Source organism: Gossypium arboreum, chromosome 12 (assembly GCF_025698485.1).
Source record: "Gossypium arboreum isolate Shixiya-1 chromosome 12, ASM2569848v2, whole genome shotgun sequence".
Lineage (NCBI taxonomy): Eukaryota > Viridiplantae > Streptophyta > Magnoliopsida > Malvales > Malvaceae > Gossypium > Gossypium arboreum.
In genome coordinates this window covers 12,843,006-12,987,184 of record NC_069081.1, presented here as the reverse complement: position 1 = coordinate 12,987,184, position 144,179 = coordinate 12,843,006, and the positions used below count along the sequence as shown (strand labels likewise).

The window sequence follows — 144,179 nt, the reverse complement described above, 5'->3', positions numbered from 1 at the left end:
TTTTATTCAGGGATAATCTTTTACCTTATAACGAAAACTGTTTACTTTTTACTTAACAGAGGCCCAGTAGACTAGATAGAACACTTCGGATATACAGGACTTATACAGAAGTGCATTATTATGCACTAATGAACAGAGAGCACTAAAGTGCTATACAGAAAACACAGATGTGTTAAACAGAGAGCACAGACGTGCTAAATATCAGAGAGCACTGGCGTGCTAATATTCAGAGAGCACTGGCATGCTAATAATCAGAGAGCATGCTGAGGTCCCTTAACATCCCAGTAGTTCTAATCTTGTCTACTTGGGCAAATTATTTCATACATGCATATCACTTTTACACCTTTCACATAATACTTTTACATGCTTTACAATTTAATCCTTGTACCAATAATTCATATACTTATATCTTCTGTATCTTCAATACATGTACTATATTTCAAAATTCACTATTCATTCATAATTCTCTAATAATCCTTATCATGTACTTCATATATTACTTTTATATATTTTGTAATTTAGTCATCAACATAATATTTCATGTGGTAATATAATTTGCTTTTAATAATACATATAACATAATATTCATCATCGACGTGTATTATAAAACATTTATTCATGCTTTTTTTTATACCGATCATCATAATCAACATTTTACTCGTATACTTGAGTATCGCTTTTAGCATTATCAGAATTAGCTTGGTTGAAAAACATCTTTTTCTATAAGTAAAACAAATTTCATTAGAGTCGAGAGATATCACATTATCACATATTTTAATGATATGTGTTTTTAGACTTCACATATACTACGTTTGGGCTGAGAACCGACTAAACCATAGCTCTGATACCATTAAATATAACACCCTTAACTCGTATCCGTCGCCGAAATAGAGTTACAGAGTGTTACCAGTATATACAGAATATTTACAGATTAATCGAAACATTACTATTCACTTTCTGAGATCATATATATATATATATATATATAACGACCTTTATTTGGGCCCTCGAAACCCAACATGAACATTAAAATCAAGTCGGAGCTCAACTGATTTCTCATAAAATTTTTAAGCTTAATTTTTTTAAAAATTTTACTTGTGAACAATACCCACACCTGTGTGATTAGGCGTCATGGATTCCACACGCCTGTGGCTTGGGACACGCCTTGTCCCTTGTCCGTGGAGCTTTCATTTATGACATCATCATCAATTTAGGGGCACACGGCCACATCACACGCCCGTGTCCTAAAGTCGTGTTCCATATACGACTGAGACACACGATCGTGTCTCTGCCTGTGTGGTCAATATTTAAGCTATTTCCAAGCCTTGGTCAATCTTAATGTCTTACGCACTTATACAAAATCAAAAGCATATAACATGGTATTCATTTAATGATTAAACATTCTCAATTAAACTACAAACATAGCATTTGTATGTCATCATACATGTGTCTCTCATACTCATTTTACCTTGTCTATTATGGTACCACTTATACTTTTATACCATGATTATCATCTTACCAAATATTTTCAGCTTAATCATCAAACATTTATATTTAAAGCTAGATCATATCTTTGTAAAATACCACATTTCAGATGCGCGGAATAAAATACTTGCCTTAGACATTTCAATCCAACTTCATACCCAACAAGCATCATATTGAAACTAGTCATATATATATATGTCATGATATGTATCATTCTCATACTGTTTTCTTATAAACATATACCATTTGTTTTCCTCCTCCTCCTCTCCATTTCACATCCTTAATGTATATAACATTCTTGTGAGTACAATTTCACAATTTACTTATTAATGCTCACATCAAGCTGTTCATACGAGTCATAGTCACTCAATTATTTATAATTCGAGATACAAAGCTCCAAATTAAGATCCGTAAATTTTCCCTGAAACTAGACTCACATATCATTAAACCATAAAATTTTCAGAATTTTTGGTTTATCCAATTAGTACAGTTTATTCATTTAAATTTCCCCTGTTTCACTATTCGACAGTTCTGACCTTTCTTCACTAAAAATTAATTATATCATAGTACAGAACTCGGATAATGTTCCCGTTGATTTCTATTGAAAATAGACTCATTAAGGATTCTAAGAATATAAATTTTAGCCTCTAATTAATTTTCCCCAATTTTTGGTGATTTTCCAAAGTCAAAATAGGGGAACCCGAATTCATTCTAACATTGTCTCACAAAATTCATTATATCTCATAATTTACAATTCAATTGCTTTCACATTTCTTCTATGAGAAACTAGACTCAATAAGTTTTAATTTCATATATTATTCATCCTCTAATTTGATTTTTAAAACTTATGGTGATTTTTCAAAGTAAACCTACTGCTGCTGTCCAAAACTGTTTTAGTTCAAGATGTTTATTACCATTTTTCCTCTAAATTTCACAGGTCATACAATTCAGTCCTTACTCAATTAGCCCATCTATTAAGATAATTTTTCTCAATTAACATTTTATTCCATCATTCTAAACTATTACACAACCTTTGAAAATCATAATTTTAACACTAAACCTTAATTCACAACTTTTTCACAATTAGGTCCTAAAATCAATTTCTATTGAAATTACTTAATAAAATCATCAAAAAAACAAAATCAAAGCTTAAAATTCATTTTATTTCATCATAAACAGCCAAAAATTATCAATGATAGATTTTAATTTTGTTCATAAAATCAAAAACTAATGAATTAAACACTTGGACCTAATTGTAAAAGTCACAAAAACATAAAAATCTCAAAGAAAAGGGCAAGAATTGAACTCACATATGTCAAAGTATGAAAAACCAGCAACTTTCAGACCTCCCATGGCATTTTTACTGAAGAAAAATGATGATATCTCTAGATTTTTCAAATTTATCTTGTTTTATATGTTTAATTTGCAAAATTTTCCATTTTGCCCTTGTTTCTCCTTGTCTTTTTTTGCTAATTTTCTTGCCCAACCGTCCAGCCCATACAATTTGGGTCCAATTCCTTTTAAATCCCTCCTTTTTAATCACTTAAACTATTTAATCACAATTTAATAAATTTCGCACTATTTTTAATTTAGTCCTTTTTAATTAATTGACTAACCAAACGTTAAAATTTTCTAACGAAACTTTAATACTAACTTAATAACACTCCATAAGTATTTATAAAAATATTTATGGCTCGGTTTATGAATCTGAGGTCTCGATACCTAGTTTTCAACCCAATTTACCTGATTAATTCTTTTAAAATCGCAAAATTCACAAATTAAAAATAATTCTTTTAAGTTCGCGCTTGACCTATAATTATTATTTGATAAAATTTCTAAACTTACTCATCGGATTTAGTGATCTTGAATTACTGTTTCTGACACCACTGAAAAATTTGGCTGTTACAATAAGGGGTAGCTATCCTATGATGCACTTCATATTTCTTAAGTACTTTATCAAATTGAGCGTTACAGAAATGTGTACCCCTATCACTAATAATTGCTCTAGGTGTTCCGAATCGAGAAAAGAGCTTCTTGAGAAATCTAACTATCACTCTAGCATCATTAGTGGGTAAAGCTTGAGCTTTTACCTATTTGGACATATAATCAGCCGCTACTTGGATATATTTATTAACATACGAACTAGGAAATGGACCAATAAAATCAATACCCCAAGCATCAAATATTTCACATGAGAGCATATACGTTTGAGGCATTTCATCATGTTTAGAGATATTACCTGTTTTCTGGCATCTATCACAAGAAGTAACATACATGTAAGCGTCTTTGAATTGTGTGGGCCAATAAAAACCTGATTCAAGCGCTTTATGTGCTATCCTAGTCCCACTGTAATGTCCTTCAGTCAGTTCTGAGTGGAAATGCTCCAAAATTTTACTCGCTTCTGATTGTGTAACACATCTTCGAATCACTTGATCTGCACATACACGAAAAAGAAAAGGATCCTCCCAAAAATAAATTTTCACATTGACAAAGAATCGATTCTTTTGATGACGTGTCAACCTTTTTGGTAAGATGTTAGTAGCTAGATAATTTGTAATATCTACAAACCAAGGGACTTCAGAGTCAGTTATAACCAAAATTTGTTCCCCAGGAAACGAGTCATTTATCTCATTCTCATCAAGCTCCTTGAGATGTGAGTTCTCTAACCTGGAAAGGTGATCCGCTGCAAGATTTTCAGCTCCCTTCTGATCTTGGATTTCTAAATCGAATTCCCGCAATAACAAAATCCATCTTATAAGACGAGGTTTTGCATCAGATTGAGTGAGGAGATAACGAAGAGCTGAATGGTCAGTATAGATGACAACTTTAGATAATATTAAATATGGTCTAAATTTATCGAATGTAAAAACCACAGCTAGCAATTCTTTTTCTGTAGTTGTATAGTTCTCTTGAGCGGCTGTCAATGCCTTGCTAGCATAATAAATTGGTTGAGTCTCTTCGCTGTCCAAGAACCGCAACTACTGCAAAATCACTCGCATCACATATTAGTTCAAAGGGTAAATTCCAATTAGGAGCAACTACAATCGGAACATTAATTAATTTTCCTTTAAGAGTATTAAATGCTTCTAAACATTCCTGATTGAAATCGAAAGGCACATCTTTTTCTGGCAAATTCGTTAAAGGCTTAGCTATTTTAGTAAAATCTTTAATAAATCTTCTATAGAATCCAACATGTCCTAAAAAGCTTCAAATAGCCTTAATTAAACTAGGAGAAGGTAATTTTTCAATGGTTTTAATTTTCGCTCTATCAACCTCAATCCCTTTACTAGAAATCTTGTGGCCTAACACAATTCCCTCTCGAACCATGAAGTGACATTTCTCTCAATTAAATACAAGGTTCGTTTCCTCACATCTTATTAGAACTCGTTTTAAATTTTTAAGGCAAAGATGGAAAGAATTACTGAATACCGAGAAGTCGTCCATAAATATCTTCATAACATCTTCTATGAGTTCATCAAAAATAGCCAACCTGAAAAGTAGCAAGAGCATTACACAATCCAAAAGGCATTCTTCAGTAAGAAAATGTACAATATGGATATGTAAATGTCGTTTTATCTTGGTCCTCAGAAGCTATTGGGATTTGGAAGTAGCCAGAGAGTCCATCTAGGAAGCAATAATACATATGCCCCAATAATCTTTCCAACATTTGATCAATGAATGACAAAGGAAAGTGATCTTTTCTTGTGGCATCGTTCAACTTCCTATAGTCAATGCAACTCTCAATCCCGTGACTATTCTTGTTGGGTTCAACTCATTCTTCTCATTAGCCACAACAGTCATGCCTCCTTTCTTAGGAACAACCTGCACAGGACTCACCCAAGAACTGTCAAAAATAGGATAAATAACTCCAGTATTTAGAAGTTTAATTACCTCAGCCTTAATGACTTCTTTCATGTTAGGATTCAGTCGTCTTTGAGCTTGCACACATGGTTTGTATTCATCCTCTATTAAAATTTTATGGGTGCAAAAAGAAGGACCGATCCCTCTAATGTCAGAAATCTTCCAAGCTATGACTCTTTTGTGCTCCTTTAATACTTGAAGTAACTTATCTTTCTCATTCGGCTGCAAATATGAAGCAATAATCACTGGTAATGTAGAATTAATTCCAAGAAACGCATATCTAAGTGACTTGGTAATTGCTTTAGTTCTAATTTAGGAGGTTATTCAATAGAGAGTTTTAATTTTAATTCATCGTTTACCTCAATACCCTCATAATTCTTCTGTCTCAGTGAAGACTCATTAGAATCTAAATCAATTTTTGTCTTACCTATCAAAGTATTATCGTCATTTACCTCCTCTCCTTGAGTAAGACACAGTTCTACCATGTCCTTATGAATAATTTCCTGTAAAGAATCTTGAATAAGATGATCAATAAAATAACAGGAATCATCTTGATCTCTAGAGAATCTCATGGCATCATAGATTTTAAAAATAATTTCTTCATCACCTACCCTAAGCACAAGTTTACTGTCACCCCATCAATAACAGCTCTAGCAGTGGCTAAAAATGGACAACCTAAAATCAAAGGTTGTAACGTCCCCCTACCCGAGACCGTTGCCGGAGTCAAGCAGGAGACATTACAAAACTTATCTTAGCACTTAAACAGTTTTCGTAGTAAACTATCCATCTGCGCCACGGTCGCTAAAAAAATCATATCTCAAGTTACGAAACTCGAAATCAAATTCCGTAAATTTTCCCTGAAACTAGACTCATATATCTACTTACTAATTTTTTTTCTAGAATTTTTGGTTAGGCCAATTAGTACAGTTTATTAGAAGAAGTCTCCCCTGTTTCAGGGTTCAACTACTCTGACCCTTGTGCACTACGAATCAAATTTCTTCCTTTACAGAAATCCAATGACTATTCCATTTGTTTCAATTAAAAATAGACTCAATAAGGAATCCATACAAATAAAGTTTGAGTCCTAATTCTTAATACACAATTTATGGTGAATTTCTAAAGTCAGAACAGGGAATCCAGAAATTGTTCTAACCCTGTTTCACCAAAACGTAAATATCTCATAAAATACAACTCTTTTACCTATTTTGTTTCTTCCATATAAAAATATATTCATTAAGCTTCAATTACATATTTTATTCATCATCTAATTCACTTTATACTATTTTTGGTATATTTTCAAAGTTGGACTACTGTTACTGTCCAAATCTGTTTTAGTATAAAATGTTGATAACTAAGTTTATAACATCTTCATTTCTTCTCTCTACAACATTTACCAACAATTCCTCTTATTACTCTTCACTAACCTATCAAAACATACCATACTTAAGGTTTTGGTAACATTTACAAAACATACCAAAATATCATTTAACAACTTAGATACTTTCAAAATAACCAAAAGACATCCTAGGTACAATGCCATTTTCCAAAAAGATAGAAACTTCACCAATTTGAGTTTGGGGATCGCTTGTATCTTTGAGTCCTTATACTTTCGTACCTAGCTGCATGCGAAAACAAACCGTCTGCTGAGAATACTCTCGTGGTATTTCTATAAACAATAGCTTAATCAACTTTAAAACATGGTAATTCAAACACATTATTGCTATTATTCAATATCAATCAAGACTTTAATAACCTTTACTTTATTTACCCTTATTAACATAACTTCGATACATCGACGGATACGGATCCAACCCACACTCGGGATAAGCACATAGGGCTTCATCGGAATAAATCCGAACTTTAACATTATAGTACACAAAGTACTTCATCGGAACAAATCTGGAACTTTAACAGTAGTCGACACATAGTGTCTCATCGACTCAATGTCGGAATATCCCAATACTTCCAATTCCTATGACATGTCAACTATATCCGACTAGCCCGACATCATTAATAGGGTATTCAAAATCACATTCATTTCAATATGGTAAAAATACTTACCTCATTCACATTTTCATACAATATAAATATCAAATATAACAATAACGATTAAACTCGGTTTATAGAAATACAAACCACTATTTATCGAATTTAATCGATATCTTCGTTCACTTTCTCTTTTCCCTTCTTTGATGACGTATCCGGTGCTACGTTTGCTACTAACAATCATACAATTAAAAATCATCAATATACTAATTCATAAAACACATTTTCACTTTCTATCAAACTTTTACAAAAATTCCAATTTCGTCCTTTTTCCATTACTAATCTTTTTTTCTTTAACTTAAGCTTCATATTCTCTTTTAATCAACTCATTAACAATTTCTAACTCATAAAATTCATTATAAAACATAAATTTTGAGCTCTACTACTTAATCCCTATTTAAACCTAACTTAGAATTCTTTTAATAAATCACTCAATTTTCACTTCTAACTTCAATTCCTATCAATTTAACCCATAAAACCTCAATTTATTCAACTAAATCAATATCTAAAAATTTTCTATTTTCTTCATTTTAACCTCATACATGTAGAACTTTGAATTAGGCATCCATAAACATAAAAATCATAAGAAAATGAGCTAAAACAACTTACCAATTAAACTTTAGGGCCTTAATCCTCAAATTTCCCTTTTCTATTTCTTTCTTTCTTTCCTTCTTTCTTTCTCACGTTTGCTCTCTGTAACTCTTTCTATGTTTCTTTACTCATTATTCTTTATTCATTATACTATATTATATTATTATTAACCTATAATAAATATAAAATTAACATGTGTAATAGCTGTAACATAAAATATCTTATAGCTATTACACATATATACCAACTATTACACATGTTATATCATACATTCACACACATGGCACTTAGGGTCTAATTGCTAGATTAGTCCCTTTTACTAATCTTTAATCTATAATTAAACTTTTATACCGTATGCAATTTAGTCATTATTCTAAATTCAAGCTACTTAACTTAATCAAACATTAAATAACCATTCAACTATAATTCATAAATATTTCTAATAAATATTCATGAATAAATTTCACGGAAACAGTACTCAAGACTCAATTTCCGATACCGTAACTTTCGGTTCATTACAAAGGTACTTCAACATCCTCATCCATGTCAAGCACAACAAAAACAACAGGGAATATGAATTTATCTACTTTAACTAGCACATCTTCAATAATACCCTTAGGGAATTTAATGGATCCATTGGCTAATTGAATGCTCATCCTAGTGGGTTTTGGTTCCCTAAAACCAAGCTGCTTGAACATTTTATAAGCCATCAAATTAATGATAGCACCTAAATCAGCTAATGCCTTTTCAATATTTAAACTACCAATTAAACAGGGAATAGTAAAACTTCCTGGATCTTTCAGTTTGGTTGGCACTTTATTTTGTAGGATAGTTGAACATTCCTTGTTAAGTTTCACTGTAGGCAGCTCTTCAAACTTCCTTTTATTTGTTAAAAGCTCCTTCAAAAATTTTTCATATGTAGGCATCTGTGAAATAGCTTCAACAAAAGGTAAGTTAATATGCAACTGTTTAAAAAGTTCAAGAAATTTACCGAACTATGCATCTAGCTGTCTTTCTTCAACTTTGTCGGCTATGGGATGGGCGGTTTATACTCCTTAAGTACCGGTGCTACACTCACTTCAGGTTTTACCTCCTTGCCCTTTTCCTTATCAGATTCTCGCGGCAACTTCTATTCAGGTTCAGTTAACACTTTCCCATTTCTCAATGTAACTGCTTTTACATGCTCTCTTGGGTTGGGGTCAGTGTTACTAGGCAAACTACCTTGTTTCCTTTCTGAAACTAATTTAACAAGCTGCCCAATTTGATTTTTGAGCCCTTGAATCTATGTTTGCTGACTTTTCAAAGCCATTTCGATGTTTTGGAAATAAGTCTCTGACACTAAAATAAATTTTTCCAACATCTCTTCAAGGTTCAGTTTATTTTCTTGCCGATAAGGTTTGCTGCTGAAAACCTGGAGGGGATAGTGGTCTTTGATTTCTTTGATCTCCCCATGAGAAATTTAGGTGGTTCCTCTAACTTGCATTGTAAGTATTACTGTAAGGATTATTTTCAGGTTTAGGATTATTACCCATATAATTCATTTGCTCATTTTCCATGATAGGACAGTAGGGTAAATTTTCTGAATTGCTCATTCCACCTCTACTCATGTCACTCTGCATCACCAAATATACCTGTGTAGAACCACATAAACCATCAATCTTTCTATTTAAAAGTTCTACTTGATTTGACAACATGGTGACGCATCAACGTTAAAAACACCGGCTGCTTTTGTCAGCTTTGTCCTCATGACTTGCCACTGATAATTATTCAGTGACATCTTCTCTATGAACTCATAAGCTTCTTCAGGTGTTTTATTATTTATAGTACCACTGGCAGCTGCATCAATCATTTGCCTAGTTGAGAGGTTTAAACAATTGTGGAAAGTCTGAACCTGTAGCCATAGGGGTAACCCATGGTGAAGGCACCTTCTCAATAAGTCCTTATACCTCTCTCGTGCATCATATAAAGTCTCAAGATCCATCTGTACAAAGGAAGATATATCATTCCTCAATTTGGCTATGTTGGCCTGTGGAAAATATTTCAGTAAAAAATTTTCAGTCATTTGGTCCCAAGTAGTGATAGAACCTCGTGGTAAAGAGTTCAACCACTGTTTAGCCTATTCCTCAATGAAAAAGGAAACAACCGAAGGTGAATGGCATCGTCAGAAATGCCATTTATCTTGAAAGTTGTAACACCCCGTTCCCGATACCGTTGCCGGAGTCGGACATGAGGGGTTCTCAGACCAACTCTCATGTGTCACACAGACTATTTTTCACATTTCCAGTCCAGCTGGCAAACTGCGTCCCTGTCACCTTAAAAATCATATCTCGAGTTCCAGAACTCGAAAACCAGTTTCGTAAATTTTCCCTGAATTTAGACTCATATATCCATCCGTGGATTTATTTATAAAATTTTTGGTTGGGCCAATTGGTACAGTTTATTAGTTAAAGTCACCCCTGTTTTGGGGTTCGACTACACTGACCTTTGCGCATTACGACCTGGATATCATCTCGTACAGAGCTCCGATGCTCATTCCGTTTGTTTCTAATGAAACTAGACTCAAAGGGGAATCTATGCATATAAGGCATGACTTCTAATTGTTTCTGGATAATTTATGGTAAATTTTCAAAGTCGAAACATAGAATCCAGAAACCGTTCTGGCCCTGTCTCAAAAATCTTGAATATCTCTTAAAATACAGCTCATATGGTCGTTTCGTTTCATCCATATGAAAATAGACCCATCAAGCTTCGAGTACGTAATTTTTTAGCAATTAATTCCACTTCTACTATTTTTAGTGATTTTTCGATCTCATATCACTGCTGCTGTCCGCAACAGTTACTGCAGAGACTATGCCAATTTCATGAATCCTTCCTTAGCCTTACTAATCATCCATCATACGTGACACAAATTATGGCCACCTTATCAAAATTAAGGTTTCTAAGACTCGTGGCTATAGATTCTAGCATCCCACTCAAACGACCACATAGGCCATTTTCACATGGCTTAAAGTTTACAACCCAAAATTTAACAAAACAAAATAGCCCATACATGCCAAATGTTCTCCTAAGTTGACTAAGAAGACAATACCAAAATTGCTCACGGTGTGATGACTTCGTTGACGGTTCCGAGCACCCAAAAGGAGACGAGTCCAAGAAACCTAAAATGGGTGACAAGAAAGCACCGAGTGAGTTTATAACTCAGTAAGTCATAAGCATTCCACAACCATCCATTAATATAATTATCATAAAATGAAATAATGAAACAAGGCCAAGTGTTCCAGCCATACCGAACTATACCATCGTTCCTTAGACCTTTCGGATCAATCTCATACCAAGTCATACATTTACATTTCATATACTATTCAATAGGATATTTGAAGCAATTTCCATACATCATTTCATTTCCGCAACAATCATGCAATCAAATGAACTTTCATCTATTCCATGATACCTTATTTACGGGAATGCAATTGAAATCATCACATAGATTTAAATCTTACCAACTCCACCCCGAGCATGAACATAGCATCTATTAGCCATGAACTCAAGGTACTTACTCTTTCCGCTGTCCATACTCATCTCGATAAAGTCACACCTCCATATAAATATTCAATCGGAGATATGTGTAGAGTTCGCACACATAGTGCTTAATACTCAATCACGCACACTTAGTGCCATGTGATTCAAGCCCGCACACATAGTGCCATATAGTCCAAACTCGCACACTTAGTGCCATACATTACAAGCTCGCACACCTAGTGCCAATCTCGTCACCGTACACATCTATTTCTCGCACACTTAGTGCCGAAGCAAACTTCCTACACATTTCACTATCTCTTTCACGTTCAACAATATCATCTTTTCATACACATACATTTGTATATATTTCATCTCATTAAACACAATTGCATAGATATTACAATCATTTAAGCAATATCAAATATATGCTTAATGACTTACCTTGTATTGGGTAAAATGGTTCCAACTCGCTACTCGATGTTCTTTCCTTTGCCTTTGCTTGATTCTCCACCTCTAGCTTCTTGAGCTTAATCAATAAATTAACTAGTTTAACCGTCTTGCCACATATTTATACATGACATCAACTATACTATCATCATTAATTCATCAAATCACAAAATTTTATCTCATGAACATTTAACACTTAACATTTACCCCATCTAGGCCGACTTTGCTAGCACACAAGCCTTTGGCGAATGTCCTTGACCTATAGTCACCCAAAATTTCTTTGTTCTTTAAAATTCATCCAAGACCACATTCGGCACCTCCAACTAATAATTTAGATACTCTCAAGCTCATTCACAAGTACTATTATATATCACATTAAGCATTAATTATTTTGCAACATGGATTCTATAGCATGGCGAATACTCATGCACATACACATATAACAACAAGAACTCAATGGCACAAAATCTCCTTTTATTAAACATTCATCTCACTTCTCTTCATGCTTCGTCACAACAACATTAAAATACCAACCAAGAAAGACAACCTCCATGGCGAACTTCATCTCTATCAAATAGCAAAGAAATCTAAGCCATGGGCTAGGTAGGTTTCAAACTAACAACTAAAACATGCATGAATCTTAAGGAATGACATCAAACATACCTCAATCTAGTTGCAAGTATGGCCAAGCTTCTCCAAACCCCCTCTCCCTCACTCACGGCAATACAAAAATTTGAGAAAGGATGAGCACTTTTTTTTGTTTTTCTTGTTCAATTCACGGCAAATGGGGGCATCCATGCTCATCATTTTTTTTCAATTCTTTAATGCTAGCTTTTATTTTATGGCTTCCTACATACACCACTAACCTAACATGTTGGAAACATGTTCCTTTGCCCATAATCTTGTCATGGCCGGCCACTATCCTTAGGAAATGGACTATTTGACATGCAACTCCATCTATTTTACTTCATTCTTTTACTAACCTCTTAAAATTAGCCACATATATTTAAATCCTTTCACATGAGTCCTTTTTCTTTCAATTCACGTTCAATTTAACTAAATCAAAGAATTAAAAATTCACACATGCATTTTCACATATATTTGGCATGGAATAAGGTATTTAAATGTTTTTGTGACCCAGTTTTGTGGTCCCGAAACCACTTCCCGACTAAGGTTAAATTAGGGATGTCACAAAAGTATCACAGAATTTTAAAAAATTGGCCAAATGAGAGTTTGGGTCTTCATCTTGCAAACCATCAAACTGAACAAGCTGTTGAATCATTTGAATAGTGTTAGGTTTTAGTTTGAAATTATTTGCAGCAATAGCAGGTCAACAATACTCAATTCAGCTCTAGTGAGAGTGGGCTTAGCATAATCGTATATAGTACGAGGAGCAGGATTTGGATTTAGAGGATTCACAGGGAGTATCTGATTATTCTGATTGTTAGCCATCTCCTCAGCAGCGTTCTCTTGGTCTTCCTCTGTACTTTGTTGGTTCTGTCTCACCTCTCTACGATTTCTGCGAGCTGTACTTTCAATTTCGCTGTCAAAAAGCAATGGTCCCAACGAATTTCTTCTAGTCATAAACTAAAGAAATCTACCATAAGCAAATAAAAGAAAAATTAGTAATTAAAAATAAAACTAAAACAAAAATAAAATACAATAAAATAAGAAATGTCAAATTAATAAAAATCAAGCATTCCTAAAATTTTAGTCCCCAACAACGACCCCAAAAACTTGATGACGTCACGAACTAACTAAAATACGACAAAGGCAAGTGCACCTATCGAATGGTAGTATAGCTATAGTGAGTCGGGAATATCATATCCACGAGGACTAAAAGTATTAGTAGTTACTATCTTTTTATTATTTAGCCGAATAAATTGAAGGATTTGTTTTAAAATCTAATTCTAACTAAACTAATTACTAAGTGATAGAGAGCGAATTGAGAAAATACTTGAAGAAAACTTATGAGGAAGACAACAAGAATCCACCTAGACTCCACTTATTATTCTAAATCTGAATTAAACGATTTATTCATTTGACTTGATCCGTAGAAATCCCTAAATTATATTAATATCTCTTTCGAGAGTAAAAATACTGACTCTAGGTTGATTAATTGAAATTTTTTTCTAGTTAAAACCCCTATTTTCGCATTAACTCGATCTATGGATTTCCCTGTTAAATTTGACTCTAATCTAGTAGATTTGTGTCGCTCTATTTCTAGGGTTGCATGCAACTCCTGTAACACCCCAAATCCGGCCTGGAAGTTTGGCTCGAATCTGGCGTGTCACATTAAAGTGTTTTTCGAAAACCATGTTTCCATTAAAAACCCTTCTTAATAATTAAAAACTTATACCCTTTCTAAACCTTGTTAGAAAACCTCAGCTGAATAACATTCTTAACAACTTTGTAAAAATCTTGGCAGTTGCGGAAGCTTAATTTAAAAAGAATTGCGGATATGTGATGTTTTGAACAACAGTAGTTGCCTTAGAAAACCGTGTTCTAATACTAGCAATTATAAGAAGAATAAATAAAATTCCAAATTTGAAATCCAGAAAATTACAATGGCTTTACTACAACCCACATAAAAACATTTAAAAGTAATAATCAAAACTGTAACATAAACAGTGTGTGTGGCTTCCTCCAAGCCCCTTGCAGCTCCGATCCGTCTAAGGCTGGAAATTACCTGAAAGGTTAATAAATGGGGTGAGTTTATGAAAACTCAGTGTGAAATCCCTACTATATAAAAGGAACAGTCAGTCATATAAAAGAATTAAAAGTCTGGCCCTAGCCCTACTTACAGTTTCAGTATCAATTGGGCCTTAGCCCATTATAACAGATAGTACCAGATGGGCCTTAGCCCATTACAGAATAAGAAGCATTATCAAAACTAGAATCAAAATGAGAATCAGAATCAGAATCAGGTGACAGAATCAGAATCAGAATCAGAATCAAAATCAAAATCAAAATTAGGTGACGTAATCGAATCGATGTCGTAATGTAATCGAATCGAATCGAATCGAATCGAATTAGGTGACGAAATCGAATCGATGTCGTAATGTAATCGAATTAAAATGTGAATGCAATCCCAACCCAATCCAGCCGTATACACCCCTGTACCAACCTTACACAATGTGGGGAGACAACTTGACCCACCCATCTACTACACACAACAGAATTTACAGCAAAGCTGCTAATAACAGAATATTGTGGCAGAGCCACCATAATCAGATAATGTGGCAAAGCCACTTAACAGAATACATGGCACAAAGCCATCGATAACTGCATTATGTTAGGCACATAGCCATCAACTAGAGTAACATAACCGGCACACAGCCCTAGGTAAATGTGATCGACACAGAGTCGTCAATAACCATATATTGGCACATAGCCTTAGGCAAATAAGTTTGGCACACAGCCATAATCAGGTTGGCACAGAGCTATATGTAGGTTGGCGCAAAGCCATAATCAGAATAATTGGCTTTAAGCCATCGGTAGCTGTATCATGTTAGGCACATAGCCATCAGCGACGGTAACATAGTTTGCACATAGCCTTGAGTAAATATGATCGACATAGAGTCGTCAATAATCATATATTGGTACATAGCCTTAGGCAAATACGTTTGGCACACAGCCTTCGGTAACATGATCGGCACTCAGCCATCGATCGGTCCACAGTCGTCTCGAGCGACCCCTACGACTTTATCAAATCAGTACGAATATATGGCTCTTAAGCCTTCGGTGGATCCACAGTCGTCAAGCAACCATGCGATCCTAACAGATCAGATCTTCCTCCTTACAAAATCCCAACCCATGCAACGTGTCATGTATGCAGAATGTCATGCCCATATTTGAATCAAACAATCACAGTCAAGTCATTCATATCACCAACATATATTCACAATCAAATCCGTCAACCACACAGTCCAAGTTAGTCACTTGCCCACAAAGGAAAAACAGTCATTTAACATCTTAGGGGCAAAATAGTAATTTTACCCCACAAGGGTATTTCAGTAATTCTACCCTACAGGGGTATTTCAATAATTTTATAAATCGAGGGTAAAATGGTAATTCTATAAATCGGGGTACTTTGGTAATTTTACAAGTCGAGGGTATTTCAGTAATTTTACAGGTCGAGGGTATTTCAGTAATTTCACAAATTAGGGGTATTTTGGTAATTTTACAAACTAGGGGTATTTTGGTAATTTTACAAACCATGGGTATTTTGGTAATTTTATAAACCAGGGGTATTTTGGTAATTTTGCTAATCAAGGGTATTCAGTAATTTTATAAAACAAAGGTATTTTAGTAATTTGGTAAACTAAAGTATTCTAAACAGGGATAACAATACGAATGGATCTAAAGTCCATTCTCGGCCCAAATGGGCCCACACACTCGTGTGGCCCTTTTAGCCCAAATCTAGCCACAGATATGAGATTCACCTAGCCTAGTCCAATATTTACTACACAATCAAACAACTTATCCAATTGGGCCTGTAGGCCCATTGGGCCCACATGGCCCATTTCGAACCATCGCGGCCTGAAGTAGCCATCCTACAGCTAGAGTAGTGAGAAATACACACCTGATAGGAGACTGGAGTTAATCCGTGCTCCGAGCACTCTTAGCCGACGCCCAACCCAATGAGCACGCCATAAAGCGAAAGGGATCAGCCAAGAAAGGTACATTTACTCTTCTCATGGTTCTCTCTATTTAAAGCCAGCTTCGCATCCAATCTTATGTTAGCTTCCTGTTGTGGGATCCCTCCATCATCAGAGTTTAAATTCAACACCAACTCTTGCAGCCCTCTGTTAGAAAAATAAATGCTCTTTGACTGCCATGAGTTTCGAACCCTGGACCTCCTTGCCAACTTTATAACGCCACCTTCCTGCCTCTTATGTGGCGCTACTTTGCCACTAGACCACAAGGCTTTTTGTGGCACAATTTCTCCAGCAATATTCTTAAGGCCTACTTGCTACACCTAGGGTTTGATTCATCTTAAACCAAAATTTTTGCTAGAGTCCAGGTTTGAACCCAGGACTTCTCCAACACTTCTTAGCACATTTAACCACCAAAACAAGCCTTTATTAACGAAATTTACATGCACAACAAAATATTATAAGCTACCTTCAACCACTCCCATGCTCCAGGCCCAAAACTTCTAGGCCCAAATTCAGGGTGTTACAACTCCACTCAAGTATGCGAGATCTACTCTTAGACAAGGACTTTTGCTCCACTGAATAAGCATATCAATCAGGAATTAATATCCTGAAAACATTAAAAACATGAAATAAGAACACAAATTGAGATCAAGAACAAATATTTATCACGTAATTCAGAACAAATCAAATAATAAGATCCGTCTTAGGTTTCATCTTCCCTAGGTGTTTAGGGAAATTAGTTCATGATAAACTGTAATCTATACATATTTTTATCCCATGCTTAGCACATTTATGGATGGTTTCTTCTTAGATTTGGTGAACTCAATGCTCCTAACTCTTTAATTTCATGTTTTATACTTAGGTGAGCATAAGAGAGTAAAAAGAGCGAAAAACAGGCTGAAAATGAAGAAAATGGACCCACATAGGAAATCAACGCGGCCTGGACTTCCTCACACGGGTAAGCCACACGGCCGTGTCCATTTGGCAGGATCAAAGCCCGACTTACAAAGGTAGACTACACGCCCATCCCTATTTAACAGCCTTGACTACGAGCTGGAGCAATCGCACACGGGCGTGTCCCTGCTAAGCCCAAGTATAGTCCTATTCAGAAAAGACCACTTTTGACGGCTCTTAGGCATTCTAAAGCCTATTTAAACACCTGATAAGGCACTTAGAAATGACACAGGGAGTAGGAGGTAAGGAATTACTCAAGGGAAGCCGATTGATCTATCTCAGAAGCTGGATTCATCGTCAAGACTGAAGATCTCCCTTCAATTTCCATTCAGGGTTTTGGGTTTTCTTTATGTTTTGTTATCTTTACTCTTTTGAGATGTTTTCTTTCATAATTTGAACTAAACCCGCTAAATACCTAAGGGGAATGAAATCTAAGACAGATCATGTTATTATTATATGAATTGTATGATAAATATTTGACTTGTTCTTAATTATGTGTTCTTAATTCTTGTTTTAATATTCCAGGATATTGATTCAAGTTAATGCTCTTATTCAGAGGAGGAAAAGTCCCTGTCTAAGAGTAAATTTGTTATAATTAAGTGGAGTTGATTGCACGCCTAGAGATAGAGTGATAAGATTTTGTCGGATTAGGGTGAAACCTAATAAGGGGATCCATAGATCGAGTTAATGCAACACTAGGAGTTAATTAAAAAGAGATTTCAATTAATCAACCTAGGGTTAAACGTTATTAGTCTCGAGAGAGATAATAATATAACTTAGGGATTTCTACGGATGAAGTCAAATGAATAAATCGTCTGATTCAGAGTCAAATAACAAGTGAAGTCTAGGTGGATTTTTCCTTGGGTATTGTCTTAATCAATCGAGTTTTCTCAAAAGCTTTTCCCCAATTTTCTCTCTGTGCATCCCCAGTTTAGTTAATTTGCTTAGATAAGCAAACCCCTTAATTTTTAGGCTAGATAATAAAAAGGAAGTAATTACTAGTACTCTTGGTTCTTTTGGGTTCGACAATCCGGTCTTGCTAAAGCTATACTATTGTTCGATAGGTACACTTGCCTTCATCGTGATAATAGTTAGTTTCAAGAATGATTAATTATAAATCTTTAAAACCTGTCGCGAATATCACGTACCAGTTCATATTATGTGAGGAAAACATCTCAAAAATAGGAAAATAACAAAACATAAAAAAACCCAAAAACTTCAAAAGAAATTTAATGGAAATCTTCAGTTTTGAAGGATATCCTACTTCCGAGCTAAATTTGTTGATGTTCTTCGAGTAATTTCTATGTTCTACTCTGTGTGTCTCTTAGGTCCTCTTCTAGTATGTATTTATAGACTTTAGAATGCTCAGAGTCCATAAAAATTGGCTTTTTCCGCGTGTTTTGGAAATAGGAAGCGATATCAACACAGGCTGGCACATGGGCATGTGGCCAGCCCGTGTGGTTCACACGGGCGTGTGCTCAGCTCGTGTGGGATTGGCTTAGTAGTGTGGATCCTTAAGACAACCCGTTTTGTCCGATTTTGGCCCGTTTTCCGTTCTTTTTGCTCCTTTATGCTTACCTAAGTATATAAACATGAAATTAAAGGATTAAGAGCATCAAATTCACTAATTTATGTAATAAATCACCTAAAAACATGCCAAGCATGGGATTAAAACATGTTACATTTATGGTTTATCATATATATATTTATTTAAATTTATTTTTATATAAAAAATAATATAAAAAATTTAATACGAGTGGGTCAGGCTGGGCTCGAGTTTTATTTTTTATCTGGGCTTGGACAAAATTTTAGGCCCATTTTTCAGGTCGAGCCTATAAAACAGGCCTAAAATTTTGTTACAGCTCGACCCAGCCCGCGATCACCTCTATCACCACATAGTCCCTGACTTTCTTTTTCATCAAGTTCAACTTATTAATGCATCCCCTGACTACCTCAATGGTCTCCTTCACATCCCCCATGTAGCCCTCAAGTTTGAAATCTCTATCTTCCAAAGTTGATAGCATTTCCCTTGAGTTACTAGCTTTCTTGCCTCTCCCACGGGTTTCCATTAGTTCAACATGTTCTTCTACTCCTTTCGACATCTCAATCGATGCCTTCAGACTTTAGCTTGGATACCAACATCATGAGGCTAAAACTTTAGTTTGGAAAAATAGGCAACCTTAGGCGATTTCTTGGGTTCAAATCTGCCTAAGTCAACCTTACTCTTAAAATATGGGAGTTCTTGCAGAAATTCTTTAGGACACCAAAGTAAAGCAAAAGCAAACTCTAAAAAAGAGAAACAAAAAACAAAAAAGCCAAAAAGAAAGCAAAAGCACTCCAAATTGTTTGAGTAAATGCTCTCAATATATTCCTTAACTCAAGAATGGGATGCAATGGGATGATTACGGATGAAGGGAAAAACCTCTATTTATAGTTGAGCTTTTGTAGATCCAATGTTACAGATCGAATTACATCAATGACTAAGATTAGTGCCTATCTACGAGATGATAGTCCTAAGAGATTTAAACTTTATACATCTTTATCCTTTAGGATTTACAATAATGACCTTGGTAACTCTAGTTCTACTAGAGTGTTTCACTGGGCCACCAAGGCTTCAAGTAGATGGGTTTCTCCATATGTTCCACGAATCGAGCCAGTTCAAGTAGGTTGAATGAGCTCCATTTAATTAGTTGACCTTTATGGGACGTTCTATGTACAATGGTCACAACCTTTGATCCGCGGCCTGTGACATATGCGTGTGGAAACCATATATTTAGAGCACGTGTATTTGAAAATAACATACAATAAATAATGAAACGTATAGTTTGAAACTAATTAATCATAATAACACATGAAATAGATATGATATTAAAATAATAAATAGATTAAATTTTGAGTTAAACAAAATTTAAACACATAAATATATCAGATAAACAATACCAAATGCACTACTACTATTTATCAATGTTTTGTCAACAATTGTGAGTTTGTGTCAAGTTGACTTGTGACACCAACTCAATTAACAACATTATTAATATATACAACTAATGGAGATAATAACTTGTGCATATTAACATAAAAATGCATAAAAAAAACATTGTAATGAAGCTTTATTTGAATGGTAATTCAATCAAATGACCTTTTCCACTATTCTTTTACCACCAATCACTTCAAGTGTGGGCTTGAAAAATTACGAATCAAACACAAAACCAGAAACATTTTTCTTACTTTCAGTAGGAAAGTAATTCTTTCTCAATAGTAATCGGTAGAATTATTATACTCAGAAAATAAAATTTATACTTAGATAATAAATTCTCACTATTTTCAGAAAGAATAACAATATCTCAAAATCGTATATTTTTAGTCTTACCAATGTCATCTATTTATAAGGAGAGATATGAGAATATTGATTCAATTAGTAGAATACAAATAATACTTATCTGATAAAAAAACTAGTCTCCTAGTTTAACTAGGAGATGGGGGTGGCAAACCTTAGTAAACTATACTAGGGTTGCTGCCCTTCATATGTATTATGAGAGGCTTGGGATCTCTCCTGTATTGAGTTTAATTATATGTATTTTTTGGACTTTTAACATAATTTTTTATAATTTAATCCAACCCAACACATTTTTTTTATTTCCCAAAATAAATATTATTTATTAAATTAATTTTCAATTAAATAATTTTCTTAACCCAATTCTAATTCCATTAAAATCATGGAAACTTTACGTAAAAGAATATGTAAGAAAATATATTTCATTTCCATATTCGACAGAATCATATTGACCAATTAATTTAAACCCATTTTCAAACTTCAATTATTTGATTAAATAATAATTCTAAAAACTTAAATTAATTCTCAAGGCATTTCCATACTTAGTGAGAAATCACATTCATCTCCAAATGTGACCCATTATTCTAACTTAATTATTTCCATCCATTTATGTTCATTTGATTATATAGGCAATTCATTTTTGGTTTCAACAAGCTAGCAGAAGGACCGATTGGAAATATATAATTAGGACTCAAATGATTTATAATTAAGTTTCAGCTTTTCACTTACTAATTATGAACTCATTTAGTCACAAAGTCTTTCCACTATAGTATAGTGATTGAGCTCTCCCTAATTACATACCATTATGAAACTTACTCGATTAGTGCTTGTCATTAGACCTTGTCATAAATGTGTTAGCCTCATAGGATATCCTTAATCCCTTTAGGATAAATCTGTTCTCCCAATATGATCTTATTTTATCTCATGGTAACTATTACATTTTCCTTCATAAAAAGTCAATTACTATCAAATAGTAATTAAGTCATTTATTATAAAAACAAACAACTCATGACCACATTTACTTTTCATCTATCATGTAATGCCAATGAGAGGATATCATTTACTTATTTCTTGGTCTATGAATTCCATTATTGTGAATGATGCTACATACTGCAAAAGTCGTATACCTAACACACTAGCTTTTGGTTTCTTATCTATTTGAACTCAGGCTTTCACTTACATCAAAGTATATGAGTCACATATACATAGTCCATCATTCACTTAGGATTAAGGTATGTCACACAATGAACGTCACAAGTGAATAAATCCATAAATGGATTCAAGATCTATTCTAATTGGTTCTTTTTTTTTATGTACTGCTAGTCCAGTCAATCACACCTATGTCTCTATCTTCTAGAAGTAATCGGCTCGGATACTTAAGAAAAATCATCTCCCTAATTGGATTTGATAGATAACATATTAGTCTTTCAATCAATTTTCTCATTTCTGATTAGACTAAAGATGTGTTTAGATTCATCTACTAATACAAGTTGTCTTTTAGTATTACGATCCGACCACGTAGTACCCCTTAATATTAGTTAAACGTTAGATAACCAATGAAACAATATATGTTTACATTTTGCTTTGTGTGCAAAAAACCATTGAGGACAATATGCAAATGGTATCAATATAATTTATGAATATTTTTACTAAACCAATTTATTCGAAAAATACAAGTGTACATAAACGAAAATACTATACTTAAAGCACCAGATCAACACCCTATCTCTTGAAATATAGCACAAATTGCCAAAAAAATGAATATATTTTACATTAGGTTTCTTACCACATCATAATTTATATGGAGTTGCGCAAGTCTTTAGCTTCAAGTGAACCCTATTGATGACATAAGCATTAGTGCAAAATGATTCAGCCCAAAACTTACAAGATTCCCTTGTTGTTCATTATTATTCAAGCTATCTCTTGAATGGTTCTATTTTTCCTTTCTATCATTCCATTCTGTTGAAGAGTTTCAGTAACAAAAAATTCATGAGCAATGTTTTCCTTATCACAAAAGTCAACAAACTTTTGATTTTCAAACTCCTTGCCATGATAACTTCTAACCCTGACAATAGCTCCAATGGTTTTTCCTTTCTCGATCACAAGCATTTTTGTATAGTTTCTTAAACTCATTAAAGGTGTCAGGCTTTTCTTTCAAGAATATAACCTAGGTGTAATGTGAGAAGTCATCAACACAAAACAATACATGCTTGTTACCTCCAATGGTCTCAATTTGCACTGGTCCAACAAGGTCTACGTGAAGAAGTTGAAGTGGAACTGTAGTTTGAATATGTGCCAATAGTTTATTAGACTTCCTGTGTTGCTTCCCTTTGAGACAATCTCCATAGAATTTAGGAATTGTTCCTCCTATTTTTGGAAAGCCTCGAATTGCATCATAATGTACAAGTCTTTGTAATCTTAGATAGTGAATGTGTCTCAATTTCTTATGCCACAATTCTAGTTTGACCACTTTTGACATGGATGGCAGAAGGACTTATAGTAGTTGTCAAATGTCCTAGCACCTTTCATGACTTCTTCATTCCATCTTAAAGTTATCATACACTTGTCCTTTGTGAGGTTCACAAGTATTCCCTAATCACAAAGCTAACTAATGCTGACAAGGTTATATTTTAAGCCATCAGCATATAACATATTCTTTAGGTTAGGTATTCCATCAACTATAAATGTCCCTTTGCCATAAATCTTCCCCTTTTTCCCATTCTCCAAAGTGACACTACCTTCATAGCTTTCAACAAAGTTACTTAAGCATGAGAGGTTACCAATCATATAACATGAGCAAACACTATTAAAGGACCATATATCACCAATTGAAGCTTTGAAGGACTAGTGTGCAACAATCAAACGTTATTGATGTTTTATTCTCTACACAAATTTTTCCTTTTTTCAAATAGTACGAGCAGTAGTAAACACAATTTGTGTCATTATTTTATTTCGTCAAAGATATTTGAGCATATTAAAGCAATGGGGCCTAATATGGCCTGAAACACCACAATAGTGGCAAATGATCTTTCTTCTGGTAGATTGAGCTGGTTTGGTCTGGATTTTAGGCTTTTCCAATAAACTTATTGTTCTTTGCCTTAACAAACACTCTAGGAATTTTTACAACAACTTTGTTTTTGTTTGTGAAGCTTAGGTGTCCTGTCATCTAGTCCCTTTTTCTAGTTGCTATCATTACATTCAATTTTTTAGTGCTACAATTGAACTCCTCAAGAGTCTACCTTGCATCTTTTAATTATTCTTCAAGTTATTCAACCCTTTTTTATTGCTCATCAAGCTTCATTAACTTTGCATCTATTGTATCGATCAACATGGATACTTTCTTATTCATAAAATCATTCTTAGTGAAAAGTTTTGAATTTACCTCACACAAAAGATTCCATTTTTCCAATATGAACTTTTAGGTTTTAAAACAATTCTTCATGTACCTCTTCTTTATTGAACTTAAATGATTCACAATTAAAACCATCTGGTTTTTTTTAATCATTGATGTGAAGGCCACAAAATTGCTCACCTGTTGATCGTCAGACTCTGATTTTAAGTTGGTTTCCTTATCATTCCAGGTCATGCATAGAGATTTTTATTTTTTCTTTTGCAAATTATTAACACATTCTACTTAGATATGCCTACAAACATGCCACTTATGACATTGAATTCCCTGTTTCTTCTCCTTAACCAGTTCATTTGACTTAGATTTGTTCTTGAAATTTCCCTTCAGGATGGCTTTAGATTACTCAAATTGTTTAGTCCTTCCAAATTGTTTCTTGGCCATCTTGTTGAACCCTTTGAGTAAACAAATCCAACTATTCTTGCATCTCTTTGATAACAGTGCTTTGTTCAATGGACATAGTTTTTGCCACTGAAAAGGCAATATTCTTCTCCAATTTTGACTTACCTTTCTTATCTTCTTCCAAGTTGATCTCAAAGGTTTGGAGAAATCCAATTAACTCATCAATCCTCATGGTATCAATATCTTTGGCCTCCTCGATAGCTGTTACTTTGATGCTGAAACTATCAAGTAATAACCTAAAAACCTTCCTTACAAGCTTGGAGCTTAAGTGTTCACTTTCTTAGGAAAAAAAGGCTGATTGGCCAAGTTACAGAGTTTTTCATAAAACTCTCAAATTGTCTTTGTTTCCTACATCCTTAAAGTCTTAAATTTAGTTGTCAACATTTGAAGCTTGGATCATTTCACTGTATTGGTAACTTCATGAGTTGTCTCTAGTATTTCCCAGGCCTATTTTACTTCAGTACACTTAGAAATTCTCTTAAACTCCTGAGCATTTACTCCACATAAAATAGAAAAAAGTTCATTAGAGTTGGCATTAGCAATATTTTATTCTTTAATGGTCTAGGTTGCCTCTGGCTTGAAAGTTTTTATTGCTTTAATTTTAGGAAATGGATGAGTCCATCCAGTTAAAACAACCCTTTAGGCTCATTCATCTATTGACTTGATGATTGCTTTCATCTTGTCTTTCCAATAAGCAAAATTTTCTCCATCAAGCATAAGGAAGGACGTGAGATTGACAATCCTTCCATTGCAAGCAACTATATCAACCATGAAAATCACTATTTATGTTAAGTGAAAAGATCTGATACCAATTGTAGAAACAAAAAGGTATTTGCTTTGCAAACAAAAACCATGGCTACAATAGTGCTTGGAATTGTAGTTATAGTTTCAACCACAAAACTAGAAATGTATAAAAGATAAAGATGAACATTGAGATTGTTTACGCAGCTTGACCTCAGTCTACGTTTGTGGGGCCTTACCTAGAGCAATAATCTACTATCATTGTCATAATACAACCAATTATTTAAGTCCTAACACTGGTCTAACACTTATCAATTTAGTGACCTCACCATTGTACAAAGACTAGATCACTCTCCCATTAAGCTTCCTCCTCAAAAGCTTAGTTTTGCAATTCAAAAGTCTCTCTTGATTACGTACAAAAGCAATGCACACATACACATTTGTAACTTGAACAATTTTATGCTCTTTCGAACTCTCAATCTCTTGGTTACTTTCTAGTGATGACATTAAGTTAGGCAAAACTTAAGTTTATATACTATTTAAGTTTTGCTTACATAAGAGTTATAATCTAATAACTTTTCCAATGATCCAATGTCTTCAATTATAGAAAGTGACTTTACTTGTTCCGTAAGTAACTAGACTTAATCCAGAAGAAATCAATCTTCAAGTTTACAATTTCAACTCAATTGGTCTTCATGTTTGGGGTTCTAACTTGTCTAAATATCATAATAATAAAAAATAGCTCAATATTTTTGTTCTAAAATATGCCAACTTATGGTACTACCACAAAATAACCTTGTAGTCAAATGGTCAACAAATGCAAAGAATGATACAAGCTTAGCATTACATTGGATTACTAATGAAGCTTGTGCCGTCTTTGCTAGCTTGGGTAGGAGCTGTACCAAAAATTTAGAATCCATATAAGGTCTCCGAGATGCTAAAGAAGGTGGTTCTTGAGATAACATCCTAAGGGCTTAACACTAAGGATTGGTTAATAGTTGAAATTCCTAGGTGTATAAAAAATATTGTGGATCATCTGGCAAATGAAAGAGCCAGGAGAGAGGGTAATATAATTTTGTGATTTTTGCGCTGTTGTAACGACGTGAGTGAAAAATGTTATGCTCCCTTTTGGATGATAGTTGTGTTTTTCTTCATTGTTTTATGTGTGTATAGTGCTTTGTTTTCCCTCACACATCATAAGTTAATGTCCAGTTCGAATTATTACTGTCGTACCCATGTTTGCTGCTACTTGGCACTTGAGATTGGTACTATTTACTTCTGTTTGTTTCTTGGTTGCATGTACTCTTTGTGTGGTGTTTTTTCTCTATTAATCAAAGATAATTTATGGCTTTCTTTAATTCTTGTAAATAGCTTTTATAAAGTGTACAATGCTTTAGAAAATATGAGATTCAAGATAATTTATTCCTATCATTTATAAAAATAAAAATAAAAATAGAGGTTTAGAAACTTTTGGTATAAAAACTAAAATGAAAGGAAAAGTGAAATTGAAGGAAAATGTTTTTTTTTTTTATTTAAAAGATTTGTTGCCTCATCTGTGAGATTTATATTACAACTTTCGTAATGTTTTTTAACATATGTGATAGTTTTGTACATTCCCATGAGACTTCATACAACCATTGAGAGTTAGCCTGCGTTTCCTTTAGGTACATGAGTATTAAAAGTTGTGTTAAGATTGATATTGTTATAAGATTTAAAATTTTATTGTTGAAGTAGTAAAAAACTGGATCTTATTACTTTTTTTTCTAAATACACCTCAGAAACTTATCATTGTCAAACTTTTAAATTTTTTAAACTCTAAGATAAAAAGATTAAAGGTTCACAACAAATTAATAATATTCTTTAAAAATAATAAAAAAATATTTTCAAAATTTTTAATTTAAATAAATTAAAAATTGCAAGGTTGATGTTAGTCCTTGAAGTAAAAAGAAATAAGATAAATCAAGAAACACAAATATTATCCGGCGATCAATTGGCACTCCATTACGAGCAATTGTTAATTGCAAACACAAATTGGTAAGTTGATATGATGGAAGGAATGGAACACTTTTTTGGAGAGAAAAAATAAAATAAAATTCAAGACTTACAAGTAAACTCAACATTCTAATTTTGTTGGTAACCCGTCACATTATATGTCGATCATATATATGTTAAGAAGTATAGTGGTTGAGACCAAGAAAATCAAGGGAGTTTCTCAGAGTCTTCATTTCACTTTTGCTGAATTTTGGAAGTTTCTTTGTTATAGTTTTTTTTCCATTTATTTTGGATATTCTCCATATACAAGAGGGTACAAAAAACTGCAAAATAAATTTTAGAATAATCCTTCATTAGATTACTTAAATTCATATTTAAGTATAAAATATTGATATTTACAACAAAGACAATAATTTTTAAAAATATTAGATTAATTTTTATAAAATTGTGATTTAGTCCTTTATATTTCTCGACTTATTCAACTTAGTCCCTACACACCAATTTCATTTAGTAAAAAATTGGATTATTTTCATTTTTGGTCCTTTAATTTTGCTCATATTACGTTTCAACCTTCAAATTTTGAATAATTGTATTTGAACCTCAAAACTTTTGACACTTTTACGATATAATCCTTACTTTTATTTACTATCAACATACTTCTCAATTCAATTTCCTTTAATACTCCTCAATCTTCTCTTCTATCATCTTTATATACTTTTCTCATTTTACCTAAAAAGCAATTATACACTACTCAATTTATTACTACTTTTATAATATAACAATTTGTACAACTCTTTTCAAACCTATAACACAATCCTGTCAGATAATCTAGAGGTAGTTAAAGTCATTTGTGATCGTAATTCAGCTGGATCAAATATCTCTCTCGTTAGGAGAATTCAACATATTTTATCCCAAGAAGAAAGGTGGTTCGTACGACACATTCGTTGAGAGGATAATTAGGCAGCGAATACTTTAGCTAAAATGGCATTTGCAAACGAGGAAGATTTATGCTTATTTGAAGCCTCGCCTTTGGAGTTTTAAGAAATTTTAGAACAGGATATTGCTAGGGGTACTTTATTCCCTACTTCTACTTTGTAATCTCTTCTTATTTCTTTAGATTATTTTTTTTTGTGTTAGAATGCATAATGGAATAAGAAAGCTAAAAACAAAAGAAAACATAATGCTAGAATCAAAGAAAATAAACTACCCAGCAAAAAAACCTGAAATAATGGAAAACAACTTGAATTGAATTTTTCGTTCGAGGTGTTCTCGATGTGCTAAAATCACGAAAATTAAACTGGAGTCTCTTTATGTGATAAATATCATATCTAAAAATTTTGGGCAAGATTCAACCCAAAAAATATTATTATTTTTATTTTTAGGTAAATATTTTTGTAGTGTACCAAAGTGCCAAGAAACAATATACCAAATTTTAGATCGATTTGAATTTGTTTACCCATTGAAATCAATATTTTTTTTGAAAATTTTCATGGTAAAAATAATTTTTAAAGGTTGTTTAAGCAAAATCGGTGAAAACAATTTATTTAGCACAAGGAAATGACTGAAAAATGTCCAAATTTGATACCAAATGATAGGCGGCGGAGGAAGATTGTATTCAAATTGTTTGACTTGAAAAATAATTCGGATCTGACTTGAAAGAAGAAACAAACAAATTTAGAAACAAAGAAAACGAAAACCACTAAAAGAATAAATTTAAGAATAAAAGAAAACTTAAGATTTAAAACATAGATAAATAAAGAAAATGAAAATTAAAAGGTAGAAGATGGATCGAATAAACCGATGGATATGGATAAAAAAATAGATGTCCAACTAAACCCTTTGAAATATAAACCCTAAAAATTTAATTAATGACTCTAATCAGTCCTCCAATAAATAATCTTTGAAAAATTGAAGGATGAATAATGAATTCCCACGATTCCTTAAAGAAAACTGAGAAGACAAATCCACTTCTAAAAATTAAAATGAAGTAATCAAGAATGAAAGAAATTAACTCCCAGAGAGTTAAAAATTATTAATAAATGAATCAACCAATGCCTTTAATGAACAATGAGGAGGCTTTAATATAGGCTTGCTAATTATCCAAATAAAATTCTCAAGTACAATGAAACTCTAATTAATCTAAACAAGAAGTAGTTTTAATAGAACTAAACATCCTTGTCGACTAAGAAACATAAAATTACTAAACAACTTGAAATAATTAAATATATCTTAAAATTAAGAATAAATAACAAAATAAAAAAATAATATATATAATATTGAGCTCATATATAATCAAAATTAGGCCTTAAACTTGAACCCAATATGATTTAAACACAAATTAAAGCTTGAAACTCATAATTCCCCGTAATAATTCCGTCCAAAAATTTTGTTTGCGCAGTCTTCAATAAAACAGTCATAACTTGAGCTCTCGGACTCCAAATCAAGTGATTCGAAGTGTGTTTCAAAGTTAAAAGATAGAGCTTCGAACTCTTTGAGACATCTCAATCCAGAAATGCTTGGATCCTATCTAAAAAGTCATTGCAATTTGACTTATTTTCCAAACTTGGAAAATGACAGCTTTGGTGAATGAAATTTAATAAATTTCACCCCATCTATTTGTGTATCACATTGAGATTAATTTTTTTCTCCTAATATGGTCCTATTTTATCTCATTGTAATCATTACATTTTTCTTCATGAAAAGTCAATTATTAAAAAATAGTAATTAAATCATTTATCTCTAATACAAATGACTCGTGACCACGTTACTTTCCATCTATCATGTAATGTTGACGAGAGGATATCATTTACCTTTTATTGGGCTATGAATTCTACTATTGTAAGTGAAGTTATGTCATGCGAAATTCGTATACTCAATGTATCAACTTCCAGTTCATTTATCAATCAAACGTAGGTTATCAATACATCAAAGTGTATGAGTCACGCACACATAGCAACTTATTCATAATTGAGGTAAGTCACACTTTGAACATTATAAGTGAATAAATCTATAAACGAATTAAGGATCTATTCTACTTGGGTCTTGTCTGATGTACTGTTAGTTCAGCCAGCCACATCTATATCTCTATCTTTTAGGAGTCATTCGCTCCAATATCCAAGAAAAAGTATCTCTCCATTTGAATCTGATAGACAACATATTAGTCTATCAATCAATTTACTCAATTTCGATTAGACTAATGACGTGTTTAGATTATCTACTTATCAAAGTTGTTTTCTTGAACTATAAGCCGACTAGGTAATTCCGTTTAATATCAGTTTAAAAGTTAGATAACTAGTAAGTCAATATTTACGTTCATTTTGCTTTGCATGCAAAAATGGTAATGACCCAATTTTCAACGCTGTTGCAAAATTCGATTTTAGGTTGAATTAATTGAGTTGAGTTAGTAAATAATTAAAATAGAATAATTACAAGTCAAGTATGGATAAGAAATTTTGAATTATTAAATGTTATTGAATTAAATTTGTTATTAAAAATAGTATAGGGATTAAATTGTAAAAAGAGTCACTATTAAATTTTAATTTAGGAAAAGGAGAAGGACCTAGTTAGAAATTAAACTAAGGACTAAATGATAATAAGACCAATTTAATAGTTAGTGGGATGACATTATTATGAATTATATTAAGTAATGGTTTTGTTAATTAACTAAAGGAGATTAATTAAATTTAATTACAATTCTAATCTAACTATACATATGTGGTATAAATGGGAGAGAGAAGGTTATCTTCTCCACCCACTCTTGCTGCCCAAACTAAATAAAGTAAAGAAAGATTTTCCTTTTCCTCCACCATTGCCGTAACTTCAATTGGGGAAGATAGGTGAGTTATACTTTTAATTTTTGTAAAATTATTGATTAATAATGATAGTTTATGAAAGCTTATGCAATTAATAAGTTTTAAGTTAGATTTTCATTGTTAGAAAGTTTGCAAATCTGGATATAAATAACTTGAATTTATGCATGAACCTAGTTAAATTAAGTGATGGAAAAATATGTTAGAAATGTGGTAGGTGATATTGGATCCAGCTTAGATTAATTGATAAATTATGTTTTATTTAGGACTAAATGATAAGGAATAAAAATTTTGAGGCTGATAGTAAAATAATAGTTTTAGAAGGTCCCTGTATTATTTTTATTGAGCCAAATTTAAATTTGGTCGGATGAATTGTGGCATACGAGTGTCTCAAATATTAATGTTAGTAATGACTAAATTGAATAAATTGAAAGTTGTTAAGAAATTATGTTATAGATTAAAAGAATGAGGTCCCTAGTAAGTAAATATGAAATCATATTTTGTTTTGATACTAAATATTGAAAGATATAACCATTTTGGATATAGGGACTAAAATGAAAAAAAAATGCAAACTATGTTTAATTTATGTGCTTACATTTGATAATGTGAAAACCAATAATGTTTTTATAATTGAATTATCATACGTTGTTAAAGAAGACGTTGGACCATCTGGAGATAAATGAAAGCCGAAGGTCGTAGACAAGTAGCTATTTTAGTTTGTGCTTTCATGATTTGTTTTCAATACATAGCTTGATAAGTGTGAATTGTTTAAGGTAATGTTTATATACTTGTCTCATGAAGGCAGGGGCAAAGCCAGAAAAGTTTTTAAGAGGGGTCGAAATTAAATTGTAATTTTTACGATAGTAAAAATGTAATTTCACCATATTAATAGCCTATATCTTTATAATTTTTAAAAGATTAAATTAAATTTTTTTCATTTTTAGGGGGCTAAAGTGTAATTTTATCTTTACTAATTTAAAATTTCAAAAAATTTAAAAGGCCTAAATAAAAAAATTTCATTTTACGGGGGGCCGCTGCCCTTGTCAACCCGCCAGCTACGCCCTTGCATGAAGGGTGAGTAAACTTATTTTGTGATTAAATTATGGAATGTGATAGGAAGTATAAACTTGTATATATGATGAGTATTGATATGTAAATTTTATGATTATGTAATGAGATAGCCTAAGTTGCTTCGTAGCATAATGTAACCTCATGTATTTGGATCCGATGATTGGGTTGGATATGGAATGTTTCAAAAATTCTTGAGGATAATATACAAAAATATTAATGACAATAAATTATTTTTATTAAACTAATTTATTTGAAATATTACAAGTATATATTTTATTAAAATTTTGAGGATAATATACTAGATCCCAACAGTTAGACTGGTTGACCCGCAAACTGGCAGAATTGGTTGAATTGATAGTTGAATCAAATTTCTTTAATTTTTATAAATATATATATATATATATATATTTTATTTTTACGAATTTTTAATAATTGATTCAATTGAACGAGACAAACTGGTTGAACTAGAACTAGTGGTTTAATCGGTTTGATTGTTGATCCAATTCGAAAGGCTTGCATTTTGTATATGTTGAGAGCTAAAATTACTTTTTAGAGTTAAGATTAAATTGAAATAATGTCTAAATATTGAAGGACTAAATTTGTTTTTAAGCCAATAAGAAAATGCCATGTTAGACTTCATTTATTAACTTAACATTAGGCGACTAAAAAATATAATTTCGAAAGCTTTAGTGACTAAATAAAAAAAATTATAGCTGGTTGACCAAGATAGAAACACTTTTATAGTTGAGTGATTATTTGTATAGTTTACCCTAAGTATTAATTACATTAAATTTAATATCAATATTAATATTTAAGATTCTTATCGAGTTTGTGTTGCCTTTCAATCAAGTTCTAACTTGATGGAAAATTTACCAAAAATTCCTTCCTTTTATAAAGTTTTTTTTGTCTTTACATATAAATTCTAGAAAAATATTTGTGTATGATAAAATTCAAACCCGAACATTATGATTTTTAACAACTTAATCTCAACGTTGTAACTAAAGTCATATTTGGTTATTATATAATTTTTTTGGGGTAAACTATCTTGTTAATCATTTTAAATAATGATTATTTTTAAATAATTTAGTCATCTTTATTAAAAAATTGGCCAAATTGATCACTCCACTGTCATTATATTTGGCACAACTCTTACCACTCAACATCCCTATCACAACCCTCTTCGACACAACATCATTTTCATCATCCCACACCCTCATTCTCACCATTGTTGCCTCCGGCTCCACCTTCCTCAGCATTCAACTTAGAAGAATCTATTGCTTTAACTATCACACTAAAACACTCGAAGCCCAAATCATAAACAATCACCTATACTAAAAACTCAACAAAAGAAAAATCCAAGCAACATAATAAAAAAAGAATTGTTCCCTATTATTTCGAAGAAACTAAATCAAACCTGCAAATAGAAAAGAAAAAAAAGTCAATATTCAACAAAAAAGGAAAAAGAAATAGAAAAGGGGCTTATCTCAATTTAAGTTTGGGTTGAAAGTTCTGTGATTCTATTTGACAATCTGACAAATGATAAGAGTGTATTGATCAAAAGAGAGGCACACAATCGAATGACCGAGGTGATAGATCAAGACAATAAAAATTGAATGATGATAAAATTTAACAAAATCAAAATAAAAAGTAAAGTTATCAAAACAAGAAAAACTAAAATACTACTGAGGTGGTTTACTTAAGTTTAAAAAGCAACCCCTCTTGGCGGGCTAATGAAAGTGACGCCATTGCCTGAACAGATTTACGGGCTTCTTATGGTTACAGGTAAAGAGAAGTGACATTTTAAGCCAAAAGGTCGCAACTATGGAAGACATGAATCAAGATTACCGTCGAAAATCGGAAATCTATCAGGCGTTAGGGTTTGTAAAAAGCGTTAAAGAAAGATGGAATTAGAGAATAAGGTCAAGGTTTCAGTCTTTCTTTAAATCGTAATCGTGCATTCTTTATTCAATTTTCGTTTTTTTTAAGTGGAAGCTTCTTTTTTGCAATTCCATTTTTTCCCCCGGAAAATGTTTACTTTAGTAAAGATAGATTGTAAGGAAGACTCGCAAAGACAAAGGTCTTTCTTTAATTCATGCGTCTCTGTCGTTCTTCTTAATAAAATAATGCACAAAATAATGCACAAGTGCCTCAGTCGTCAGCTTAAGCCGCTGTGGCGCCGTGCCTTGTATCTTATATATATATTGTGGAAACAACCTTGAACCCTCCATTTCCTACTGAATTCAACTGGCTTGCTGGACGACGACATAAAGACTGGACTCCGAACGTGCTACTCAAATTCCCAGAATAACACTGTCGTGTCCTAGTCCCTGTAGCCTAGAGGTATCTTTCAATCTTAGCTGCTCTCGTTCTTGTTGTGTTTGTTGCGGGATATGAAAGACGAATCTGAGTGCTTGGGTTTCATAATTGCTTAGTAATAGAACAAGTTTCATAGTTTATCTTGAATTACATGTTTGATATGCTTCGTATTTTGTACATATATACCCTTTATGAAAAGATGGGGATGGTTGCTGAAACTTGAAACTTTGATTTTTAATCCCATTTTCCTTGTATGAGTTACAGTCTTATAGACTTGGTTCTGAACATTATAAATTAAAAATGTTCTGTGTTACTTTATGTCCGGGTGTGGTTTTAGTTGGGATCATGTTACCTATTTTGTTATTCTCATTTTCTGTATGATTCTGTTGGGATGTATATGGATTACCATTTGCTACAAATTTGTTAAATGTTGAAGCTGTTTCTTTTAATGAGCAAGGACTGTATAGTAAGTAAAAATAACTAGGCACAAAATTTCCTTTTACATTTCTTATTTTCTACCATGAGAAGGAGAAGATGAGTTGAGTAAATGTCTAATCGAACTTTTCTTTTCTCCCTCTCTTTCAGGGGGTGGCTGGTGATGGCATTTGAACCCTTGGTTTGGTATTGTCAGCCAGTGGCAAATACGGCACGGACAAAAGTGGTTGATGGTGCTTTTGGTGTATACACATCTTGTGCCATCAACTCCATGGTGATTTCCATTTCTCATTTGGTTTTACTGGGCTTGTGCTGTTATCGGGTATTTCTGATAAAGAAGAATTCCCAAGTTCAGAGGTTTTCTTTGAGTTCAAAATGCTATAGTTGTATACTTGGTTTGTTGGCTGGTTGTTGTACCATTGAGCCGCTACTAAGATTGTTGATGGGTATTTCTATCTTTAATTTGAATGGAGAGACTGGTCTTGCTCCCTATGAGGTGAGTTTCTGTTCAATCTTGTAGGTGGTGCTGTACCTGTTTGTAGCCTTACTGACTCGGACTTTATCTTCTAGTATAACACCATACAATCAAGAATATTTTACTAATCTTTAGTGGAATAGGTTCTTTATTTCTAAGTTTAAATTTTCGAGGACCATTATAGCTACTATTATGGCTAGAAAACCAGACCACTGGTATACTTGTACTGAATCTATTTGCTTATTTCATCTAATTTGATTTACTTGATTCCTGGTGATTCTTAGATGTTACCATTAGTTCTCGGAATTCAATTTGGTTATCTACTATGTGCAGTGCAGCAGCTTGCTCAAACTTGTATGTGCTTCGTAATTTACTCCCTTACAGGCAACTTCTTTGATCATTGAGGCTACTGCATGGTGCTCTGTGCTTATTATGATAAGCTTGGAAACAAAAAGTTACATCTGTGAGTTTCGGTGGTATGTGCGTTTTGGCATTGTTTATGTTCTTCTGGGCAATGCTGTGCTACTCAATCTCATTCTGCCCGTGAAGGATTTATTCCGCAGGCTAGATTCCTCACATTTATCCATTTAAACTTTATCTGTTTGGGCCCTGAGTAGATAAAATATACTGTACTTGAATATGTCACTAGGACACTCACAATTACAAGTTTGTTTGCTCATGCAGCTATGCCCTATATTTGAGCGTCAGTACCTTTTTCTGCAAGGTTTGTTGTATATATTTTCCATATATCCTACTCTATTTTTCCCAATGTCTCCATAAAATATTTGTTTTCCTGCTTTTATATTTGCCTTGATGCCAGTTAACCACTTACATGTCACTTTAGGTTGACATGACTTGGCATCAATTTAGGCAACCTCCTTTTTTTTCTTGGTTACATTCTTTCCACTTACTATACTAAAAAGATAACATATTGACAAAATATTCTTGGTCTTAAAATCAAAGTGGAGAGATCATTACTAGTATTTGTCCAGATTGCTCCCAAATTTATTTAGGCCTTTATAACCTCTTGGGTTTGAAGTAATTAAGTTCAAGCTCCAGATCAAATGCCAATACTTCCTAGCGCGATCTAAAATTAAATTAGGTGGGACAGAAAACCTGGACCCTTTATTTAAATGCTTTTAATGCTTTTGTTTTCAAGTAATTTTAATGCAGTTTCATTTACTTGTGCTTATTTTCTGATGCAGATTTTATTTGGGATTCTTTTACTTGTTTATTTTCCCAATCTCAGGGATTATATTTTGGTACAAAATGAGTCATATGATGATGAAGAATATAAACCACTTTCTGGAAGAGAGCAAATTTGCCCGGAGAGGCATGCCAACTTTATTTCAAGTAAGTACTCCGATTGAGTGGTGATGGTACTGCAAGTTCAAAAAGTTAAAATAGCTGCAGGCTTGCCAGTTATCTGTTGCCATTTTAATGGAACTATAACTAACTAGGTAATGACTGGGTTGGACTGTGAAAAAGCAACCTGTGTTTTGGGATGCTTTACATTGCGAAATGGATATAATTAATATGTATACATGCATATATATATTCTTTACCAGTAGCCTGGTATCCTTGGGCCATGTTGCTGAGAATCACAAGTGTTGGAGCTGGGTAGGTGTCCAAGACTGGTGCGTTCCATATTTTCTAGATTTTCCCTTTTATATGGTGGGTTGAGGCCCCATACCATGTCCACTTGACGAGTTGGATAAGTATCTAACAAGAAGATTGAAGAGTGCATAATAGTCCTTGGTATTCCTTTTAGGTTCTTTCACTTGTGTACTAAGACAGACAGTTGGGTTGAGGCCCCATACCATGTTCACTTTTCTCCACCGCTCTATCTCAGAAGAGGGCCATATAGCAGGTTGCAGTTAGTGGGGTTACTAGGAAAGAGTTGGGTTGTGTTGAGTTTTAACTGTAAGCATCATGTTGCAACATCAGTTCTGTGCGAATGTTTGGTCAGGGATGCTTGCTACAATCTTATGAGTTTTTGAAACTTTGCTGCTTTATGCTATGGCAGGAATTTCTTTTGGATGGATTACTCCCCTCATGCAGCAAGGTTATAGAAGACCTATCACTGAATATGATGTTTGGAAGTTAGATACATGGGATCAGACTGAAATGTTGATTCAAAAGTTAGGATTTTTGTTGCTTCCCTTGCATTTTCTTCCACGCACAGCTACTCAATGATAAAAATTTTTATTTTGCAGGTTCCATACATGTTGGGCCAAAGAAAGCCGAAGATCTAAGCCACGGCTTTTGAGAGCTTTGAATAATAGCTTAGGAAGAAGGTTGTTAGCTACATGGTTTTTTTTTTCTTCTTTTTCCTGTATAGTTGTAATGAAAACTTATGCATCCTGAAGATTTCTCCACGAAGTATAGATTTCATATTGTCTCATATATACTGAGTCACTGAAACTTTTGTTTTTAAATGAGTAACGCAGGTTTTGGTGGGGAGGTGTTATCAAGGTAATGAGCATTCCTCTCACACGCTTCTAGTAATGAAAATAGAAGACAAATAAGAATTTACGGAGATAGAAAGTGAAGATTAATGTGTAGAATATATACCTCAGAGGTCAGGCAATTTATGCAGGCTACATAGGTTGAAATAAGTAAAGAAATTAAGAAAATTAAATCAAAATTGTCAGAATAGATAATTCTGTGTGAGCAGTTTATGGCATTGGTTAAGGTCAATGGAAATTTAAATTTATTTCCGTAGTTAGAGCTCTAGATAATTTCCTTTTTTTCTGTAAACAAAATCAATTTTAATCCTTATTTTTCAGGGATTATTATGTCAATTAGGTATGGGTCTCCATGTATATATTTAGTAGGCTTGTAATCCGAAATTGTCCTCTTTGGGTACCCATAGATCAATTGGCATCCATTCTGCAGAGTGCACTCTTTGTGTGTGAGGATGTGGGTTCGACATTGTGGAGTCACACCTCAGGGTAAGAAAACCTCAAGGGATTTGTGGGTACCCAAAAAAGACAATTCTGGTTTGTGTCTCACGATGTGGCCCAGTTGGCTGGGGTGGGTTATGACATAAAAATGTGTCTTTTAATGTTACAACCCAGCCTCACTAGTTAGACAGTTTTGTGAATGCATAATCTAGAATTTTCCTCTTTGGGTATGTGTAGGTCTCTTAAGGTTTTGGCACCCTTTTACCTCCATAAATTCGAATCTGCATCCTTACACACAAAGGTGAGCACTATGTAGAACAGATACCAAATCTATCTGTTCTGTCGAGTGCACTCTTTTGTATGTGAGGATGTCGGTTGGAATCTGTAGAGGAGCACTTGAGGGTGGTAAAACCTTGAGGGAACTGTGCGTGCCTAAAGAGGAGAATTCCTGATTATGCATTCACAACAAGGTCTGATTGGTCTGGCTAGATCGTGACAATGTGTCTTGGGCATATTAATCTTGAGGTATACTGCAGATAATCTCATTTTCTCAAGGTGTATTTGATCAAGCTTTTTTATTCTTTTGCTTAAATTTAAAATTCTTTATATTTAATTTCTTGATGAATCCATTGTGGACCGTTCACATTCTTTCAATAAAGTGTCACTTTCATATGGGGGTTTAACATTTCATGAAGATTTGATTGTTTGGTAAAGAATCTGAAACAAACTTTTGAATGCAAGCTTATAGATTCATATTTGAACATCACAGGTTGTATTTATCCTTTGTCAGTATACAGAGCCTATTTTATTAAACCATCTCTTACAGGTTAGTGTATTTTCTCAAGGAGTATTTGATTGAGCTTTTTATTCTTTTCCTATTGATTTGCCAATCCTAGGGTTCCATGATGATGTTCATATTTAAAGAAATTGGAGAAATTTTAAATAATAACAATAAAACAATAATTTCTTCCACTAGCCACAGAAAATTTTGTGGTAGTCAATCCTTTAATTGACCAATTTTAGAGATGATGCCTTGTGTTAAAATTGTAATTCTCTTGTTAAAATTTGCAGTCTATACAACAAGGTGACCCAGCCTGGTTTGGTTACACCTATGCCTTCTTGATGTTTCTTGGAGTGGTATGATTCCTATTCCGTGTTTCCTTATTGTGACTTCTAGTTTAAGACAATGTTCCTTATCTTGACTTCTGGTTTAATACAAATCAAATCATTCAGTTTGAGATTTTCTTTTGTACAAATTAATTCATAACATAATATGATATCTGTGCTATGGATTATGTTTTTTCAATAATTTCTGAATCTCAGTGGTGGTTTCCACCTACTGAATGGTCGTTGGGCTTTTCAAATTTGACATTCCTTTCGTCTGTTATTTGAATAGGTGTTGGTAACATTGCTTTTATCCATATATTTTTTTGAAAACTATTCCATTTTTTTTATTTCTTTTCATTCCATGCAAATGCTGTTACATACATTAGGTCAAGTATTTCCATGAGCAAATTAGGTTCTTTGTTTGCTCTTTCAGCCAAAGATAAAAAAATGGCTTCTGTTACCTCTTCCTGTAATTGATAAGAATTTAATCAATGAAATGATTCCTTGGAAAGCTGCTGCTGCAGTTCTGATGTTTTGACTTGTTTCACCTCATGTCAGTTATGTGTTGTACTACTTGAGGCTCAGTATGTGCAGAATATCTGGCGTGTTGGTTTTCGTCTACGGTCTACTCTGGTAACATGTTTCTTCATCCTAGAATAGATAAAAACTAACATGGAGCCATTTTGAAGGTGTTATATTATGCCTCCTTTTCCTTTCAATTATAGTACTATTGCTTTAGTCGGAAGACATTTGGCCTTTCTGTTATCCATTTCAATTCAGTGATCTATACATACACTCATTCCACACTCTCATAATATATGAGCTTTCAGAATTTTATTATAGCCAATAAGAAATTTAGTATTTTCATGAAAGCCCCTGGAATAGGAAGTTAATGTATGAGATTGATTCCTGTCCTTATATTTTACTACTTCTGTTGTAGGTGGCAGCTATATTTCACAAATCTTTGAGATTGACTCATGAGGTTCGCAAGAATTTCCCATCTGGGAGGATAACAAATATGATCACAACAGATGTCAACGCACTTCAGGTATGACTCTTGTTTAATTTATATGAAAATGCTGATGCTCATGGATGCCAAAATGTACATTATGCATTCAGAATCAGAATCCACCATGAAGACAGAAGATAGCATATTTGTATATATCTTGAAATATTTTTGAATTATGCCTTACTTTATTACTTCAAGAAAGATGATGATGTAATTTAGAAGAAAGAGAAGGTTGTTGTTGAACCAATTTTCACAGTAAATACTACTATCAATATCTGTCAAACTGAAATTTGGAATTTTGGAACATCAAATGAAGTACTACACCTTGATACCCTAAACATGGGATATATTGGGCACTTTTTCTTCAATTTTTTTTTTTTAAATGTGAAAAATCTGATATGTTAAAATCTGACACCTTCTCCTATCATAACTTGATTTTTCTGGACCCTGATTGACCTAACAAGAGAAACATAATGTATGGGAACTTTTAAACTGTTGCAGATTCTTAGACAATATGCTTGAAATTTATGAGTTGCAAATGAAGCACTTATTCTTCTTTATTTTTTATTTAACCTTTTGGTTTCAACTAGAAGTGATAAGACCATAATCTTGTTTTTATCTTTTCATGGAAGTTAGAGGATTGATTTGAACTGTTATTACTTTGTTCAGCAAGTATGCCAACAGGTTCATATATTTTGGTCTGCTCCATTTAGAATTATTGGTGCCATGGTTCTTCTTTATCAACAACTCCGTGTTGCTGCACTTCTCGGATCACTAATACTAGTTCTCATCGTCCCACTTCAGGTAATTTCTGTAGAGAACTGATGTCATTGGAGTTAATTCAACTGTGAAAATACAACTTCTACAGTCTCCTAATTATACAGTTTTGATTCTATCAAACTAGGGAAACTTATCGAAAACTAGCATCCTACAAAATTGTAATTCTTATCTGGCATATACACTATTCTCTGATATGCATTCTTCCGAAACTCAAACACTCACATTATCACATTATCTGACACTTCCCTTTAAGCTAGTGAATGATCACCCTTCATATCAAGCTTGTTGACAATGTCTTGAAACATATTATTTTCCGCCCCTTAGTATATTTGCTAGTTGATCCTTTGTTGAATAAAATGGGACACTAAGTGCATTGTTGAATTTCTCATTGATAAAATGTCTATCTACATCAACATACTTGGTTCTATCATGCCACACTGGGTTGTGTGCAATGTTGATTGCTGATTTGTTGTTACAGTACAACCGCATTGGACCTTCCCATTTTACCTTTAGATCATCAAGAATATTGTTAACCAAAGTAAGACGCATATATCAAGTGACATTGACCCGAATTCTGTCACTGCACTTAACCTTGCCATTTTATTTGATATGATTCAATGAATAGTGTTAAAGTATTCCCATTCCAAATTTCATTCCAATCAAACGATCCACAGCTGCCGATATATCTCATGGTAACAAAGCTATTTATACATATAAAATAGCTAGGAATAAGGAAACTAGTAACGACCATCCTTAAATTTAAGCTAATTGAATCCCCAAAAATTAGTTATACACGGCCATTTAGTTAACACTCCCCCTCAAGTTGGTGCCATAGATATAAAAAATGTCCCACTTGCAGACCGAATTATGGTAAATCTTATTGTTAAGTCATTTGATGAATAAGTCAGCTAACTGTTTGTCAAACGTCTCACTAAATAAGCTCAAGGCATCAATAGTTAATTTTTCTTTGATGAAGTGTCGATCAATCTCTATGTGCTTTGTTTGATCATGTTGCATTGGATTTTGCAATATGTTGAGGACAACCTTGTTGTTACAATACAAGGATAATTTGTCTTCTCTTGACAAATTTAATTCTTCCAATACCTTTCACAACCACAAAAGCTCACAGACACTTTGAACCATAGCCATGTACTTTGCTTTAGCACCTGATCAAGCGACTACACTTCGCTCTTTGCTTCTCCAAGTAACTAGGCTTCCTTCCATAAACATGCAATATCTAAATGTAGACATCCTATCATCTGGATATTTAGCCCAGTCTGCATCTGTGAAGGCCTCTATTTGGAGGTGACCATACTTGGAGAAAAACAGGTAGACTTTAGATAGCAGAGAATGCGAAAAACAACCTACATGTGAGGTACTTGAGGATCATGTATAAATTGGCTTACCATATTGAGAATAATGAATAGTTAATCTACGTTGGCACACCTTCAAGTTTATCTATTGCACAATCCGATGAACCTACATCTGTTGCACTTGCATTTGAGAAGCTACCAATTATTCGAGTTTATTCTAGAAGACAATGGACTCGTGGTACATGTCTTCTATCGACATCTTTGTTATTAGATCCGACTCCAGGTGATCTTGATCTTCAAATTGCCCTGTCACGAAGGTAAATGTCAGTTCACCTACCCAATTGCTAATTTTATTTTATATAATCATCTATTCCCTTTGTCTTGTTCTTTAACCGCTTCTTTAGATTCTGTGTCTATTCACAATACTATTCAGGAGGCCTTGAGTCATTTCGATTGGCAAGATGCAGTGATCTAGGAAATAAATGCATTAGATACAAATGATATTTGGGACTTGATTGATTTTCCTCTTAGAAAAAGAGTTGTTGGATGCAAGTGGGTATTTCCAATTAAGGTTAATCTTGATTTGTATCTGTTCATGACTGTCTGTTACACCAGATGGATACTAAAAAGTGATTTCTTACATAAAGATCTTTGAGAAGACGTTTATACAGAGTAACCACCAAGATTTGTTGCTTAGGGGGAGTATAGGAAAGTTTGTCTTTGCAGAAATCCTTGAATGACTAAAACAAAGTCCTTGCGCATGGTTTGGAAAGTTCTGTAGTTTGGATTGAATATAAGTAGAAGCAAGCATTTAGTTGTTTCCTACCACCTCCAGACTTTAGTCAATTGTAGAGCTCTAGTCTTTGAATCTGGTAGTGTTGGTAACAATAGCAGATCCATCTACTATTGGTTTCTCCAACATAACACCCCTTTGTCCTTCATTTTGAATGATAGATATTTCCTCATCAAGAAGGCAATCTTACTTTCCCCAAATTTGGATTATCACAGCATCAAGTTCCGCATTAAGGCATGAGTGTAAGTCTTAGATACGATCCTTTTCCATGAACCATTTTAGGTTTGCAACATCCTCACTACAACTTGTATATATTTGATGATTTTGATCCATTTCCTGCCATAAACCTTGTAAGAGGCTCAAATATTCCATAACAAATTGTGTTATGGACCAAAATGAAAGTCAAGCTTCGGTCAAACAACGGTCATTGTTTAAAATTTTGTTTATTCCAGTTTTTGTTTTTGTTTTTTTTTTGTTGTGAACGCTGCATTTTGGACTCTTTTAAATAATACAGTGCGTTTTGGGGGTTGGGTTTTTAGGATAGAGGGACCGTTTAATGAAACGGTGAGTTTTCAGCTTAGTTATGACAGCTGTTAAGGATCCGTTTTTCTCCTTTTTAGCCACCAATCAGGCAAAGGAGCTGGTTATGAAATTGGAATTGGTTTTCTCACTCTCTCTCTCTACTCAGTATTCTTGTGCTCTCTTCTCTCTTTTTAGTCATTTCTTTCTCAGATTTTCAACCATATCGAATCGATTCCCTTGTTTGATTGTTGAAATGTTTGCCTTAACTTCATAGATTTGGGCAGCATCATTGAACTTGGAATATGTTTGCCGAAGGACATCTCAAATCTCCTTGGTAGAGGAAATGAACATACACGTATGACTAACCTCTGGAAGCATTGAATCCCATAAGCAAGACATCACATGGAATCTTGTTAATCCATGCCTCTGATTTAGGATCTTGTGTCAATCAAACCGGTTGGGTGTTTTGTAAATATCCAGCTGTAGTGATTAAAGAAACCATGTTTTAAATCATGGTAGTTTCTATGATAAGATTGATTTTGGTTGAGTCTGACATGATAGGGAAAGAAAGGACTTGGGAATAGAACAGGAGAAGCAAGAACTCGACCAAGAAAAAAAACTCTTCTTAGAAAGGAACCAAAAACATCTGATACCATGGAATGAACAAGAGAAGGAAGATTTCAACCGGGAAAAGAAAACACTTCTTAGGAAAGAACCAAAAACATCTGATATCATGGAATAAACACTAGAAGCAAGAATTTGACCAGAAAAAAAACACTTAGGAAAGAACCAAAAACATTTGATACCATGTGGAGAATTGATTTCACTGGAATTAATTCAATTGTGAAAATACAGCTTCTACAGTACAGCTTCTACAGTCCTATTTAGACACATTTGATCCTATCAAACTAGGAAAACTAATTAGTAACTAGTATCCTACAAAATTAAAATACCTATCTCTGATATACTGTCCACCAAAACAAAAGTACTCACACACGTTACCACATTATTCGACAATTTCATTTTCTTAGCAAAGTGAGAATTTACTTGATAAGTTGATGCTAGCCATTGGCATGATGTGAAAGATTTCAAGAAAACTTTGAATAGAATTGTACAGATCTTATTAACTAAAGAATTGAACTTAAATAGAGAAAAGAGTCCTAATCCTCATTGGGAAGATAGTTCCCTTATTGTAATAAACTACTAAAACATAAAAAGAAAATAGTTCCCTTATTCTAGTAAACTACTAAAAGATAAAATAAAAATATTTCTAGAATATGAATAAAACTTATCTACCCAAATAAGATTTATCTACCTAAATAAATTTAAAATATATACATATTTCAACACCCTCCCTCAAGTTGGTGCATATATATCAATCATGCCCAATTTGTTTACAAGAAAATCAAAGCTTGTCTTAGAGAGTCCTTTGGTGAGTATGTCAGCAATCTGTTGTTTTGAAGGAACAAACGGCATGTACACTTGGCCTTCTTCAATCTTCTCCTTGATAAAGTGTCTATCAATCTCAACATGTTTAGTTCATCATGTTGGATGGGTTGTGAGCAATACTAATGGCACTTTGCTATCACGAATAACTTCCTTGGTGAAGTTATTGGTTCCTCACTCTTCCATAATTCTTTTAACCACATCATTTCACAAATTCCTTGAGCCATTGATCTAAACTCACCTCTGACTACTTCTTGCTACAACAGTTTGTTTTTGCTTCGCCAAGTCACAAGGTTTCCCAAACAAAAGTACAAGATCCTCGATGTAGATCTTCCGTCATTATTGAGCCCGCCTAATCTGCATCTCAGATAAGCTTCAATTCCTCTTTGTTTGGATTTTTTGAAGAATAAGCCCTTTCCTTGAACTCTTTAAGTATCTTAGAATTCGAAACACTGCCTCTTCATGTTCCTCCATTGGGGAGTGCATAAATTGACTCACTAAGCTCACTGCAAAAGCTATGTCTGGCATTGTATGTGATAAGTAAATTAACTTACGTACTAATATTTGGTACTGCCCTTTATCAACTAATCGACCTTCTTTATTTCCAAATTTTACATTTGGATCAATTGGTGTGTCAGCTGGGCGGCAACCACTCATCCCAGCCTCTTTTAAAAGATCAATCACATATTTTTTCTGGGAGACCACAAGACCCTTCTTTGATCGAGCAACTTCCATTCCAAGAAAATATTTCAAAGGACCCAAGTCTTTGATCTCAAACTCCAATGCTAGATGCTCCTTGAGACGCTTTTTTTCATCAACATCATCTCCTGTAAGAATGATATCATCGACATAAACTATAATAACAACTATTCTACCTTTTTGTGAATGTTGATAGAACATTGTGTGATCAGTTTTCCCTTGTGAGTAACCTTGTTTTTTAACAACTTGAGTGAATCGTTCAAACCAAGCTCGAGGAGACTGCTTCAGACCGTATAAAGATTTCTTGAGTTTACATACTCGAGTTTCAAATTTTTCTTCAAAACCTGGAGGAGGATCCATGTAAACTTCTTCTTCAAGTTTTCCATTTAGGAAAGCATTCTTCACATCTAGTCAGTAAAGACCAATCAAGATTAACAAAGAATTGATAAAAGAACTCGACGGAATTTAATTTGGCCATTGGAGCAAACGTTTCAAGATAATCTATCCCGTATGTTTGAGTGTACCCTTTAGCTACCAACCGGGCTTTGTATCTATCTAAAGGTCAATCTGGTTTGAATTTGGTTGTGAATACCCATTTACAGCCCACTGTTTTTTTCCCTATAGGTAATTCCATTGTTTCCCATGTACCTGTTTTTTAAAGAGCACGCATCTCCTCTAAAATAGCCTCCTTTCACTTAGGAACCTGTAAAATATCTATCACATTTTTGGTTATTTGTACAGTATCGAGACACGAAACAAAGGTTGAGAATGTCGAAGATAAGGCTTTATAGGATACAAAGTTAGACATGGGATATTTGACAATATTTCTAACACCTTTTCTTTTGGCAATTGGAATATCTAAATCAAAAAATTCATTGGCTGGATTATGAGCTTTACCTGTACTTTTGACAGGATCTTGCGGGTCGGATTCTTGGTGATGAATCTGGTGGATTCTACTTTCTTGATTTCGATTTCTTCTTGAGTAAATAATTAACTCCTTTGTTCTTTATTTTCATGATCAGACTCTACACCTTCATCCTCCTTTTCATTAATATTAACATCATTAATTTTTGTGTTAATTATAAATTCGCCTTCCCCATTATTAGAATCCCTATGTTGTATATTCCTAGTCTCTTCTTGATCAATTATAGAATCTTCCTTAGTATAATTCCCTCCCTGAAGATTAGAATTAAAATAAGATTGTGTTTCAACAAATGTGACATCCATGGTAACTATAATCTTCCTATCAATTGGATCATAACATTTATAACTCTTTTTATTAGAAGCATAACCAACAAAGACACATTTTTTTGCTCTAGGATCTAGTTTACCTTGGTTGTGAAGATGAACAAAAACACTACACCCAAAAACTCGGAGGGATAAATCTGTAATCAATTTAGAGTTAGGAAAGTTATCTTTAAAGAGACTAAAAGGAGTTCTATAATTTAGAGTTCTACTGAGTATTCTATTAATAAGATATGTAGCTGTTAACAAGGCTTCGCCCCAAAGATAACTTGGTACTTGACTAGTCAACGTCAAGGCTTTAGTTACTTCCAAAAGATGTCGGTTTTTTTCTTTCTGCAGTCCCATTTTGTTGTGGTGTATTTGTACAAGAACTTTGGTGGACTATTTCATGTTTGGTTAAGAAAACACCTAATTGGTCGCTAAAAAATTCCCCACCATTGTCAGTTCGAAATACTTCTATTTTCACACCAAATTGTGTTTTCACCATAGCATAAAAAGACTGAAATACATTTTTAACTTCAGACTTATCTTTTAATAAAAACGCCCAACAAGGTCGAGTATGATCATCAATAAATGTGACAAACCAACGTTTTCCTGAAAAAGTCGAGACCCTTGAAGGTCCCTAAACATCAGTTGGAAAGAATGATTGATGATGTTTTAGCCAATTTACAAAATTCACAATGATATGAAGAAGGACTTTTATTTTTAAATAGATTAAGTAACAAATATCTTAAATAATAAAAATTAAGATGTCCAAGCCTATAATGCCAAATCATAACCTTATCAAAATCAGAAACAGAATTTAAACATAAAGTAGTTGTTGGTTGACTTAGATGGTCGTCTTCAAGAAAGTAAATTTCACCAAATTCTTTAGTATTGCCAATCATCCTCCCTGAGACCATGTCCTGAAACTTACACATAAAAGAGTCAAATATAACATGACAATTTGAGGACTGGGATAATTTACTGACCGATATGAGATTACAAGCTAGATTTGGCACATGTAAAACGTCATGTAAAACCAAGGAAGATGAAATTTTAACAGTGCCTTTCCCGGCTATTGCCGAGAAGGACCCATCTGCTACTTTGATCTTTTTGTTTCCTGCGCAAGGTGTGTAAGTTGAAAAAAGAAAATGACTGCTAGTCATGTGATCACTAGCTCCAAAATCAACGATCTATGTGTTTGTTTTACAAGGCTTGACATTGGAAAAAATAGAAAAATCAGTACTTGATTGGACAAAAGAGGAAGAAGGATTATTGGATGAGTTAGGAATAGAAGAATTCATCAGAAATTGTGGTGATTGAAAAAACTTGTGTAGATGCTTTAATTGTTCCTTAGTGAATGGAGACCTTTCTAGAGAACTTTGGCCCTCATAATTTTCATTAGTTGTTTGGAAAGCTCTGCTATCCCCTGATTGTGAACCACGACCATTGCCACTCTTTTTCCTTCCATTTGTCGGTTTCCTATGGAGCTTCCAACACGTTTCACGAGTGTGCCAATATTTTTTGCAGTGATCGCACCAAGGTTTTTTCTTTTTTTCACTATCATCATTATTTTTAATAGTTACAAGAGCAGAATTATCATCATTAGCTTTAAACCCTGGCTTTAACATTACTTTTCTCCTTGTCTCCTCTCTTCTAACCTTAGAAAAAATCTCACAAAGTTTTGGAAGCAGTCTTTTCCCTAGGATCCGAGATCTCACTTCATCAAATTCTTTATTTAAACCAGCCAGAAACAAATAAGCTCTTTCATTCTCTTCTTTTTTCATAGCTTTTACACCATCTCCGGGACACTCCCATTCATCATTATAACACTGATCCAGTTCTTGCCAAAGAGACATCATCTCATTATAATAAAGAGTAACTTCTTTTTCCCCTTGCCTAGCTTTTCACAGTTTTATTTTTAACTCAAAAATCTGTGAAGCGTTTTCTAAATCTGAATAGGTGTCTTTCACAGTATCCCAAACATCTTTAGTAGTTGGAAGAAAAAGAAAAGGTTTATCTACGGATGCTTCCATGGAATTAATAAGCCACACAATTATCATAGAATTTTCTGACCTCCACTTGCTCATCTTTGGATCGCCCACTTGTGGTTGCTCAACTTCTCCATTTAAATGACCTAGCTTGCCACGCCCATCAATTGCTAATTTTACGGACTGCGACCATTCTAGATAATTCTTGCCATTCAACTTGTGAGATGTCAGTGGAAAAGAAAGGTGAGACGCCTCTGTCCCTTGAGTCATTGTACTCTCGGTAGTTGTTTCAACTGTAGAACTTTCTTCCTCTATTTGATTGCTGGATCTCTTATCTCCAGTGAAGGCTGTTTTAACCATGATGTTACTAGAGATTTTAACCTAGCTCAGATGCCATGAAAGATTTCAAGAGAGCTTTGAATAAAATTGTACAGATCTTATTAACTAAAGAATTGAACTTAAATGGAGAAAAGAGTCCTAATTCTAATTGGGAAAATAGTTCCTTATTCTAATAAACTACTAAAACATAAAAAGAAAATAGTTCCCTTATTCTAGTAAACTACTAAAAGACAAAATAAAATATTTCTAGAATATGAATAAAACTTATCTACCCAAATAAGATTTATCTACCTAAATAAATTTAAAATATATACATATTTCAACATGATGTTCTGCCAACTTAATTGTAGTTTAAACCCTGTCTGTGAAGTTTACTGATAACTAACCTCCATAACTCATGCAGTCTACTTCTATTGGAGAAAAGAAAAAAGAAAGAGAGCAAAAGAGCCTCAAAGAATACATAGTTAGAAAAACTAAATTATTAGATTAAACGTTCTCACTGAGAAATCTGCCAGCAAGGCAAGCAAAATGAATTTAAATTGGGAAATCATTTTCCATGTCAATGATCTTATGATAACTACTGTCATTGAAGATGAAAATAATTTAAATCATCTATCTGATGATTGATCATGTGTTAACTGATTTCTCTGTTTTACACATGGAGAAAGACTATTGTGGTTAGCAAAATGCAAAAGATGACCAAGCAAAGACTAGAGTGGACTGACATGAGGGTCAATCTTATGAATGAAATTCTAGCTGCTGTGGACACTGTGAAGTATGGTCTAATTCAGAAAGCACTTCCTTAGGTTTCACTATATTATCTTGATATTTGACAGTGATTGCTGATCTGTGCTTGATAACTTTTCAGATTTTATGCATGGGAGAAGTGCTTTCAGTCTAGAGTTCACAGTATACGGAATGATGAGCTGTCATGGCTTCAGAGAGCTCAACTACTATCTGCTGTATGATAGTTGAATTATAATATTGCTTCTGAGTGTCTGTGTTTTTTATGTGAACATTCCAAAACATAAAACGATATTTCTAGTTGGCATGCGAAAATTACCTTTCACCAATAGTTGCACTTGCTTTTTGCTCTGGAAAATGCAGTTATTGGTCATCAAACATTATCCTGGACATGCAATGCTTCGTCATTTGATATATTTTCTTTTCTAAGGGAAATGTGATTTTGGTGGCCAGTGGCCACCAGCATAATATTTGAACCTCCATTTTAAGCAAGTTTCCAGGAATTGGTGGCCTATCTTGTGACTACAAATCCATGATTTATAAACTAGATGTTATGGTATGTATGTCAGTTATGCAAGTTGCATGCAATGTAAACGCACTTTAAATGCTTATTTATTTATGTGGCTAATCTTAAACTGCTCTTGTTGGAGCAGCTATTGATGCTGCTAGTCTTCAGGCTACAAAAACTATGACTGTTTTACCATATTTTGTTTTAATAAGTTGCCTTTTGTTGCAGTTTAACAGATTCATATTGAACAGCATACCAGTTGTTGTAATAGTAGTTTCATTTGGGATGTTCACTTTGCTTGGTGGGGATCTGACACCAGCAAGGGCATTCACATCACTTTCATTGTTTGCATTGCTACGAATTCCTCTGGAATGTCTTCCTAATTTGTTAAGTCAGGTTTAACTTACTTCACCCCTTACATCATTATATTTTGCATAATGTAATTGGCTTACAGCTGTATATTCTTCATTGCTGAAATCTTATTGGAGGGAAAACTTTTATAGTTTATTTCTCAGGTATTTATTTTTTCGTTTATTGAGAATTAAGTTTCATGCGGTAAATTTTTTGTACCTTCAGTAGTTGTTCTCATTTATCAAAGTTCTTAACAATCAACCTGTTAGCCAGACAATAAAACTGGTTTGTCACTCAACAACTTAATAGATGTCTAAGAAAATTTATGATATTACGGCCATGAATGAAAAATAAGCTTAAAAGGTGTATGTATTTAGTTTTTAGTCGATCATTATTTGCAATGTAATTGCTACAATTTTCAAGATTCGCCAGTCATTAAGCTTAATGGGGTTATTAAATAGCTTCTATTGGATTCTTGACAGTCTAATCCTTGGTTTTTAGGTTGCAAATGCAAATGTATCGTTGCAACGTCTTGAGGAGCTTTTCTTAGCTGAAGAGAGAGTTCTAGCACCAAATCCACTTCTTCAGCCAGGGCTTCCAGCCATCTCAATTAAGAATGGAAACTTTTCATGGGATTTAAAGGTCATTTTAAAGTTCTTTTCTTGTTTTTATACCTCTCAAATTATGAGTCAAGTGCTTTCTAGACTGGAATTCTGTATTTAATATTGCTTGTGAAGGGTTTTACTAATCATCAGTCGATAAATTTGGTTTGTCTCAATTCTTTGTAAGTGGCTGGAAAGACGGAACGCAAGTTGACTTTTTAGATATTTTGTTCTGTCTGAAGGGATCGACTGTAGAATTATAGCTTTGGATACATAGGACATGATAACTTAGAAATAGCAATAGCAGCTTAGTGATTTACCATGCACTACTTCCTGCTTTATAGTGAGGAAGATCTCATGCACTTATTAACCTTAACATTGTTAATATTGCAAGATGCAACTTTTCTGGATAAAGACAATTTGGAATTATTTTTTTTTATTTCTTCTTTTTTCAGGCAGAGAAGCCCACTTTATCAAATATCAATCTAGATGTACCGGTTGGCAGCTTACTCGCAATTGTTGGTGGAACTGGAGAAGGAAAAACATCCCTTATATCGGCGATTCTAGGGGAGCTTCCTCCAGATGCAAATTCAAGTGTTGTTATAAGAGGGACTGTTGCTTATGTTCCTCAAGTTTCATGGATTTTTAATGCTACTGTAAGTTGCAGCGTTGCTTATGTTCATTATTGATGTTTACTTCCATTTCAATTTTCTACAGCTTCCAATTTTCTTTGACTAAGAAATTTTCCTTTCTATAGCATGCTTGCTTATGTACTTAAAATTTATTTTCACAGGTTCGTGACAACATTTTGTTTGGGTCTAGCTTTCAACCAGAACAGTATTGGAAGACAATTGATGTGACAGCTCTACAGCAGGATCTTGACATCCTTCCTGTTACGTGAATTTAAAACATCTTGTAATTTCTTTTTCTACCATGGAATGTCTCCTTAACTATTTAACATTGTCCTTCAGGATCATGACCTCACTGAGATCGGTGAAAGAGGTGTGAACATAAGTGGTGGGCAGAAACAGAGAGTTTCCATGGCTAGAGCTGTCTATTCCAATTCAGATGTGTACATATTTGATGACCCTTTAAGTGCCCTTGATGCTCATGTTGCAGAACAGGTAACTTGTTTACTCTGATTAATGCAATTTCTTTCACATTCTACCTGGAAGCATGAAGGTTTGCGTCAAACCGATATGAATCTAGGGCTTCTGTTGGATACAAGAAAACTAAGTGAGGCTAAATGTTCTGGTTAATAAGGTCAAAAAGGTGGACATAGCCAAAGAATTTTAGTTTTTGTGTGAGATTTGATAGGTTTAGAAGTTGAGGTGAAGAAATGAGATTTACCTAGGTGAAGAAATAAGAGCAGCGGTGCTGAAATCTTATATGAGGATAGTTTTTTTTTTTTAATGTAAAGATCACATAATATATAGACTCCTAAGATTCTAGTGGGAAACTATAGATCTATTACTTCTTTTCCAGAAAGGATGAGGAAGCTTTTGAATAAATTGGGCTTAAAATAGGTCCAAAGCCATAAATGAAAAATGACAGCAGGAAACCCAAAGAACATAAGCCCAAATATTTCTCGTATATTCTTTCCACATTACCTTTTTCTTTCTAATGTATTTTCAACCTTCGTTGATCTGAAAATAGATTTCTTGTGGTTATGCTATATGGTCTAATCTGAAGTCATTTGCAGGTTTTCAACAGGTGTATCAAGGAAGAATTACAAGGAAAAACCAGAATACTTGTCACAAACCAGCTGCATTGTCTTCCACATGTAGACTACATCCTTGTTGTCTCTAATGGTGTAATTAAAGAAGAGGGTACCTTTGAGGAAGTCTCCAGAAAAGGAAGGATATTTCAGAAGTTGATGGAAAATGCTGGGAAAATGGAAAAACAAGAAGGGAAGGGAGATGAAAGATACATAGACATGGAAAACTTAGAACCAAATTCCAATAAGATGGTTGAGAATAAGATAAATGATATTCTAAAAGATGCAAATGCTGCAAACAGGAGGAAAGGCATGAAAGCTACACTTGTAAAGCAAGAAGAAAGGGAAACAGGTCTGGTCAGCTGGAATGTTCTTATGAGGTAATATAGGATAACACCCTATACTCATTAGTACACTAAACCTCATGCTTTTCATATTAACTTTGATTTTAATAATTGCTTCCATCTTATTAAAGAAATAGAGAGAAAAAGGCTAAGAGAATGTGCTCTGTATTTTATGAAAACTGTTCTCCCTTTAAATAGCAAGGGAGAAAGAAAAAAGAATCAAATAAAATCTAATCAAATCCTAATAAAGGAAAAAGAATCAGATACTGAAAATAAGAGATTACATAAAATGACACAATAAAGAAAAAAAAATCTTAACACAGGTTTCCTAAAAATAAAAGATATGAGGTTGTCCATGTGTAGTCCCCCTATTAAGCTACCAAATGATACAATGTTACATGGTGTTATCTCTCATCAATTAACTATTAGATTTCCTATGATTTTTTGCTTGTGTCGAGTCTCTCCACCTATTGACAATAGGTTTGAGGTTAGATGCTTAACATAATTCACATTTAAATCAACTGCACTTCACATCAATTCAACTTGAGATGGGCATAGAACCTATTTGTCTTTTACTGTTTTGCAGGTATAAGGCTGCTATAGGAGGCCTATGGGTGGTTGTGATACTTTTTACATTCTACTTTTCAACTGAAGTTCTTAGAATTTTAAGCAGCATGTGGTTACGCTTTTGGACAGATAAAAGTGCTTCAAAGAGTTATAAGCCTGAATTTTACATTCTCATTTATGCGCTTCTAGGATTTAGTCAGGTTGGTGCTTCTTTTTCTGCATCTAGTAAGTGGTTTGTATTGATATCTATTTATACTCTGCTTATCTTATCAAGAAAGCTAAGCGATGGCTTAGCTTTAAATACGATTATTCAAAGAACAAGTTATCTTTTTAAATGAGCAGTAATTTTGTAGGATATAACTTTTATATACTGTAAAATATGCAATGAATGCAGTGATATGGAGAATAATTCCTAGAAGTAGATAAGCATAAGCTAAACAGCATAACATGTTAGGCATTTTCTCTGGTCTGTCTGTCTGTCTTCCTGCCAGAACCAAAAATTGATTCATAAAGCAATAGCTGTTTCATCTTTTATTTTAGTGCTTATTACAATGAGTTACTTACCATTTTAATGGATTCAGGTAACTGTGATTCTGACAAACTCGTTTTGGCTTATTACTTCAAGTCTCGGTGCAGCCAGAAGATTGCATGATATGATGCTAAATTCCATCCTAAGAGCTCCAATGTTGTTTTTCCAGACTAATCCAATTGGGCGAGTAATCAATAGGTTTTCAAGAGATCTAGGTGATATAGATCGTAATGTTGCCACTTCTATGGATATGTTTTTGAATCAGTTGTGGCAGCTTCTTTCAACTTTTACACTGATAAGCATCGTGAGCATATTTTCATTTTGGGCCATCATGCCACTTCTCATCTTGTTTTATGCAGCCTATCTATATTATCAGGTATGCTCCATAATTGTCAGTTACATGTGGAAATTTAAGAAAATAATACTTTCTAATTACCAGAGACCTATATTACCTGGACTCAGGGGTGTGTTCCTTGTATATGTCTGCTCAATTTTTTCTAAGTTTTTCCATATATTTGGAGGACTAGACCTCATACCATGTTTGAGTATTTTTTGGACGCTGGTACTTTGGGAAAATGAATGTCCAGATGACAAAGGTTGAAAGTTGAGACTTCTTTCTAGCATCATAATTTTCACTCAATTTGTGATCTGTAAATGCCATTTTATTTTCCTAGTTCAGTATGTATATAAGCAAGTATTCTACCTTAGTTTCGTGACATTTAAGTATTCTTTACTGATTATTATCTTTCTTCTAGCACAGATATTCTCTTCTCAAATTTCAATGACCATTTGCTTTTGCAGAGCACATCTCGTGAAGTAAAACGCTTGGATTCTATTACCAGATCACCTGTTTATGCACAATTTAGAGAAGCATTCGATGGCTTCTCATCCATTCGTGCATACAGAGCTTATGATTGGATTGCCAATGTTGTTGGGAGGTCCATGGATAATAATATCAGATTCACGCTGGCAAAAACTAGTTCAAATCATTGGCTGGCTATAAGATTAGAAACTCTAGGAGGCCTCATTATTTGGTTAACAGCAACCGTCACTGTTCTGCAGAATGGAAGAGCAGAAAACAAGGCAGCATTTGCATCAACAATGGGTCTACTTCTCAGTTATACATTAAATATCACTAGGCTATTGAGTGGTGTTTTAAGACAAGCAAGCAAAGCTGAGAACAGCTTGAATGCTGTGGAACGTGTGAGTACATATATCAATTTGCCTCCAGAGGCTCCAGACGTAATCGAGAGCCGCAGTCCTCCACCTGGTTGGCCATCATCTGGGTCAATTCACTTTGAGGATGTTGTCCTACGTTATAGACCTGAACTTCCACCGGTCTTGTGTGGATTGTCCTTTATTATTTCTCCAAGTGAGAAGCTAGGGATAGTTGGAAGAACTGGTGCAGGGAAATCCAGCATGCTGAATGCTTTGTTTCGAATTGTAGAGCTGGAAAAAGGAAGAATCTTGATTGATGGTTGCGATGTTGCCAGATTTGGACTGACAGATATGCGGAAGGTTCTTAGTATCATACCACAATCCCCTGTTCTTTTTTCCGGTAATGAATTTAACTCTTGATTGTCCTCGGCCAAGTTCTCGTTTTATGTTTTAAATTATTGTGCTTTTATGGCACAATATTTGCTAGAGAATATCATCCGACATTAAAGTTTCTCATCTTAATGGTCGTTTTTAATTTATTCAGGAACTGTGCGATTAAACTTGGATCCGTTTAATGAGCACAATGATGATGACCTTTGGGAGGCTTTAGAAAGGGCACATTTGAAGGATGTCATCTTGAGGAACTCTTTCGGTGTGGATGCAGAGGTATTAAATAGAAAAATAGTCAAAAATAAAAGGGAAATCATGTATTTCTGCAAATATTTGCTTGAATTCTATGTCTATTAAGCTTTTAATGGTATTTAAAGTAAACTTTAATATGTATAACCTTTTGTGAATGAAGAAACTTATGTATATATTAATCAAAGCAAGAAGTGAAGTGTTGAAATAATATTCTCATCGTCTGCCTCAAGGTTTTGGAGGGTGGGGAGAATTTTAGTGTTGGGCAGAGACAATTATTGTGTCTTGCCCGAGCATTGTTGCGAAGGTCAAAGATTCTGGTTCTTGATGAAGCAACTGCAGCAGTGGATGTTAAGACTGATGCTTTTATCCAGAAAACCATTCGTGAAGAATTCAAATCTTGCACCATCCTGATTATTGCTCACAGACTAAATACCATTATTGACTGTGACCGGATTCTTGTACTTGATGCTGGTCAGGTGCTCCTTCTCACTTGTGTTATTCCCTTCATATTTCTGGCTTCTTTTCCTTTCTGCAAAATTTCCATCTCATTTAATAGATTGCTTGTAGCTGTATGATATCTTCAAGGCAAGATTGACTCCATTCTCAGAGTGACTTGGCAAATATTTACCAACTATATACTTTACTGTGCCTGATTAAGTTGCCTTTGGATTGGGGAATAAAAACGAAGATACTCACTGGTGCCTAGATAACTTCTGATGTTGCTTTTTCAGGTTCTAGAACACAATACTCCAAAGGAACTGCTAGTTAACAGAGAAAGCGCATTCTCGAAAATGGTTCAGTGTACAGGGCCTGCAAATGCCGAATACTTACGTAGCTTAGTTCTTGAAGGTGAGGAAAAAGGGTTCAGTAAGGAACATGCCACGCAGTTAGATGGTCAGAAGAGAGGGCAAGCTTTACCCCATTGGATTGCTGATGCACAGTCTGCCCTACCCGTTAGCCTCACTTCTTCTCTAAATGATTTTCAAAGATTTGATCCTGGAGATTGGGAAAATCACATATGATGACTTTGGTGACTTCACTAAAGCCCAAGCCCAAGCCTAAGCCCAAGCTCAAGCTCAAGCTCAAGCCTAGAAAGAAGTTGATGTTGAAGCTGTCGTTGCCAATGATCTTAAGTTGTTAGACGAACCAATAGTTTCTATCCGAATGAGTCACAATCATTGTACATGTATATTGCTAAGCTATTATTGGATGTTAGGTGTCCACACTTGCGGCCATGAATTTCCCGGATATGCTCATGAACTATTTGATTTGAATTACCCTCCAATTGATGACAATGGTTAGCTCACATTCGGACTACTTTTTCCATCGATAGATGTCATGAAGAGAACTGGGGATTACAACATTATAGTCATCAAATTTCAGTGTCATAGAGTCAATGCTAACATTATGCATGTAAATGCATTAAATATGACTAGGAATGCATGTGACAGATTTGAGTAGCCTATATACAAAAGAAACATATGTGGAAAATTTACATATATAACAACCCGCATACATGCGTTGCAACAAGGGTATCGAAAGATCATTCAAAATTGGATTCTAGCTTAATTTGTGATTCCATCATTGCATTGGTTGTATCAAATTTGCACATGCCCCTTTTAGTTTTAATTCTCGAGATTCGGAGCAGATATCATTATCCCATCTCATACAAGAAAGCATGGTAGGTGAAGTAAAAGTTTATGAGGTGATTATATGATGATCGGGTGCAATCGTACAACTAGCTACTAATTTTGTTAAAGGAATGCATATATTTCATCGTTTATTCTAAACATTCAAGTTGCTATTGTTGAAGTTTTCTGGACTTTAAACCTATTGTTCAAAAATGACACATTCTTCTATGGTAAGTACAAGAAGTAACTGTTGGTGGTTGTTTCTTAGGATTGGAATAAAAACGTTGGTCCTCTTTTTCCTTGGTAGAGCAAGAGATGAAGGAGGCTTGGGCATTCTTTCTGACGTGTTTATGATTATATGTGGCTCGGAATATTAAGGGATTGTGTTTGATATCTAATGAAGCCACGAGAATTCTGGCTACAATACGAAATTTGGGGAATGTTCGAGGTAACCACAAGAATATCATGTCTTATATGTTTGAAATATCATCCAGAACTTCATAGGGATTCTAGAATCAAGAAATGAAGTTGTAATAGCCTGTTTTTAGTAGTGTCGGAAACAATAGTTTCAGGACCACAAATCCGACAAGTGAGTTATTATTTAATATTTATTTAAGGTTTATGGGGTTATATTAGAGTTGTATTAAAGTTTTGTTAATAAATTTTGAAGTTTAAATGGTTAATTAGGTAAAAATGACTAAATTGAAAAAGGTGCAAAAGTTGAATTCTATTAGTTAAAAGAACTAAATGACTATGGAAAGGTAAATTAATGGACTTAGATGGTAATTATACCATAATTAAGTTAGTGAATAGCTATGGACAAGGTTTAATTGAATTTTTTGATTAATAATAAAGGTAAGATGGTAAATTAGTAAATAAACATAAAGTTAATTAAGCCAAATATAATCATCTTCCTCATTTCATCAACCTTTGACCGAAATCATCATTAGAAGGGGAGCTTGGAGCATTCGGTCATTTGTGTCTTGTGCATGGTAGGTTTTCAAGTCCCATTTTTATTAATTTTTATGTTTTTGAGTTCATTTTAGCTTAGTCTCGTTAGCTCAGGGGTTAATTTGCAAAATTGTTAAATTTTGAGGGACTTTATATGATTATTTTTGAATTTTTTTATGTTAATTGATAGATTATCAATCTTAGTTGTTATACAAACTTGTTTTGTCAAGTGGTTTTTGATGAATTTGGGATTAGGGATTAAATTGTTGAAAGTGTAAAAATTCATGGGTTTTAATGTGAAATGTTGGTAATTATGGGCTGTTCCAAGGTCCTTTGTAGAACCAGTGAACATGGGTTTGGGTTAAAATAGTTAACTTTCAAGTTATGATCTTAAGGACTAAATTGTGAAAAAGTTAAAATGGGAGAGGTAATTTTGTAATTTTATGATTATATAAATTAAAGATTGAATTGAATATTGAGGTTAATTTGAGGTACTTAATTGAATGAAATTATTCATTTAGATCAAGATAAACAACAACTAGATTTAAATCGAGGAAAGTTGAAAGCTTTGGATTAGTCTCTAGTTCTACTTTTACGATTATAGTTATCGAGGCAAGTTCGTATAAATTATAATCTTATTAACGATAGTTTGATTGATTATCGATTATATTGTGTTATTCATAAACTAACTTGAAAATACATGTAAATTGATGTTTGAGTAATTGATGGATAAATAATCCCGTTTGAACCTTAAGAATTCTTAGGATATGAATGACATGTCATTAAGGATTCCATGTTTCGGGTGCTGGTCTTGAATGTCCTACTGATGGTCGGGGTCTTACATTTGTTACGAATTCTCCACAGCTTGTGTGAGTAGCATTGTGTAACTAACATTCCGACCCATAACTCATGTAAACAAGCCCATTTCACAGTTCATGTGAGCACTATTGAAAAGGAAATGTTATGGTTATATGGAAAGGCACACTATGTGTGAGCATTCCTGAGTATCCAATACAATTCTAGATGGTTTAACAAGTATGTAAAGATTAATGGCAAGGTATGTATACAATTGGATAATGGTTCATGATCTTATGAAAAGGTTAATGAGTTAAATGATGTGTACATGAAATCTATTTATGATATGGTTGAACTCATATGTATCATGTCTGAACTTACTAACTTGTGAGTTTGATGGTGCTTGTATAGGATTTTACTAAGCTTATGGTCTTGGTAATGATGTTATGCTTATTTTATAATTTGTGCTTAAGAAATGGTAAGTTGTAACAGCTTATTCAGTTTTCACTCGATGAACCACAATGAAATAACGTTGGATACACGAGAACAATGCTCACACAAGCTGTAAAACGGGTTTGTTCACACGAGTTGTGGGTTGGGATGTTAGACTACATGATGCTGCTCACACGAGTTTTGGAGAATCTGCAACAAATGCAAGACCTCAGCCATCGGTAGGACATCCAAGACTAGCACCCGAAACAGTAAATAACCTTAATGACATATCATTTGTATCCTAAACATTCACAAGGTTCATACACATCATGTTTCATATTTGTATCATTTAATTATATATATATATACACATTACTTCATCACAAGAACTCAACTATACAATATTCCATTTTCAATCATAACATTTAACTTTATTAACAATGCAACTTAATTCCATTTCATCAATTACCATTTATCAAGCAAACAAACTTAATCACAACATACGTAGATAATTATTAAATAAAAAATACAACTACTAATAATTTAATCAATTTACGAACTTACCAAAACACAATAGCTATTGACACCTCGACGATGATTACTCGATGACTTTATTCCTTTCCCGCAATTATCAACCGATTGATCTGTTTCTTTCTCTAAATATAATAATTTAATTCAATTATCTAATTTCAATAATTTAATAATATTTTACACTATTACCTTGAACTTTTACCTTTTATTCATTTTAGTCCCTAAACTCGAAATTTTAAATCTATCACAAATTAACCAAATCAATGCTAGTAAAATTTTATATAATATCTATACAGATCATATTTATCATTTTTCACAAGAAATCATGTAACTTTACTATTTTAATAATTTAGTCCTTAAACTTTAAAATCAACCAAAACCACTTTACAAATAGTCTTATTTAACTATCAAGTTTAATAATCTATCATCAAACTTCAAAAACATCACAAATTCATTAATGACATGAATCAAAACATTTAACAATTTTATGAATTAATCCTGGATTAGCTTAGATTAAGCTACAACGGTCTCAAAAACATAAAAATCATTAAAAATGGACTTACAATTCATACCATGCAAAAGGAAATGGCTTGGTCGATCTTGGTGTTCTTCTTGCCATGGTGTTTTGATGGAAGGAAGATAGAAAAGAAGAAGATGATAATTTTTTTATGCCTTTCCATTATTATTTGTTTTTACTTTAACTTAATTAATATAATTTAAACATTATTTTATTCCATAATTCATCACTAACTTTTATTCCATAATTCATCACTAACAGTCCGAAAACAATAATTATGGCATATTAGTTTTAAAACCATCAAATTATACATTTATACCCATTTAGCTCATATAAATTAATAGCGATTAACTTTTGCAGCTTTTATGATTTAGTCCTTTTACTTAAATAACTATCTAAAAGTTCAAATTTTCTAACTGAATTCAATACACTTATATAGTAACTCTGTAAATATTTTATTAAATATAATAAAATATTTACGAGCTTGATTAGCATAAATGGAGTCTCAATAGCTCATTTTCGAAAACCAATTGACTTTAAAGACAAATCACTTAAACTTAACTATTCGTCCAATTACCAAAATTTATCAAATCAAAATTTAATATAATATTATATTTGATTCATAAATATTAAAAAAATATTTACGAACTCACTTGTTAGATTTGTGGTCTCTAAACCACTGTTTCCAACACCACTGAAAACGGGCCGTTACAACTCTCCCTCATAGAAAATTTCGTCCTCGAAATTTCTCACTTGATAATAGTTTTGGTTATCTCAAAGGCTCTTTGGTTTTTTTCGGAGTCAAACCTATCCCAACTAGCTTTTTATCGCTCAATTTTGACCAGTATAACGGAGCTCTACATTTTTTTGTCCGTAAAAAGCTTCAAACAGTATCATTTTAATACAAGATTGATAGTTGTTATTATAAACGAATTCAGCCAATAGTAAACATTTTCCCAATTACTCTTGATCTCAATGATACAACATTGTAATATGTCTTCCAGAATCTGAATTACCTATTTCGACTATCCGTTTGTTTTTGCCATAGCTTCATGAAGTTTACTCTGAAATTTAGAGGTAAATCTTAGATACATACAACTCAACTAGCTTTTCAAGCGAGTGATCCGTTCTGACTACAATAAAGTGAGTCGACTTTGTAACACCCCATACTCGGCCTGGACGTTAGGTCGAATACCGCGATGCCACACCACTATTTTATGTCGATTTCATTGTAATTATCAGTGTTGAAAAACATGCAGTTTCGTTTCACTTTAATTATTCTAGCATCTATGAGAATATCAAGTCATGCAAGCTTAGTTTAGCATTTAATCATACTAACATACAACAAAGAAACACATATCTCAAGCATTGGGCCTACTTAGCAAATTTTCCCAAAAATGTTACGTAGGTATCGATACTGCCTCTATGGTATCGATATTTACTTCAAGTAGTATTGATCCCACTTAAAGGAAATATCAATACCAAACTAGCATTCAGTTTCTCACCAAATTTCAAAACATTGGAAAATATCAGTACCTTTCGCAATGTATCGATAATTATACCATGAGTATCGATACTCGAGTCAAGATATTGATACCAAATTGATATTCTGACTCCCTAAACTTTCAAAAATATAGAGGTATCATTTTAAAAGCTGTAATATCGATACCTTTGCTTCAGGTTACAAAAATTCAGCATATAAAAGCATTTAACTCATTCAAACTTGGTCCCTAAACATCATGCTTCATTCACTTAGTCACATATGCATCAAAGTGTCTAAACAATAAACCAAACACCGTGTCCAAGTTCACAAGCTTCCCAAACATATGCAATATACAAATAATCCCAAATACATCTTAATAAACCGATATAAATGTCTACCACATTACCTTTTTATTCCCTAGTACTAGAATAAGCAAAACACCTATTGTAATAAGTAAAGAATGGCTTGAATCAATCCCTTGATGACCACACCTCTCACACTGGGAACGCAACTACTCTACAAAAGATAACATGGAGTCGGTGAGCTTAACAAGCTCAATGAATGCCCAGAACAACCACTATGCAAACAAGTCGTCATGCATCAACCAAACAACATACAACTTGTAACGACCTGAAAGTTGGGGTTGTTGAAAAATATACTTTCGGGGCACTGCCTCTGTGTGTCGGGTTCAAAATATTAATATTGTAATGTTTGGAGTTTTCTTTAGAAGTTAATTGAATAGAAAATAGAAATTTTAATTGATAGGGACAAAATTAATTATAAGAAAGAATTAGTTACAAAGGCTATTTAAATAAATAGTCTATTTTGATTTTAGTCAAATGGAGTTAGTGTGTCTATATGAAATTAATATATGTATATAGGATATCTACTATAGATAACTATTATTGTAAGAAAAAAATTAATAAAAGAAAAGAAATAAAGTGATAATAATAATAGATAAATGAGAGAGTAGGTAAAAAGAAAGATAGAATGGGAAAGTAAAAAATTTTCTTTGCTTTTGCTGTCGAAATTTTGAGGAAGAAAAGGGGAAGAGTGTTCAACTTGGGGGGGGGTTTAATGCGTGCCTAAATTGGTAAGTAATTCTTGGTTGTTTTGTCATGAAAATGATATTTTTAGTGTTTTAATATTATGAATTAGATTGCCCATCTTGAAGTTTTGTGAAAGAATAAAAGTGATGGAAGTTTTCATGGATGAGAAATGCAAAGTTTTGTAGACTAAAGTGGGCAAATTGTATAGTAAATTGTGAGTAATAACTTCTAAGGACTTGAAAGTCATAGATTCAAAGTGACAAAGTTAAATGGTTAAATGTTTTTGTAAAGGTAATGGACTATTTTAGATGAATTATATTTATTTGAAATTTTTATAACTTACATGTAGATGTAATTTTAATGAGGTTAAATTCTATGTTTGGCATTGAGGATCAAATTGAACAAGTGATTAAAAGTTGGGATAATTTTTATAATATAAAGTAGAATGATGTGAATGTATAAATATAATTATTAAGATGATGAAATAGCATTAATTGAATGAAATTATGAACTTTGGTTAAGGAACACATCAATCAGAAGCAAATCGTGGAAAAATGAAGGTAACGGAGTAGCTATCGACCTCACCGTTACAACTATTTTGTTAAGGTAAGTTCGAGGACTCGAACTTAATTTTATTTTTAGTTACGAATTAATTAATGCTAAATTAGCTCTTGATATAAAATGTAGGCATATTATGGAATTAATGTTAAGGAAAATGAATGAGAAATTTATGGAAGTAGATACTTGTACAACCGTCGATTTATCCGACTAGCGCTGGGCGTAATTACCGTTGGTTCATCCAACTAGAGCTGGGCTCACAATTACCGTCGTCGGTACACTCGACTAGCACTGGGTGCAAACATCGTTGGTTTATCCAACTAGAGCTGGGCTCACAATTACTATCGTCGGTTTATCCGACTAGCACGGGGTGAAAATATTGTTGGTTAATCCAACTAGAGCTGGGCTCACAATCATTATTGTCGATTTATCCGACTAGCACTGGGTGCAAATATTGTTGGTTAATCCAACGAGAGTTGGGCTCAAAATCATTATCTTCGGTTCATCCAACTAGCACTGGGTACAAATATTGTTGGTTAATCCAACTAGAGCTAGGCTCACTTTCATTTTTGTCGGTTAATCCGATTAGCGCTAGGCGCAACCCTTTTTTTGCGGTTTACCGCTAGGCACTGGGTGTCATATCATTAATTGATCTTATGATAAAGTTACCTGAATTATTGAGAGAATTGAAGCCTTATTGGGCTAAATTAGAATTTCAATTGTTCATGAGTTACAAGTCAGAGAGTTACACGAGGTTGAGACACGGGCGTGTGTAACCACATGGCCTGCCCATACGGGCATGTTCCATATCCACATGGGCGTGTGACCCTTGTATAGTGGAAAATTTTCTAAGTGTTGTAAAAAAAAAATCCAAAGTTTTCTGTTTAGTCCCGAACCACTTCCAATGCATGTTTTGGGCCACGTATGCTCGTATTAGGAACTTTATAATTAATTGCAAATAGTTTTAATTTGGCTGCAAAATTTATGACTCGAAATTGTACGATAGTTTGCGTTGTAAGTCTGGTAATGCCTTGTACACTATTCCAGCGTTGAATACAGGTAAGAGGTGTTACATTAAGTGGTATCAAAGCTTACAAGTTTAACCGATTATCAAGCTAAACCAAGCTCAGAAGTGAGTCTAGAGGTATATGCCAAAGTCGAGTTGAGTTTAAGTCGGGACTGGATGCTAATTATCATGTTTTCATTTATAATGTAAAGATGCCAGATGATGCTAATAACGTAGTCGATCAAGAAGTACATATTGGTAATGAATCCACTAGAGAATCTGACGAATTTGAGTCGGTAATCCCGAGTGTGCACATTAACGAGGTACGATGACCTAATGCTACTAGTGGCCCAATTTAGGGGCAATTTGATAATGATGTATTGCGAGTGTTAGCGGATGCTCTTCAAAGGGTAGCGGGAGTCGCTCCGCTCCCGACGACCACATCTGTGACTAGGCGAGCACCTATTAAAGAACTAATGAGGTACGATGCTACTGAGTTTGTTGGAACAAAGGGAGTTGACCCCTCAATGGAAAAATTTTGGTTAGATTCAATGACTCGAATCTTACAACAGTTAGAATACACTCCCTGATTGTGCAGTTTCACTTTTACAAGGAGAAGCCTATGCATGGTGGAACATAGTTACGAGACATGTGGCTACAGAAGTAGCTGATTGGAAATTTTTCGAAATTGAATTCCAGAAGAAATACGTTGGTGAGCTTTATCTTGAAGATAAGAAACAAGAATTTCTCATGTTAAAACAAGAAGATATGTTGATAGTAGACTATGAAAGGGAATACTCGTGACTTAGCAAGTATAGGAAAGAGTTGACTCCTACGGAAGAGGAGAATTGCAAACGTTACCTTCGGGGTATGCGCAATGAAATTCGGACCCAACTAGTAATATTGAGAATTAAAGAGTTTACCGATTTATCAGAATAAGCAAAAATGGTCGAACAATCTCTAGGGCTATGCAAAAAGGTTGAACCCCCTCATGCTATAAGTAAACGATTTGGGAACTTCAATCCTTCCTCTGCATAAAAAAAAAGTAGAGACTCACGGGAAACTAAAAAATCTGTTACAAGGTCGAGCATGCCAATTAAAGTGCAAGACTGTCAACCTACGTTATTAGTGGGTAGTGTAAAAGGGCCAAATAGATTTTCAGAGATACAGAATTGCGAACATTGTGGAAAGAAGCACTAGGGAAAATGCTGGAAATTAGTGAAAGGTTGTTTTTGCTGTGGGTCATTAGAACACTTAGCTAAAAAATGTCTGAAGCACGAAAATGATTCACCCAATGATTCTCTGAGAGTCGTATCTACAGTGAGGAGCTGAGGGACGAGTAGATGAGGATTGGTTTTGAGGGGAGGATCGAGAAAGAAGGATGATATAGTCACCGATCAATTTGAGACCAGAGCATCCGCACGTGCATATGAAGGGGATGCTACAGATGTTGTAGCAGGTATTTTTCTTCTATTCTCCACACTTGTTTATACTTTGATAGATCCAGGCTTTTCTCATTCATATGTCAATTCTGATCTGGTTAAATCTGGGAATATGAATTATGAAATGTCGAATGTATCTATGTCTGTGTCAGGTCCTTTGGGTTCAAACTGTATTAGTAGACCAAGTTTGTAAACGTTGTTATTTAAAGATTCAAAATCTAGTGTTTCTGGTAGATTTATTGATTATGCCTTTAGGTGATTTTGATGTAATATTGGGTATGGATTGGTTGAATGAACACGGAGTAGTTTTGGACTGTCGCAAGAAAAATTTTTCCATCCAAAATAAAGAGGGGAAAGTCATAGAGGTTTATGGTGTGAAAACAAATGGGCCAAATCGGATTATTTCTTCAATACAAGTAGATAAATTGTTGAAGCAAGGGTGTGAAGCCTTCTTGGCATATGTCATTAACTCAAAAATGGGAAGAGAAGACATTAGTAGTATTCAAATTGTTTGTGAGTTTTCTAACATATTTCCTGAGGAATTACTGGGATACCGCTAGATAGAGATGTTGAATTTGCAATCGAAGAGTTTCCTGGTGCAGCTCCCGTATCTATAGCTCTGTATCCAATGGCTCCGACTGAGTTGAAAGAATTGAAAGTTTAATTACAGGATTTATTGGAACATGGTTTTATTCGCCCGAGTACATCACCCTAGGGAGCTCCGGTATTATTTGTTAAAAAGAAAGATGGTTCGATGCGACTCTGCATTAATTATCGTCAGTTGAACAAGTTAACAATTAAGAATCGATACCCCATTCTGCATATCAACGACTTATTCGACCAACTTAAAAGAGCTTCTGTCTTCTCCAAGATTGACTTGAGGTCGGGATATTATTAGTTAAAAGTAAGGTTAATGATGTACCGAAAATAGATTTTCAAACATGTTATGGTCACTACGAATTTTTAGTGGTGCCCTTCGGATTGAAAAATGCCCCAACAACGTTTATAGATCTAATGAACCAAAACTTTCAACTATATCTTAATCGGTTCATAGTCATTTTCATTGATGATATTCTGATTTATTCAAAATCAGAAGTCCAACATGAACAACATTTACGAATCATGTTACAAGTGTTGCGAGAGAAACAATTGTTTGGAAAATTTAGCAAATGTGAGTTTTGGCTAACTGAAGTGGTGTTCTTGGGACATGTGATATCAGTGGATGCAATCCGAGTAGATCCAAAAAAGATTGAAGCGATCGTTCAGTGGAAAGCATCGATGAATGTGTCAGAAGTTCGTAGTTTTATGGGCTTGGCTGGGTATTATCGAAGATTTGTGAATGACTTCTTGAAGATAGCAATGCCAATGACAAAAATCCTCTAGAAAAATGTGCATTTCATTTGGAGCGAGAAGTGTCAAGAGATCTTTGATAAGTTAAAACAGTTGTTGACAGAAGCACCAATTTCTAAAATTCTCGGTTTAGTCCCGAACCACTTCCAATGCATGTTTTAGGCCTCGTAGGCTCGTAGTAGAGACTTTATGATTAATTGCAAATGGTTTTAATTTAGATGCAAAATTTATGACTCAGAATTGTATGATAGTTTGTGTGGTAAGTCCAGTAATGCCTCGTACCCCGTTCCAGCATTGAATACTGGTAAAGGGTGTTACACAACTTATTCCCAAAACATCATTAACTAAGTGACATGATTCACATATTTAGTCATATTCCTTACATTCTTTTACACCTTATTTTTACGAGCGTTTAGGCATACATATATCAATTTTTTGACACACATCAATCACATATAAGCACATATAAGCACATTTAGTCATATTAGTAACAGTGTATGATAATTTGGCTCTAGAGTTTATGAAACATAAGGTAGACTCTATCACCACACATCGGATACACGGATCTCCAACACACTACACATTGACTTGTAGAGTCAACATATCCCATAAGCGAAGCATATAGCTAACGCTATCCAACACACTACACATACATATCCCAGTGAATGGAGCTTGGCTCACATTCCCTTATCTCTCCAAAACTATCTCTGGACCTCAGCGCCCCATATATCACAATCACAAATAAGTGAGTACTCACAATCCTATGATATGCCAACTATATCCAACAGTTTCATTAAGTCAAAATGCCAAAATATCCATAATGTCATCAAATATTACTTACCGATTATCCGCATGTATTCACTGTATAATCATATCATTAGCACATTATACACATTGTCACATGGCATGAATAACTTACCCTCATAATAACCATCACAACAATCATCCCAACATGTTCATATTTCATCACATCATAATCCTCTTTATCATAATTCACAAACATATTTATCACATATTTAGCATAGGTAAAAGAACATTTACACTCGAAATTTAGAAAAGGGGTTTAAGTTACCTCTAAATTCCCAAATACACAACGAATCGCTTATAAGTAGCTATTCCAAAACACTCACCGAAATATTCACTTTTTTCGAAAAACCAAAAACTTAGACAAGCTTTTCTTTGCCTTTATCTTTACTCGTTGAAGGTCTTATTGACTTCGACGCTTCAACAAGACATACCACACAAACAAACATTCAACAATCAGTCATCAACTTCATTAAAACAGTCACAAACATAAGCCTAAGCTACCTTATCTTTTAACCGAAACTTTTAACATAGAAAACTTTAAATTCGAATATCTTGGTCTACACTTAATGTTTTGGCATGAAACAAATTCCATTTATCTACATATTCATCTACGACTAATTCCTAACCTTTAAACTACGCAAAACTACACTTTTTAATGTATCAAAATTTTTTGACAAGTTTTGGCCATTTAAAAAAAATCATTAAAATGCGGGAAATCCTTGATGAAACTTCAAAATTACTATAGAAAGCTTCTAATCATGTTAAAACAAGTTGAAAAACACTTTAAAATCAAGTTTTTATCCACAAACTCGAAATTCACCATTAAAGACTTGATTTTTAGCTTTTCTTTAAAACATGCGTTTCAATGGCTAAAAATTCAGTTTAAGCGACTAGATATCATTTAAAACTCATAGAAAGTAAAATGGTTACCTTCAGTGGGAGAAAAACAAGCTTTGACACAAATTTGGAAAACTCACGTTTTGGAGAAGCTGGTGAGGTTTGGGTGATTTTCTTTGTTTTTATGAAGATTTAAGGTTCAAGGGTGTTAGAATTCAAAGGTAATTAGGAATTGAAGATCAAAAGAAATTAGAAGAGCAAGAGGAGAGAAAAAACGACACAAGCAAGTGAGGAGCAAAACTTAACGTGAAACAAAGCTGTTTGAATGAGGTTTTTAGGTTGATTTTAAAACTCTGGTCTAATTGTTTCATAAAAACTCATAATTTTGACTCTTTTAAAAATCTATCCTTTTTCGAAAATTAAAGGTATTTAAAACTCATTTTTAGGAATTGATTTAATTTTCTAAAAACCATAATTGAAAACATTATTGATATGCCATGCCATAAAATTCTGAACACTCGAAGGCTAAAATTCCCAAAATACTCCTAAAAATCCTAAGCCCTATTTTTGGGTGTGACAGATTACATCAGTTTATTAATAATAATCCAGATTGAGTCTTTCTTTCTCGACGTTAAAGATAGTCTAGATACAAAATTCATCGTGACTCACTCTCATTTCCAATCGGAACTCATTTCCATTTGAAAATTACATTAGGCTGTAATAACTCAGACAAAACTTGATATTCAACTTTGACCTGTTGACATACCTAACATCTCGGTACAAACTCTAAAATTTCATGTTTCATTCTCGACCACCATTAACTCTATCTCAAGTCATTACACATTTTGTCGCTGCCTAGTTTAAATCAAATAAACGCTGCTATGAACCTCGTGTAAGATGTTTCGTATAATTTAAAAATTGTTTAGTACACATATTGAATTTTGGAAATATAGACTATTATCACAATCAATATTGAAATTAGTGATCTGATCATTCTGAATCTATTCTTGTTTAGCTAACAAATTCAAATATTTTCTTTGCAACTCACAAATTCTCTAAAGAATTAATGGTTTAACTCTCAACTCTATGATAATCGAACTAGCATAATTTAGGGTCATCTAAGAGAAACATTATTGTAAACAATGAATTCCTTCTTGGATTTAGGTTTAACCAGTACCGGAGCTTCTGTCAATAAAGTTTTCAACTGGTTAAACTCCGTTGACATTTATCTGATCAAACAAATTTAACGTTTTCCTGTAATAGCTTCGTTCTCAGTAATACAATTATCAAAGCGTTCATAATAAATCATTCGTAATACAATTTTTTTAATTGCTGAGCATGCTCTGAATCAGTTTTATGACAAATCAATATATCATCAAATAAAACCCTAATTCATCAAATTCATAAATGTTACAAAAGCACTAATCAATTCGAAAGGTATAAATAGAAACTCATAGTGTCCATAACAGTTCCTAAATATTGTTTTCGATGTATCAACATCTTTAACTCACAAATGGTAGAAACCAATTTGAAAACAATCTTCAAAAACACCGTGGCACCTTTCAGTTGATCGAATAAATCATCAATACGAAGCAACGAATATTTATTGTTTATCATGACTTTATTTATATGCCAATAATATATACACAATCTCATCGACTCATCTTTCTTTTTCACAAACAGAACAAGTGCGCCCTAAGGTGATGTACTCGGTATAATAAAATCTCTATCGGTTAATTCTTACAACTAAGCTTTTAATTCTTTTAATTCAGTTGAAGCCATTTTGTATAGGGCAATCAAAATTGGAGCAGTCCTTGACACTAATTCTATAGCAAACTCGACTTCTCACTCTAGTGATAAACTTGACAATTCCTCAGAAAAAACATCTGTAAACTCGTAAAACTATTAGCAACTTATCAACTTTTATTTCAGATACTCTAGAATCTAATATAAAGGCTAAAAATGCATTACAGTCTTATCAAATCAATTTATGTGTAGATATCAATGAAATTTTATTCGAAACATAATCAATCTTAGCAAACTCAACAAAAATCAATTCATCGTTCTGACATCTCAAATCAACTTGTTTCTATCAGTAATTCACTTTAGCATCGTGAATAATGTCAAATTCGTTAGAAGTCATAACCCCGAATTTACAGTGGACACTGTTTGCAAATCAGGTTAACTATCAGTTGACTCAACCGGTAAACTATTTTCTATTACTAACATAGTGCATAAATATAAATGTCTCAACCCAAAGTCAATTAATGCATATACTGTAACATTATTTGTAGTGGTTGCGTTGAAATAAGAATAGAATATGACTATTTAATGAATTAGACTAAAAATTGTATATAATGAAAATATTGAATTATTTGATATTTGTGAAATTATTAAAAATAAGTTAGGTTATAATTTTAATAAATAGAATAATATTATAATATTTTTTATTATTGAAATAATTATGAGTATTTGTTTAAAAATAAGGTATCATTTTATATGTTCATATAAATATTTTAACTATTTATTTATTTTATAATTATTTAAAATTATTTTAACATTTATACAAATTTGAATTGGAAATCTCCTTTAAAATTCATGTTCCACAACTTAATTAAGTTATTTATATGTAGTTAACAAACTCATAATCACTCCTATATCGCAAGAATGGTTTGCTCTAGAATGCTTGAGTACTTAACCACATGCCACAACTCCTAAAAAGCTAGGGAGTTAAAAATTTAGAAACCACTAAGATTAATAAACCCAAAACTTTAAAAACATTATTTTAAAATTCATGTTCCACGTAAAAGTACAACTTATTTAAGTTATTTTTATGTAATCAATACAATTTATTTTTTATATAATATTTAAAATTATCCATAATTCATCTAAAATTAAACTTGAATTTACATATGAAAGTAATAAAATAAAATAAAAATCTTGGACCAATTGATTAGCATACTCCAATGAAGTAAACTACATTGAAAATTAACATTGAAAAGTAAACTAAAATGACTTCTTTTTTTACACTTTAATTTACATCTCACCTTTTTTTCCCTTAAGACCTGAATTTATCTCTTGAAAGGCACAACTTGAAAATCAAATATAGGTATTTCACTCATTGAAGTAATTTTCATTTTTAGAGGGAAAAAAAAGTGTTATATAATTAGATTACAAAACACTAAAAACACCATGTTTGTTTCACATAACATTATTATGTCCAACACCATTAGTGTACTCACAATGGTTATTTAGTGTAGCAGTAAGGGCTAAAATATCACTTAAATGATACAATAACATCGGTTAAATAACAACAAAGCTATGATATAAAGTGAACTTTCTTAAACAAAATGAAACACAAGATGATCTCAATATAAACAAACCAAAACATATAGAACTTTAAAGGAAGAAAATCCCTTTGCAATTCTTTGTTTTTTTTTTCTTAAAAAGATAACCAATTACAGTAAGAAAATTATGAGGGAGAAGTAAGCATAATTATATGGAAAACTGAATATCCCGTGAGACAAAAACAAACTTCCTAACCTGTAGAAAAATAAAATATACTATCTAGAAATCAATCCATCATTTCACATACTTTCTAAACTAAATATAATTTAGGCTGATTTTACCATATTACTATATCCGAATACCACACACATTTTAGCAGTCAAAACTTTCCTACCTCTTCATTTTTGATGTATGGTTCGAACCAAGTTAATAGTCTTTGGATATGCAGCATATCTCAAGTAGAGGAACCCAACCTCTAACCAAAATGTTAAGATATTAATTGTATGTTTAGCAACTCAAACCATTATGTTGAGACCTTAACTGTCTTGAATTGCATGTTTAAACACCATGATCTAACCCTTATTCAAACATCATGTTTGAACAGATATTTGACAATAGTTTGAATATCTCTTAAGGATAGCCTAAGTGCAGTACATTATTGACATTTTTTTATATTGATCTTCATAATATGTTACATTTATTAGAAAATGATCCTCAAGCCATGATTTACTCTATCTTCAATGATGATGGTCGGATTTAAAAGAGGAAGAGCAGAAATGATTAACTTGCCTTATCTCAAGAACTTATCCTTATCCTTTAGACCTTGGTGATCAATTTGACTAGTTTGCTTGGCTTTTAAGATTTTATTTGAGATTAACATTGAAGGACTTTAACCTGGATAATGATGCAAATCAAATCGTGATTTTATCTACACGAGGAAGCTGTCATATGTGTTGATATATCTTTTATAAGTGCTTGTGTTACATTTTACTTATGTATTTGTTGTTAGTTTGTGTTTGTACTTTTTTATTTCTCATCAAACGAATGGCATCTTCTTCTGGAAATCCTAGCTATTCTTAGCATGATATTGGGGAATCTCATTGCTATTACTCAAACAAGCATACGGCCGGTTGTGGGCGAGGAGGGATTCGAACCCCCGACACCGTGGTTCGTAGCCACGTGCTCTAATCCTCTGAGCTCAGAGCCCCACCTCGTCTCCACTGGATCTGCTCCCGAGTACCCTAAAAAAGGAACCTTTCCTCTCCCCACCATTTCGGGTTAAGAAGATGTGAAAGTGCCTTTCTCTCTATAAGAACGGTGCGTTCCGAGGTGTGAAGTGGGAGAGAGGGGATTTCATAATTGGGGTTTTGAATAAGACGACCACCGAAACTCGGGTTCAAGCTCCAATTAAATTACTAGTAGAGCGAAAAGAGAAATGTGGCTGGAACAACAGTATCCTACAAGATACTTAAAGAAAATACCGTACGGTGGTTTGATTCTAAATAGAGTTCGAAATTGTTGTATTACTTATTCTTATTATTTACTATTACTATAAATCTATATTGATTTACTATATTGATTGCAACAAAATCTTTCAAGATTTGGTTTTGAGTTAGCAACTTTTATTTCATATGGGGTTACAGGTCGAACCAAAACAAAATACTTTTTCTTGGTAGGTGTGATCCGTTGGACATAGATCCAATTTTTCAATTTTTTTGATTCCTTAGAGTTTGTTTTGCCCGTTCCTGGTGGTATCAAGATGCCACTGTGTCGAGATATCTTATCTCTTACAAGCTAATTTGGCTCTTTTTTACACTCCCCCTCAAGCGGAGGTGTATATGTTATACAATCCTAGCTTGGAGTTGAATTTATCAAAGCTGATTCTTGGAAGAGCTTTGATGAGAATGTCAGCAAGTTGCAGTTGAGTAGGGATGTAGTTCAATTGGACAATTCAATTATTGACCTTCTCTAAAATGAAAAACCTGTCAATTTCCACATGCTTGGTCCTATCGTGATGAACTGGATTTTTAGTAATTCTTATGGCAAATTGATTGTCACTATATAATTTTATTTGGTCCTTAAAATCAACTTTTAAATCTCTTAGTAATCTCTGAATCCATATTCCCTTGCAAATACCCAAAGCAAGAGCACGATATTCTGATTTTGCACTACTTCTTGACATCGCAGACTCCTTTTTGCTTCTCAATGTCACAAGATTGCCCCAAACAAAGGAGTAGTAACCACTTGTTGATATTCTTTCAGTTAATTCTCTAGCCCAACTTGCATCAGTGTAAACTTCTATCTTACGACTTTGACTCTTTTTGAAGAGTAAACCATGGCTTTCTGTCATCTTTAGGTATCTGAGAATCCGATTCAGAGCCTCTAAATGTTCCTTATGCAGATCATTCATGTGCTGGCTAACAACACTAATTGAGAATGCAGTGTCTGGCCTCATATGTGAGAGATAGATCAATTTGGCCACTAATATTTGATATTGGCCTTTATCCACTGGTACACTTTCCACATTTTTCTTTGACTTTAGGTTGGGGTCCATAGGCGTCTCTATAGGTTTACACCCAAGCATGCCAGACTCATTTAGCAAATCTAAGATGTACTTTCTTTGGGATATAGCAATCTCTGCCTTAGATCGAGCAACCTCCATGCCTAGGAAATATCTGAGAGTGCCAAGATCTTTAATTTCAAATTTAGCAGCAAGTAATCTTTTGAGTTTGATAATTTCCTCTGAGTCATCTCCAGTTAGAATGATGTTGTCAACGTAAACAATGAGAATATCAATTTTAACTTCTGATGAGGATTTTACAAATAAGGAATGATCTGCTTCGCATTAATTGTATCTGATTTTACTATTGTTTTGGAAAACCTGTCAAACTAAGCACGAGGTGATTGTTTTAGTTTATACAATGATTTTTCAGCTTGCACACTTGATGGTTGTTTGAAGAGTTTTCTAAACTTGGAGGTATTTCCATGTTAACATCTTCTTCAAAATCTCTGTTCAAAATGGAATTTTTGATGTCTAGTTGGTACAACTAGTCTTTGTTTACTGCTAATGATAGCAGTATTCGAATTGTGTTTAACTTGGCAATAGGTGTAAAGGTTTCCTAGTAATCAATTCCATGTGACTGAGTAAAGCCCTTTTCCACTAGTATAGCTTTAAACCTCTCGATACTTCCATCTGCTTTATGCTTAGCTACAAATATCCACTTGCAACCTACTAGCTTCTTCCCTTGAGGTAACTCTGTAAGAGTCCAAGTTCCATTGCTATTTAGAGGCTTGATTTCTTCCTTGACAGCCTTCTTCCATACTGGATTTTTCAAGGCTTCTTGAATTGAATTTGGTATCTTTATATTATCAATCGTTGAAATATATGCTTTATATGATGGAAGAGATTTCCCATATGCTGCATATTTCTCAATAGGATGGTTTGTACATGTTTGGACACCTTTTATTTGAGCAATAGGCAAATTGGAATCATCAACAGAATGAACAAGAGGCTCACGAGTCGAATAATCTATACAAGTATGAAATTTTTGTTGGAAATTGGCCATCCATGCTGCTGTTATGTTTTTGTTGAGTGCATACGGCTTGTATGCATCTTTGCATCTTCTTGACAACATGTTGATTGTTGTAGTTGCAATTTAGTTTAGTTTGGTTGAAAATGAACTTAGTTATTGATGTTTTGATGGGTTTAGGTGATGATTGAGCTGATAATTCAGCTTATTGATGTGTACAAGTAATGCTTAGCAAGTCCCAAAGCTACTAAGTGGGAGTAGGTAGTATTTGGTAATGTGTTTTATCTATAAATGTATTGTTTTTCTAATTGAATGAATGAGCTAAATGAGTGAAGCCATAGCTCCCTTGCTGCACATTTGTGAGCAAGTAAAAATCTTGCTTTGTTACTCTGTATTTCTTCCTCTCTCGTTCCTCTGCTTGTCAAAATCCCCAACAATAGCTAAAAGCTTGAACTTCAAGCATTTTTCCTTCATATTTTATCCGGGTATAATACGTTGCTGCTGGTGCTCTGTTTGAAATTCTTACTTTACCCGATTAAAGTGTGTCAAAAACCCAACAATTGGTATCTAGAGCCGCATTCTTAAGGGACCTGTTCTAGCAAACTTTAAAAAAAAAACGATGGCTTCATCAGGCTTCTCACCAGCTGCACCACCAGTCTCCAATGGAGAAGGCTATAACATATGGGTGGTTAAAATGAAGACACCAAAACAAGCCTGGGATAGACTGAAGGAGGAGTTTCAAGGAAAGAATGTGAGCTTTCCAATGTGCAAGCTGCAAGCTTAGCAAGATGTCAAAGCTGCAAGCTTAGCAAGAAGTGATAGTTACGAGCCTATTGAAGACACCAACTAAAGACAGTAAGCCAAAGTGCGAGCCTGTCAAAGGTGTATGGTTGCAAGCAGCAAAGTTGAAGACACCTATTGAAGACAGTAAGCAAAAAAGCGAGCCTGTCAAAGGTGTATAGTTGCGAGCAGCAAAATGCAAGCCCGAGTAGGTGCAAGCCAAAAATGGCAGACTGAAGGCAAGCAAACTATACTTGCAAGCTGTTTATGCAAGAAGAAGCATGGCTGTAATAGGGAACAAGGCAAGATGTGTTGTCAACCAAGGCTGTGAAGGAGGAGAAGACTCCATTTGCCAAGGTTGAAAATGAAGTGCTTGTGTAGGGTCAGCTTGAAAGAAAGCATCTAAGGACTGCCAAGTTCAAAAACTTGATGAATAAATGACATTTGCAGCATGGAGTCCAAGGAAGAGTGTTGGAAATTGGCCATCCATGCTGCTGTTATGTTTTTGTTGAGTGCATACGACTTGTATGCATCTTTGCATCTTTAGACAACATGTTGATTGTTGTAGTTGCAATTTAGTTTAGTTTGGTTGAAAATGAACTTAGTTATTGATGTTTTGATGGGTTTAGGTGATGATTGAGCTGATAATTCACTTATTGATGTGTACAAGTAATGCTTAGCAAGTCCTTAGGCTACTAAGTGGGAGTAGGTAGTATTTGGTAATATGTTTTATCTATAAATGTATTGTTTTTCTAATTGAATGAATGAGCTAAATGAGCTGAAGCCATAGCTCCCTTGCTGCACATTTGTGAGCAAGTAAAAATCTTGCCTTGTTACATCTGTATTTCTTCCTCTGCTCCGTTCCTCTGCTGTCAAAAATCCCCAACAATAGCTAAAAGCTTGAACTTCAAGCATTTTTCCTTCATATTTTATCCGGGTATAATACGTTGCTGCTGGTGCTCTGTTTGAAATTCTTACTTTACCCTGGTTAAAGTGTGTCAAAAACCCAACAATTTTGAAGTAAGAGACTCCAGTTAAGTTCTTGACAATCTCTGATTTTAGTTCTATTCTCCAGATTTTTAGTAGGTCATCTCATTCTAGAATAGACACAAAGTTCTTAATGATTTGCACTAAGTTGAGGTTTAGTGGACTCATGGAACTAAGGCTCGGATGGTGTGTTGTTTAGATGTGATGTGGAATGGAGATTAAGATTTTGAGGACTTGGAAGAAGTAAGATATTTGAAAACTCGAAAGGGAGTAAGATTGCCAGATTGACACTTTGGGGTGAAACATACACAGATTGAGTACCTTGAAGAATTTCCCAAAGTTGAAATTCTCTTGAGTTTTCCCCTTGAATTTCGAATTTGAAAAAATAGGATTGTTGTTAAAAAAAGGTGACATCTATAAAATTGTACATCTTTTGAGTAACATGTGAATAACACTTGTACCATTTTTTATTAGAAGAATATCCTAGGAAAATACATTTGACTGATTTGGGACCAAGTTTGGTTCAATGTTGTTGGTGTATGTGAACAAATGTTGAACAACCAAAGACTTTGAATGGAAGATCAGAAGGAAAATATGTAGCATGAGAAAAGGCTTGTAGGAGGACTTCACAAGGTCTCTGAAATTTTAGCATTCGACTAGGCATTCTATTGATGAGATAGGTGGCAGTAAGGATGGCTTCACCCCAGAAGTGTTTAGGTACATGATTAGTAAACATGAGTGATCCAACTACCTCAAGTGTCTATTTTTTCTTTCGGCTATCCCATTTTGTTGAGGGGGTGTCAACACAAGAATTCATATGAATAATTCCTTGTTTTATGAAATAGGAACCCAAGGCTGATGTAAAATACTCCCTGCCATTATCGGTCTTAAGAATCTAAATTTTTCTTTTGAACTGGGTGTGAATCATGGAGTAAAAAGACTTAAAGATTTCCCCAGTTTCATATTTTTCTTTCATAGTGGTTCTAGTATGATCGTCTATAACAGACATGAACCAACGAGACCCATTAATATTTTGCACTCGTGAAGGTCCCCAAATTTCACTATGAATTATAGAAAAGGGATGTGAAGGCTTATATTGAACAAATGAGGAAGTAAATTTTCAAGGTACAGAAAATTTGGGTGATCAAGGCGACAGTGCCATAACATGACTTGATTTTCATTTGAAATAGAAACATAATTGGAGAAAGAGTTAGAAACACAAATTGAATGAACTTGTCCATATAGAAGAGAGTTCCTTTTAAGCAAGTACAGACCAGCACAAATTTCAGTATTGCCAATCACCTTTCCTAAATTTGATACTTGAAATTCACAAAGATTTGGATAAAATTTAGTCACATAGTTCAAGTCATGAGTGAGTTTGCTAATAGAAATCAGGTTGCAATCTAATTTTGGAACATAAAGGACAGATAAGAGAAGAAGGTCCTTTGTAAATTTGATTGATCCAATTCTTGCCACTTTTGAGAGTGATCCATCTGCTATTCATACTGTATAGGGGCTTGACTATGGACTGTACTTGTAGAATACATTAATCTCTCCGGTCATGTGATCTGAAGCTCTAGGGTCAACTATCCATAACCTTAATTTTCTGGTTGCTGCAATATGAGCAGAAAAAAATATACCTTGATGTACTAGCATGCTTGTATACTGTTCGGTAGTAGGGATATTTGTCCGAGTAATTTCTATAGTACCTCAATTTGCTCCCGGGTGAATGGATTGATTTCTTAGCTAGTGTTGTTGTTGTTGTTAGAAGTGTTGACAACATTTGTTCAACTATCCCGATCCCGGCGTGCTCGGTTATGCCTTCAATCAGCAGGCTTCCCATGAAATTTCTAGCAAGTTTCTCTGAGGTGATCAGGTTTCTTACAATGGTCGCACCATGGTCTTCCTTTTCTTTACTTGTTATCCTGAGATGAGTTATGTGTATATAAGGCTGAGCCTTCAGCAACCAGGAAACTCATTTTTTCTGTCATCATCAGTTTCTTCCTACTTTCTTCTCTTTTAACTTTAGCAGATGTCTCTCGGATGGAAGGTAGAGGCTTGCTGCCCAAGATTCTCCCCCTTCATCCAAATCATTATTGAGACCAAGGAGAAATTTGAATGTTTTCTTTTGGTCAACAATATTTTTGTGTAAAGCTGCATCATCTGAACATTTCCAAGGGTATATTTCAAACAGATCAAGGTGCTACCAGTATCTAGTTATTGTGTTGAAATATTGAGTGATAATCATCTCCTTTCTTTTTGTAAATCATGAAGACGAGTTTCAATTTCAAAAAGTTCAGAGGTATTTTTGGAACTGGAGTAAGTTTCTCTTGCCGCATCCCAGATTTCCTTAGCTATGTTGTAGAGAAGGAAATCTTCTCTTATTTTTGTGGTCATGGAGTTTATTAGCCATGATATGACTATATGATTTTCAATCTTCCACGTGGGACACTTGGGATCCATTGTTGTTAGAATATGATCCTCATTGGTGAGATAATTATTCTTTCATTTACCAGAAATATACATAAGGAAGGATTGTGACCACTAAAAAAATTTGTGGCCATTGAGCTTGTGACTAGTGATAGGAATATGAGAGTTTTTGGTGATATTGGCTGAGAAATTTTCATAGTTTTTTGCTGAAGGATTTTGCTCAGGTCTGGATTTGACTTCCGAAGAGGAGATGGTTTATGTATGCATGTTGTTTTAGGGTTTAGAGCCTAGTTTTGGTACCATGAGAAAGTTAGTACGGGAAAATTATTCTTCTTATAAAAGAAATACAACCTAACTTATATATTAAGATGACTGACATTTCAGTCCATTATTCTAAGAAAGATAATGGGACAATCCCACAAAGTTAGGAATCTTAATAAACAAGGAAAGCAACTAATTAGAAATTAATAATGACTGATCTTATTTGTCTTAAGAAAATAAATAATAAATCCTATTCTACCAGATTATAACATATCAGTAAATTCCTAATATATACAAGCTAACTTGGCTCTTTTCTACATGAAGTTATTTGGGTGAGTAATTGTAACAAGTCAAAGTTATCTATTAAGATTGTAGATACTTCTTATGTAAGGGTAGACTGAATTTTAGCCAATAGGTTATTGAATCGATTTTTGAATAAATCATGTACTAAGTAAGACTCCACGGAGTAGAATTATTTTTCGAACTGCGTTAATAAAGATTGTGTGCTTACCTTCACTCTTTCTCTTATTTACTTGTTGCTTTTTTTTACACAGTCTTATTTGAACTTGTATCCAACCAACTCTTAGGACCCTAAGTTGGGATAGAGTGCAAACATATTTTTTCAATTAGTCTTAGAGTAGGACTCAACAGTTAGTTGAAGGCAATCATTGCACTGATTACAATCATGGAGGCCATGAAAGAAGCAAGTACCATCTCTTAGCTCCACTACTCATTGGATATTTTAACTATACTTATTGGAAAGCTCGAATGAGGGCTTTTATTTTTGGAAAAATTAGTTTGAAAAATAGCGGAATAATGCACAACATAATTTAAAATTTTCTTTCGAAATTGACATGTTGTGGTATTTATAGCAATAAAGTTATTTACCTGGATTGTACCTGTGTTTTGTATGAAGTTGACTAAATCATTCTCTACTTTCAACCACTCGATCTTCTCCACTATCCTCGACCTCAATTTGCTATAGTGTGGGCTCTATTAGCAAATCAATGAAAACTTTATTGTGAAACTTTAACGGGTTGTAAATCGAAAGAAGATTTCTTGTCAAAAGATAGAATTTATTTAAGAAAATAGTGTTTCTACATTTGGATAGAATATCAATGTATACAAATATTAACCAAATAATAATATTTAAATCGGAAAATGCAACTCCTACTAAGAGTGTACCATTGGGGCGGCAACAGCAACCTTTTTCTGGGACTAGGGCTTTCCACAATTTGCTGTTAAATTAGTCTTGTCAGACCTTGTCATATATCAAATCAATTATATGTGTATTTAAATCAACTCATATAATTTATTCAAACCCGATAAATATATTTTCGTATACACAAATTCTATTTATTTTTTTAATTAATTCAAATAATCAATCATATTAATTAAATTATTTTCTCAACCCAATTTTAATTCTATTAAAATTATAACGATTTTATCGTGCTAGAATCTATGAACAATTTAACTTAATTATCTTGTTATCGTGAAACTATAATGACTTGATTAATTTAATTTGTTCTTCAAACTTAAATTATTTAATTTCATATTAAATAATAATTCGGAGACATAAATTAATTCCAAGTCATTTCTTGTTCATGGTAAGAAAACACATTCACTGCGGATAGTGATACATGCGATCAATTTCTCTAGTTTGTTCTTTCACATTTTTCATTTCATTAATTAATGCAAGCCATCAAGGTTATACTGAGTTAGCTGAGGGATCAGTTAGACATATATAATTATGGCTAAAATAATTTGTAATTAAGTTCTAACTCTCTATCCATTAATTATAACATTATTTATCATGATTGAACTCTCCCCATTATCTATCATTAGCAAAACAACTTTGCTAAGTGTTTGTTTAATAACCTTCTCATATGTGTTACCGTCATAGGATATCTTTAATCCATTTAGGATAAATTCATTCTCTCAATATAATTCTATTTTATCTGATGATAATTATTACATTTCCCTTCCTGAAAAATCAAATACTAATAAATAGGGTTGATTAAACCATTTATTATTCTTGTTGGAAATTCTTTTCCAAAAATTTCAATAAAACAACATATCTCCTCTAAACTTCTTTTCGGTTTTCTTTCTAATCCATTCTTTAGGCTTCTGGAATTGATCTGTAAGTGTTCTAGTTACTCTTATTTGGTTTCCAGAATCCCAAGGATCATTAAACAAGTTCAACAGGCTACTTATGTCCTAAGTCTCATCCAATTCAAGTTCAACAAGGATTCTTCTTGTTCTTGGCCAAACCTTGCTTATTCTCCATTCCTATTCTTTTCATTTTTATTCGTATTGGATTATATATGACTTTGAGAATTTGTTGCTTAATTTTTCAGATTTAAATAGGTCTTGATCATGTTCTCCTGCTTCAAGTGGAACTCCTTTCAGATTGAGTCTTTTCATATCTAATTAAATCCTTACAGAGTATCATGGGCTTCCTTATACGTGCTCTTGGGGGTTGTGAGGTGACAATTCATTTCTTTATGCTTCATTTTTGTGCTAAATGCTCCACACCACTAACACTGCGTCAGGGGGCTTGAAGCTTGGAGACTATGCCATACGTCTCCCTCTATAATCACCCGTGGATAAGATCTTCTTAATGCACAAATCGAACGCGGTAACAAAAGCCTGTGCCTCGAGAATTTCGGACCAAAGGCCTCAGCAATGCTGGCCACCGACACACACCAAAGCCGCGTCACCCAATCGGTCCCACCCCTACTGCCAGTTTCCCATAAGCCGCCTCCACATTGAGCTTGAGTACATAGGGAAACCATTTAATAGCATATAATTATGCAAGTAGACTTCCACTTGGAGACTACGCGCGTGTTCAAAGACGGGATGCTTGGAGCCTTTTGCCAGACACCACCATAAGTTGTAATGCACGCTCAATCCAATCAATGCAGCGTTCATCATCCTCTGCCAATAGGGCCTCGTTTAATCCCTTATCGCATGGATGATTGTCTCTCCTGGTGCATAAATGTCAATGCAATCAACATAAGAATTTTTTTTTTATCAAATCAACAAAATAAAAATAATGTAAAACTAAAGGGACATTTTTAGCTTGGTTGTATTTTTGGAGACGTAATGGAAAAAATATGGGTAAAACATCAATCATAAAATATTGAGTAGTGTGAACTGTAAACAGTAGATTTATAATATTTTAATTATTTTTATATAATACTTAGAATTACTCGTAAAAAATATATATATTTGAGTGTGCTTAAACTTCTTACGAGTTAAAGATTTAGTTGGCGATTATGGTTTTAATTTCAATTATAGACTAATATTATTTTATTTGATTATTTTGATGAAAACTTTCACTTTTATATTTTGAAATGTTTATATTTGATTATTGATTGTTTTATATTTTATCATTAACAAAATTAATAATTTATTTTCAATTAATATGACAATTTTATAGGTAAAAACACACTTGAATTTTAAATTGACCTCAACTCAATTGCACCCATAAACTCAAGCAAGTTTCAAATTCTAATCCGTATAAAAAAAATGCGAAGAACCGGTGAACAGAAAACGATATTTGATATATGAAAAGAGTATGTTTATGATAAGTCCAAACGAAGCGAAGACTTGACTGGTCACACCGCTTGTGACAATTTTAATTTTCTAATAGAAGAATTACTTAAATTCGAAGAAATAATTATGTATTTGAAGTTGTGTTTTAAATTGCGACGATCTCAACATCACCAACAGTTGATTCAAGAATCTATTACGGAAACGTAGCAAGATTAAACAAATCAATCAACTTTATTAATAGTTTCTCACCGACCTTCATTACTATACCATGTTCCTCAACAAAAGAAAATATAAACCTGAAACCGACCAACTTTTTTAGATATAAATCTACCAATATTTTATTTGCAACTAGGTGATTAGCCATGTGTCAAGCTTTAATTTAATGTCATTTGAGATCAACGATACATCTTGACATTCATGTCTATAAATAAATTGTGGAACGCATAGCTATAATATTCATCATCCATTCTGTAGTTTAACTGCATAGATTTTTCCAATTTCAACTATGGAATCAGCTTCTCTTTCTTCCTCTTCTTTCCTTCCATCTCTACATTCCCGGAAAATGTTTACCCCACGGTGGCACGATAAAAGGTCTCGCTGCAGTCTGGTTTTTGCAGCCGGAAGAGAGTCTCAACAATGGAATCACAGTGGACAACTAGTGAATGAAAGCTTGATCGTGTTAAGGAAACGGATTCATGATATGAAGATTATTGAGAGAAATTATGAGCCACCGGCGGATTGGATGGAGTGGGAGAAGCAGTATTATACATCGTACAACGAGTTCATTTGCCAAATTGTGGGGTTATTGCAATCGTATTTGATGAATACCAAACCTAGCTTGGCTCTTGGGATTTTAGCGTTGGTTACAATCTACTTGCAAGCATCCATAATCATGGATTTAGTGCACTTGGTTCAGGCTGCCAATGGAATCTTGTCTACTATCGGTTTCCATTGACATTTAAATTGTATATAAAGTCGTAGGCTCGGAGCTTAGCAATGCATAAATAAATTGTACATATTAAATTGGGTTAATGTAAAAATTTGTCTAGAAATTAAAAATTTTCACTATACTTACTTACCACTATACTTCAACCTTATATTAATGCCACTGTAACACCCCAAACCCGGCCTACATGTTATGGCCGAATCCGAGAGTGTTACAAAGAAGGGTTTTGAAATCAGTGTTACTTCAATAAAACTTTGTAAAGTTGTTCAATAAATCATCCAAGTTCTATATCCCATATTTGTTTACGTAACTATTATTGAAATCGTTATTTAATTAATTCTTTTGCCAAAACATAATTTAGAGCGAAAGTCTTTAAAACCGTTATATTTTGGAAATCTAATTCGTATTTTTAGGAAAGAAAATCTTTGTTTTTGTAAAACAAAGTTTCTAGTCAACAGTCATGATAAAAGAGTCAAAACGAAATCCAAATCCAAAAAAAAAAAATCAAACAATCTGGAGAGTCCAAAATTACATAACTCTCATAAATAATCCTTAATTAAATAAAAACCAATATTTAAATTCTGTTCATAAACTTGTGATCACCATGAGACTCCGCCGCACTGATCCTTTTAAGTCTGTGGATTACCTGTACATAACAAACAAACAGACGTGAGTTTTCGTAAACTCAGTGTGTAACCCAACAGAAGTAGACATGCAATATACACAAAAATCTCATATACAGACAGATACAGATGTGGACTTAGATTCATGACAGATGCAGATAATAGAATTAGATAAACAGAGCAGATATTCAGAGTCCTACACCCATCCTTTACACACCATCTCTGACCATCCCATCACACCAAGTGAGGTTAAAAACACCCACCCATCCCTACGCACCATATAGTGTTGATGCAGCACATATCAGATAATATGCAGACAAGCTGCCAGAATATAGGCGAAGAGTCGCCATACAGATCACTTCCTCCACATATATATATAATTCCCATCTCCAAACACAGATACAAAATACAAATGCAGATATATCAGATTAAACATGCTTAACATGCTCGTATACAAATGGATACATACTTAAATAGTATAGTCAAACATACATTTAGTATCTTACTCAGATTAGTCTATTAGAATACCATCGCACATAAAATAGGTTTTGGTTAGCATTTATCGACCCTACGGTAGGCCCATAGTCAATCGGAACGACTCGTGCGACCCTAGAGAAAGTTTTAGAATTATGAGCCCGCATGCCCGTGTAGGTTTACAAGTCCGTATGGCCCACACGGCCTGGCCCAAAACCCACACACCCATGTGGCATTCCCGTGTGGGCCCACATGGCCACTCTCACACCATTACACGGTCGTGTCCTGCGCATGGCCATGCTGTTGTCAAACATACGGCTGTGTCTCACACATAGCCAGCCACACGGTCAAGCACACGTCCGTGTGGCGTCGACAGAATGCTTTTTCGGCTTTCGCAGAAGCTTGATTTTTTCGTGTTAGGAGTGCACACTTGATTCGTTTCGATGCGAAAACAATCCCGAGCCTTTAGAAACCTAAAAACAAAATACCCAACACCGATTTAGAAGTTTGATTAACGAATTTGTCAACAAGAACCAACACAAAGCTGACTTATAACCACCGACGACAAACCACCTCTAACGCACACTATTTGTTGGAATGCAATTCTCCGCCTCATAACCTTCACCTAATCACAGAATCCGCCAATTAATCACTACAGTTTAACATCACTAAACTCAAACCAAAAGTTAAAAGGATGCAAATTTTTACTTACAAGCTAATTAAAGAACCAAGAAATCGCAGTAGCGACGATTGAATAAAGGATTCACAGACTGAATCAAAGGAAAACGAAAGGAAGTTTACCGATAAGGGAAAAATGTTAGAAGGGGGTATAGTGGGCCAAATATGCCCAGGCCCGTTACAAACAAACCAAGTAAATAAATAAATATAATTAAAAACCCAAAAAATATTACATGGCCAATAATGTCCTATTACAAACCCAAATACCCAAAACAGTCCCTCTAGCCCAAATCTGATGGCCCAATACTGAAAATGAGCCCAAATGGCCCAAAAGGTTTCAGCAACCCTAGGTCATCCCTTCCTCGTTTGCGCCGCAACCCTCTACAGCCTCCAGACCTCGCATGGTGCCAGCGCCTCAGCAGCTACATCGCCCCAGTCTCCGTACCCTCCAGCGCCAGCGCCCAGCCCTCATACACACTCCCCATACCTGCAAAAACATACAAACGCATAGCAAATACAAACAAACGAAGGAAAGAGAGAGGAATGAAATTTATATTTCAATTTTTTATTTTGTCCTTTTGGTTTTCTCTTCGGCTATAAAACCTTTGTTTTAATTGTAAAGAGGGGTTCCCCCTTTTGAAAATAGAAAGAGATACATACGCAATAGCAAAGCAAAAGAAAAAATAGACGAAAAGAAGGTGATTTTCCCTTCTCCCTTTTTTTAATTCTCTGCTCTTCTTGTTTTTATTTACTCAATTCCTCTGTTATTTTATCATCAAAAAGAAAAAGAAAGTGACGAAGCTTACCTGCGTTCCGAAACGTTCGAGTCCCCACTTGTTTCACTACCGTCGAAATACAGTGTTGATTTGGGGCTGGTAAGCGAGACCCATGAATCCCCTTGGTTCAATGAAACCTCGATTGACAACTCTATGGGTCGAAAGAAGAGGCAGAAGAACAGTCATTTGGGGAGACCATTGATCGGCTGAACATTAAAAGGGGGAAAACTTTGGTTTTTTCTCCTTTTTTTTTTCTTTGTGTGAGCGGCTAACCGTTTCATTAGGGTTAGTTTAGGCTATTAAAAGGAAGGATTAGGTGATGCCGTTTTGGCCAATGTCAATGGCCTCAAAACGACACCATGTGGCAGCCCAATACTCAATAACCCGACCCGCGCTAGGTTCAAACTCGCGCATTGGGTCTTTGAGGGGTAATTATGCGTCTGGTCCTCCCTATTTGCGTAATGACTCAATTGGCTGCTATTTTTTTTGTTCCTTTTTTTTTAAATTCGACCCTTATAATTTATGTGCATTTCATTTTAGTCCATAATGAAGCGCAGCATTTTGGAGCCTAGAATAATTCCTGTTTCAGTCCTTCCATATTTGTGTACATTACGCGCCGGCCCTTTTGTATTTTAACCGTTTATATTATTTAAATTTTTATTTTAGTTTGATTTCGATTTTTTTTTTTTTAGATTCATTTCATGTTTCTATTCATGTTCATTTATTTGCATAAATTGTATCATTGGTATCACTTATTTTTTATTTTATAATTTTGGTAATCATATTTTCACATTTTGCATACTATTTTTTCTTTTATTATATAAATGTTCTTATACATACACAATTACATATATATATATAGGTACTTTGTAATAAAGCTAATTCCACTTTGTATAAACTATTAATCGCATATCATTTTGTACTCGTATTTCCTCTTAAATTTGTTTTATATTCTTTTACATAATCCTATATAATATGTCTTTTAAATTATTATTACAGTATGTATATATATTTATTGATGCCTATGCTTCATCCATTATGTATCTCTAAATCTATGTATTTTTGTACGTATAGTTTTCCACGTATGTGAGCATGTTCTTAAATCTACTATGTAATCTATTATAAAATTAATTTAAGCCTAAAATATTATCATTTCTATGTTATTTTACATGTATTTGCTTTTAAATTCATAGGTATACATGCTAATACACTTATTACTTTAATAGTTTTTTATTTTCCTTTTTTGAAATACTTTTTGCTTTATGATTTATTCAAGTATTTTCTTTATATATGTATATACATGAAATTATTTTGGAAACTCCATCTTTGTAGTTATAAAATGATTATGTTTCAATATTTTCATTCTATATTACTTTCGTGTGTTATATAGCCTCTTATTTAAATCTTTTGATATAAAGGTAAGTATATAATTTTAGACCAACCTAAGATTTTATATATATTATTATTAATTTAATGATTATTTTCAAAGCTATTTATATGTACATATGTTTTATAAATATATTATGTGTATTTATGTTTTGTCGTATATCTTTGTTATTCTTTTGTATTATATATTATTTAAACTATCATGTACTTTGTCAATTTTTAAATAAATTTGTGTCTAGAATAGCCTACATGCAATTTGATTTAAACTTTCATTCTATAATATTTATTCCAAAACTATATAGTTACCCATAGTTCTCGTATAAATTTGTCAACCCACATGTTATGTGTCCATTTATTCGTCTTCATTTAAAAATAGTTTTATACCATGTTATGTCTTCGATTTACATCTTGCTTGCGTATCTAGTATTAATCATTTTATTTCCTATGCATGTTATCGTGGCATTATTCATTTATTCATTGTTTCATAGTAATTATTCTCCATGCATTATTGCAATCGGGTTACACTTTTAGGTTAGCTAATTTTAATTATTAATATGTTAGTTGATCACATCTCGTATATGTCTATTACCTCATATCATCATTTTCCATCTTAGTTTTTGAAATATGGTTTTTTCTATAAAACCCGAATCTTATGATTGATTTTGTCTTATTTCAAATCGAATTAATACGTCTTAAACTAGCTTTATAATCATTCATTCAAAAATTCTTCAAATCGAAGACGGGATTCGATGTTTGGCAATTCACGGAATCGCGCCCTAACGTGTTGGGTTGTAATTCCGCGTTTGCTCGAAATAATCAAATATCACTTCAAAATTTCACTCACGCCTTTTAAAATTCCTCAAAATAAAGACGAGGTTCAATATTTAGCAATTCGCGGAATCGTACCCTAACGTGTTGGGTTGCAATTTTGCGTTTGCTCAAAATAATTGGGCTTCCCTTCAAAATTCCATTCATATCTTCTAAAAATTTTTAAAACGAAGGCAATATTCGGCGTTTGACAATTCAGGAATCATGCCCTATCGTGCTGGGTTGTGGTTTCTGGTTTGCTCAAAATGATCGAACATTCCTTTACTTTTTCACTCATGTTTTAAAAAAAATACTTAAAAACAAAGATGATGTTCAATGTTCGGCGATTTGAGAATCGAGCCCTATCGTGCTGGGTTGCGCTTGTTCATTTGTCCAAAATAATCGAATATCTCCTCAAAATTTTCACACGTATTTTATAAAGTAAGATAATGGTCAATATTTGGAAATTCAAGGAATCGTACCCTACTGTGCTGGGTTTCGTTTTTTTCGTTGGACTAAATAGTTGAGTATCCTTCTGTAATTCTCAAATTATATACTTTCGGACATCGAAAGAAGAAATTTTGGCAACCAACTCGGATTACTCGAACGTTATAAAAGGAACCACATTTCAAAAACTTTTAATTTAGACACAAGGATAGTATTTAATCGATTTGGTACCAATTTTGGGCGTAATGAGGGTGTTAATCCTTCCTCATGCGTAACCGACTCCCGAACCTGTTTTCTCAAAAATTCGTAAACCAAAATCTTTGTTTTAGTAAACTAAAAAGGTTATGACTTCATTCTTAGGTGATCCGATCACACCAAAACAAAGATCGGTGGCGACTCCATATTTTCATTTTCCAAAAAGTCGATTCCACCATTTTTCATTAAAATTAAAAATTTTAAATCGAGGGATGGTTTTGACAGCTTGGCGACTCCATTGGGGACGGAACTTGAGAGTCAAGCCATAAAAATCGATTATTTACTATTCTTTTGTTAAAAGACCGAAAATTTATTTTAAAAAAAAATCATGTATCTTTCTATTGCATTTGATTGTATGTTTGTGAGGGTCTTGTAGAATAGCACTGCATTCCATTGCATGACTATTGTGGTTACACCTTCCAAGTGGGAGTAAGAAACTACGCTTTCGTGAGGTTTTCACCTCCGCATGGGCTAGTGGATTGCTTCCGGGGTACATACGTACCTATGATTTCGTGAGATTTTCATCTCCGCATGGTTATAGGGAAATGTATCCCCCCGAACCGAGCTCGATCTATATGAGCCTATAATGGGTGAGGATTGAGGAATCGGCTGGTTCGGGTACCCCTTTTCCTAGAACTAAACCACATATAGTGAACCTTAGGAGCTATCCTTGGGTGAAGTTGTGTCGAGCCTTAGTACTTACCCGTATATGCGCTATAATTATTGTTTATATGCTTGTATTTTATCGCTATTATTTGATACTAATCGGTGTTTTGTTTTGATTATCTTTTTTGCATGACATTGCATATTAAAGGAGGCATTAATCCGCATTCAATTACTAAGTTAGAAAATTTGACATGGAGAATGAATTTCTTATTAAAGTCGAGGATAATGCGGCCGTTCGTGCTTGGTCAGAGAGGCTACAATCTGAGAGGGGGGATAGCTTGGCAGAAGGGTATGTATCGGAGCTGCAGGATTTCACTCGCGTCAATGTAGTACAGAATGAGCTGCAAGAGTTGAGAGACATTTGGGCTAGTTTGGATGAAGGGATTAAGCAGTTGTTTTACCAAAACTACGGTGACATATCCTACCTGCTAGACATTAGAGTGGATAAGCATTTGTTCCGAGCCCTGGTGCAGTTTTGGAATTCCGCGTACAAGTGTTTCACTTTTGGAGAAGTGGATTTGGTACCTACTTTGGAGGAATACACTACGCTGCTTAGGTGTCCAAAGATTCAGGTTCGGAAGACTTATGCCCAGGTTTTTAGTAATCAGGCTTTCGTGAAGAAACTGATGAGCACTTCTGGGAAGAGCGAGCCTTGGGTCACCGCTCGGATTTAGCAAAAAGGAGATAGCAAATGTATCCCTTGGGAGAATTTACGAGATTTGATCTTGACGCATCCAGATGAAAGAAAGAGGGTCGATATATTTGCCTTAAACATCTACGGATTAGTGATCTTTCCTAAGGCTTTGAGGCATGTGGACGAGGCGGTCATTGACTTGTTCGATCGCCTTGAAAAGGGAATCACACCGGTACCGACAATATTGGCAGAAACGTTCAGATCTTTGAGCTCATGTCGGAAGACAAGCGAGGGGCAATTTATTGGATGTGCTCAACTATTGATGGTATGGTTTCATGAGCACTTTTGGAAGGTAGACAAGGTTTCCTATCGAGTCTTTTCCGAAGGTTATTCCCCTTTGAAAGAAGAGGCAGCTATACAGAGGAGAGAGGATATCTCGGAGGAGAAGTGGATGGATATTCTTCAAAACCTCAAGGAGGAGGATATCGAGTGGAGAGCTTATTGGATGGTTCCTGATGAGATCATGTACCGATGTGGTAACTTTGATTGGATGCCGTTGTTAGGAATTTGGGGAGCTACCGGGTATACTCCACTGCTAGCCTTGAGGCAATATAAGTCGAGGCAGTTTGTACCCACGACTTACGGACTTGCTCAGAGTGAATTCTCGTTTAAAGGTGCTCACTATAAGAAGAGAGTTCGGTAATTATCAGATGCTTGGAAGCAAACTTGTTGGATGAAAAGGTTAGCCGTCGGTTCCATGGTAACACCCGAGTACAGCGAGTGGTTTAAGAAGAGGATTAATGACAATATTCCTTGGCCAAGCTTGGAGAGTGCTCGACCTGTCGGGGAACAATTACAAGTCGCCCTATCAGAATTGGAGATTATAAGACAAGATTTCGAGAAGAAGAGTTTAGAGCTTGGGAAGAAGATCGAATAATTGGAGGAAGAAAATATGCACCTAAGGTTAGAAGCTGATATCCAGAGGTCAGAGGTTGAAAAGCGGAAAAAAGGGAAAACTAAGGCCGAAGAAGACCTAGACAGCTTGAAGACTGACTATAAGAAGCTGCGTCTGTCTATGAGAACTGCGGGGTTAGGTAAGACGTCCAAACAATGGCGCCATGAAATTCGAGAAGAAAAGGCTAGTACCGACCGGCGGGAAAGGAAATTCTGAGAAGCTCAGGCACAAAACGAAGATTTGGAGAAAAGTCTGTCGGAAAGTAGAAATGAGCGAGGGGAATTAAGGGCTAGAGTGACAGAACTCGAGAAGTCTCTGCATCAATACCGAAACCACAACACTGCGATGGAATTGAGGGCAAGCTTGAGCAAGATAGAAGAAATGAAAGGAAAAATAGAAGAGTTAGAGGCGTCGCTGCAAAACTGCGAGATGCGGATCCAGTTTTTTAAAGCAAACGAGGATCGTTGGAAAGAGCAGTTTCACCATGCGCAAGACCAAGTCAGAAATAGAGATTACCTCATGGGGGAAGCCATAACCTAGATTTGGGAGGTAGCAGACTACTTGCAAACTTTAGCGGTTCAGGCGGACACACTGAGCGTGAAATATGAGTTAGAGTCGGAGCGCGGACAAGAGCTGGCCTCGTTGCTTAGAAAAATTAGAACTTTAAGTGTTAGAACGAAATTTTATTTGTAACTCGACTTTTTTTAAAAGATTTTATTTTCAAGTGAAATTTTCTAAGGGCAGTTGAATCAAAATTTATGTCTCTTTTGCATTCATGCATTTTCATTACATCACATCATTATGCATTAAAAGCCATAAGAGTTTTCTAATTAATTAACTAAAAATTATTTCAGTAACTTGGAAACCAACGAAAACCAACCAACCACGCACCCCTACGATACAAGGAAAAAATCAATGGATAAGAGACTCGAGAATTGGAGCAGATGCAAAAAGGCATGCAAGAACAAATGCAGTCTCAGATGCAAGAGCAGCTAGCCAAGATTCAGCGAGAGATGAAGGAGCAAATGATGGAGTCCCAAAGGGAAATGATGAGTCAGTTATCCTAATTGCTATTAGGAGGAACGGATAAGGGAAAGGGCCCCATGGACAGAATTGAAGAAACTAACGAAGATCCTCAATACCCCCTAGCTTCACTCCGATGCATGTACCGATGAAGCTTGAAATTAACCTACCGAAACCATCTGTCACGATCATGCCCCAGCCGGTTCAGGCTGGAGCTTCAATACCGATGAACCTCCAAATCGGCTCAGGCTCTAACTTTGTCAACAACCCGAACTATCCACCCGTTCCCGACTTGGATGAAATTGCTGAAGAAGAAAAGGCGAGGATGGATTCATAAAAACAATTGGAAGAACGGTGTAGATGGCTTGAGGAGAAATTTAAAGCCATGGAAAGCGCTGATCATCATTAAGAGATTGATGCCAAGGACCTAAGTTTGGTCCTAGATTTAGTTCTTCCTCCTAAATTCAAAATGCCCGAATTCGAGAAATACAATGGAACAAGTTACCCTGAAGCTCATATCACTATGTTCTACAGGCGAATGACGGGATATGTTAACAATGACCAGCTATTAATCCACTGCTTTCAAGATAGTCTGGTCGAGGCGGCGTCTAAGTGGTACAACAAATTAAGCCGCTCTAAGATTAACTCGTGGAAGGACCTGGCCCAGGCCTTTATGAAGCAATACAGTCATGTGACGGACATGACCCCCGATAGAATCACTCTCTAGAATATGGAGAAAAAGTCAAATGAAAGCTTCAGACAGTACGCACAAAGGTGGAGAGAAGTGGCCATACAAGTTCAACCGCCGCTTCTAGAAAAAGAGACGACAATACTCTTTATTAACACCTTGAAAGCCCCTTTTATCACTTATATGTTGGGAAGCGCCACCAAGAGCTTCTCCGACATAGTGATGACGAGAGAAATGACCGAAAATGCTGTAAGGAGCGGCAAGATAGAATCGGGAGAGAGTGCTAGGAAGTTAGCCCCGAGAAAAAGGGACAATGAAGTAAACAACACGAGCACATTCAACAAAGGGCAGTCCAAGTCAATTACCGTAAATCAACCCAAAACGGTGACTACCAATCAACAAAGCTCTGTAAGACAAGAATCCAATATGAGGAAGAATAAAGAAAGGCCATAATTCACCCCTGTACCCATGACGTATAGGGAGTTGTTCCAGAACCTGTTCAACGCTCATGTAGTATCCCCTTTCTACCTGGAGCCACTGCAGCCCCCGTATCCCAAATGGTATGACACAAATGCCCAATGTGAATACCATAGGAATTACTGGGCACTCAATCGAAAATTGCACTGCGTTCAAGAAAGTGGTCGAAAGACTCATTAAGGTGGGAATCGTGAGATTTGATGATCCAGCCACGCCCAATGTAGTAGGAAACCTACTCCCCAATCATACCGACCAAGGAGTGAATGGTATAAGTGAAGGCTTGAACAAGAAGACCAAGTACGAGGTGGCAGAAGTCAAGACCCCGTTGAGGCGGGTATGGAAAGAGATGACCAAGAGAGGATTGATAGCATTGGATCCAAGGGAAGAATCCGAAGAAGAGAGAAACTACTGTGAGTTTCATGACGAGGTGGGGCATGAAATCCAAGAATGTGTCGAATTCAGGGCCCTCGTGCAGAACATGATAGATAACAAAGAAACAGAATTCTATGAAGAAGCTAAAAGCCCCATAGAGGGAAATGTATGCGCATCCGAGGGAGAATCAAAGGCGCAGAATCAAAAACCTAATTATCCCGTGGTGATCATTTCGAGACCCAAAAATAATGAAGCTGGAGTACAAATGCCACCGAGGGTCATAATCCAAAGACCTGCAGTCTTCCCTTACAAAGACAGCAAAAAGGTCCCATAGAATTATCATTGCAGTGTGAAGATACCGGGAAAAGAGAGCCTGGTTGGCGCTTCAAGAGGGGATCAAGACAGAGGTTCCTATACATGTAGCGGGAGGCATTATGATACGGTGAATGAGGAGGAACAACCCACAAAAGGAAAAGCCCAGGTGGTCGAGAAAATGAAGGGAAAAGCAACCAAACTTGTTAATGAGCCAATTAACGAAGAGGAGGCCAAGGAGTTTTTAAAATTCCTAAAGCATAGCGAATACAGTGTGGTGGAACAGCTACGTAAACAACCAGCCCGCATTTCAGTACTGGCCTTACTTCTAAGCTGGGAAGTTCATCGTAGCACACTAATGAAGGTCTTAAACGAGACATATGTTGCCAATGATATATCTGTTAGCAAGCTGGATCGGTTGGTGAGCAACATAAATGCCGACAATTATATCTTCTTTAATGGTGACGAGATACCACCCGGGGCATGAGGTCGACTAAAGCTCTGCATATCACCACACGCTGTAAAGGGTACACGCTGCCAGGCGTACTGATTGACAATGGATCAGCTTTGGACGTCCTGCCATTGACCACGTTGAACAGATTACCTATAGACAGCTCTCACATGAAGGAGTGCCAGAACATCGTGAAGGCATTCGATGGCACGGAAAGAAAAGTGATGGGCAGAATCGAGGTACCTCTCCAGATTGGGCCAAACACATATGAGGTGGATTTTCTCGTGATGGTTATCAAGTCCTCATACAATTGCTTATTGGGGAGGCCTTGGATACATTCAGTTGGGGCAGTGCCTTCCTTGTTGCATCAAAAGTTGAAGCTAGTATCGGAGGGGAGGTTGATAACGATCAAGGCTGAAGAAGATATTATTGCAACTGTGAGCAATAATGCACCCTATTTGGAGATAGATGATGAAGCAATCGAATGCTCATTTCGATCTTTAGAATTTGTTAACGCGACGTTCATCGCCAAGGGAAGCAAAATTTTGGTGCCGAAATTATCCAAAACCACGAGCATGAGCCTCTAGTTGACGATTGGAAAAGGGGCCCTACCCGGAAGGGGGCTTGGGAAACATTTGCAAGAAAGGGCTGAAACGCCTATGCTGAAAGACAAGAGAGACCGCTTCGGCCTAGAATTTAAGCTGGATGTTAAACAACGGAGAAGGGAGCTGGAAAAGAAGCAAGAAAGAAGCAGAGCTCGATTAACGGGAGGAAATCAAGTGGGAACCAATGACGTTCCCCCACATATCGAAAACATTTGTGTCCGAGGGAATCACTCATCCCAAGAGAGACACACCAATGATGGGAGCTATAGAAGAAAGCCTGGAAAGTTTGAACATCAACGTCTTGTACGAAGAGGGGACTGGAAGAGAAAAGTTGTCGGACATTTGCCCCTACACGCCTGGAAGTGTTCTGGACAACTGGACTGTGGAAGAGATCCCTATAGTTTTTAGAACGGATTCAAAGTAATGTCTAAAACACACTTATTGCTCTAGGCCTAGGAGTGATAAGAATCTTTTGTGAAATAGGCTGATGTTTAAAAACGATATTTCAATAAAATACACGGTTATTATCATTTTTGAGCAAATGTTATCTCGTCTTTTCAATTCCATTCATAACCATACAAATGATTACTTTCGAATTCTTTTTGAAACATTCCTCTAAATATTCTTTCATTCGTCATTCATAATCATATCACGCAAATAAATGTTTCGAATTCTTTTGATTCTTTGTATCTGCCTTCGTCCTCATAACAGGTCCCTAGATATTAATGATACGAGTGACACTGCTAGCGACTTAGAATTTCCTTTCGAGCAAGATGTATGTATGGATGATTCTCAGGATTTTGAAGATGACCAAGGCTGTAACTTATCTCCTGATTTGTTGAGGATGGTAGAACAAGACGAGAAACAAATCCTACCTCACAAAGAATCAATCGAAATTGTGAGCTTAGGAGAAGGACAAGAGGTGAAGATCGGAACATGTATCACTGCAGAAATGAAGCGAGACCTCATTGAATTACTTCAAGAATTCAAAGATGTCTTCGCATGGTCATACCAAGATATGCCTGGGTTGGACACTGACATCGTGGTGTACTGACTTCCTATAAAAGAAGAGTGTAAGCCAGTTCAGCAAAAACTGCGAAGAATGAGGCCCGATGTCTTGCTAAAAATAAAGGAAGAGGTTTGAAAGCAGTTTAACGCTGGATTTCTGAAGGTGGTAAAATACTTAGATTGGGTAGCCAACATCGTTCCTGTCCCTAAGAAAGATGGAAAGGTGCGAATGTGTGTGGACTACAGAGATTTGAATAAAGCCAGCCTAAAAGAAAATTTCCCATTGCCTCATATCGACACCCTAGTGTACAACACGGCGGGACATTCACTGTTTTCATTCATGGATGATTTTTCGGGATATAACCAGATCAAGATGCATTCTGAAGATATGGAAAAAACCACATTTGTAACCATGTGGGGCACGTTCTGCTACAAGGTGATGCCGTTTGGATTGAAGAATGCGGGGGCAACTTATCAAAGAGCCATGGTAACCCCTTTTCATGACATGATGCATAAAGAAATCGAGGTTTATGTCGATGACATGATCGTAAAGTCTTGAACAGAGAAGGAGCACATACAAGTCTTGAGGAAATTGTTCTTGAGGTTGAGGAAGTTCCAGCTAAAACTCAACCCAGCCAAATGTACCTTCGGAGCTAAGTCTGGAAAGTTGCTCGGATTCGTGGTTAGTGAGAAAGGGATTGAGATCAATCCAGACAAAGTTAAAGCCATACAAGATCTATCCCCGCCGCGCACTCAGAAAGAAGTTCGAGGCTTTCGAGGAAGATTAATTACATTGCTCAGTTCATTTCACAATTGATCGAGAAATGTGACCCTGTCTTTCGCCTCCTCAAGAAACATAACTCAGGAAAATGGGATGAAGAATGCCAAAAGGCTTTCGACAAGGTCAAACAGTACTTATCCAACGCCCCGGTGCTGACGCCACCTAACCCCGATAAGCCGTTGATACTGTACTTGGCAATATTCGAGAATTCCATGGGATGCGTATTGGGTCAACATGATGAGTCAGGCAGGAAAGAGAAGGCCATTTACTATCTTAGTAAAAAGTTCACAGGATGTGAGACAAGGTACCCGCTGATAGAGAAGTTGTGTTGTGCCCTAATTTAGACAACCCGAAGGCTGAGGCAGTATATGTTGTGTCACACCACTTGGCTCATATCAACATTGGACCCTTTAAAGTACATGATGGAGTCAACTGCCTTGAATGGAAGGATGGCCCGATGGCAGATTCTACTTTCTGAATTCGACATAGTCTATGTGAACCAGAAAGCAGTAAAAGGAAGTGCAATAACAGATTTTTTAGCCAGTAGAGCTTTGGAAGACTACGAGCCTTTAAACTTCGACTTCCCGAATGAAGACCTAATGTGTGTTGCTACCACTGAAGAGGGGGCTCTGGAAGAACTTCCTTGGAAACTGAACTTCGATGGGGCATCAAATGCTGTGGGTAATGGAATCGAGGCCGTATTGGTATCCCAAAATGGAGATCATTATCCATTCACTAGTAAATTGGATTTTGATTGTAAGAATAACATGGCGGAATACGAAGCGTGCATCATAGGCATCCGCGCAGCCATAGATCACAAGATTAAAGTGCTAGAGGTGTTCGGGGATTCTGCGCTAGTGATTTATCAACTCAAGGGAGAATGTGAGACTAGAGATCCTAAGTTAATCGATTATTGGAAGCTGGTCCTTGAATTGATTAAAGAGTTTGATGACATTGCCTTCCACAACCTTCCACGAGACGAAAATCAGATGGCTGATGCTTTGGCTTTCTTAGCCTCCATGATCAAGGTGAACAAACAAGAAGATGTCAAACCCATCCGGATGAGCATTTATGAAGTTCCGGCGCACTGTTACAATATTGAAGAAGACGAAGAGAAAGATGATCACCCTTGGTATCACGATATATTGCAATACGTGAAGAATCGTGAGTACCCGGACCAGGCAAGCGAGAATGACAAAAGAACGCTAAGAAGATTGGCCATCGACTATGTCCTAGATGGGGGTATCCTGTACAAAAGAAGAAAAGATCAAGTGCTACTAAGATGTGTAGACGCTGTAGAGGCTAAGAAAATCTTGGAAGAAGTCCACGAAAGTGTCTGTGGGGCACACGCTAACGGCTTTACAATGACCAGGCAAATTATGAGATTCGGGTACTATTGGTCCACTATGGAAGGAGACTGTGTCAACTACGCTAAGAGATGCCATAAGTGGCAAATCTATGGAGACAAAATTCATGTGCCTCCTTCACCTCTGCATGTCATGGTTTCTCCATGGCCATTCTCTATGTGGGGCATGGATGTGATTGAACCAATATCGCCAAAAGCTTCCAATGGGCATCGATTCATCTTTGTGGTTATTGACTATTTCACCAAATGGGTAGAAGCCGCTTCGTATGCTAGTGTGACAAAATCGGCAGTGAGTAATTTTTTGACAAAGGAGATCATATGTCGATATGGAATGCCGGAGAGGATCATATCTGACAATGCATTAAACTTGAACAACAGTATGATAGCGGAAGTCTGCAGTCAATTCAAGATCAGACATCACAACTCGTCGCTGTATCGCCCAAAGATGAATAGGGCAGTGGAAACAGCCAATAAAAATTTTAAGAAGATTGTAGGAAAGATGACCGAAACCTACAGAGACTGGCATGAGAAGCTACCGTTTGCCCTCTTTGCTTATCGAACGTCAGTTAGAACCTCAACTAGGGCAACCCCTTTTTCTTTGGTCTACAGAATGGAAGCAGTGTTGTCGATCGAGGTTGAGATCCCGTTCCTTCGAGTGTTGTTGGAGTTAAAATTGGAAGAAGCCGAGTGGATCCAATCTCGATATGATCAATTGAACCTAATCGAGGAAAAAAGGCTAAAAGTTATTCGTCGTGGTCAAATGTACCAAAAACGAATGATGCAGGCTTATGATAAAAAGGTTCACCCTAGAGAATTCCACGAGGGAGACCTGGTTTTGAAAAAGATCTTTCCCATACAGAAGGATTTCCGAGGGAAATGGATGTCTAATTGGGAAGGGCCTTAAGTGGTGAAGAAAGCTTTCTCTGGAGGAGCATTGATCCTAGCCGAGATGGACGGTAGAAACTTGCCCAATCCTGTAAACTCGGATTCGACCAAGAAGTATTTTACCTGAAAGAAGAGGAGCCAGAGTGAAAACCCGCAAAGGGTGCTCTGAGATTATCAAAAGAAAAAACACGGAGAGGCCAAGGGGAAAACTCGCAAAGGGCACTTTGGAACCAAAGGGGCTTTTGAGTTGAAAACCCGAAAACGGGCAGCTCAAATTCTGAATATGGGGCATATGGTAGTCTTGTCCTTCCAAAATCAACAAGACAAAAGAACAGTACACCTTGGAGCATCAACAAAATGTGCAGGATCTCTTGAATACACATTTGGTTCAAATGAGCCTTTGAGAAATTAGAATAGTGAAACTCGTGCTGCGATATCTGGGGCACCTTTTTCTCATTTTTTGCACCTTATCAGATTCATATTCCTATGTATTCACATCAAAATTTTGCTTAATAAAATGCCATTTGTCCATTATGATAATCTCTTTCGAGCATTTTTGTTGAAATCGAAATTTTTGGACATGTAATATTCAGACAAAAGACGTTATGCATATTACTCTGTAAAGTCTCTAAATAGTACAAGAACCTGAAACAGGGCGACTAGTCAAGACTAACCAGGTTCAAAGTTGGGAAATATTGGAAAAAGAGAAATCCAAATTAGGACTATTTCTTCAAATATTCTGTCAGAGATAACGGGTAAGTAAGAAGACGCGATAGCACATCAATGATGGAACTCGAACGAGTTATGAGCAATTATACCTTAAGCATTTAGAAAGGAATCACTCTCATAACATTGCCACATTCATAATCATTCATTTAGGACCACTTGATTCATTTTGATCATGCCATTCTAATTATCTGACATAAACACCACATCTAGTTAGGGACATATGATTCATCTCGATCATAGCATCCTAATTATTTGATACAGGAAACCAATTCTACAAATCATGTCTTTGGAAGACAGTGTAGTGACATTGGTGAATCCCACAGATCCTGTTTCCCTAAAGTTGCAGTGGAGCAGATCAAAGGCGACAAATCTTGGCTTCCTGAAGTTGCAGTGAAGTAGATTTAAGTCACTAACCTAGCTCCCTAAAGTTGTAGTGGAGTAGGCTAAAATTTTAGATCTTGTTTCCCTGAAGTTGCAGTGAAGCAGATCGAAGACGGTGAATCTGAGCTTCCTGAAGTTGCAGTGAAGTAGATTTAAGCCACCAACCTAGCTCCCTAAAGTTGTAGTGGAGTATGTTGAAATTTTAGATCTTATTTCCCTGAAGTTGCAGTGGAGCAGATCGAAGACGATGAATCTTGGCTTCCTGAAGTTGCAGTGAAGCAGACTTAAGCCACTAACCTAACTCCCTAAAGTTGTAGTGGAGTAGGTTGAAATTTTAGATCTTATTTCCCTGAAGTTGCAGTGGAGCAGATTGAAGACGACGAATCTTAGCTTCCGGAAGTTGCAGTGAAGCAGATTTAAGTCACTAACCTAGCTCCCTAAAGTTGTAGTGGAGTAGGTTGAAATTTTAGATCTTGTTTCCCTGAAGTTGCAGTGGAGCAGATCGAAGACGATGAATATTGGCTTCCTGAAGTTGCAGTGAAGCAGATTTAAGTCACTAACCTAGCTCTCTAAAGTTGTAGTGGAGTAGGTTGAAATTTTAGATCTTGTTTCCCTGAAGTTGCAGTGGAGCAGATCGAAGACGACGAATCTTGGCTTCTTGAAGTTGCAGTGAAGCAGATTTAAGCCATCACCCTAGTTCCCTAAAGTTGTAGTGGAGCAAAATCAAAGTCACAATCCTTATCTCTCTAAAGTTGCAGTAGAGCAGGATAAAAACACACGAACCATGTCTCCCTGAAGTTGCAATGGAGCATATTGAAGCTACTTGAAGAAAAGAAGCACCAAGAAGTCGAAGCTCAGCAGGCCCAGGAAAAATTGGCCCATTTATAGTCTTTACTCTATTCTCGTTACACGACAATGAGCAAAGAGGGGCAGCTGTAGGGGGCCAAATATGCTCGGGCCCGTTACAAACAAACCAAGTAAATAAATAAATATAATTAAAAACCCAACAAATATTACATGGCCAATAATGTTCTATTGCAAACCCAAATACCCAAAACAGTCCCTCTAGCCCAAATCTAATGGCCCAATACTGAAAATGAGCCCAAATGGCCCAAAAGGTTTCAGCAACCCTAGGTCATCCCTCCCTCGTTTGCGCGCAACCCTCTGCAGCCTCTAGACCCCGCACGGTGCTAGCGCCTCAGCAGCTACATTGCCCCAGTCTCCGTACCCTCCAGCGCCAGCGCCCAGCCCTCGTACACATGCCCCGTACCTGCAAAAACATACAAACGCACGGCAAATACAAACAAACGAAAAAACAGCAAAGAGAAAGGAATGAAATTTGTATTTCGATTTTTTATTTTGTCCTTTTGGTTTTCTCTTCGGCTATAAAGCCTTTGTTTCAATTGTAAAGAGGGGTTCCCCCTTTTGAAAATAGAAAGAGATACATACGCAATAGCAAAGCAAAAGAAAAGAATAGACAAAAAGAAGATGATTTCCCTTCTCTCTTTTTTTAATTCTCTGCTCTTCTTATTTTTATTTACTCAAGTCCTCTGTTATTTTATCATCAAAAAGAAAAAGAAAGTGACGAAGCTTACCTACGTTCCGAAGCGTTCGAGTCTCCACTTGTTTTGCTACCGTCGAAATACAGTGTCGATTTGTGGCTGGTAAGCGAGACCCATGAATCCTCTTGGTTCAATGAAACCTCGATTGACCACTCTATGGGTCGAAAGAAGAGGCAGAAGAACAGTCATTTGGGGAGACCATTGATCAGCCGAACATTAAAAGGGGGAAAACTTTGGTTTTTTCTCCTTTCTTTTTTCTTTGTGTGAGCGGCTAATCGTTTCATTAGGGTTAGTTTAGGCTATTAAAAGGAGGGATTAGGTGATGTCGTTTTGGCCAATGTCAATGGCCTCAAAACGACACCATGTGGCAGCCCAATACCCAATGACCCGACCCACGCTAGGTTGAAACCCGCGCACTAGGTCTTTGAGGGGTAATTATGCGTCTGGTCCTCTCTATTTGCGCAATGACTCAATTGGCTGTATTTGTTTTGTTCCTTTTTTTTTAAATTCGGCCCTTATAATTTATGCGCATTTCATTTTAGTCCATAATGAAGCGCAGCATTTTGGAGCCTGGAATAATTCCCGTTTCAGTCCTTTCATATTTGTGTACATTACGCGCCGACCCTTTTGTATTTTAACCGTTTATATTATTTAAATTTTTTATTTTAATTTGATTTCGATTTAGTTTTTTTTTTAGATTCATTTCATGTTTCTATTCATGTTCATTTATTTGCATAAATTGTATCATTGGTATCACTTTTTTTATTTTATAATTTTGGTAATCATATTTTCACATTTTTGCATACTATTTTTTTCTTTTATTATATAAATGTTCTTATACATACACAATTACATATATATATATATATAGGTACTTTGTAATAAAGCTAATTCCACTTTGTATAAACTATTAATCTCATATCATTTTGTACTCGTATTTCCTCTTAAATTTGTTTTTATATTCTTTTACATAATCCTATATAATATGTCTTTTAAATTATTATTACGAGTATGTATATATATTTATTGATGCCTATGCTTCATCCATTATGTATCTCTAAATCTATGTATTTTTTACGTATAGTTTTCCACGTATGTGAGCATGTTCTTAAATCTACTATGTAATCTATTATAAAATTAATTTAAGCCTAAAATATTATTATTTCTATGTTATTTTACATGTATTTGCTTTTAAATTCATAGGTATACATGCTAATACACTTATTACTTTAATAGTTTTTTTTATTTTCTTTTTTTAAAATACTTTTTGCTTTATGATTTATTCAAGTATTTTCTTTATATATGTATATACATGAAATTATTTTGGAAACTCCATCTTTGTAGTTATAAAATGATTATGTTTCAATATTTTTCATTCTATATTACTTTCGTGTTATATAGCCTCTTATTTAAATCTTTTGATATAAAGGTAAGTATATAATTTTAGACCAACCTAAGATTTTATATATATTATTATTAATTTAATGATTATTTTCAAAGCTATTTATATGTACATATGTTTTATAAATATATTATGTGTATTTATGTTTTGTCGTATATCTTTGTTATTCTTTTGTATTATATATTATTTAAACTATCATGTACTTTGTCAATTTTTAAATAAATTTGTGTCTAGAATAGCCTACATGCAATTTGATTTAAACTTTCATTCTATAATATTTATTCCAAAAACTATATAGTTACCCATAGTTCTCGTATAAATTTGTCAACCCACATGTTATGTGTCCATTTATTCGTCTTCATTTAAAAATAGTTTTATACCATGTTATGTCTTCGATTTACATCTTGCCTGCGTATCTAGTATTAATCATTTTATTTTCCATGCATGTTATCGTGGCATTATTCATTTATTCATTGTTTCATAGTAATTATTCTCCATGCATTATTGCAATCGGGTTACACTTTTAGGTTAGCTAATTTTAATTATTAATATGTTAGTTGATCATATCTCGTATATGTCTATTACCTCATATCATCATTTTCCATCTTAGTTTTTGAAATATGGTTTTTTCTATAAAACCCGAATCTTATGATTGATTTCGTCTTATTTCAAATTGAATTAATACGTCTTAAACTAGCTTTATAATCATTCATTCAAAAATTCTTCAAATCGAAGACGGGATTCGATGTTTGGCAATTCACGGAATCGTGCCCTAACGTGTTGGGTTGCAATTCCGCGTTTGCTCGAAATAATCGAATATCACTTCAAAATTTCACTCACGCCTTTTAAAATTCCTCAAAATAAAGACGAGGTTCGATATTTAGCAATTCGCGGAATCGTGCCCTAACGTGTTGGGTTGCAATTTTGCGTTTGCTCAAAATAATTGGGCTTCCCTTCAAAATTCCATTCATATCTTCTAAAATTTTTTAAAACGAAGGCAATATTAGGCGTTTGACAATTCGGGAATCATGCCCTATCGTGCTGGGTTGTGGTTTCTAGTTTGCTCAAAATGATCGAACATTCCTTTACTTTTTCACTCATGTTTTAAAAAAAATACTTAAAAACAAAGACGATGTTCAATGTTCGACGATTTGAGAATCGAGCCCTATCGTGCTGAGTTGCGCTTTTTCATTTGTCCAAAATAATCGAATATCTCCTCAAAATTTTCACACGTATTTTATAAAGTAAGGCAATGGTCAATATTTGGAACCATATAGCCAATAAAAACCATGAACCAGAATAGAAGAGCTTGCCCCACCCATGAGTAAATATTTCGTAGTAGCCTCATTAGACCGTACATCAAATTCGAGGAATCGTACCCTACTGTGCTGGGTTTCGTTTTTTTCGTTGGACTAAATAGTTGAGTATCCTTCTGTAATTCTCAAATTATATACTTTCGGACATTGAAACAAGAAATTTTGGCAACCAAATCGGATTACTAGAACGTTATAAAAGGAACCACATTTCAAAAACTTTTAATTTAGACACAAGGATAATATTTAATCGATTTGGTACCAATTTTGGGCGTAATGAGGGTGCTAATCCTTCCTCATGCGTAACCGACTCCCGAACCTGTTTTCTCAAAAATTCGTAGACCAAAATCTTTGTTTTAGTAAACTAAAAAGGTTATGACTTCATTCTTAGGTGATTCGATCACACCAAAACAAGCGACTCCATATTTTCATTTTCCAAAAAGTCGATTCCACCATTTTTCATTAAATTAAAAATTTTAAATCGAGGGATGGTTTCGACAGGGGGAAAAAGAGAAAAAATTTGATGTCAGAACACCTCAGAATTTCAAGACCACTCAAACACTCTCAGCTAACCAAAACAAAAATTAACATTATCACTCTCACAAGGATTTGAACACATGACATCCATTGCAATAACCCCTTTACCACTCAAACCGACAAGTTTATTTTAATATGAGTTTACTAAAGATAAAATATAGCCCAACCCACCAAGGATAAGTCTAAAATAAAAAATAACCAAAATTTTCCAAATGAGGGGCTTGAACCCAAGATCTCATATATACCCCCAAAAATTTAACCACTAAAGCATATACACATTTGTATCAAATTTCACAGAAATAAAATTAAATTATTCAGGGCGTTACAACCACTTTATTTTTGTTTATTGAAATTTGCCACTAAAGTATGATTTTTATTAATTTTTATTCAATTTCAATTTAAAATAATTTGAAGATAAATTTTAATAAAAATACTTTTATATTTTATTTTAATATTTAACAATCATAAATTAATTAATATATTATTGAATAAAATTATTATTTTATAAAAATAAATTATTTTTCTTCTTTATATATGTTAATTTTCAAGTATTTATTTCATTAAATAGAATTATAATTTAATTTATTAATATCCAATATTTTATAAAGTATCTTCTTGTTAACCATTAAAATTAAATATTTGAAAGATTTATTATATTTTATTTTTAAATTATTAAAAATAATATTGAGTTGTAAATTTTAATTAAGATACTCAAAGTTTGTTACAAAATTCAATAATTTTCAACCTTTATTGTAAACTTCATTCACATAAAACTTGAGTGGTAATTTTACAAATATTTTCAAAATATAATAACAAATGTTAATCAAAATAAAATATAGTGACAATTTTAATATTTACCTATAATATGATAAAAATTTACACTTTAATTGTATTAAAATTCTAAATCCAATTTTGTTGAGTGTTATTTTTAAAAGGAACTAATTCTTTGCTCTAATCAAAGAATTTTTGCATAAATGTTGGGTTAATAGTCATCATTTTAAAATCAATATATTTTTAACAAGGACATAATTGAACTATTCCAATATTTGCAAGTGCATTAACTCGTTGTCATGTAATAAATATAACGAATTTTTTTTGATGAATTTACAACTTACGACATGTTGTAGGAAGTGTTATTTCAAGAAAATACAAATAGATTTTTCAGAGTAGATAAAATGAGATTTACTAGTGACATAAGAGAAAGTAGATGGATATCTGGTGAAGTTGAAAATGTTGATACGCTGAGAGATACCAATTTGAGGTTGTGAAAAGTGTAGAGGTCAAAGTATGAAAATTAAAATATAAAATATAAAAAGATAAAATTGAATCAGTGGGAAAAGTGGATGGATTAGAAGTGTAATTTTATTAAAATTGAATTGTGACTCAAAGGATGAATCGAAAAGATTTTAAAGTGCAAAAAAATCATTTTTGGGAAATGATAATTATGGAATTATTAAATAAGAAAATTAGGAAAATGTTCGCATTATTTATAGCTATTGAATTTCACGAGAAATTGAGACTTAATCCTAGTCATTGAATATAAATTATTATAGATAGATTTTATATTAAATTATGTTATTATATTATTAAATTAAAGAGATATTTCAATAGAAAGATGGGGAAACTCTCATCCTATTTCATTTACATGCCACTCATAGGAAAAAGAAGAAGATTTTTTTTTTTTTTGCAATTTCATCCTTTTTCTTCATTTGAGAGAAACCATAGTTTTAATATAAATCCCTAGTACAATCAAGTTTTCAATAAGTTAGGAAGGTTGTTTTCAAGAAAGAAAGTTGTATGTACATGATAGAAGTAAGAGAAAAAATAAATTAGTGTGAGAAACTAAGGCATCAAGATAAGAGCTTCATGATTTAATGATAATATCATGTTTATTTTAATTAGTTGTGCCTGAAAGTGTTATTAGACAAGTGTTATGATTATTTATACTTTATGTTATTAATATGTTAATGAAGATAAATACAAGTTGATACAAGAGATAAAAATAAAGGAAAACAAGTAACAAAAGATTAAAGGAAAGTAGGAGAAAACATAAGCAAGAAAATCAAGCCAACATAAGTAAGTACTTTTAAAATTCCTTCTTACCATACTAAAAATTTAAGTATAAAATATGTTAAAGATGGTTATAATAATTTTATAATTTTAAGATATACCTAGTTATGTTTGTAATTAATGTGAATGAGATCAAGAGAAGCATTAATTGAGAGTAAGACATCTAGTGTGAGAGTGATGATAATATGTGCATTTGAATATTAAGTAGTAAGGACTAAATTGTAAAATATGAGAAAATATTAAATAAATTTGAATGAATGAAATAAATTGATGTTCATGTTATTAGCATTGCCATGTAGACAAGATTAAAACTTGTTGGATAGATGACATACCATTAGGGGTATTAATACGCGCAAGTGAAAGTGGCACCATGGTGCATAGTGTAATAGTACCTCGGTACTTCAGTGACATTACCACTTCGGTGCTCTAGAGTTTTTAAGCACATTTGTGCTAGTGTATTAAGTGAAAAGTTCATATATCCTTCTTGTTCTTTCAAGTATACTATGGGCTATATTATTACGGTAAGTGGATTATATTGGATTATTGTAATTATTAGACAAGTTCTTAAACTTCAAATTTATTTTTTATAATGTGTTATTATGCTTAATTCTTTAATTGATTAATAATAAATCTAAGTTTGAATTCTTTGAGTACTGACTAAGTTATTCAATAACTTAGTGCATTCTTTTCTAGCGCGTAGGTAAAAAGTTGTTCTTGAGGGCAACACTCAAAGTTGACATCTAGAATCATATCTTATCACTAAACAAGAGCTTGAAGAATATGAATATTATATTTAGGTTCTTAGAATGGCATGTACATAGGGTTAGAACCATGTGAACGTATATAGAAAACTAGTTTGGAGGTTCAAACTGTACCTTGCATGCTTATTGGTATTTTCAATTTTGATGAATGTTTAAGTTCTATAATGAGATATAGTTGAATTATGTGATGTTTGGGTGATAATTTGGCATGTTTTAAGGTTTAGAAATGGTGGTCAAAGTTTGGAAATGATTTAGGTTTGTTTGATTTCCAAGCACCTTAGTGTTGGCATAAGTGGGATTTGTATTGGTATAACATCAAAAAAATGTAAAAATAAATTGTATTAAGCAGAGATATCAGCACATTTGAGACTCGAATGGATACAACTACTTTGTTTTGCTCATTTTGTCCTATTTTGCCACAAACAAGCCCAAAATGACCCCTTGAATGGAGCCAAATTTTATAGGAAGCTTAGAAATGTTGTAAATTACCACAAATGACCTTAATAATGCCAATATTAAGTGGAGAAGATGAAAGCCAAGTTTAGTGAACTTAGTGCTCAAAGTGACATCCATAACTCAAGTTATCAACTAAACTCGAGTAAAGAGTTTTATATTTGGGATATCTCATAAATAACATTTCTTAGCACTCTAGAATTTGAGAAACAAACCTTATTATCCTTCCACTATTTTAATGGGCCAAAATTGCCCGGCCCAAGACCAACAAACAAATAAACAAAAAAATAAAGACCAAAACAGTCCAACACCACTACCCACACCAGCCCAAATACTGCACAGGCCCAATCCCAAAACCAAAACCAAAACCCTAAGCCCAATTACCCAAACCCCCAAGCAAACCCCAACAGCCAAAAAAAATAATAAAAACAAAAACAAAAAACCTAGCAACCAACACCTTCAGCCATCACAACCAAGGCAGTTTCCAGGCACTGCACATCGCGCGCTTCCTCTGCATCGTGCGCTGCTCCACCATGCCACATCAGTGATATACCCACGCACGTACCTGCAAAGTGTAAAAATAGGTTGTAAAAAGGTTATAAAAGCCTTTGAAAATATATTGTAAAGGGACCTTTTTTTTACGAATGCAATAAAAAAGAGAATAAACACACAGATTAAAATACCAAGCAATCCAAAATCAGTTCTTAAGAGGTGATTTGAAGTTTATTTTTTGGGTTTTCGATTTGTTTTTTTCTTTTTCTTTGTTCCTGCACATAAATCTTTCATGTAAATATGTAAAAGGGGGAGGGACTTACCTTGATAAGGGCCTTCGAATCCTTGTTTTTTCGTTGAAATCAAAGTTTAGATGAGGATTAGGAGGATAAGACTCCAAATAGAGTTGGATTCGATGTTATCTACTGCTCATGGTGATGAAACGATAGAAAAAGGGCTAAGGTTTTACTAAAGAAAAAGGGTAGAATGCCATTCAATGGTTTTTTGGTTTTTTTAAATGGCAAATGAAACGACACTATTTGAATCTTTGGAGCTCAGGTGTTTGGCTCAAAATGGGGAACTTGTGCAATCAGTCACCCTCATTCGCGGTAACGTTCAATCGAGCCATGTTTATATTTTCTTTAATTCTTTTAAATTGTCCCTGGAATTTGCGCTCCGTTACAAATCAGTCTGTGCTTAAATGTTTCATTTTGGGCGTTTAGTTTATTTATTTTTTAGTCCTCGTTACTTTATGCGCCTCGCATTTTAGTCTCACAGTTTTTTATTTACAAATTATCTTTTTGATTTTAACTTTTTTTTCAATCAAGTTTTTAATTTACATTTTATATTCTTTATAATTATTTTTTATATATATTATTTTAACATGTTATTTTGTGCCATTTTAATTAATTACATATAGTAGGTTTTTATTTTCTTTTGTATATTCCAACATTGATTTATTACATGATTTGTTGATTTTAAAATTCTTTTTATAATTTTATACTTTAGGGATTTATATGAAATTTATTTTCGTACCTTGATATATATATATATACATATATTTTTTTTTCAAACACTTTCATATATTATTAATATTTTCATATATTTTATTTATATTAAGCTTTTTTCCATCTCATGTATATTATTTGTTTAAATTGACATGTATTTTGTATATCACTTACCCTTTTTTATATACATTATTTATTTTGGAAATTTCATTTATACTTTACTATTTCATGTATTATTTTTTTCTTGGTTTACTTCAAACTTTCATGTAAATTATCTACTTTATAATATTTATTTTAAAGTTCGTTTATATATTACTATTTAATATATTATTTTTCCCTTTTATTTTAAATTCTTATATCTATGATTTGTTTTAAAAATTTTGTATTATTGGTATAGTAATGCTTTCAAATTTTTCCTAGGTTCATTTTATTTTATTTTAAAACTTGACATTTCTTTAGTGTAATTTGCTTGAAATTTCCTCTAAATTGGCTTCTAATTCCTTAGCTTTCGATTATGAACGTTTGTATTTATACTGCATATGATATGTTACCATTGCATGAACCTTAATTTGTTCCTTTATGTTTTTCTTATTGTTTATTCATGTAATATTATTGCCATGTACTTTTATTTCATGCTTAATATGTCTGTATGTTTGTTGCATCATGATTTTAAATTCCAAATTTTCGCCAACATCAATTGTTTTTTACCCTGAAATAAACCAAACAAAAGTATTTCGAGCCGGTTTCATAATTACTTATTTGGAAACTCCTCAAAACAAGACAATGTTTCGTGTTTAGAAATTCGCAAAATCGTGCCCTAACGTGCTGGGTTTCGATTTTCTTCCGTTTACCCAAATAACGGAATACCCTTTTAAGATTTCGTTGCGTGTATTGGGAATCATGAGATGATCTTAGTTTTTGGAGGCTTAAAATATCGTGTCCTAACGTGCTGGATGTGGTATTTTATTTCTTTGGAACGAGTAAATCTTAAAATCCAATTCTAGTTATTCAAATGTTTTAAAAGAAATTGTATTTCAATTTTTTTTTTAAATTTTAGACATAAGGACATTGTTTAATCAATTTGGTACCAATTCTGGACATAACGAGGGTGCTAATCCTTCCTCGTATGTAACCGACTCCCGAACCCGTTTTCTCAAATTTCGTAGTCCAAAATCGACATTTAATAAAATAAAATGTTTTATTAGGTGACCCGATCACACCTAAACAAAAAAGATTAGTGGCAATTCCATATTTGTTTTTTAAAGTCGATCCCCGTTTTTTTCAAACTTGAAAAATGGTTTCGACATCTTGGCGACTCCACTGGGTATAATAAGAGAGTCAAGCCGTAAAATTGATTTTTTTCTGTCTTTTTGTCGAAAATTTAAAATTTGGTTTTTAACATATGATCCTTTCATTGCATTTCATGGGTTTTATGGTTTTTATCATTTTATTTGTGTTTTGCATTTTGAGTTTTTATATCCTCTCGCATTATCTTGCATGACCGTTGTAGTCACACCTTTTAAGTGGGAGTGAGAAACTATGCCTTCGTGAGGTTTTCACCTCTGCATGGGCTAGTGGACTACTTCCGGGATACATTCGTACCTATGTCTTCGTGAGGTTTTCACCTCTGCATGGCCATAGGGAAATGTATTCCCCTAAACTAAACTCGATCTACATGAGCCTATAATGGGTGAGGGTTGAGGAATCTGCTGGTTCAAGTACCCTTTTCTTAGAACCGAGCCACATATAGTGAACTCTAAGAGCCCGCCCTAGATAAAGCTGTGTTGAACCCTAGCGATTACCTAGACAGGTGCTTGATTATTTTCTATTCGCTTTGATTTTTATTTTTTGATACTAACTTGTTATGTTTTGTTGTGGTTATGTTTGCATGTCATTTCATATTAAAGAGGTGTCGATTTCTGTTCGGTTACTAAATTAGAAAGCTTGTCATGGAGAGCGAATTCCTTGATAAAGTGGAGGATAATGCGGTTGTCTGTATATGGTTAGAAAAGATGCAACTTGAGAAAGGGGATAGCCTAGCTGAGGGGCATACATCGGAGTTGTGGGACTTCACTCGTATCAATGTGACCCAAAACGAGTTCCAAAAATTGAGGGATATATAGACCCATTGGGATGATAAGGCTAGGTAACTGTTCTATCAAAATTATGGCGACTTACCCTAGCTGCTCGATATCAAGGTGGACAAGTACTTGTTTTGGGCTATGGCTCAGTTTTGGAACCCAACATATAGTTGTTTCACCTTCGAGAGGGTGGACTTGGTGCCTACTGTGGAGAAGTATACAGTTTTACTTCGTTGTTCAAAGGTTCAAGTCGACAAAACTTATTCCAAGGCTGCTAATGCCCCAACTTTTGTAAAGAAATTAATGAGTGTCACCGGGATAAGTGAACAGTGGGTTACAGCCCGAATTCAGCAAAAGGAAGATGGTAAGTGCATTCTTTGGGTGAGTTCGAGGGACTTGATCGTAGCACATCCGAATATAAAGAAAATGGTTGATGTCTTCGCCTTGAGTATCTATGGTTTGGTAATTTTTTCCAAAACTTTAAGGCATATAGATGAAGTAGTTGTCGACCTATTTGAACGACTCGACAAACGGGTCACACCGGTGCCGACAATTCTAGCTGAGACATTCAGATCTTTGAGTGCATGTTGGAAGGCAGGTGAAGGTAGATTTATAGGGTGCGCGTAGTTATTGTTAGCTTGGTTCCACAGCCATTTCTGGAAGGTGGATAAAGTTTCCTATAGGGCTTTTTCTGAGAATTACTCCCCGTTAAAGGAGACAACAGCCATGCCCAGGAAAGATGACATATCAGAAGAGAACTGGATCGCGCTCCTCTGAAATCTTCAAGAGGAGGACGTTGAGTGGAGAGCTCCTTGGTCTGTTCCTGATGAGATCCTCTATCGACGTGGGAGTTTTGATTGGGTACCTCTACCTGGAATTTGAGGAGCTGTTGGATATGCCCCTTTGCTTGTTTTAAGACAGTATAGATCGAGACATTTTATACCGATGACACATAGACTAGCTCAGAGTGAGTTCTCGTATAGGGAGAACAACTATAAGAAGAAAGTTCAAGAGATTTTTGATACTTGGAAACAGACACACCGAATGAAGAGATTGGCTGTAGGTTCAATGACGACTCCTGAATACAATGGTGGTTGAATAAAAGGGTAAATGATAACATCCCTGGGCTGAGTTTAGAGGCCGTTCGATCGATAGAAGAATACTTATAAGTAATCCCCTCCAAGCTAGAAATTATCAAACAAGACTTCAAAAAGAGAAATTCGGAGTTAGGGAAAAAGATAGAACAATTGGAGGAGGAAAAGTTGCATTTGAGGTTAGACGTCGATGTCTAGAAACTCGAGGCTGAGAATTTAAGAAAGGGAAAGGGGAAGAACGAAGAAGAATTGGGCAGTTTGAAGACCGATTACAAGAAGTTGCGCATGTCGATGAGAACAATTGGATTGGGGAAGACATCGGAGCAGTGGCGACAAGAAGTTCAAGAAGAAAAGGCTAGAGCTAATCAGTGGGAGAAGAGGTTTCATGATGCTCAAGCACGCAAAAACACCTTAAAAAAGAGCTTGATTGAGGGCCAAGATGAGAAGCAGATGTTAGTAGCTCGAGTAGCAGAATTAGAAAAGGCACTGTATCAGCATCATGGTCGTAACTCCAACATTGAATTAAGAGCCAGCCTAAGCAGGATTGAAGATTTGAAAGGGAAGGTGAAGAACTCGAGTCTATGTTACAAAGCTGTAAACTTCGAATTGAATTCCTGGAGTCGAATAATGAGCAGTGGAAGGAACAGCTCCATCGATCGCAAGACCAGGTCAGGGATAGAGATTACATCATGAGCGAAGCTATAGCTCAGATACGAGAGATGGCTGATCATTTACAGATCTTAGCGGTTCAGCTGATGTGCTAAGCGTGAACTATGAGTTAGAGTCAGACCGGGGTCGTGAGCTGGCTTGCCTTCTTAGGAAAATTAAAACTTTGAGCATTAGGGCAAAGCCGTATATATGATCTGTTTTATGTAAAGGATTTTGTTTTCTAATAAAGTTTTCTAAATGGAATTGGATCAAAATTGACATCTCTTTAGTCTTGCATTCATCTCATGTATTTACATTGCATTGCATCATGTGCATTAAACTTCACAAATGAGCCCTAATTAATTAGAAATCGTGTTATAGTTACCCTGGAACATCACTACTACACACGGAGAAAAACTAGAGTTATGGATCAAAAGCTGGAAAAACTGGAACAAATGTAAAAAGAAATGTAGGATCGACTGCAAGCACAGATGCAAGAGCAACTGGCCAAGATTTAACAGGATATGAAAGATCAGATGCTAGAATTGCAGAAGAACATGATGAGATAATTAACCCAGTTACTGCTCGGAGGGCCAGGAAAAGGGAAGAGCCTTATGGTCAACCCAGGGAATGACAGTGAGGACCCTGTCTACCCGCTGGGTTTTGCCCCAACAAATACCCCAGGGTAGCCCAACACATATCCACCAAGGGTGTCTGTCAATATCAGTCCTCAACATCAAGCCGACGTTTCAGCATTAACACACTGCCTGACAGGTTTAGGCACCGAAGATAATCTAATAAATCCCGGTGTCCCTGATCTAGATGACACGGTAGAGGTGGAAAGGGAAAAAAAGAGAACTCCTAAAGCAGCTGGAGGATCGATACAAATGCCTGGAGGAGAAGTTCAAAGCACTGGAAAGCACTGATTATCAATTTGGTGTGGATGCTAAAAAGTTAAGTTTGGTACCGAATCTAGTGCTCCCTCCGAAGTTCAAAATACTGGAGTTTGAGAAATACAACGGAACCAGTTGCCCTGAGGCCCACATCATGATGTTTTGTCGGAGGATGACTAGTCATGTCAATAATGATCAATTGCTAGCTCACTGTTTCCAAGACAGTTTGGCTAGGGCTACGGCCAAATGGTACAATCAGGCAATATGCCCAGAGGTGGAGGGAAGTTGCTATGTAAGTCCAACCACCATTGCTGGAAAAAGAAACAACCATGCTCGTCATTAATACTTTGAAACCATCATTCATTAATTACATGCCGGGCAATGTAACTAAAAGTTTCGCGGACATAGTGATGTCCGGTGAAATGATAGAGAATGCGATAAGGTGCAGGAAGATAGAGGCTGGGGAAAGCACCAGGAGGTCAGCCTCGAAGAAGAAAAAAAATGAGTTCAGCAATGTGAACATGGGTTATGTAAAACCAGACACGGTTAATCAACCGAGAATGATGGCTAAGGGCCAGCAAGCCTCACCAAGTCAGGAGCCCAATACCAAACAAAGCACGGAGAAGCTTCAGTTTACTCCTATTCCAATAACGTACTTGGAGCTGTACAAAAGCCTATTTGATGAGCATGTTGTAGCCCCTGTCTACTTAAAACCGTTGCAACCCCCATGTCCCAAATGGTATGACGCAAGTACTCAATGTGAATACCATGCGAGAACAGTGTGACACTCGATAGAGAACTGCTTCTCTTTCAAAAGGTTAGTCGAAAGGCTCATCAATATGGGCGTTGTGAAGTTTGACGAGGTACCTGGTGTAGGAAATCAATTACCCAATCATACTGATAATAGGGTGAATGCAATAATTGACAATGTGAGAAAAAGAATCAAGTTGAGTGTTGCAAAAGTAAGAACCCCGTTGAAAGAGGTTTGGAGAAGAATGGTGGAAAGAGGTTTAATCATGCAAGACGTGGGGAGCAAACCCCGAGAAGAGAGGAACTATTGTGAATTCCACGAGGAGTAGGACCATGAGATTCAGAGATGCAGTGAATTCAGGGCCTTAGTACATGGCCTAATGGACAATAAGGAGCTAGAGTTCTTTGAGTTCGCTGAAGGAGAGGATGTGTGCACCGCAGGAAGAGAGCCAGTAGAGAAGGTTGCTGAGGTAAATCGACCGGTAGTGACCATCTCATGATCGAGAGTCAACAAAGTCGGAGCAAAAACAGCACCGAGAGTTGTAATTCAGAAACTCGCAGCTTTTCCTTATAAGGATAGCAAAAGGGTGCCTTGGAATTACAATTGTAATGTGACAAATTCAAGAAAGGAGAGTTTGGTCAGTATGCCAGATACGAAGGTTGAGCCTGAAAAAGGGAAGTCCCTGATGATGGAACAGGGGGGAGAAAGGTCAGAGCCATTGGTTAATGAATCGGTAACTGAGAATGAAGCCAAGTAATTTTTAAAATTCCTAAAACACAGTGAGTATAGTGTTGTGGAATAGCTGCACAAGCAGTCGACACGCACATCAGTACTGGCTTTACTTTTAAACTCGCCAATACACCGTAACGCGCTGATGAAGGTTTTGAACAAAACCTATGTTGTTGAAGACATTTTGGTAAACAAGCTAGACTGTCTTGTCAGCAACATAAGCGTTGATAACTTCATTTATTCAGTGATGATGAGATACCGCCAAGGGGCATGGGGTCTACCAAGGCTCTGCACATCACTACTCGGTACAAAGAGTATACACTACCGGGGGTATTAATTGACAATGAGTCAACACTGAATGTCTTTCCCTTGTCCATATTGAACAAGTTACCTATATATAACTCTCATATGAAGACGTGCCAGAAAATAGTGAGAGCATTCGACGGCACTGAAAGGAAAGTAATGGGAAGGATTGAGACCCCTTCTGATCGGATCCAATACGTACGAGGTAGATTTCCTTGTGATAGACATCAGACCCTCTTATAATTGTTTATTGAGGAGGCCTTGGATCACACGGCGGGAGCAGTACCATCATCTTTGCACCAAAAGTTGAAGTTGGTGACGAGTGGTCGGCTGATAACCATAAATGTAGAGGAGGACATTATCGCATTCGTTACTAATGATGCGCCATACATAGAGAATGATACTGAGGCGATAGAGTGTTCCTTTCGATCGTTAGAGTTCATAAATGCAACTTTCATCATCGAAGGAGGCAAGGTCCCAATGCCAAAAATATCAGAAGCCACGAGGATGAGCATACGACTGACGGTAGCAAAATGAACATTAGTTGGAAGGGGACTCAAAAAATACCTCCATGGACAGGTCATAGTGCCGAGCTTGGCTAAAAAGCGAGATCGTTTTGGCTTGGGGCATAAACCAGACGCCAAACAGAGGAAGGAAGAGCTGGAGAGAAAGTAGGAGAGACGAAGAGCACGATTGAGTAGAGCTGAGGTCAAATGGGAATCAATGACTTTTCCCCATATATCCAATACATTTGTATCAGGAGAGGTTAACCATCTTGAATGGAAGAGGACAAGGGAAGGAATGACTGAAGATATGATGGAAAATTTGAGCATCAACGCCGTATCTGAGGAGGGGGGATGGTAGAAAACTTATCTGGCATTAGCCCTTACGAGCTTGGAAGTGTTATGAACAACTAGACTGCGGAGGAAATGCCTATAGTTTTTAGAACTAATACAGAGTAATGTTTAAAACACACTTGTTTTTTTAAGCCTAGAAATAATAAGAATCTTTTGTGAAATAGGCTTATGTTCAAACATCTTTAGTTTTAATAAAAAATGCATTCTTTTGTCTCATGCCGGGCAAATATTCTTTTATTCTCTCATTTCATTCATAACCATGTCATGCAAATAAGCCACTCTTAGATTCATTCTTTGGATATTCTTTCATGCCTAGGTCTCCAGATATCAACGATACGAGCAACACTGCTATGGACCCAAAATCCCCTTTTGAGCAAGATATGTGCTTAGAGGAATCTCAGGATTTTGAAGATGACCTAGACTGTGGGCTATGTCTAGATTTGTTTAAGTAGAACAGGAAGAGAAACAAACTCTACCCCATAAAGAGACAACTAAGAATGTGACTTTGGAAGAAGGGAAAGAGGTGAAAATTGGAACTTGCATAACCGATGAAACAAGGCAGGGCCTCGTTAAACTACTGCAGGAGTTCAAAGATGTCTTTGCATGGTCGTATTGTCTGGTTTAAGCACTGATATTGCAGTACACCACGTTCCTATGAAGGAGGAATGCAAGCCAGTTCAATAGAAGCTCTGAAGGATGAGACCCGATGTCACAGTAAAAATAAGGGAAGAGATCAGGAAGTAATTTGATGTTGGTTTCTTACAAGTGGTGAATTACTCGGGATGGGTAGCCAATATCTTCCCCGTCCATAAGAAAGATGGAAAAGTGCGGATGTGTGTAGATTACAGAGACCTAAACAAGGCCAGCCCAAAGGACAACTTCCCGCTGCCTCATATCAATACTCTAGTGGATAATATGGCAGGTTACTTACTGTTCTCTTTCATGGATGGCTTATCTGGATACAATCAGATAAAGATGCATCCTGCAAACGTGGAAAAGACCATCTTCATAACCTTTTGGGGAACATTCTGTTATAGGGTGATGCCATTCGGGTTAAAAATATGGGAGCAACGTATCAAAGAGCCACGGTAACCTTGTTTCACGACATAATGCACAAGGAAATTGAGGTTTATGTTGATGATATGATTGCAAAACCTCGAACTAAAAAAGAGCACATACAGGTTTTGAGGAAATTGTTCTTGAGGCTGAGAAAATTCTAGCTAAAGCTCAATCCAACAAAATGTACTTTCGAGGCTAGATCAAGAAAGCTGCTCGGTTTTGTTGTCAGTGAAAAAAGAATCTAGGTCGACCCTGGTAAAGTCAAGGCTATACAATAATTGCCCCTGTCACGTACTCAAAAGAAAGTTCGAGGTTTTTTGGGAAGACTAAATTACATCGCCCGATTTATTTCTCAACTAATTGAGAAATGTGACCCCATATTTCGTCTTCTCAAGAAACACAGCCCAGGTGTGTGGGATGATGAGTACCAGAAGACCTTTGACAGGGTTAAATAATATTTGTCCAATCCCCTAATGTTAATGTCACCTAGTCCGAGTAGACCATTGATACTGTATTTGACAGTATTTGACAATTCAATGGGATGTGTGTTCGGCCAACACGATGAGACAGGAAGGAAAGAAAATGAGATATACTACCTCAGCAAGAAATTCACTGAGTGCGAGATGAGAAACTTGCCAATTGAGAAACTATGTTGTGCTTTGGTTTGGACAATTCAGAGATTGATACAGTACATGTTGTATCATACGACTTGGTTAATCTCGACATTAGACCCACTTAAGTATATGATGGAGTCAGCCGCTCTGAATGGAAGGATAGCACGATGGCAAATTCTGCTCTCCAAATTTGACATGATCTATGTGAACCAGAAAGTTGTGAAGGGGAGCACAATAGCAGATTTTTTAGCCAGTAGAGCTTTAGAAGATTACGAGTCTTTAAACTTTGATTTCCCTAATGGAGATCTGAGTATGTGGCAACTACCAAAGAAGACACTCTAGAAGATCTTCATTGGAAATTAAATTTTGATGGAACATCAAATGCCGTTGGTAATGGAATTGGGGTGGTCCTGATATCTCCAAGCGGAGATCATTATCCATTCACTTGCAAATTGGATTTTGATTGCACAAATAATATGGCAGAGTACGAAGCATGTATCATGGGAATCCGTGTAGCTATAGAGCTCAACATCATGGTTTTAGAGGTATATGGGGATTTCGTACTGGTGATCTACCAGCTCAAGGGTGAATGGGAAACAAGAGACCCAAAGTTATCAACTATCGAGAGCTAGTTCTGGATTTAATCAAGGTATTTGATGATATCACTTTCTGTTACCTCTCGCGAGATGAAAATCAGATGGCTGATACCTTAGCTATGCTAGCCTCTATGATCAGAGTAAATAAACGAGAGGATATGAAGCTGATCCAGATGAGTATCTATGAGGCTACAGCTCATTTTTACAATATCAACAAAGAAGAGGAGAGAGATGATTATTATTGGTATCATGATATTCTACGATATGTAAAGAGTCGTGAATACCCTGATCAGGCAACTGAAAATGATAAAAAAACGTTAAGGAGACTGGCCAGTGATTATGTTTTAGACGGAGAGGTCTTATATAAAAGGAGGAAAGATCAGGTGCTGTTAATATGTGTTGACGCTGTTGAAGCCAAGGAAATCTTGGAGAAATCCACGAAAATGTCTGTGGACGCATGCTAATGGGTTCACGATGGCTAGGCAAATCATAAGATTCAAGTGTTACTAGTCTACGATAGAAGGAGATTGCATCAGTTACGCCAAGAAATGCCATAAATGTCAAATTTATGGAGACAAGATCCATGTGCCTCTTTCACCTCTTCATGTTATGACTTCTCCGTGGCCTTACTCAATGCGGGGCATGGATGTCACTAGGCCGATTTCGCTGAAAGCTTCTAATGGAAATCGTTTCATCTTTGTGGTCATTGATTACTTCAACAAATGGGTAGAGGCTGCTTCATACGCCAACGTCACAAAGTCGGCAGTCAGCAAGTTCTTGAAGAACGAGATCATATGTCGATATGGCATGCTAGAAAGGATTATATCCGACAACGTGTTAAATTTAAATAACAGCGTGATAGTGGAAGTTTACAGGCAGTTCAAGATCAAACATCACAACTCGTCACCATATCGCCCGAAAATGAATAGGGTAGTTGAGACGGATAATAAAAATATTAAGAAGATCATGGGGAAAATGACTGAGACTTACAAGGATTGGCATGAAAAGTTACCATTTTCTCTCTACGCCTATCGAACGTCGATCAAAACTTCTACCGGGGCAACACCTTACTCATTGGTTTATGGGATGGAGGCAGTTTTGCCCATTGAAGTCGAAATTCCTTCCCTCTGGGTTTTATCAGAGTTGAAGCTGAACGAAGCAGAATGGATCCAATCCCTGTATGATCAACTAAACTTGATTGAGCAAAAGAGGCTAAAGGCTATCCGTCATGGTCAAATGTACCAGAAGCGAATGATGCGAGCTTACAATAAAAGGTTCGCCCCAGAGTATTCCATGATGGGGACTTGGTATTGAAACAGATTCTCCCTATGCAAAAAGATTTCAGGGGAAAATGGATGCCAAATTGGGAAGGACCCTATGTGGTAAAGAAAGCTTTTTCTGGAGGGGCACTGATATTAGCGAAAATGGACCGTAAAAGCCTTCCTAACCCAGTAAACTCAGATTCAGTCAAGAAGTACTTCACCTGAAAGGGGAGAGGCCAAGGCGAAAACTCACAAAAAGGCACTTTGAAAAAAAAGGAAAGGCCGAGGTGAAAATCTGCAAAGGGCACCTCGAGACCAAATAGGTTTTGGATTGAAAACCCGAAAAAGGCAATTCAAATTTTGATTGAAGATTAGACATGTGATAATCTGCTATGCTTGAATTAACAGAAAGGAAGTATGCTACATCTTGGGGCATCAACAAAGTACTCCAGATTTTCTAGGTACATGTTAAGCTCAAAGTGGTCCTCGAAGAGTCCTTGCGGTAAAACTTAAACTGCGATATTTGGGGCACTTATTCGTTTTCCCCCTTACTTATTATTGTATCCCGATAATTTTTGCTCTCTTTGATTGATTCGTTCTCCTCAGATTTTGTTCCTAATAAATTTCAGTTTTTATCTATTTTTATAATCTTTTTCAAGCATTTCATATTGAAATAATAATTAATGGACTAATAACACTTTCACTAAAAGGAGTTCTATATATTACTCTGGAAACTTCTAAAATATGCAAGAACCTAAAGCAGGATAATTATTTAGAACTCACCAAGCCTAAGGATTGAAAATACTTGAGAAGAAGATTCTAGATTTTCTGTCAGTTGAACAAAAAGACATACGTCAGTGATACAATCTGGACAAGCAGCAAGCAATAATAGCTCAAACGTTAAAATAGGGCATTCTCATGACATTTTACATTCATACATATATCATTCATAGCACATCTAGCTAGGAGCATTTGACTCATTCTGATCATAGCATCTTAGTCATCATCATTAGGTATAAACATAGGCCTATGAAATCGATTCTATAGATATGTCCCCCAGAGGATGATGTAGCAAGTTTGGTTGAAGCAACAAACCTCCACTAGCCTTAACCCCCTAAGCAGTAGGGAAACAGGCTGGAAATTACAGATCTTATCTCCATAAGCAGTAGTGGAGTAGATCGAAGATGGTGAGCCTTAACCCCCTAAGTAGTAGGGAAACAGGCTGGAAATTACAGATCTTATCTCCATAAGTAGTAGTGAAGTAGATCGAAAACGGTGAGCCTTAACCCCCTAAGTAGTAGGGAAACAGGCTGAAGATTACAGATCTTATCTCTCTGAGCAGTAATGGAGCGAATCGAAGGCGATAAGCCTTAACCCCCTAAGTAGTAGGGAAACAGGCTGAAAATTACAGATCTTATTTCCCTAAGCAGTAGTGAAGCGGATCGAAAACGGTGAGCTTTAACCTCCTAAGCAGTAGGGAAACAGGCTGAAGATTACATATCTTATCTCCCTGAGCAGTAGTGAAGCAGATCGAAAACAGTAAGCCTTAACCCCCTAAGCAGTAGGAAAATAGGCTGAAGATTACAGATCTTATCTCCCTAGTAGTAGAGTAGATCGAAGACGGTGAGCCTTATCCCCCTAAGCAATAGGGAAACAGGCTAGAAATTACAGATCTTATCTCCCTAAGCAGTAATGGAGCAGATCGAAGACAGTGAGCCTTATCCCCCTAAGCAGTAGGGAAACAAGCTAGAAATTACAAATCTTATCTCCCTAAGCAATAGTGGAGCAGATCGAAGACGGTGAGCCTTATCCCCTAAAGCAGTAGGAAAACAGGCTGAAAATTACAGATCTTATCTCTCTAAGCAGTAGTGGAGCAGATCGAAGACGGTAAGCCTTATCCCCCTAAGCAGTAGGGAAATAAGCCAAAAATTACAATCTTATCTCCCTAAGCAACAGTGGAGCAGATCAAAGACGGTGAGCCTTATCCCCCTAAGCAGTAGGGAAACAGGCTGAAGATTACAAATCATAAGCAGTAGCAGAACAGATTGAAACGAAACTCCTATACCCCTGGAGATGCAGTGGGTTAAAGCGAGGCTACCTGAAGAAAGGGAGCGTTAAGAAGTCAAGACTCAACAAGACCGGGCAAAATTGACCCTTTTAAGGTCTTTACTCTATTCTCATTACACGACAACGAGTAAAGAGGGGCAGCTGTAATGGGCCAAAATTGCCCAGCCCCAGACCCACAAACAAATAAACAAAAAAATAAAGACCAAAACAATCCAATACCACTACCCACACTAGCCCAAATACTACACGAGCCCAATCCCAAAACCAAAACCCTAAGCCCAATTACCCAAACCCCTAAGCAAACCCTAACAATCAAAAAAATAACAAAAATAAAAAACCTAGCAGCCAACACCTTCAGCCGCCGCAACCAAGGCAGTCTCCAGGCACCGCACGTCGCCCACTTCCTCCGCGTCGTGTGCTGCTCCACCACGCCACATCAGTGATATACCTATGCACGTACCTGCAAAGTGTAAAAATAGGTTGTAAAAAGGTTATAGAAGCCTTTGAAAATATATTGCAAGGGGACCTTTTTTTACGAATGCAATAAAAAAGAGAATAAACACACAAATTAAAATACCAAGCAATCCAAAATCAGTTCTTAAGAGGTGAATTGAAGTTTATTTTTTGGGTTTTCAATTTGTTTTTTTCTTTTTCTTTGTTCCTGCACATAAATCTTTCGTGTAAATATGTAAAAGGAGGAGGGACTTACCTTGATAAGGGCCTTCGAATCCTTGTTTGCTTCGTTGAAATTGAAGTTTAGATGAGGATTAGGAGGATATGACTCCAAATAGAGTTGGATTCGATGTTATCTGTCGCTCATGGTGATGAAACGATAGAAAAGGGGCTAGGGTTTTACTAAAGAAAAAGGGCAGAATGCCATTCAATGGTTTTTTGGTTTTTTTTTAAATGGCAAACAAAACGGCGCTGTTTGAATCTTTGGAGCCCAGGTGTTTGGCTCAAAATGGGGAATTTGTGCAATCAGTCCCCTTCCTTCGCGCTAGTGTTCAATCGGCTATGTTTATGTTTTCTTTAATTCTTTTAAATTGTCCTTAGAATTTGCGTTCCGTTACAAATCAGTCTGTGCTTAAATGTTTCATTTTGGGAGTTTGGTTTATTTGTTTTTTAGTCCTTGTTACTTTATGCGCCTCACATTTTAGTCTCACATTTTTTTATTTACAAATTATCTTTTTGATTTTAACTTTTTTTTTCAGTCAAGTTTTTAATTTACATTTTATATTCTTTAAAATTATTTTTTATATATATATTATTTTAACATGTTATTTTGTGCCATTTTAATTAATTACATATCGTAGATTTTTATTTTCTTTTGTATATTCCAACATTGATTTATTACATGATTTGTTGATTTTAAAATTATTTTTATAATTTTATACTTTAGGATTTTATGAAATTTATTTTCGTACCTTGATATATATATATATATAAATATATTTATTTTTTCAAACACTTTCATATATTATTAATATTTTCATATATTTTATTTATATTAAGGTTTTTTCCATCTCATGTATATTATTTGTTTAAATTGACATGTATTTTGTATATCACTTACCTTTTTTATATATACATTATTTATTTTAGAAATTTCATTTACACATTACCATTTCATGTATTTTTTTTATTTTCTTGGTTTACTTCAAACTTTCATGTAAATTATCTACTTTATAATATTTATTTTAAAGTTCGTTTATATATTACTATTTAATATATTATTTTTCCCTTCTTATTTTAAATTCTTATATCTATGATTTGTTTTAAAACTTTTGTATTATTGGTATAGTGATGCTTTCAAATTTTTCCCTTGGTTCATTTTATTTTATTTTAAAACTTGATATTTCTTTAGTGTATTTTGCTTGAAATTTCTTGTAAATTGACTTCTAATTCCTTAGCTTTTGATTATTAATGTTTGTATTTATACGACATATAATATGTTACCATTGCATGAACCTTAATTTGTTCCTTTATGTTTTTCTTATTGTTCATTCATGTAATATTATTGCCATGTACTTTTATTTCATGCTTAATATGCTTGTATGTTTGTTGCATCATGATTTTAAATTCCAAATTTTTGCCAACACCGATTGTTTTTTACCCTGAAATAAACCAAACAAAAGTATTTGGAGCCGATTTCATAATTACTTATTTGGAAACTCCTCAAAATAAGGTAATGTTTTGTATTTAGAAATTCGTGAAATCGTGCCCTAACGTGCTGGATTTCGATTTTCTTCCGTTTGGCCAAATAACGGAATACCCTTTTAAGATTTTGTTGCGTGTTTTGGGAATCATGAGATGATCTCAGTTTTGGGAGGCTTAAAATATCGTGTCCTAACGTGTTGGATGTGGTATTTTATTTCTTTGGAACAAGTAAATCTTAAAATCCAATTCAAGTTATTCAAATGTTTTAAAAGAAATTGTATTTCAATTTTTTTTAAAATTTTAGACATAAGGACATTGTTTAATCAATTTGGTACCAATTCTGGGCATAACGAGGGTGCTAATCCTTCCTCGTATGTAACCTACTCCCGAACCTGTTTTCTCAAATTTCGTAGGCCAAAATCGACATTTAATAAAATAAAATATTTTATTAGGTGACCCGATCACACCTAAACAAAAAGGATTTGTGGCGACTCCATATTCATTTTTTAAAGTCGATCCCCATTTTTTTCAAACTTAAAAAATGGTTTCAATAGCTATAATTGCTTTTATAAACTTAAATTGTGTTTAACTAATGCTAGGTTGTTCAATAGCAAACCAACTTCGTAGCCCTTTTACAATCATTTGATTACTATTAATTTTACTTAAATTAGGTAAAAAATATAATCTATAAAATAGCATTTATAAAAAAAAGTTTATAAATTGTTCAACAACATTTATAACACTTATGATAGGGTACACAAATACGTGACCATGAAAGAGTAGTATAGAATTTATAACATTGCCTTTACAAACCTAATTTGCTATTAGGTAAAAATTTCGTGAAATACTTGAACGTGAAATGTCTAATAGAAAAGCATTTTGGATACAATAATAAATACATTATTATATTTTAAAAATAAAATACATGTCCTAAAATTAAAATAGTTTATTATTGTATAAAAAATTTATAAATATATTTATAAAAAGATTCTAACTTAACTCAACAATGTGTTTGGGAAGTCATAACCTAATTGGTAAGTAATTGCTTGTAAATACTGTGTAATTACACAATTATCAACCTTCTCCTAAGAATTGAAAGTGAAATTAGGGTACTCCAATTATATTCAATTTAATGAGACCTACTAATTACAATAGTCACCCAAACATGTTGCTCATGTGTAATTTACAAGCAATTACACCTAAATTTAATTATTAAATGACTTTTCAAACATTACATTACTTTTTAATTTTACCATTTTAACCAAAACTATATTTTATTTTTATGCCAATTTTAATAAATTTGTTACATAATTATTTTCACCATACGAGTATGTATATTTAAATTATATTTTAATTATCCTTAAAAGCAATTTATCATAATTAGTCTAATCTTTTGGGAAATTTAAAATTAAAAAAAACAAAAACTAAATTCAAATTGAATGAGGTCCACAGGTATTTAATTGTGATAATTTGTGTTCACATTAAATTAAAAAAAAAACGTAGAAGAGTGCCAATTTCAATGGCCTCAAAATCTATAACCTTCATTTTTAATATGCGTCGGCGCCATTACCTTTCCTCTCATAATAATATTGCGTCAATCTTTTTATCTCAAACAAACAACTATCTCCTCATGAATTTTCCCATCCATTTCTACTCACAGCATAAATACTTAAAATATAATTTGTTTTTGCTTAAAAATAGAATGATTCGTTTGTAATTAAGTTGGGCTTCAATCTTCTTACAGATAAGCAAGCTTTATGGGTTAGGGTACTCAAAGCTAAGTACAAGATTTTTTAATATTGTCTAGAGGATATTTCAAGAAGTGTTTCTTTGTGTGGAGATCGCTTGCTAAGGTTTGGCCCATTTTGTGTCAAATTCTACTTTGGTCGATTAGAGATAAGAATCTTATCAAATTTTGGATTGATAATTCTATAGCAGAGGTGGGTCCTCTTATTAATTATTGTCAGACTCCTTCCCTCATTGATGAAACTATCACTCTTCAAGAGGTAGTGACTATAGAGGGTGACTAGAATTGGGATTATATGCGATGTTTTTTAAATAATGATATTCTTTCTTATATTGTAAGCATATTGTCTCCGATCCACCTAGTAGGTCCTGATGCAATTGGGTCAAGTTTGACCACCAATGGTAAGTTTACAATCAAAATAACTTATAGTATTTTAGTGAAAAATTCCCTTAATCCATCAGAGGATAAATAGATCAGGTGTCATTCCTGTTGCTAAAAAAAAATAAATTTAGTCCTACTCAATGCCCTAAAAGTAACATTGAAATTCAGGAAATGCAAAAGACTCCTTATGTATTAGTTGTTAGAAGTCAAATGTATGCTCAAGTATTTAAGCGTTCGAATATTGCATACATTGTTGGGATGTTAGGCAGATATTTAAGTAACCATAGTAACCGAGAGGGTTATGATGTATCTTCAAAAAACTAAAGATTACATGCTCACTTATAAGATATCAGATCATTTGGAGGTCGTAGGGTATTCTGATTCTGATTTCGTTAGGTGCCATGATAGCAGGAAATCTACATCTAGCTATACTTATCTATTAACTAGAGAAGTTATATCCTGGAAAAGTGTCAAACAGACACTTGCAGCTTTTTCCACTATGGGAGCAGAGTTGTAACATGCTACGGGGAATCAAACCATGGAATATGGCTACGGTACTTTGTCACTAGGCTGCACATTTTGGAGAATGTAGAAAGACCACTCAAATTATTTTGTGACAATAAGTTAGAGGTATTGTATTCCAACAACAATATGAGCTCATCTAAGTTAAAGCACATTGACTTACTAATTGTGAAAGAAAGAGTGCAAATTAGACAAATATTCATAGAGCACATTGGGACAAACTCCATGATAGCGGATCCACTCACAAAAAGTTTACCACCCAAGGTCTTTCATGAGCACACTACTTATATGAGTGTTACATTATTTGAGGACGTCACGGTTTAGTGGGAGCTTGTATTTTATTTGCTTTATGTTTGTTTTCAGACATTTATGTATTTGGTTATTTTCTAATTAGAAATGAAGTATTCGGTTTATTTGATATTGACCTCACTTGAATTTAAGAAGAACCGGTTGAAAATAAGCATGTTTGGTTCACATTGCATGTAATTTCCATGCTACGCGGCCATGATTGATCTATGTCATTTGACTATATTTGTATATGTGACCATTGATGAGTTTAGTCATGATTAATAAGACAAAGACTGCTTTGATCCTAAATGGATATAGTTGATGGACGAGATTGTTATAGAATTCCTATTATATGATAGCAAATTTTGAGCTCAAAAGGTTATACATTTATCAGGAAACATATGTTGCCCAAGTAGGAGATTGTTGGATTAAAATCTTCAATTATGGGCACATATGTATAATGTATAATGTTATTATAAAGTGTGATACAAAATTAAGTGACCAATTATGTTATAAGTATCATAGGTATTAAAGTGTCTTGGAAATAAAGTGTAGATACCATAAGTGGTATTTATAATTTAATGAGGGGCCAAATTATAAATACCTAAAACTGATTTAATAATCAGTTATTTAAAAGAGGTATTGGTCCCCAAGAAATAGGTAGATCTCGTATTTCTCTTCCATCCCCATCACAGGGTTATACAAAGAGAAAAACTATTTTCTTAGAAGATCAAAACTTTCTGTGCAATCTCCAACAATGGATTTAGGTACGTTTCTGCATATAGTTTTGTTCTTATTGATCTGACATGACAGCTTATAGTTTATATCAAATTCTTTTGGTATTTCAATATCAACGTCTATTACTTCCACTCGAATCATGCCACATAATTAAAATCAGTACACCTATCACATGCATATGTGTGTGAAAATCATATATTTAGAATACTTGTGTACATTTGAATATAACATACAATAAATAATTAAAATGTAAGGTTTGAAATAAATTAATAATAACACGTGTAATATGTACAATATTTTGTTTAAAAAATTTAGATTTAATTGTTAGTAAAAAAATTAAACACGTAAATACATTATATTAAAAATACTAAATGTACTTAGAATACATGTGTGCATTTGAATATAACATATGATAAACAATAAAAACGTGAGGTTTGAAATTAATTAATAATAACACATACAATATGTACAATATTTTATTGAAAAAATTAGATTAAATTGTTAGTAAAAAGAAATTTAAACACGTAAATACATAATTAAGTATACTAAATGTACTATAATTATTTAACAAGATGTTATATTCAATTTTGAGTTAGTGTCAAGTTGTGTTGTGACACTAACAGCTTAAACGGAAATATTATCAAGAAGATTATGACATACCCTTAATTACCATTTATATTACTAAAATTAATTTAAAATCTAAGTTTGGAACCGATAATGGATATCATCATGATTGTATAAAAAAAATCAATTGATTCATTAATTTATTATGGAAATAATTTTTCAACAAGCGAAGTAAATTTTAGCAAATAAATATATACTTTTCAGGCTGTATCACTTCCATCTCACTCTCACGGGCTGAACAAGATAATTCTGTAAAGAATTAACAATTACAGAAGAAATTTGGTAGTTTTAATTAATATAAATAATCATATTACAATGGGTGCAAATTGAACAAAATTTAATGAGTCAGTAGTCAGTATTGTGGTTTTAGGGGCAACAACCAATTTGCTTTACCGTTTGTATTTGTTTGGTTTTGTTGTTTTGCACCTTTTGGTGGTTTTAGCTTATGCTATCATTTCTACTAGATGACGACTAAAAACACAATGATAGAAGCAACTGGATGTTTTAATTAATACAGTGCTTATAAAAAATTTGGAGTTACAAGGTAGAGGAAAGTAAAGAGAAGAAAGAAATGGATGAACTGTTGCTGGGGAAGAGGGAAGGGAGGAGATGGGGGTTGTTCCTGGAAGAGTTTAAGAAAGTGAGCTCGGTTGCAGTTCCTTTCATGGCGGTGGCAGTGTCGCAATACCTTCTTCAGGCTGTGTCAGTGATGATGGCAGGTCACCTTGGTCAACTCTCACTCTCTGCTGTTGCAATCGCCACCTCTTTCTGCAATGTCACTGGCTTTAGCCTCCTAGTAAATCTTACTTCCTTCCACTTTTTTTAATTCCGAATATTACTTTAAACCTTACTAATTTAATATATAGATAAGTTGATGTTGATATCCGCTACAGCTCAAGTTGGGTTTTAGTGTGTGTTTGGTTAGATGAAAATTAAATGTGAAAGGATGGAAAGAGGGAGTGAAAAAGTGAAAAGAAGATAAATTTTGAAGGTGGTTGATTAGGAAGAAAAGTGAGAAAAAATAAAATAGGAGAGATAATTATTTTTATTATAATACATATAAGTTAATTTTTCTAAATTGAAAAGATTTGATGAAAGAAAATGAGAAAGATGTGTATATTAATTCAAAAGTATACATTTTTAAACGTGTTATATATCTTTTTTTTCAATTCTATCAAGTAATGGAGGAAAAATTATTATTTTCTTTCATTTGTTTTATCTTTCTTACAAAAGCACACTTTTGAAAAAAAATTTATATTTTCATCCTCTCAATTTTTTATTTATTTTATCAAGTATCAAAATTTGAATATGTTTTAATAACTTTTAAGCATAGTTATCAAGTTAAAATTATTTAACATTACAAAATTGAAAGGAAAAGGAAGGTGATGATGGAATTTAAACTCATGTAGATATTAAACGAAAGTTTTAATTACAAGTTTAAACAAATCTTAATTTTCATATCAACAGTGAAGTTAGAAAATGGGTAAGGTACAACCCAAATCTTTTCAAAAATAATAATTTCATCCTACCCTAGGAAACAATGAGAAGAGATAACAGTTTGAACACTTTCTCAGTTAGAGAGAAAAAAATTTAGTCATTTGTGATTTAATCTGAACCGGTTGAGTTAGATTAAAATTTGTTTGAATTAAATGTTAAAATATTTTTGTAAAATTTTAAATGTTTAAATATTTTTAATAATTAATTTATTTTGAATCACAATCTAATTAATTCGACCATTTGTTGGATTCCAATAGTTTGAAAAAGTAGTAATGTGGACCTAATGCTAATTAACACCGGTTATTTATCTGCTGAGAATTGAAGTCGGGATTTGCTGGTGCCATGGAAACCTTATGCGGTCAAGCTTACGGAGCAAAGCAATATCAAAAGTTTGGAAGTTATACTTATTGCGCAATAATGTGTCTAATTCCAATTTGTCTTCCGGTGTGCCTGCTGTGGGTATTCATGGACAAGCTATTAGTGCTAACGGGGCAAGACCCTGAAATTGCGAAGGTGGCTTGGAGATACGGGATATGGCTTATTCCTGCGTTATTCCCCTACTCCATTCTTCAATCTCAAGTTCGATATTTCCATACCCAGAGCTTGATTCTTCCAATGCTCTTCGTTTCACTCGCAACTCTATGCTTCCATGTTCCTGTTTGTTGGGTTTTGGTATTCAAATCCGGGTTAGAAAATACGGAAGCAGCACTGTCCATTGGCTTGTCTTATTGGTTAAATGTAATCTTGCTTGGTTTCTACATGAGATACTCAGCCTCCTGTAAGAAAACTCGTTGTTTCATCCTCAAGGATGTGTTCTCGAGTGTCAAGCATTTCTTTCGCTTTGGAATTCCTTCTGCTGTAATGCTTTGGTAAGTTATTCCTTTTGGCCCAACTAATGGCGATTTTGTTTTGGTTCCCCTAATAACAATGATATACTCTTGTTTCTTTGTTACAACTAGTCTTGAATGGTGGTCTTTTGAGATTCTTATACTCCTTTCCGCGCTCCTACCCGATGCAGAGCTCCAAACATCAGTTATCTCTATATGGTATGATTATTAAGTGTATACATATTCAATTATATTCTTGGTTACTGCATTCAACTTCAATATCCATTTGTTTTTGAATCTGCAGCTTTACAAGTTCGTCTCTACATTACTACATACCATTTGGGATTAGTGTTGCTGCAAGGTTATTTGACCTTATATCTTTTCAGTTAAAATTATATGTTTATAGATAAAAATAATTTCCCCATCCTACAATATTGTGCAGCACTAGGGTATCGAATGAGTTAGGTGGCGGAAATCCAGAAGCAGCACAAATTTCTACCGTTGTTGTGATGCTTGTTACACTTACAGAAGCAGTAATTGCAAGCGTAAGTCTTTTCTGTTGCCGACACATATTCGGATATGCATACAGTGATGACAAGGAAGTAGTCAATAATGTGGCAAAAATGGTTCCCCTAATGTGCCTATCAATTATCATGGACAGCTTACACGTGGTACTTGCTGGTCAGTTCCCAACAAATGTGTAGTTCACAATTGCTTGGAAAAGGGGGGGGGGGGGGTGTTAAGGTAATACCAGACTAAATCGATGATTGAAATGGCAGGCATTGTGAGAGGAATTGGGTGGCAGCATATTGGTGCTTATGCAAATCTTGGGGCATATTATGTTGTTGGAATACCAATGGGAGTATTAGGTGCATTTGTTTTGCATTGGAGAGGGGAAGGTCTTTGGCTTGGAATGTTGTGTGGATCCACCGTACAAGGAATCCTCCTTGCTTTAGTATCCATTTTCACAAATTGGAAAAATCAGGTTCTTCTTCACAACCATTTTACTATAATTTTATGTTATTCAGATTTCCATTCCAAATATGTATATTTAATTATTATTAGTATTCCTAGACTTGGATGGTTAATTGGAATGCATGTATGGTAATTTGCAGGCAATAATGGCTAGGGAGAGAATGTTAGATGGGACACATGTTCATGGATCATTTTAAAAGACCCCATCACAGAATGCAGCTCCCAACATAAAAGAGCAAGTTCTGTTTTTTTTTTCAACCAGATCCTTCTGTACCAAATGTTTTTCTCGCGTGTTCAGGCTGTGAAAACTTATTTTATTAATTTTATGTACTTTTTTATATTAATAAAAATGTAATTGTATTTTTTATCTACGATGATAATTTTAATAATGATAAAGTACTAGACCTAAAACTGATAATATAAAATAATTAGTTCATAAATGTCCTTATATATTTGATTAATATACTTTTCCTATTTTGTAGATGTCTGATTTTTTAAAATCAGACATGTGTATTTGCATATACATTTATATTTTTAATTTATAATCTATAACATCATACATAGATATACTATAGATATAACGTCTTCATTTTTTCACTATGTTATTTAGTTTCGCACTAATTCTAATTTTGTCGATTAGTGCGCATCATTTCAATTTTAAAGCGAAACAAGCAATACCTTTTTTTGTACTAGTAAAAATTTCAGTCCATACCGATCACATTGGCTCATTTCCAGTCACACTAGTGCAATACATGAATACTATTAGAAAATGTAAAAATTTTAACTACTTATTATTTTGCTAAAAACTTAATTGAATTGTACTAACCAATCAAAACATTTTAAACTTCAAATTTATTTTGGACATACTTTTACATTTAAAATATAAAATATAAAATATTCAAAAATTATAAAATCTAAAATATAATAAAAAATCACTCACCGATTATTAAATAAAATTCCCTTCTCACCCTTTAGCTTCTTTTATCGAAAAATCTCCACTTACCTTTCACTCTCTCTGTTTTTTGTTAATTTTGGATTTATTGGATGGATTTTTATTGGTGGAGTCTATTGATGAGTATTTTATTATTCTTATTTTTATATTAACTCTTTAAATGTTCTTATTTTACATTTTTGTACTTGGTTTACGAAATGGAACTCCGAACTGCATTTTACGATACCATTAAAAATCAAGCCATTACAAGTTCGATAGGCCCGACCCGACTTAGGTCGAGCTTGGACAAGGATTTTTGTACCTCAAGTCAACTTGGCCCAAATTCAATTTAAAAAATAAAAAAATATTTTTAAAATTTAAATTTAATTATAAAATATATAAAATATCAATTATAAATATATTTTTTTCAATATTTTATTATTTTTTAAACAGTAAAATTAGCTTTGTAAGCGAGTCAGCCCAGCTTGAAATGAGTTGGGGCATGAAAAACTTTTTGGAGCCAAGGCTTGGCCTAACCTGGCTCGACCCATTGACAACTCTACTTAAATGTTTAAAATTTATGATGGTATGTATAATAAATAAACAATGGATTGAACAAGTCACTCCTACGACCACTATAATGCTCCAGATCCAACTGAACTTTCAAGCTAAGTTTGAGGTATTACATTCTCAAGGTGAATAACAAGTTCATATTCGAATATGCCTCACTGAAGGATAAAGTATCATATAATTATCATATTATAAATAACTACTCATGTTTGTTTCATAAGGATAAGTATACCTCACTAAGAGAAACTAAGAAATAAATAGTTTTGTTTATTTTGTTTAGTCGATGCAACATAAGAGAAGGCTCGCATGACATGCTTTGCGAGGTGAGGGAGAACACATTCCCTTAACCTCTTCAAGTGAATAAAATATAAGTATATAATTAATATGTTTTAATTATTCTAACGCGTATCCAGTAAGCCTTTCAAGGAGACGAAGAGGTAGAACTTGCCTTTACAAGCACTAAAGATTAATTGACTAGTTGCCTACAAGGCATCTTTGCCTTTAAAGGCTATCGCATTTCTCAATTTCACTTGCTCACAAGGTGGTGGTTTTATTATGCATACACCAAGGCCCATACGCTAGTTTGTTCGAATTATGGATTTAGTTTTCCTAAAGGTCCAGTTATGATATCAAACTCCAGGCAGATTCGAGTAAAATGTGTCCATGTAAGAGTTTATGACTAAAGGGCTTCAAAGATTGGTTCGTCCCACTGAACAGTTTGAGAAAACTACACCAGAGCTTGAGTTTTCCCACAAGTGGCTGGAGGGAAAACATGCTGTGAATGAACCTAAAGAAGTCTCAGATCTTGAGTTTAAGAAAGCTAAAAAGAAAGAGATTGGTGATCAGGGAGTGCCCACTGCCGCAAGCATTCATTCCATCCCCAAGGGCCTCAAGGTTAAAACAATTGCTGACCTTCGAGCCTCCATTGAATTCAATCAGAGGCATTATGTAAGCTGCGAGCTGAAGCTAAAGCTGTCAAAAACATGGCTGACGAAGAGACAACCTTGCTAGCTGATATTTTAGTCTGTCCAAATGATTAATAGTTTGCCATTTTGTCAAACAAAAAGGGGGAGAACGGTGGTGTAGATTAAAGGGGAGATGATTGTTGGAAAAAAAATTATTTTGAAAACGATTTTCTCGCACAACGGAAAATAAAAATTTTGAAAATTAAGTTAATTTTTTAAATTTATAACAATGAACCCTTTATTGAAATCGCACTTGTGTTTTCAGCTAGACAGATCCTTGTCGTTCTCAGATTTCAATCGAACGACTTTCTCTACTATTATCGTACCACGAATTGCTTTGTGTGTAGGGTCAACCAATTCAAATCAAACACTGAACCAGAAATAGTTTTATTTACTTTCAGTGTGAAAGCAAAACTTCTCTCAATAGAAACCGACAAAATTGTTATTCCGGAAAATAGATTTAATACTTAAAGAATAAATTCTCACTAGTTTCGGACAGAGTAACAATATTTTAAAATTATGTATTTAGTCCTACCAGTGCCATCTATTTATAGAGAGAAGAGGTGAAAACCTAGTTAATATGTAGAAGTCTATTTCAAATAGAAAAAAAGAACTTCCATATCTGGCTTTTTGGCCTCTCCCATATCGGGTCTAATTACAAGTATTTTCTAAAATTTTAACCCAATATTTTATAATTTGATCTAATACGATATTTATTTTTCTATTTCCCAAAATAAACATCTCAAATTAATTTCCCAGTTAAATAATTTTCTAAACCCAATTCTATTAAAATAATGACGAATTTACCGTAAAAAAAATTATGAGAAAATATATTTAATATTTCTACATTCAACAGATTCACTATGACTAAATGATTTATTTCCATTTTCGAATTTCATTTAATTCGAAAATCATAAATTCATTTTCAGGTTCGTTTTGGAAAAATCCTACATTCATTTCCAAATGTTTCTCATTTCTCCATTTTTACCATTTCTATCTATTTTTGTTCATTTGATTCAACATTCAATTCATTTATGGCTTCAACAAGCTAGTGGAGGGACCGATTGGACACATGTGATTAGGGCTCAAATAATTTTTAATTAAATTCTAGCTTTTTGCCTATTAATTATAAACTCATTTAATCACGAAATCATTCCATTATACTGTCATGAATGAGCTCTCCCTAATGACATATCATTACGAAAGCAACTTAATCAGTGCTCGTCCAATGACATTGTCATAAGTGTGTTACCCTCATAGAATATCCATAATCTCTTTGGAATAAATTTGTTCTTCCAATATGATCATATTTTATCTCATGGTAACTATTATATCTTCTTTCATATAAAGCCAATTACTATAAAAAAGTAATCAATTCATTCATCACAAAGACGAACGATCCGTGGCTACATTTACTTTTTATTAACCATGTAATGCTAATGAGAAAATATCATTTATCTATATCTCAAGCTATGACTTACAATGTTGTGAATGACACAATGTTATGAATGACACTACATACTACAGAAGTAGTATAACCAACGCACCAACTTTCGATTCTTTATCTATTTGAACTTAGACTTTTACTTATATCAAAGTATACGAGTCACGCATATGTAATCCGTCATCTACTCAAGATTCAAGTATGTCACACTTTGAATGTTACAAGTGAATAAATCCGTAAACAGATTCAAGATCTATTTTTCTGGGATCCAATCCGATGTACTGTCAATCACATATATGTCTCTATTTTCTGAAAGTCATCCGAACCGTTGTCCAAGACAATACATCTTCCTAATTGAACTTGATAAGCAGCATATTAATTTTTCAATCAATTTACTCATTTCCAATTAAACTAAGAACATGTTTAGGTTCGTCTATTAATATAATTTATCTTAAGGTATTATGATTCAACCATGTAATAGCATTTAGTATTAGTTTAAATATTAAACAACCAGTGAGCCAATATTTCTTTTTTTTTTTAATGCACAAAAAATCACATGAAAACAATTATACAAATTATATTAATATAATCCATGAATTATTTTATTAACCAATCTGTTTAACAAAAATACAAATTCACTAACAAATATATCACACTTAAAGCACTAGATCCAACAATAACTTAATAATAAAGATGTTGACTTTAGACTATATTCATTTATGAACTCTTTTTACATGATTTTTTTACCATCTTTTGTTTCTTTGCTACAACTAAGTTTTTATTGAGTTAATGAGAAAGTGATAATGGGAGTTGAGGTCACCTGATGATATAACTTTGGTCAACAATTTGTCAAAAATGAGAAGTTATTGAGAAATATAGAAATAGAAATAGCAATCAAGTGCCAAAAGAGTGCACACTCCCTAACCACCACCAAAATTGTGTGTAAAGACAATTTCCTTATCTAAAGTATTAACAATTTATTGAACAATATTTAATCCATCAATTAAAAAATCACTTAAAAAATACATTTTAAAGATGGAATTGAATCAACCCATCTAATCCCTTAAAATGTGAATATTGAATTGGACTAAAACTTTGATTACTTAACTGCCTAAAGTCAATATTTGCATTACTTGTTATTAATTTATTTTTAGCTTATCTTATTTTTTGTTTTAGTGGGATTTGATAGATTTTTATGTTAGTAAATCTCAAAATAATCTATTTAATTGAGAGATATGCTAATGTACTGAGAAACTTAAGCTTTTAATTTGTTCTTGTAAGAAATATTATTATATAAGTACATATTAATAGTAAAACTTTTTATATGATTATTTTACTTATTAAATTCACAAGGAGTCAATTCAATAGTAACAGCATCCACTCTTCAAGATAAAAGGTGCGAAAAATTGTCAGCGTGATCTGATAAATTAAATCACTTGCTGTAGTTATTAAACAGGATAAATATTTATCACTAAGGTAGACTCCGGATAAATAAGAAAATCGAATTCATAAACAACTCATCTATGTTATGTTTACATACTGTAAAAAGGTACCCACTTTCTTGTCACGCTTAAACGCTTAACTATGTTGGTTTGATTCTTATCAATTATTCAAGCTAATGTTCTAACTTTAATTTGCCAAGAATTTATCTTAGATGATTGACTATAGTCTTCAATTGAATTCATTGAAGATCTCTTCATGGATTCAATTGGACAGCCTACTCTATTTTCCACAGTTCCATTTGGTTTCATATATCATCTTAATCTATTTTTGTTAATTCTAAACTTGTTGATTTTATCAACTTTATCAAGATTTGTACCTTGAGAAAACCACAATACGAGTGAAGCAGAGGCAAACAAATGATTGTACTGGAAATGCATAAAAAATGGGCTCTTCCACCTGCTCAATTGGATCTTCTTATTGTTGAACATTATCTATTTTACTGCATAATTTGTTATCCAATCTACTACCGGTTTTTTGGGGGCGAAAAACATAATAGCATCGTCTTTCCTCAAGGCAGCACATATATAATTAGAAATAAATTTCTTAAGGCTATTAAAAACAAGGAAAATTACAGACAGAGGGGGGAAAAGGAAGAAGGGTAAAAAAAACCTACATAACCTTTAATTGCCTCATGGGGAGATAAAGCTCGTACACTGCTGAAATATAAAACTCCCAAGGCAATTATTTATAGCTAGCTAGTATGGTGGAGGAGGGCGATTCCAAGGCGGTGGTGGTCTATATGGATCAAAATAAGGTGGTGGAGGAGGTCCAGGAGGTGGTGAAAAAGCATGAGGCGGTGGCGGTGGACCCGGTGGATGGTGATGATGAGGGGGTGCGGGAGGAGGAGGTGCAGCATAGTAAGGCGGAGGTGGTGGGGGTGCACCATATAAGTGCGGTGGTGGTGGTGCAAAAGGATCTTGTCGTGATGGCGGTGGTGGTGGTGGTGGTGCAAAAGGGTCTGGAGGTGGTGGGGAGGGCGGGTGCCTACGAAACTCCATCAATTGGCAGGATTTAGATTTTAGAGATAAGGGGATTTGGTGATATATATATATATATATATAAATGGAGAGTAGAGATGTAATAAAATGATTTGAGACTGATAGTTGGATGACTGACGGAGGGGAAAGGAAATTACTTAGCCACAAAGAAATGAAAGGGTGAATTACAGGTGTGCAAGTGTTCCAGATATTTTCCAAGGATAGAGGTTTTGTTTTCCAACCAATTTTATATTTAACATTTCAAAACAAACACGGATCTATAATCTCTAAATTTTCTCTACTTTTTATATTAAGAGAAAGCTAGATGAATTGATTGACTTTATAAAATTTTGCCCATCTTGCTTACCTACCAAACACCTTTTAAATTTTGTCTTTTTATATCATACAATCAAAAACATTTTCCTGGCAGCATCATGGCTGTTTGAAATTTAAGTACAAACTTATGTAACATTCATCATCATGGTTTCACTAATTCTACCCATACCTCTTGAAAGGTAAAAGTTTTGAAGGCAAGTAGATCAAACAATCATACCATCATTAAAAAGCATCAGCAAAACTGCACCGTCTTTTTTTTAATTTTATTTATACAAATTTTATATATTATAATTAAATCTTAAATTTTTAAATACTGTATTTTAAACGGGAAAAATTGTATAGTGTATTTAAATTTAATCGGAATTGATTTAAATTAGGAAATATTTATTCAAATCTTATTTAATACGATCCAAACAAATGCATTTAAGGAGTAAATAATTTTTTTAATTTTTTATATTTTTATAATTTTAAGATATTTTTATTCTTAATTTATGAATTTTAAAGAGTTTTTTTATTTTTAATAATTTTGTATCTTAAAAAATTGCAATTTTTATTAAAAGATAAAATTTTTAATGAATACTAAAAAAGGTTATTTTGCCACTTTTTATAATATGCGAACAACTATGGCCAAAATTGGATCAAATTTGGATGGAAGTTAACATGACCAAGATTTTTAAATTAAAAAAAAGCACAAATTTTACTTTTTTAATTTAAAGTATAAGGACTAAATTTTAAATTTAAAAACTCCTAGCATATTAAATACAAACAATTATTTTGAAAGTATGAGTTTGCAATCTATACTAATTGTACATACAAAACTTGGAGTTAAATTTTATTTATAAACTTTGAAAAGAAATATAATTTTTGGATTTTCCAATTACAAAGAAAACTCATTTGATTTTTCTCTTTGGTTGATTTTTAACCCAAGGGTCATTTACACTTGATATTAAAAAGGATACTAGTCGCTTCAAGGATAGTTGAAACTTGATCTGGAGAGTGCTTGCTTGAGAATTTGATTTAATTGGATTCAAGTGTCTTTGAGACTTGATCTTGAATTAATGGTGTATGTTTCAAGATTCATCGAGACTTGATTTTGAAAATAGATTTGGAGAGAGTTTCAATCCAAGGGTTTTTGAGACTTGAACTTAGATGGTTGAGTTTGCTTCAAGGGTTGACGAGACTTGATTTTGAAAATAGGTTTTATCTCCTTTGTGAGCGCAATCGAATTAGATCTTCCCAAGGGTCATCTAGACTTGATCATAGATGGAAGGATGATCCCATTTCAAGGGCCTTCAAAAAACAAGTTTAGCCTCTTTTCTATCATTTGAATTACATCAAAAGGCGACTTTCATAAAAAATGGAAAAGATGATTGTAACGACCCGATAGATGAATTAAAATTTGGATAGTCAATTTAGCCAAACTTATGTTTAATTAAGGCTTAGTGACTAAATTGTAAAATTCTAATTGCTATCTATTTTTAATTAGAAAAAGGCTTGAAAACTTAAATTACAATTACCCAAAGAGGCCAAAATGATTAATAAACCATTCTTAACCAAGTATTAGTGGACGATGGTATTGGTTTCTCATTAAATACGATTAGTAATTAAAATTATTATAATTAAACGTATAGCTTGGTGGAAGGAAAGATGAACATTAATTCAACTTCTTCCACCATTAAACCAAGGAAAAAAAGAAGAAGAAAACCATAAGTTTCGTCAAGCTTTCGGCTACAAATTAGTATGCAATCAAGTCCTCTTCTTGTAATTTTTTGTAAATTTAAGGTCATGGGAGCTTGATTTAGCTAGCTCATGTATCAATTTGTAAAATTTTTAAAGTTTTTTAAAGTTTCCATTGTTGAGAAATAGATGAAATTGGTGTGAAGTTGTTAGAAGTTAAGCTTAATTTATAAAAAGGACTAGATTGTAAAGTTTAATTGTTAGTTTCGTACATTATGGACCAAATTAGATAAAATGAAAAATTGTCATGAATTGTTGGTAAGAATAGAAAATAGAGGCTCTCTAATGAGTTTTGGTGAAATCGAATTTTAATCCAAAGCCCTAAATTGAAAGTTATGCTTGTCCCAATTTTTGGGGCTAAATTGAATAAATTACAAAGTCTTTGTGATTTCTTATTTGATTCTGATTTGGCTTGAAATTGATTGTATGATATGTTTTATAATTATCCGTAGCTAACGACAATATCGAATAGCCGAGAGGGAAAAGAAAAGCAAAATTCGTCGAAGAGTGACGTTCGAAACTTTGGGTTGTACTTTTATCATTCGAGATAGAATTGTTTGATTTTATTTGCATGTTTATTGATTGTTGAATCATTGAGGTGAGTCTATTATTATAATATGGA

At 34.4% G+C, this 144,179-nt stretch overlaps 5 protein-coding genes, 1 long non-coding RNA gene and 1 other non-coding gene across 8 annotated transcripts; 5 read left to right on the top strand and 2 right to left on the bottom strand.

The window, feature by feature from the left end:
- The first annotated feature begins 9,890 nt into the window (after nt 1-9,890).
- Nucleotides 9,891-9,997, top strand: LOC128286061 (small nucleolar RNA R71). Its single transcript, XR_008276607.1, has one exon. It is a non-coding gene; the product is annotated as a small nucleolar RNA R71 (small nucleolar RNA).
- A 23,486-nt stretch (nt 9,998-33,483) lies between these two features.
- LOC108479332 (ABC transporter C family member 12-like) lies at nt 33,484-58,216 on the top strand. Of its 2 annotated transcripts, XM_017781869.2 has the most exons (27): nt 33,484-34,659; nt 35,221-35,566; nt 35,930-36,108; nt 36,230-36,269; nt 36,751-36,898; nt 37,572-37,686; nt 37,762-37,842; nt 37,996-38,020; nt 39,221-39,277; nt 39,523-39,588; nt 40,117-40,191; nt 40,499-40,606; nt 41,237-41,371; nt 50,346-50,452; nt 50,546-50,639; nt 51,158-51,325; nt 51,782-51,922; nt 52,338-52,538; nt 52,676-52,774; nt 52,854-53,006; nt 53,585-53,979; nt 54,530-54,710; nt 55,092-55,415; nt 55,841-56,597; nt 56,742-56,863; nt 57,070-57,315; nt 57,571-58,216. In XM_017781869.2, the coding sequence occupies exons 2-27, from the start codon at nt 35,234-35,236 to the stop codon at nt 57,859-57,861; spliced, it is 4,641 nt and encodes a 1,546-aa protein (XP_017637358.1). In that variant the 5' UTR covers nt 33,484-34,659; nt 35,221-35,233; the 3' UTR covers nt 57,862-58,216. The 2 variants fall into 2 exon arrangements, with proteins under 2 accessions (XP_017637358.1, XP_052878571.1); XM_053022611.1 differs by lacking the exons at nt 33,484-34,659; nt 35,221-35,566; nt 35,930-36,108; ... (3 more) ...; nt 37,762-37,842; nt 37,996-38,020 and adding an exon at nt 38,535-38,976.
- Nucleotides 58,217-85,462: 27,246 nt separating this feature from the next.
- On the top strand, nt 85,463-86,102 carry LOC108479027 (uncharacterized). Its single transcript, XM_017781459.2, has one exon. The coding sequence runs from the start codon at nt 85,568-85,570 to the stop codon at nt 86,015-86,017; it is 450 nt and encodes a 149-aa protein (XP_017636948.1). The 5' UTR covers nt 85,463-85,567; the 3' UTR covers nt 86,018-86,102.
- Nucleotides 86,103-87,830: 1,728 nt separating this feature from the next.
- Nucleotides 87,831-88,823, bottom strand: LOC108477312 (uncharacterized). Its single transcript, XR_001870235.2, has 2 exons — nt 88,590-88,823; nt 87,831-88,270 (listed from the first exon to the last, which is right to left on the bottom strand). It is a non-coding gene; the product is annotated as an uncharacterized LOC108477312 (long non-coding RNA).
- A 6,639-nt stretch (nt 88,824-95,462) lies between these two features.
- Nucleotides 95,463-97,068, top strand: LOC128285376 (uncharacterized). The gene is made up of 3 exons (XM_053022884.1): nt 95,463-95,828; nt 95,935-96,528; nt 96,625-97,068. Exons 1-3 carry the CDS (start codon nt 95,463-95,465, stop codon nt 97,066-97,068), a joined length of 1,404 nt encoding a protein of 467 aa, XP_052878844.1.
- A 35,050-nt stretch (nt 97,069-132,118) lies between these two features.
- On the top strand, nt 132,119-135,490 carry LOC108476782 (protein DETOXIFICATION 3-like). Its single transcript, XM_017779110.2, has 7 exons — nt 132,119-132,591; nt 133,617-134,161; nt 134,252-134,338; nt 134,424-134,480; nt 134,562-134,800; nt 134,899-135,104; nt 135,235-135,490. Exons 1-7 carry the CDS (start codon nt 132,367-132,369, stop codon nt 135,289-135,291), a joined length of 1,416 nt encoding a protein of 471 aa, XP_017634599.1. The 5' UTR covers nt 132,119-132,366; the 3' UTR covers nt 135,292-135,490.
- Nucleotides 135,491-140,918: 5,428 nt separating this feature from the next.
- Nucleotides 140,919-141,726, bottom strand: LOC108476783 (leucine-rich repeat extensin-like protein 3). Its single transcript, XM_017779112.2, has one exon. It carries the CDS (start codon nt 141,503-141,505, stop codon nt 141,203-141,205), a length of 303 nt encoding a protein of 100 aa, XP_017634601.1. The 5' UTR covers nt 141,506-141,726; the 3' UTR covers nt 140,919-141,202.
- Nucleotides 141,727-144,179: the final 2,453 nt, after the last annotated feature.

Bases quoted from the DNA above. Each gene is read 5' to 3' on its own strand.
- LOC108479027 (XM_017781459.2), top strand. From the start codon at position 85,568: ATGGAATCAGCTTCTCTTTCTTCCTCTTCTTTCCTTCCATCTCTACAT.
- LOC108476783 (XM_017779112.2), bottom strand. From the start codon at position 141,505: ATGGAGTTTCGTAGGCACCCGCCCTCCCCACCACCTCCAGACCCTTTT.
- LOC108479332 (XM_017781869.2), top strand. From the start codon at position 35,234: ATGGCATTTGAACCCTTGGTTTGGTATTGTCAGCCAGTGGCAAATACG. The intron at 53,007-53,584 runs GTAACTTGTTTA...AGTCATTTGCAG, and splicing joins ATGCTCATGTTGCAGAACAG to GTTTTCAACAGGTGTATCAA. The intron at 54,711-55,091 runs GTTGGTGCTTCT...TAATGGATTCAG, and splicing joins CGCTTCTAGGATTTAGTCAG to GTAACTGTGATTCTGACAAA.
- LOC108476782 (XM_017779110.2), top strand. From the start codon at position 132,367: ATGGATGAACTGTTGCTGGGGAAGAGGGAAGGGAGGAGATGGGGGTTG. The intron at 134,339-134,423 runs GTATGATTATTA...TTGAATCTGCAG, and splicing joins ACATCAGTTATCTCTATATG to CTTTACAAGTTCGTCTCTAC. The intron at 135,105-135,234 runs GTTCTTCTTCAC...GGTAATTTGCAG, and splicing joins TCACAAATTGGAAAAATCAG to GCAATAATGGCTAGGGAGAG.
- LOC128285376 (XM_053022884.1), top strand. From the start codon at position 95,463: ATGGAGAAAAAGTCAAATGAAAGCTTCAGACAGTACGCACAAAGGTGG. The intron at 95,829-95,934 runs GTAAGACAAGAA...ACGCTCATGTAG, and splicing joins CTACCAATCAACAAAGCTCT to TATCCCCTTTCTACCTGGAG. The intron at 96,529-96,624 runs GTACAAATGCCA...TGCAGTGTGAAG, and splicing joins CCAAAAATAATGAAGCTGGA to ATACCGGGAAAAGAGAGCCT.